The 136,938-nt window shown below is 34.8% G+C and overlaps 2 protein-coding genes and 2 pseudogenes across 2 annotated transcripts; 2 read left to right on the forward strand and 2 right to left on the reverse strand.

The window, feature by feature from the left end:
* Window positions 1-41,612: 41,612 nt before the first annotated feature.
* On the forward strand, window positions 41,613-48,672 carry LOC134282251 (uncharacterized; annotated as a pseudogene).
* On the reverse strand, window positions 47,491-50,343 carry LOC134282250 (uncharacterized; annotated as a pseudogene).
* Window positions 50,344-61,980: 11,637 nt separating this feature from the next.
* Window positions 61,981-109,009, reverse strand: LOC134282246 (uncharacterized). The gene is made up of 5 exons (XM_062764670.1): window positions 108,984-109,009; window positions 108,224-108,367; window positions 107,904-108,057; window positions 103,078-103,145; window positions 61,981-62,359 (listed from the first exon to the last, which is right to left on the reverse strand). Exons 1-5 carry the CDS (start codon window positions 109,007-109,009, stop codon window positions 61,981-61,983), a joined length of 771 nt encoding a protein of 256 aa, XP_062620654.1.
* Window positions 109,010-119,321: 10,312 nt separating this feature from the next.
* LOC134282247 (uncharacterized) lies at window positions 119,322-120,907 on the forward strand. The gene is made up of 2 exons (XM_062764671.1): window positions 119,322-120,510; window positions 120,654-120,907. The coding sequence occupies exons 1-2, from the start codon at window positions 119,322-119,324 to the stop codon at window positions 120,905-120,907; spliced, it is 1,443 nt and encodes a 480-aa protein (XP_062620655.1).
* The last annotated feature ends 16,031 nt before the right edge of the window (window positions 120,908-136,938 follow it).

Here is a 136,938-nt window from a genome sequence, read left to right on the forward strand (position 1 = left end):
GTTTATTTAATACACAGAATCAGAGGAGAGGATTTTCAAAGAATAAATGCATTTTCACTATATAACCAATAGTGTCCCACCCTAACACCAGAACCCCTGACCCTGGGGCCACAAAATTCACAACTTTGGAAGAGGCACTCTTGCTCATCATAACTATGTACTTAGTTAGTTTTTAGCTCTACTGGTCAGAGACCAGAAGAGCTTATGCGATAGTAATGCGTCCGTCGTCCGTCCGTCTGTCTGTCTGTAAACAATTTTTCAAAACGCTACTCCTCCTACAGTTTTGGTCTGATTTTAATATAACATGGCACACAAGTAGACTACACAAAGATACATAAAATAGTGCATCGGATTTTTATTTCGATGACCGGTGTTGCCATGGTTACTAAAAATAGAATTTTCTGTGAAATTCCTTTAAAATGCTACTCCTCCTAAAGTTTTGATCTGATTTCAATATAACTTGGCACACAAGTAAACTACACAAAGATACATAAAATAGTGCATCGGTTTTTGATTTCGATGAATGGTGTTGCCATGGTTACTAAAATAGAATTTTCTGTGAAATTCCTTTAAAAGGCTGCTCCTCCTACAATTTTGATCTGATTTCAATATAACTTGGCACACAAGTAGACTACACAAAGATACATAAAATAGTGCATCGGATTTTTATTTCGATGACCGGTGTTGCCATGGTTACTAAAAATAGAATTTTCTGTGAAATTCCTTTAAAATGCTACTCCTCCTGCAGTTTTGATCTGATTTCAATATAACTTGGCACACAAGTAGACTACACAAAGATACATAAAATAGTGCATCGGTTTTTGATTTCGATGAATGGTGTTGCCATGGTTCCTAAAAATAGAATTTTCTGTGAAATTCCTTTAAAACGCTACTCCTCCTACAATTTTGATCTGATTTCAATATAACTTGGCACACAAGTAGACTACACTAAGATACATAGAATAGTGCATCGGTTTTTGATTTCGATGAACGGTGTTGCCATGGTTACTAAAAATAGAATTTCCTGTGAAATTCCTTTAAAATGCTACTCCTCCTACAGTTTTGATCTGATTTCGATAAACTTGGCACAAAAGTAGACTACACAAAGATACATAAAATAGTGCATCGGTTTTTGATTTCGATGAACGATGTTGTCATGGTTACTAAAAATAGAATTTTTTGTGAAATTCCTTTAAAACATTACTTCTCCTACAATTTTGATCTGATTTCAATATGACTTGGCACACAAGTAGACTATATAAAGATACATAAGATAGTGCATCCATTTTTGATTTCAATGAATGGTGTTGTCATGTTAATAAAAATAGAATTTTCTGTGAAATTCCTTTAAATCTCTACTCCTCCTATAATTTTGATCTGATTTCAATATAACTTGGCACACAAGTAGTCTACACTATTATACATAGAATAGTGCATCAGATTTTGATTTCGATGAACGGTGTTGCCATGGTTACTAAAAAAAGAATTTCCTGTGAAATTCCTTTAAAACGCTACTCCTCCTACAGTTTTGGTCTGATTGCAATATAACTTGGCACACAAGTAGACTACTCTAAGATATATAGAGTAGTTCATCGGTTTTTGATTTTGATGAAAGTGTTGCCATTGTTACTAAAAATAGAAATGTGTGAAATTCCTTTAAAACGCTACTCCTTCTACAGTTTTGGTCTAATAGCAATGGCTTCTTTTCTCATCCTTTGTTATAAGCACAAACCAGTAGAGCTACAGTCTCAACAGAGACTTCTGGTTACCGTTATTTTCCGATCATGACAATGAGCACACGACGGTTGTGATCGGTCAGCAGGGGATTCACACTCCTCCATGGCACCTGATCCTACCTCTGATGTTTCGGAGGTCCGTGTTTGCTCTGCTCCTATTTTGTATTGTTTTATGGAATTTGATATTGAAAACTGTTCGTTATCTCCATATCCTTTGCCACCGCCGCAAATTGAGGAATTACATAGAGAACTCAGACACTACAACGTTATTCCTCATTTACGTTCGACTGCGGAAAGCCTTACTGAAGAGCAGTCGTCATTACATCCCGGAACAATAACAATCTCTTGCTTGTAACATTAATATACATGTACATAAAAATAAAGAAAAAAAATTTCTTCATAGCCAGAAAAGTTTTTCCCAAAAGTAATATTAATAACTACAAACAGACTATTCAAGACATTTTTTGGTTTTGAATATCATTTACATTATGCCTTAGAAGATTTTAAAAGTTTACATCGAGTATTTGCAGAGAAACTTGACAGTAATTGCAAATTTTTAGATCCTGACGTATTTCCCTTTCATGAGAGAAATTTGGAGGGCAGGTTCACACAAGTGACTCGAATCAGACTTGCAAGAAGGATTGCAAATTCTGGACTGGGGTTGAAACACTATGAGGAATCCAGATGTCGGGGTCAAAAGAATTCTCCAGGAACGAGGTTTTAGAGGAAATACCATTCATGACATCCAAACTATTCTCGATGACATGTTTACTGAGGAATTAAAATGTTTTTAGTAAATCATTTTTGTAATGTTAATTCCCCTATTTACTAATTAAAAAAAGACATTTGTTTATATTTTTTAACTGTACAAATAATCATTTAACATGGGATTTATTGTTTTGAAACATATTGTATTTATTTTTACGTCATTGTACATTGTCACTGCTTAAAAGGTATTGCTGAAACGCGGAACGGAAAAAAACAAATTAAATAGATTAGATATAAATCTGGTATTAAAGCAATATTTTTGATATTAAATTCGTATCAAATAAAATTGATTGTAAGCTATGATATATCCATGAATCAGGCACATTCTCAGAACTGACACGTGTTCATGCGATGGTGAAAAAAAAAACATAATACCTAGACTCAAATCCAGAGTATCCATCTGACATTTCGTACATTTTCCTTGTTTTGAAAGAAGCCCCATTCATAAAAAATATATTGTCTTAATAAAGGTCTTGAAACTAGTTTTGACGTCCAGGTAATGCAAGCATTGCCGAATCAAGAATCTTTAAAGGGGGGGGGGTTGCAGTTTAGAATCGGGGTAGGGGCCCTCATTCTCCCCAAAATGATTTATTAAATTTAATGTACATTTTGAAAGGGGATGGGACGGACCTTTAGAAACTTCCTCCACCTTCCCGATGAGAGTAAAACAAACTCTAATGTTTTACGGATCATTCATGTAACCCCCCCCCCCCGAAACACACAATTTTGAACATCACTGAATGTAGAGATGTTACAATAAATTTACCGCAGAAAAGTTTTCCAATTTAATCTATCCAGAATTTCAATAAATAAGGAAGCGACAATATTTTGTATAAAGTTTTAGCAAGGAATTTTACATTAAAGGTGTTAACGCCGGATAAGTTAAGCTTACGAATTTTGTTTACATTTTATCGCTCTTACCATGAATCATCTAACATTTGCCTCCCCCCCTGCTTTTTTCGAGACATTACCTCTTTAATTAGCTGCAGATCTGTCGCTCTCCGAAAAATTATTGATAGACCGGAGAGCTACAGTGCAACCCATTGAAAAAAACTGCAAATTTAGGCGCACAAAAAAAGTGTGCTCGATTCGTGATTAATTTTTCCAAATTCTTATCTCAATTGCAAAAAATAAAAGATTTCAAAATATTACTCTCTCCCCTATCAAGTTCTCTCGTAGATGACATCTGAACGAAGCATATTGGACAGAATTATCTTTGAAACTAAAATGGCAGTAAAAATAAACAAAATGTCCGTTGATTGCAATATCAGGGCCAAGAGGACCATTAACAACAATTATGAGGAATGTTTTGTTGTGGAAAGAATCAAAGAATATGTTAGGATCACACGGTTAGTAATATTTTGAAATTACAGCTTTAAAAAATGGAGAAATAAATCGAGAACCGAGCGCATTTTTTGTGCGCAATAAACATAGTTTTTTTTTCAATGGGTGGTTTTGTAGCTCCTCGGTCTATCAATTTATATTTTTTCTGAGAGCTACAGATCTGCAGCTACTTTTTATTCTAGTCATTATAAATGTTCATTGAAACCCCAACCCTTGTTAGCTCAACTGAGGACCTAAAACGTATTGTTTGAAACATACTGTATTTATTTTTACGTCATTGTACATTGCCACTGCTTAAAAGGTATTGCTAAAACGCGGAACGGGAAAAAATAACAAATAAAACAGATTAGATATAAATCAGGTATTAAAGCAATATTTTTGATATTAAAATAAAATAAATCAAATAAAATTTATTGTAAGCTATGATATATATCCATGAATCAGGCACACCCTCAGAACTGACACGTGTCCATGCCATGGTGAAAAAAACATAATATTTAGACTCAAATCCAGAGTATCCATCTGACGTTTCGTACAATTTCTTTTTTTTCATAAAAAATATATTGTTTAAATAAAGGTCACGAAACTGGTTTTGACATCCAGATTATGCAAGCATTGCCGAATCCAGAATCTTGAAAAGGGGGGGGGGGGCAGTTTGTGATCGGGGTAGTGGCCCTCACACTAGCCAAAATGATTTATTAAACCTAATGTACATTTTGAAAGGGGATGGGACGGACCTTTAGAAACTTCCTAGATCTTCCCGATGAGAGTAAAACAAACTGTTTTACTGATCATTCATATGTCCCCCCCCCCCCCCCAACACACAAACTTGAACATCACTGAATGTTAATACTTTACAATAAATTTACTACAGAAAAGTGTTCCAATTTATCTATCCAGAATTTCAATAAATAAGGAAGTGACAATATGTTGCATATAATTTTAGCAACGACTGTTACATTAGAGTGTTGACACCGAATAGGTTAATCTTAAGAAATGTGTTAACATTTTATCTCTCTTACCATGGTGCATCTAACATTTGCCCCCCCCCCCCTTCCGTTTTTTCGAGACATTACCTTTTTATTTAGCTGCAGATATGTCGTTCTTGATAGACCGGAGAGCTACAGTGCCACCAATTGAAAAAACTGTATATTTATTTCCAACCCTTATTAGCTCAACTGAGGACCTGAACTGCACCGATTTCAACCAAACTAGCCACAAAGCATCATTTGGAGAAGGGGATTCAAGTTTGTTCGAATAAAGGGTCACGCCCTCATTCAAGCAGAGATTACCAAGAAATATTGAAAATTTGGTGACATGTTTCAAAAATCTTCTTCTAAGAACATCTTGGTAGGAAAAGGTGAAGCTACTGTTAAAGCATTCTCAGGTAGTGTAGCTTCAAGTTTGTTCAAATCATGACCCCCGTGATAAGAGTGGGGCCACAATGGACGGCCAATTTTTTACATAAGAATATATAGGAAAAATCTTTGAAAATCTTCTCTAGAACATCAAAACCATGATTGGTCATACATATATTGAAGCATCCCCAGGTAGTGCAAATTCAAGATGCCTCAAATCATGACCCCCGGGGGTAGGGTGGGGCAACAAAAGAAGATCAAATTTTTACATAGGAATATATGTGGAAAATCTTTTATAATCTTCTCAAGAACAGCAAAGCCATGACTGGTTAAATTAATATGGAAGCATCCTCGGGTAGTGTAGAATCAAGTATCTTCAAATCACGACCACCGGGGTTAGGATGGCGCAAAAATGACAATTCAAACTTATAAGGGAAAAGAGTTCAAACTTATAGGGGAAAAGCCACAGTAACCAAGTCAAAGAAATATGTAAGCCTTCTTTGTAGATTCAAGATAATTCAAATCATCCCCTTTCTGCGTTTTAGGGGTAGGTTGGGACCACATGCATTTAGGGTTTTCAAGACTGGATGATTTTTGCTTTTTTTCCAAGCCACTGTGCTAGGTGAGCCTTATTCTTGCCTGTCAAATTCTTTTTAGGTTCATGTAAATTTCATCCCCCACAAACACACGATTGCAAGTCTGAGATTTTCGTGAATCAGATATCTATGATGAGACTGTAGCTTTTCAGGTCTGTACGTATAACAAAGGAAAAGTATCACTAGGATTTGCTACCGGCAGCAATAAATAAAGAACTTTATTCGGTAATACAATGTAACCAATATTTGCCCACTAAAATTAAACTTTGACGGAGAAATATTTCTTAATGTTCTTAATTAAACAGGGGAATATATGCTGACTTCTAAACATTAGCAATGACGTCATATGTTTGACATGCCGTCACGAAAATAACGAAAATTTAAAATTCCAAGATTTGTTCAGAATTTTTTTTATTTTACATCGATATTTTGAGTAAAAGTCACCGAGTGCAGATCTGATCAGGCTCAATATTTTGATATTTTGTGTAGAATGATAATATCAATGAAATATCTAAATATTGTTCCTGAGCAAACTTGTGCAATATAAAATTTAAAGCTAAAATTGTTAAAATTTTGTCCATTTTGTCTTCTTTCTAAAAAAAATAGTATAAAATCGAACAAGCTTGTGATGTCATTAAAACAAAAATAGTCAATAAACTACTTTGAAACCTATGATCTTTAAATTGATATTGCTCGTATAATTTATAAATTCAACACATTTTTATAATTTTTCAAATTTGACTTTTGTGGTGGCAAAGATATGCAATATACTGCATTTAATTCTTTATGAATCTTAAGGTAGATCACGGGTTTACTGTCTGCCTGAAAACATAGGCTAAAAATTTGTCAGCTAGCTCCTCTCGTTTTGAATTTTTCTTTCTGAATTTTTTTTGAGATTCGTCTGCGTGGTTAGATTGTAATCGTAATTCAAATGCATTAATGTTGATGAGAACAGGTGACGCTTTTTCAATGAAATATATAGTAAAATGCTCCTTTTCTGCCGGTATACGCATTTCAAAACCATGGTCATAACATAAAAACGAAGCAGACGAATTTTATATTACTCGATACAATGAATGTGAAGTAAATTTAGAATCGATCCATTAAAAAAAATTAATATGTGTTCTCGCTCAATTTCTTGCAAAAAAACTTTAAAAGTTTACAACTTTCGATCAGAAGTATGATATTTTCTTCACGACGTTATATAACGTTGGAGCGACGTCATTATTTTTCGTATGCCTGCATGACTAAAAAAAATCGAATTAATCAACGATTCACTCAAAAAAAAAAAGCATGCAATCCGTGAATTCAATTTGTTCGGTATAATCATTTCCATCGTTTACCAACAGCGTGGCACAATTCCAATGTCATGTGTTTTCTTTTTCTCTCAATAAACTCAAGGGCAGGAGTAAGGAAAAATTATAACAAATGTAAATAGATGAAAGGGGACAAAAAATCTTACCGGATATAAGAACATTCTCAAGCATATATGTTTGAGTATCATTTTTATTTATTTATAAAATGTACCAGATTTTAAAGCGGAAATAGTGCAACTGAATTAAAATAGCTTTACAGCCTACATTGTATACATTTATACTTCACAGAATGAATTGATTTGTCTATCACTAAATTAACAGACTTCAGTTTTCCTTCAAATTGTCGTAAAGGCCAATTCTTATCATTATTTTGCCGGTATATAGAATACTATAGAAAGCATACAGTTTACTACAGAAAACAGGACTGAGGTAGCAATACTATATATTAATAAAACATTTACAACTATATGCTCGTGTCCCCTAAATGAAAATGCCTGGTACCCCTTCCTTTTTTATTTATTGATTTATTTATTTATTTTATTTTTGCTTGTCAAGGAATTTTTGGTTGTTGATAGGACACTTACTGAAAAAAATATGGTTTATGGTTGTGCCCTCTAACTGATTTTGCTTTCTATGGGCCAGCAACTTTTGCCTTGACACCCCCCCCCCCCCAACACACACACAACTTCAATTGCAGTTGTAAGCCGAATCGCTATTCATTGTCAATAATAAAAGGGTCTGAGTTAATGGATGACAATTTATAGGACGCAGATATTTGATTTGGCGATGTTACCTAAATCAATAACGTCTCTCCTATTGATTATCTAGTTAACCCCCCCCCCCCCCCCCCCCTCCGAAAAAAAAACATCAGTAAGAGAAATTCCATGTACAAATTAAAGTTCATATAAAGCATAGTTACGTATCATGTACTGTCCATTTCTTTCTCGTCTTAAAAATCTTATACCTGTACTAAGGTCGTACAATATTGTTGCACATAAAAATATTACCAATCGTAATATCGTAAAAGGCGAACATAATCACAAAGATAATGGATACCTTTTATATTGAGTTAGAGATGATTGTTGTTTAAAAGAAACAAAAATAAAGTAAAATAGTATGTAGGCTAAATTAAACAAAACAAAATTCATAAAAGTGAACAAAAATACTAAACTGAAGGTCAGGCGTTAGACACACCGGCGGTGGATCTGTCTTTGTATTGTATCAACAAACAGGCAATACAATTTTAAAAAGTTACGTATACATAACAAATATTGGTCAGAAAGGTACATGTACGTACACACAGAAGATAGCAGCGTTAAAAACTATAAAAGACCGCCTTGATCAAAACATCATTTATTCTCTATAACATACAAAAAAAATATTTAAATAAACTAAGCAAGCTTTAAATTTTACTGCATACTGCTGGAGATATTTTTTTCTGAACGCGGTAAGTTTCTATTGTGACGTCAGCAAACCCGCGATCTATCTGATTGTTGTCTTCTTGCATGCCATATTATATTCAAATCAGACAAAAGGTGTAGATAGTCTAGCGTTTTAAGGAATTTTACAAAATTTCTATTTTTCAATAACCATGACAATATATTCCATCGAAGGCAAAAACCGATACACAGAATTATGTATCTTAGTGTAGTCCACTGATGTGCCAAGTTATATTGGTAGGAATTCATTTGTTATACCGGCGTATGCCGGATGCTCCGCTTGACCTTTCGTAACCCGGCTTGTTACCCGGGGAAGGTTTGCCGGCCTACGCCGATCTCGCAGGTTTGGTGAGACCGGCGTGGTATTCGCCTTTTTTTTTTTAAAGTATGACGGAAAGCTCGCGGTAAGATGATGGAATGAAATGAAAAATGATGATATTTGTTTAAAGATGGGCATACTTATTGATGTATATTGTTCATTTAACAAATGTTCATTAGAATCCTTATAATAAAACGTCTAAATCCTCTATACTGCGGAACTTTGCTCATATACGTTTCGTACAAAGTAGATCGAGGTTTTAGAATGCTTAAATGCATGCTGACAGATAAAATTATTTTAATTTTTTTTTTCATCCCCGGAAACACTAAAGCTGACAGTGCAAAAACAGCACTTAAACATGGAATTACTTCATTTAAAATTCCTTACTCCGATTTGAAATATCTCGTTAAAATTTATGTCGATTCTCTTTGGCAAATTTATTTGAATTTTTTTTGATGAAAGTAAGCTTTATTCTATTGAAAACAAAGTAAACAAAATCATGTGACTTAGGCCTGAAACGTCAAGACGAAGTAATTTTACCAAGAATACATATTGGTCACTTTAAAATTACACATTAATACTTACTTAATCGGGAGTCTTAGCCGGAATGTATATCATGTGACTGTCATATAACTGTAAATCATATTTTATTAGAATGTTCTGATTTTTCGCCAATTCGAAGTAGACATTTTGGTAATACAAAAACGATACATGACCTTTTTACAAATGTAAGTGTACATGCAATTTTGGAATATTTATATAAAACTGATTTTTACAATAAACAAGAGGCCCATGGGCCTTATAGGCCACTTGAGCATCATTCAACAACTTTTCAGTGATTGAATTTGATCCATGTTTTAAGCCAGATCCTATAGCATTTATAATTTGGTCATCATAACTATACACTTAGCAGTTCCTTAGTTTGGTTACTTAATACCCATAGGCAGGGTAGGGGACCAAAAAATGCATTTCAACCAATCAGTAATATTCAGCAATAATCAGTAGTGCCGCTACCACACATGAACCCTTGACTCGAAGGCCTAGATCCACACATTGAACAATTTTGGGAAAGGCATCCTTGCTTTTCATAAATATTTGATTAATACTAAGGAGCACATTTCAAACAATTCATTCATTTACAGTATATAAGTACACCCCCTCCCTCTATGGTACAACTGACACTGGGACCCTGAAATTTACAATTCTTGAAGATTAGGGCCCTTGCTCATAACTTGATGCTCATAGGTAGTTCATCTGCTTAAAACCCAGGAGCAAAGAAGAAAATATTCAAAGATTTAATGTTTTTTCACTATACATGTATATTAAATACAACCCGCCCTAACACCAGAATCCCTGACCCTGGGGCCATAAAATTCACAACATTGATAGACGCATTCTTGCTCATCATAACTATGCACTTAGTTAGTTTATTCAATACCTAGGAGCAGAGAAGAAGATTTCCAAAGAATCCATGTATTGTCACTATGTAATCAATAGAGCCCCCCCAAGAACCCCTGACCCTGGGGCCATAAAATTCACAATTTTGGTAAAGGCACTCATGCTCATCATAACTATGCACTTAGTTAGTCTATTTAATACCTAGGAGCAGAGTAGAAGATTTTCACAGAATTCATGTATTTTCACTATATGATCAATAGAGCCACAACCCCCCCCCCCCCCAACACCAAACCCCTTACCCTGGGACCATAAAATTCATATTTTTGGGAGAGGCACTCGTGCTTGTCATAACTATGCACTTAGTTAGTCTATTTAATACCCAGAAGCAGAGAAGAAGTTTTTCAAAAGGTTCATTTACTTTCACTATATAATCAATAGAGCCCCGCCCTAACACCAGAATCCCTGACCCTGGGGCCATAACATTCACAATTTTGTTAGAGGCACTCTTGCTCATCATAACTATGTACTGAGTTAGTTTATTTAATACCCAGGAGCAGAAAAGAAGATTTTAAAAGAATTCATGTATTTTCACTATATAATCAATAGAGCACCGCCCTAACATCAGAACCCCTGACCCTGGGGCCATAAAATTCACAATTTAGGTAGAGGCATTCATGCTTATCATAACTATGTACTTAGTTTATTTAATACCCAGGAGCAGAAAAGAAGATTTTCAAAGAAATAATGCATTTTCACTATATAATCAATAGAGCACCGCCTTAACATCAGAACCCCTGACCCTGGGGCCATAAAATTCACAATTTTGGTAAAGGACTCAATGCTGATTACAATCATGCGAACAGTTCACTGATTGATGTCCAGGAGTAAAGAGGAAGATTTTTAAAGATTGCATTAATTTTAGTGGTTTTGGCCCCACCCCCCAGGCCCCAGGGATCATGAAATTCACAATTGTTGTTCCCCTTCACCCATAGATGCTTTGTGCCAAATTTGGTAGAAATTGGTTCAGTGGTTGTAGAGAAGAAGCTGAAAATGTTCAAAAGTTTACGACCGATTGACGACGAACGACGTACGACGACGGACGAAAACAGATAGCAATAGGTCACCTGAGTGACTCAGGTGACCTAAAAGACAGAAATGATAAGAGAAATTTTTTGAGATATATTTTCATGATTTTATTTTAAACAGTTTACATATTTTTAACTTTCAAGTCCGTCGGATGGGACATTAAATGGTGCCCCGTGTCAAGGATAACAACCCCTTGGCACGCAAAAGATCGTCTCTCTGGAGTTCGATAAAGAGAAGGCCCATTTGGGGCCGCCAGAGAAACCAAAAAACTTTCCAAAACCGGTTAATAGCCAAACTTGCCCACCGAAATATGGCTGAAATCACAGGAGTCTGAAGCGTAACAATATAAAAAAAAAAAAAAATATATATTCGGAAAACTATTTTTGGTACCCTTAATATATAAAAAACTACAGGATGGCAATGTTCTTTTACATGAAAAAAATTTATCTGGGCTTGGTCGGAAAAATCTCGCAACTAATTTAGAGAGAGTGTTTGTGCTATTTATTCAAGTTAAGAAATCAAAATTTGTTCTCCATAGTTAGCTAGATCTGTAGCCTAGCCCTTTTTATATATTTGACAGCTCATCAAAGACTATGCCACTAAACCGGAAGAGAATCTCGCAGTGTATATTTGACGTTTATAAAAACTTGTTCAAATGAAATAAAATAAATAATTGTTCAACGTAATTTTATTCAGTTATTTTAAATATATTTAAGAGAACTTTAAAAAGTTATTTATTCTTTTTATTACTTTTACGACGATGTGTACCAGGGACAGATAATTCAGTTTATACAAGCGCCAAATTTAAATCACTGAAAAGCCATGTCGACAAAGAGCCAAACAGTTAGACTAAGCGCCCTTATAAAGCATTATTTTGTTTGAAAAACATATCTTTTTATTGATCACGTATTGTAACATAAAATTGTACATGAAGTTTTACATGCATTTTTTTGGTTCTTTTCTTCAATTACGTCATATATTCACCTCGAAAAAGTTCACTTCCGGTTTAGTGGCATGGAGTCCAAAAGGGCACAGCTGTCTAAACTGGAAAAAAGGCCATGAACAGCCCGTAGTCGTCAAGCAGATCTATATTAAATTTATTCAATATTGAATAAATAGCACAAACATCGGATACTGAATTAGTTGGAATTTTTCTAAGTCCAAGAAGCATAATCAAAAAGGTGGGTCCCCCCAAAACACAACTTGATCCTGGGGTTTTTGATATATCTGTAAGGGTAGGAAATTTTTTTTCCGGAATTTTTTTTTATTTTATTTTATTTTTTTTTTTACGATTTAAACTTCAGACTCCTGTGGCTGAAATATTGCCGACTTGGCGTTTAACAATATAAAATCAATCAATCATTAAAATATATATTGGAGAAACTATTTCTTGGTACTTGCATTGTAATATCAGTATTTCTACACATTTGACAGTATTTCATCTTTTACATGAAAAAAATTTATGCAGGAACTCTAGCTACGCTAAAAGTAACGCTGATTTAGAGAGGTGTTGAAAAACTTTGGAAAACTGACTACATTCACTCGAAGATTGACACTTTGAAAAATCAAAATTTGTTCTGAAAAACTTTGACAAAAACTGTTGACATTATGAAAAACTTTTATATATTTGTCTTTTGTTATGGTCAAAGACAAATATGTAAAACCATAACGCTACAGATCTGCAGCTACTCGATTGTCAGTACAGGTAATATATTTTTATTCTTTGCAGGCGTGTAATAAAAAAGACCGTAAGTATTTTTCTTCTAATATCTACATTGAGCAATGGTTTATGAACAATTAAAACATCTAATGTTTATTGTTTTATGTTTGTACAGTGAGTTGCAAAAACATCTCAAATCATTATGTATTTCTAGGGTTATTCTCCGCTGTGAGTCCTGCAATTTTGCATTTCATGTAAGTTGTGCAGGGTATGATCAAGACCTGGGCCAATGGGAAGATCAGATCCTATGCCACACATGTGCAGAGAATGGACAGGTATAAATCAGGGGCGTAGCAACAGGGGAAAATTTAAAAAACTTTTTTTGAAACCTTAAAAAACTTATACTATAGGAAATGTTAGTTGAAAGCCTGGTTGGCCCCCACTCTTTAGTGATGTATCGCCAACTTTGAAAATTTAAAAATCTTTATCGAAAATATTAGAAATGGTACTGAAAGTACTTGACACTGAGAAAAAGTTTGTATAACACTTATGCCCCCTCCCCCAAATTGGATTTTTTCCAAGTCCAAAAGGGCACAACTCTGCCTAAAATGGTGCAATCCTACCAAAAACAAAACGACCTAGATATTCAGCTGAAAAATCTATATACTAAATTTCATTTCAATATGTGCGAAAACTCTGCACTTTGAAAAATGAAAACGGAAACTGCAAAAAGTGGAAAATTTTTGAAAGTCCAAGAAGCATAACTCAAACAAAAAGAATGCGATTGTACCCCAAAACACAACTTGACCTAGATATTTATCTGATATATCTGTATACTAAATTTAATTTCAATATGTGCAGCCTCTGCATACTTTAGCTCAGTCGGTAGAGTGTCCGCTCCAAAATCGAGAGTTCGTGAGTTAGTATCTCGGCCGCGACTGACCCAGTCGATAAAAAATGGGTAGCAACTGTTCCTTCGCCATGTGCTCGGCACTATGAAGTGAAAGTTACGGGTCCTTCGGATGAGACCTTAAAAACCGAGGTCCCGTGTCAGCGGTAGGCGTTGGCACGATAAAGATGCCTCACTGCTCAATGGCCCTGAGTGCCGAGTAAAGGTCAAAATTTGAAGCCCTTCACCGGCATACGGTGACGTCTCCATATGAGTGAAAAATTCTCGAGAGGGACGTTAAACAATATACAATCAATCTAAGTCCAAGGGGCATAATTTTAACAAAAAAGTTGCGATCATACTCAAAACAAAACTTGACCTAGATATTCAGCTGAAAAATCTTTATATTAAATTTCATTTCAATATGTGCAACCTCTGCAAAGAAAATGAAGGAAAACTGCAAATAAGTGGATTTTTTTTTTAAGTTCAAGGGGCACAACTCTAACAAAAAAGATGCGATCATACCCAAAACAGATTCAGCTGAGAAATCTGTACACTTAATTACATTTCAATATGTGCAACCTGCAAATAAGTGGACTTTTTCCAAGTCCAAAGGGCATAACTTTAACAAAAAGGGTGCGATCATACCCAAAACAGAACTAGGCCTAGATATTTAGCTGAAAAATCTTTATACTAAATTTCATTTCAATATGTGCAACCTCAGCAACAAAAATGAACAGAAACTGCAAATAAGTGGAAGTCCAAGGGGCATAACTCTGTTAAAATGGTGCGATCATATCCAAAACAGAAGTTGACCTAGATATTGACCTGATAAACCTGTATACCAAATTTCATATCAGTATTCGCAACGGTTGTGAAGAAAATGAACGGAAACTAAATGGTCCGACAGACAGCAGCAAAGCAATATGCTCTCCCTTCTTCGAAGGGAGGCATAAAAATCGTATATTAAAAGCAGAGAAAAAACATCAACACGGAGAGTCTTGGAATAACAAAGGGCCGACAGGGGACGACCATTGATGCTAGGTATTTACGATGAAGTTGAAAAATTACGTTTAAACGGTGGTATTGTTAATACATTCATAGTCATGTTTATCTCACGTGCAGTACTTATGTTTCACATAAAATCGCTTCTTAGTGAATTTGGTGGACCCATTACAATAGAAAAAGTCTTTGGCAGAATATATTCTGAGAATAATGGGTTGCTCAGAACGCAAGGGAACTAAGTCTGTAAAAGTCATTCCCAGTGATTTTGAAAACTTGATTGATTGATTGATTGTATACTGTTTAACGTCCCTCTCCAGAATATTTCACTGATATGGAGACGTCACCATTGCCGGTGAAGGGCTGCAAATTTAGGCCTATGCTCGGCACTTATAGCCTTTGAGCAGGGAGGGATCTTTATTGTGCCACACCTGCTGTGACAAGGGGCCTCGGTTTATAAGGTCTCATCCGAAGGACCGCCCCATTTAGTCGCCTTTTATGACAAGCAAGGGGGTACTGACCTATTCTAACCCGGACCCCCACGGGGCTTGAAAAATTGACTGTTTTTCTAGAGAGAATCAAAAACAAACAAGTGAAGATTACGGATTTGGATGATAAACGTCAGATTACAGTAACATCAATTTGCACAGCATCGGGTGATCTCCTAAACCCACAACTTATTTACGAGGGAAAAACACCATTGTGCCATCCAATATTCAAATTCCCCAGTGGCTGGGCCATTACCCAGTCAGAAAATCACTGGGCAAATTCAGAAACCACGAGAGAGTTAGTATGATCAAATAAAAATTCATAAAATGAAGGGTAAAAAATTATACTTTATGAAAATCTTTTTTAATATGATTTCTTCAATTCAACAATAATATTTTGGTTGAATTTAGTTCAGCGGTTTCAGAGAAGAAGCTGAAAATGTTCGAATTTCGAATGAAAATTTTAAACTCTACGGAAGAAAATTGGTTATTCTTTCTTCTTTTACCTGCGAGAGTTCCAATTTGATATACATCATGACATGTTCAGGTTGCGGCGAGCATTATATATTAGCCAAACCTGGGAACCCTTAGACACCGAATGACTGTCCATCGTCAACAAATTCGTCAAACTGAATAGCACTGCCGTGAGCGGATGTAATGCAACATCCGACTGTGGGTTTTCAAAAGCTAGGTGTGAGACAGAGTGCTGAAGACATTTTTCCTAACTTTACAGAGTCTACTATATACAAGATCTACAAAAAGACTTCCGAACGAGAACGTGAAACCAAGGAAAAACATTTTATTTTATTGTTTAAACCAAAGCTAAATGCCCTGTCATGAAAGACAATTGACAATTTTCCCGCATTATTACTGTCTAATTGTTAATGGAATAACGTAACATGATGACATCATAATGAACTGTACTAAAGCGCAACACTTATTTGACGTTACATGACGTCACAATATACTTAAAAATGTATATATCTATAGCAATATGTCAAAACTCCTGATGATACAATTGAAACCGGTAGAGTTTTAATCGGCGTTCTGTTATTTTTTATTATTTAAATACCCTAATGTAGATTTTCCAAAGGGTCTGGAAAAGTTTTGGAAATCCATTGAATTCCAATCATTTCCAAGCATAACTCGAAAAGTGTGTCTATAAGTTTTTGGAATATTTTGGAATTTGAAAGAAAAATTGAACTTGGAAAGTGGCTTGGAAAGTAGTGGAATTCTTTGGAAAAAATGGTAAAATGAGAAACTTAGCCATTTTCCGCGCTGGAAAACTATGGAAAATTACTTAGATTTTTTTTAAACTGTCGAATAATAGTACAATAACATCTGGATCGAAGTCGGGTTCGATGAACAATTAATTTTAACACGCCGAAATTCAAAAATATCGAATGCCATGTTGATGTTGCACAGACGGAAATTTGGAACGAGAGTGTCAAGAACATGGGGATCATGATATAATCCGATTATTAGCTTGGGATGGAAGAAGATGAAGACATTTTAAAGACCGGTAGGTACAATATTGTACAGTATTTTATGTGTCCTTGAAAGAAGAATGCTTCTGCAACTTTTGATTAATCCGGGCACCATACATAAAATTCCCGATGGTGAAATCGTGAGGACAAGCACTATTTCTGTAATAATTATTTAACAAATCTAAACATATCCTTAAGATCATGGATTTTAAGCCGAATTTCCTTGTTTGGAATCGAACTGATGTTAAGAATTTTACCTGTATCTTCCTTTGTTCAAGATAACATTTACAGAGTATGATGTACATGAAATTAATTATATATTTTGTAATGCATGTTCATTACCATTTCAGCTCTTATCTTGCATGTTTTGATTCTTTTAATAGTTGCTACATAAGCCATTACCTGAGATGATTTTCACAGCCCTTGCGTTTGATAGAAGTGGATATACATGTATAGATGCTTAGCCAATCAGACACTAGGCTTGCGAATATGGTGAGAACCAGTTCAAATTATAATTCAAAACAAATAAACTAACTTTGATTTTATTAATTCGTGTCTTTTAGCATAAGATTAAAAAAATATTGCAACTACATGTATGCCAAGTAAACAACATTTAAAGGTTTATATTCTTAACATGCTTAATTTCCATATCTTTCAATAATTTATAACAATGACTTCTGAAAGGTAATCTAAACATGCTAACTACACGGATAATCGGGTATGTATAATTATTTTAAATCAAAAAGCTATAATCTTCTATGAAGTATACGTGCATTTTACAGGAATCCGGATGCTCACAAGATTTAAGACAAGAGCTGTATGAAAAAAAACTGGTAAGATTTCTTAATTATTTTCTTAATCAATAAAATCAGATGAATTGAAATTACATTATTTTTCAATGTAAGTCAGGAATTGAGCTTCAGCTCTAGCCTTTTCATTTTAGCTCACTTGAGCCATTTTAAGGCCTAAGTGAATTTTTTGATCAGTGTCACAGTCTGGTGTTTGTCTGTTGTCTATAAACTTTTCATATTTTTACATTTAGGTCTAATGTTTTTATGATTATTGTTTTTATGATTATGGTGTTGTATTTAACTACTCAGTACTTGTATATCTGAAATAGTATCTGTTCAGCGCCTTAGAGTAAATCATTTTAAATAGGGCGCTATACAAATTTTATTATTATTATTATTATTATTATTATTATTTATCAGAATTAATCCTTATTTGAAAAAAAAAATTGCAAGATAATGAATTCATAATCTACAGTAAACTGATCTGCCAGGTGTAGAGCTTTAGTTTATTATTTGTCATATAATTATGTGGATATCAATAATGATACATCTTAATGGTCATCTCCTCTTTCAGCAGTTGTGCAAAGAAAGTTTGAAGTGTCTGTTGGAATGATCAACATTGAACTTGCTGAGCCTTCGTACTAAAAGTGAATCCGTTCGTGACGCCAATTATCTGTCAACCCTCTATTGCAAATTTCATGGGATGTCTGTGAGGAAGTGATTCTATCAACATGTCAGAAGTTTTGGATCTTCCACAATTGGGATCTTTGGCACATACATTGGGGGAAAATAGCAACTGTTGATTTTATGGGATCTTTGTATCAATGTAGTTATGTGGTACATATATTTTTGCATTTACTACATGTGTTTGTCACTGTAGTCACTAACTTTGTACAGTAAATTTACATTGGCCACTGGCAGTTTATTGTAAATGTTTATCCTGCTGAGGTTTCAATGACCTCTCCCGATCCTTGGCCTATGTCATTTAATGAATCTTACCTCTTATTTTTAACACAAAATGCAGACTTTACTTTACTACATACATGTACCGGTATATCATACCTTGATTATCATGAATTTAACCAAAGCGATCCTCCAGTAATCATATTTTTTTTGGGGATATTTTTGTTAATAACCTTTGATATAAAATACTTTGAAGTTTCAGTGAGAATACATGCATTTAAAAAGTGTGCTTATATTGTACGTCCGAGAGGTATATGCTATTATATTTGTCTCAAAAACATTGTAAAAGAAACAGTGATTTTTTTATTTTGCAAATATAGATTTGATCTATGAAAATTTGTGATGTTATCAAGTTTTTTTTGTAATTATTTGGTACTAATACAGTTTCCATTTTATTTTCCTGGAATTCCACGGATTTTCATGGAATTTCTTAAATTTACAAATAATCTGGTATTCCACGGATTTCCTCCGCAAATTTCTATTCTAGCATTGTTCCGCTTTTTTCCAGGCTAGATTTAAAATTCCATACCATTCCAGAAAAAGTTCCGTCCCAATACTCTCAAGAATTCCGTGTAATTCTGCGGAACAATATATATACGTGCAATTCCATGGAATTTGATATGGAATTCCACGGATCTTGCGGAAAATCTACATTAGGGTACTTGTGTGGATTTTTTTCTCATACTTTTGGATATGTTATTTTATTATGTGAATCACTCAATTTTACGGCTGCAGCAGTGCAACTCTCCGAAAAAAAATGTAGTGACAGAACGGTCTATCAATCTATTTTTTTTTTCGGAGAGCTACATGTACAGTTTTGCAGCTATTAATTTTAATTTTGATTTTACATTATAACGTGACGTCGTGATCCGACTTGTCGGATCACCACACTGGATTTTTACACGCGCAAGAAAAAAAAATCATATGCCTGCGTAGTACATCAGTTTCAGAGAGTGGTGATATTGATTCAGAAAACCAGTGTGATGATCGGAAATTTGGATCACGACGTCACGTCACGACTGCATAAAATCAACAGTAAAATTGAGTGATAATAAACATAAATATCAGTTTTTTGTTTTTGATATTTGATTTATTTGCCATAAATATTTAAATTGAAAATTCTGTAAAATTTTATTAAAAGCTACTTAACTTCTAATAGTTATAGTCATATTGAAATTTTGCCTCAAAAAGAAACTTAATCAACAATCATTATTCTATTTATTGCTTTTTTTAAGTTTTAAGTCCCAACTGCTACTTTTCTCTTTCTTTGTTATAAGTACAAACCTGTAGAGCTACAGTTTCAACAGACACTTCTGGATAATGTAAATTGTTGCATATAAATTAATCTCATTGTATAAGTTTTCATAAAATCTAGGAGAAATTATTTAAACATGTTCAAGATTAGTAGAAAATGTCTTAACTTTAGATAAAAATGTCACTAACAATTAGCAAATGAAACCAGTATACATTTTTTTCTTTATTTGTTCCAGGATTCGATGTAAATTGTCAGCTGGTCCGCGGAATTCTATTGAATGGAGTCGACGCACCAGCCTGATGCCTCTTTCAAAACATATGCATGGTCCAGTTCAATGGGTTCTTTGGGTGTCCGTATTGCTATGCCCCGGGAAAATCTGTAGAAAAGGGACACACCATGGAAAGTCCAAACGGTCACCATGAGCTTAGAACCAACAATTCCCATGTGCAAAATGCAGAGGCTGCGGAGCGAAACAAAGTAACAGTTCAAGGTGTGAAGGGACTTGCATGGTTTTCCTATACCTATCATTTTTTGAGGAATTGCTGTGGACTATATGCACTGTATTCTTCTAGGTGTAATTTTCCTGCTGTTTTAAGTTTGAAATGTCTCTATGGAATTCTGCCCCCAGACCAATTTTATCATTTTTTCACTGGTGTATGCCACGTATATTCTTCTTCAGGAAAAGATCACCTTGAAAGACATTCATCAGAACAAGAGAATGCTGTTGGAATCGTGATGAACATCCCAGCCCAGTATGGTGACAGGTATACAACTTCCAATGTCCATCTCCTTCGTTTGTTCCATGGGACTCAAGGAATCAAGAAGCAATTTGCATTTGCAGTATGTGTCCATCAATCTCTCCCAAGTATGGCCGAAACATTACGGGAGGGAAGCTGTGAACAAGAGCTTTTCAAAAGAATGATGGACAAAAAACATCAGTCAACACAAGAAAGAATAAGTGAAAAGTTGTTTGTTGTTGGTGCATACCATAGCCGACCAATGTCAACAGAAGAGCAGCATGCAATTTTACTAGTGGGTGGAAATTTACAGTCTGTTATCTTTTTCAAAAGACTCGATGCGCATCAACAAATTGTTCATTGTGGAGTACAGATCCACGTTTAGAAGAGACAATTGAGTGAATCACTTTAATGAAGATAGCTTTGGAAGAGTGGATAATTTTGTTCAACTTACAACTCTCTGTTCACCACAGTGTTATGAGAACTGTTGTGGTCAATCATTCTGTGCCTTGGTGAAGGAGATGAACAGAACAGTTGAAGAACAAGACAATATCCCTCGCAGCACATCCAACAGACACATGGTTGCATTGAGACCGAGTTTGCATTGAGAACGACTTTTCAGTAGTTAACGTTAGAGACATTACTGATGTGTGCGTTTGTGTTACCATTAATGACAAACTGTGTTTTGTGTCAGTCCTCCCGAACAAAGTGGAGAAAGAATAGCAAAATTTGGATCGAATTCATTTACAAACTGTGAAAAATTGTTATCGTAAGTGACAAACTGTGCTTTGTGTAAGTCCTCCGAAACAAAGTAGAGAAAGAATAGTAAACTTGAAGGAAACATATCTTTTTCTTTTTGTTATCTAATTTATTTTGCCATAAAAGTTAAGTTAGTCCGATCCTCAGGTTTATAAAATTAGCAGTTAAGTAATCAAAAGTACTCATAAAAGTATCTCTGAATCCACAAAGTTATGTAGATTTATCCACAGGATTTCTTAAAAGCTAAAAATTAAAATGCATCATATTATATAGGAAAAAATGTCAGATCTCCAATATTTTTGCAGAAAAAGCAAATTGGAATATCAGTAATGCATTCTTTAATTGCAAATTGATCAACTTATACATTTTAGGTTAAAAAACGATAGGAATTGGTATTTTTTGTCTTCTTTTTCTGTCATATACTCTACAATACATAGTGTATAAGGCTTTTGCTATCATTGTAAGACACCACAAATCACTCTTTAAATCATATCATGCTAATAAGCATTAGTATCTAAGGCTGGATTCAAGAAAATCCTATTTCTCTAAAACTGTATTCATTTTTTCCCTTTAATAGGCTATAAAAGTCAACTTTTATAAGACCTTTTCTAAGACTTCCAAAAACCTTTAATCTTATAAAGATGAACATAATGAAAATTGTTGCATGAAAAAATTTCATTTTCAAGCTTCACTTTGATGCATTTCAAATAAAATTTTAACTTTTGGAGTTATCCTTCCTGGCTGAGGATCGGATATCCTTAAGCCCATAAAAGTAAATTTTTAGTACAATGAAAAAAGACAGATTCCAAATTAGGTTTAATAAGTACAGTGAAAAAAAATAAGTCCAAGAAAAGTACAAAAAAGGTCATTGGCTTTCAGTCTACCTGGCCGAGTACCACAAAAGTATACTTTTTTTAACGTTTTTCTAAAACTCAAAAAAATTAAGCGATAAAAAAGTAGCATAAACGTATAACTTTCTGTACTTTATTTTGGTTTTCAGATTTTAAGTATGCTAAAAAAAATTAAGTTGGTAACAAAATTGTTCTAAAAAACGAAAGAAAAAGTGAGCAAGCTCGCATACCCAACGCTCCCCAAAAAGTTTAAGAGCTGAAATTCTCTTTATTCAAAATATGACCAAAAATCTAAGTTGAAAAGTGCGAAAATTTCCCGAAAAAAAAATAAAAGATTCGAAATTTCCAGGTGATATGCACATCTACAGATTGTGTTATAAAATATAAATATCTGCAAAGTTTGAAGAAATTCTGTGCAGCGGTTTATGAGGAGTTGCGCTGACAAACTGTTTAGCTCTATATTCCAAGTATGGCCAAAAATCCAACTCGTAAAGTGAGGAAATTCCCGCAAAAAAATAAAGGAATCGGAATTTCCTGGTAATATGCACATCGACACATTGTGTCCTAAATATCTGCAAAGTTTGAAGAAATTCTGGTTCATGAGGAGTTGCGCTGACAAAAAAAACTGACTGACTGACACTTTGACTGACTAGTGGACGGGTCAAAAATCTAATACCTCACGCAACTCGTAGCGTGGGTATAAAAACGCAGAAGTAGCTCAATTCAGAACAAGAACACAGACAAAAACCAGACTAATCTGAATGGCTTTATTTGGGAGACAAGACGAAACAGGAACAGGGGGTGTCCCTTGAAATATAAAAGACCAGGGGTTATTAATTATATATCACTTCATGTAAATGAGCGTAAACTTACTATTATTCTATTCTTTAAATGCCCGAGGTGTAAATTCTTGTGTTTAAAGGATTTGTTTGTTTGAGGTGCTCAAAGATGCCAAATTTGATATAAATGTGTTGCAAGAAACGCATTTTGTTAAAGCAAGTGAAGCAATTTATAATTCACGTAGGTATGAATATAAAATTCATATTTTTTTCTGATTTGGAATATAGTTAAGGTATATATTGTTTAAGGAAAATACCCATAAACTGTCTAAACTATCAATTTGCTATTTGTAGGCGAATGTCATGAGTAGCCTAGTTTACTACCTGTTTTATTATGCATATTTTGGATCTATGTTGCCGATATCTCGGGCATTTCACATACCGTATTTTAACAAAAGTGTGGTGTGCCGTCAATTCAGGAGACGTCATTTTCACAGTCGTTTTCACGGGAATTGCATCTGAGAAAAATCACTATATTTCTGTTCAAGTAGTACTTCAAATATTACGTCCGAAATCTAAATACATAATAATTGAACAATTTAAAGGTACATTTGAGAAAATTGTTGAAAATATCGCGAACTCTAAAAATCAATGTGTTAAATTTTTGAATCCGCATGCTTTTGCTTCAATTTTTTTGTCGTGCGCCGTGTAATATTTTCGTAAAAATAACTTTTGAGACTACCCCTACTGTAATACTTTATATATATATTGTGTGTGAACCCCGTAGGATTTTTGTACTTCCGTTTCTTGATGTGAATACACGTGTTGGCAGAACTCAGCGTTCTCGTCTTATTTTTCAACCACAAACTTAACAATTTTACATGGTGTCAGATTCCACAGCCCGTAGTAGTTTGGGAGTCCACAAACTTGCCCGAGGCTTAGAGAAAATTCCAACAACACGCACAGTTGATTTTTGACGGTCCCCTCAAAAGTAAAAATTAAAGCCAGGATCTCTCCAACTCCGAGTGAGAAGAGAAACCATGAAAGCAAATTTCTGGAGACTTTTACGTTTTTATATCTCTGTTCCTGTTTATAAATCATTCAAAGTATGATAAAGGGAAAATAAACTTTTCATATGAGTCATAATGAAAAAAAATTAAAAGATGTGTATTAAATTACAAATATAATTTTTTTAATTGATTTATCACTCTTTAAAGACACACATTATTTCTACTTTGTAGAAGACAGAACCCCAAAAAATTCCATGCGTTGGAAGAGAAGATGAGGACACCAAGCACCACTAAGGAAAACCCTTCATTACATAAGGAATTTACTGCGTTGAATGAGTTGATCGAGTGTATCCAATCAGACTTAGCACAGTCAATGTATTTGGTGAATTTCATCACAGACTATGTAAAAAAAAATGCAAGCAATGCGTTTCTTTTCAAATGACTGGATGATATCGGCATTTAAAATTGGAATGTTCATACTTTTTCGTGAAAATTGTTTTATACTTGTACGAATGTAATGAAATTGCTATAATATCATTGTCATTTTGACAGTAACAAAATCAAACATATTAAAATTTTATTATTCTATTCTAGTGTCTTTTTTTTAGTTTATGAATGCTATGAAAAATTTATTGTCCAATACTCATATAAGGATTTTAAACCAAGTCAGAAGATAATAGTAAAAGGCAGGAAACAATATTTTTTAACAGAAATATTAATACTTTCCAAAACTTTACGCTTTTTTATAAACCTCTTCGCGGTAAACTGCCCCAAGTACTGTTATATCGGATAACATAAGTTTAATTAGCTTCATTCCTTAAATACTAGATGTACATAAGGTGTGCCAATCACCTTGATGTGACATTTCATTTGACCCTTTTTTAACATACATGTAGTTGACTCTAAAAGCATTACCTCATATGACCCAGAAGAAAGAGTGTGACCTTGGACAACTACAAAAATGTACGTGACCTAAGACAGACCCATAGAAGAGTGACCCCAGAGGGACCCCACTGGTGCAGTGACCTCATGTTAATGAGTGACCCCAAACAAACCTTGGGAGTTGTGACCTTAAATGACCCCTGACCCTAAACGGACCCATGACGTCATTGACTCCAAACTGACTCCAGACTACTACCCTTAATACTTCCTTAAAAGTATAAATTCCCTTTATTTTTTCTGCAGGAATGCAAAAATCAAACCTAGAAATGAAAAGTAAAAATATTAAAACTTCTTGTGAATCTTTGCCTTCGGCATGCTCGGTGAAACGAGATTTTTCGTTTCGAAATAATTAACCCTTACAAATATATGTATTAAATACAAGTATTTTCCTTAAAAGAAAACATTCTTTCAACGCGTAGTCTATATTAAATATCTTCCTTTTATCTTAGCTTTGCTTTTTCAGTCGTCCAGTCCGGAATCGGCGTGCATTCCCAGACCTGCCTACCCTTCCACTTTTGGCGTAATTCTTCCGCTTTTTACCACAAAATTACGTTATAATATTACGCCACTTTAATTAATTTATGCTTTTGATATTATTGGTTTAAATCCTTTATGAACGACTACATTTAGAGTTTAAGTACGACCTGCTAAACTCAATTAAAGTTCTAATAAAAGTAATTAATAGAGGATACGTTCGTAACGTACGTAATATACGTAGTAGTTACATGTAAACTGTTATGACGAAGATTTGAAGGAAGACGAGAAGGCACTAAATACTTTCACTATTAAATGATATTCCAATTAGTACAGCCATTTTTGTTCAATTAAGTTTACTTTCAAATTGCTTAGAACACGATAGAGAAATATGAGTGTTTTAAACAATAAAATGCTACCTTTGTTTGTTAGTACTGGAATTAACGGAAACAGCTGTTGCAGAAAATACATAACCCGCAGGTTATGTAAATGTTTTCTGCAATAACTGCAACCGTTAATTCCATTAATAACAAAGAAAGACGTATAATAATGTATATCTGTTTAAAGAAGGATTAAAAAGTTTAATTATTGTATTAATGCTGTGAACGTCTTTATACGTTTCTTTGATGGAACAACCACTGATCAAGAAATCTGTACAGGCGACATGCCTAATGTAGTTCATGCAGTGATTTACAATAGGGTTTCTTAAGAAATGAAGCAGAAAATATTCAATGGATGTAAATATTAAACGATAAAGTACAATGTTATAATATACGATTTGTGTAAACGTGCAAACGCAAGCTTTCAATTAAGTGATCTGATACAAATTTATAAAATGCTTCTTTCAGGGTGTACTGTTGAATTGAGTTTTATATACGATACTGGTATTTACAACACTTTTTTTCCCAACAAATAATTTGAAAAAGGTTATGCCAGCTTTGTTTAGTAATGTACAATTTCGGTTGTTTTGAAAGATAAATAAAGTATAGTAAATAGGAAAACATGTTTGATTACGCTTTTACCTCTGAAATTCCACCAAAAATTTACTAAACGTATACCCTCGCAATGAAAAGGGTAGGCAGGTCTGCATTCCACTGCAAGTGTACTCTTTTTTTTCAGATATACATGTATTTGAAATGTTCATATCCCTATACATAGTGTGAGAAAGAGAAAATTGTGTTAGCAAATGAAAAGAGCTGAGAGACGGGGAGAGAACTGATGTTTGAATGTATGAGCCACACATTTCGAAAAGCATTTTAATAACCCGCTGTACTACGGAATTCTCTTTTCCTTGGATCAAAGTTGACATTTAGTATGGGGCATAACACCATGGCGCCCAACCATACTGGGATACATATAGCCAAACCATATAGGGCTATAGTATGTAAATATTGCCCAACAATATAGTGCATAACACCATGGCTCCCAACCATGCATGGATTCATATAGCTCAACCATGTAGAGTTATAGTATTTATATCCAAACCTTATAGGGCATAAATCCATGTTATATACATTGGGGAAAACCTGTTTAAAATAATCCATGAAACTTTCATGCATCAAATCCTATGCCAAATAATGAAGAACATGGAAATCGACTGAACGTAACATTAACAAGGTGAACAGCAAACGACAATAAACCCTAATGGTTGTAGATAAACATTGGTCATTCAGTTGCATTGTCTGACATACCAACAACATAAGTTCCATGATAAAACAATTCACAAGCTACCCCATTTGACCACAACAATGTATTTGAATTCAAGTCTTGCAGCAAAAATGACGCCATAAAGAGCATTTTTTTTTAAATAAGGGAATTTTTTGAAAGTTTATGTTTTCTTTTGGGGATCCGGGTTAGAATAGGTCCTCAGTACCTCCTTGCTCGTCGTAAAAGGCGACTAAGTGGGGCGGTCCTTTTAACGAGACCGTATAAACCGAGGCCCCGTGTCACAGCAGGTGTGGCACGATAAAGATCCCCCCCTGCTGAAAGGCCTTAAGTGCCGAGAATAGGCCTAAATTTGCAGCCCTTCCCCGGCAATGATGACGTCTCCATATCAGTGAAATATTCGGAGAGGGACGTTAAACGGTATACAATCAATCAATCATTAGATATGCTGGTACATGGTATTGGTTAAAACACCAGTAATATCTAATCAATCAAAATGGTAGCATGTTTTCTGTAACACCCTGTATTCACAACACAAGAAAAACTGCTTAAACTATCAAACCAAACTTTTTTGGAGCCAAACTGTATACGTATCCCGGTCGGTCTCTCCTCTTACATTTGATTGATTGATTGATTGTATACTGTTTAACGTCCCTCTCCAAAATATTTCACTGATATGGAGACGTCACCATTGCCGGTGAAGGGCTGCAAATTTAGGCCTATGCTCGGCACTCAGGGCCTTTGAGCAGGGAGGGATCTTTATCGTGCCGCACCTGCTGTGACACGGGACCTCGGTTTATACGGTCTCATCCGAAGGACCGCCCCATTTAGTCGCCTTTTACGACAAGTAAGGGGGTACTGAGGACCTATTCTAACCCGGATCCCCACGGGAATCTTACATATGAGAAAAAATAACATTTGAGAAAAAAATAATGCAACAGAGCAACAATAAGCTGTATATTTCAAAACATAAGATTTGTACAAATGGAAAGTTTGCCTCCTAAAATTATTGGAAAGTGCTGCTAGAATTCCGAGTTGAGCATGGTTTTACGAAAAATCTCGGTTCATATGTAAAAAAATTCAAAACATAGTGCAAGGTTCGAGCGAATAAGTTGAATAATAATTTTACTGCCGGGACAGTGGGATTCTAGCAGCACTTTTAGGCAAAAAATGGACGTCACAAAGAGCATGTGCAGAAAATAACTTAAAACATTGTTTTGAGACTGAATTATTATTTTAAAGAATGCAGAAAAACGTAGAGGCATGTATTGTATAAAATATTTCATAATATGTTAAAATTTGAAATAATGAGATAAAGAGTATTACTAGGCCTTTCAACTAATTTTTCAAGTTGCACATATGGTAAAAAACATTGTATAAATAGATATATAGGTACATGAAATTATCAAAAAAAATATTAACTTATGCATACCATTAATTACATCATTAAAAAGTTTAATCATTTATAATTGACTTTTCCGATGTTGTGTTTAAGGACAGGAAACTCAGGTGTGAAAAATGACCATTTTAGTGCCGATTTATGAGTTATCGTTTATAGGAATGACATATAGGCTGCTTCAGCATTGGTATTGTTATATTCACAAAAGGGTTCCTTACACTGTTTTGTACACAAAAAGTTTTGACCAAGAGAAAGAGAATGCCTTCACTCTACCTGAAATAACAGGGTCAAATGAATGGGGAACAGACTATATTCAATAGTTTTAACTCTCTTTGACGATTATTATGAAGAAGAAAATTTAATATAATGTTTTTTGTGTTTGCGCTTTTTCGCTTCCTGTGTAAATATATATATATATATATTTACAAGTAAATGCAACAATTGATCATCTTATTTGTGTTACAAAGCACGAAGGGGAACGACCGAGTATAAAAATTTAAATACGTTAGAACTGAGAAGGAGCGTAGATTTAACTTTTTATTTTAATTAAAAATTTTAATTTTATGCAGTAAACCGATGTCCACAACTAAACAGTAAATAAGTTTAACATTGGTGCTTCATTTTAAAACCACTGGATTGTACTGAGAGCAAAGAAACACTTGGGAAATGCTAAAAAACTGTCTTCCGTGTAAACAGGTAGATACCCCGAGCCTGCTCTAAACAAGTTTCAGCAGTGAGTTATCGTTCATAACACCGACCCCCTAGCGGCAGTTGAAAGGCCTAGTATTACAGTATTTGACAAAATTATTTTCGTTTGAAATGGTATCAATTATTTTGGATCACCCTGTATTTACATTCCTGGCCAATTCCTCCATTGATCACTGTGTAAGTAATAATAAAAAAAATATGAAAAAAGTCATCTGGACAACATAAATCAAAACAACAAATCTGTCACTTAGATAATCTCGATAACCATATGAAAATAAAGCAAAAATTGATAATTTTATTATTAATAATTTAAGAAATAAATAAATTTATAAACTTCAATAGGAATTTAAGTGGGTCGGTCACGTGATCAAATCCTGTGAAGGCCACAGGCCTTCTCAGAAGATTTGATCACATACCGACCCACTTCAATTCCCATTGAAGTTTATAAACTTGTTATTTATTACTTATATATAAATTTGAGATAGACAATTGAATATTTTCGAATTAAATTATTGCACTAACCGTCCGTCGAAGATTTTGAAAAATGACGCAAAGTGTAAATCGGCTTGCATGGCGGTTTCGATTCGAATTCATTAGGCTAAGGAATCTATTTCGAAGGGAATGTTTTGTGAAAGGCTACTTGTGATCAGTAACAGTGAACAGATTGTTGTCTTGGGAATATTTTTATTTGTGAAAAATGATAATCGATGCTGAAAAAACACAAGAAACACGTCCGAAGTTTGATGATAAAAATTTGGAGGAATTTCGGTCGCCGGAAAGGGATGGATGGATCAAAAGTATTGAGACACTTGTCCGAGCCATTTAATTTGCAATTTGATCTAAAGCATTCTACGGTTTCAGTAACTAAAGGCATACTTATCGTAAAACACTGATAAACACAGAGACACTTGCAACAGCTTTACACTGAACTACGAAAACGCCGAGGTGTTTGGTAGCTGTTCACGACATAATTGCAGTGATTTTTTTTCAACATATTTACACATTCATCGTGAGTAAAATTTAAAGATAAAGAAAAGTTTATCATGAAAATTTAACCAAATGTCTACCAAAAAATAAGGATGAACGTTAGAGACTGTGCAGCTGAAAAAAGTGAAGAAAAATGTAATGTGGCTCCTAGTTTTCTCTGTGTACACTGATTGAATCGATAACCCAAAAACGTATGAAATATTTGTTTATATTTTAAATAAAATAATTATCTTATTTTACTTGTCTATTTTGTTCATTTTTTATACAATGTATGTCATGAAAAGCAAGTAGAGCAGGACATTTTATAATTTATGTACCGGTAGATATTATTGCGCCATGTGATTAGGTCACGTATTGACCATTGAAGATATTTCTCTCTGTATCTTTATATACTGGAGAGATACCACAAAGGTATGTATTTTTATTATATAGCTAATAAAAAGTCTCTAATAAAACACTACCAAAAATCTAGAGAATTTTAACGTTCAATATCTTGACGTTTTATTGAACGCTAACTTTGTATTACGAGTATGAGTATGCCCGAAACATTCCGAATACGAGCGTTCAATATCGAACATCCCGTTGTAAACAAAAAAAGTCGTCTGGTCAAATTCTTTGAGCTAAATAAAAGAAAGGAAGTGACATCTAGGTAAGATGTGTTTACTTTTCACACAAAAATGAAATTATTTATTAAAATATAGTACGTATTAGACCCATTAAAACCTAAATAAGCAAATCATATCGCTCGGTAGGGTCATCGGAATGATGCGATATTGAACGCTAACAGGACAGACGTTAATTTGAAAACCGATACTGGAAAATCGTTAATTTGAGGAGTTTTTTAGTTGGAATAATTATTATAAATTATGTGAAAATGTTTTAGCTATATAATAAAGGAGTTATTGAACTTATATTGGTTAATATTGGCACTCGTTGGCTGTTCAAATGCACTCGCAAGCTCGTGCATTTGAACAGCCATCTTGTGCTAATATTCACCAATATAAGTTCAATTACCCTATAATATTTATTAATAGAATATATATTTTTTTCTTTTATGAAGTTTTGATAACATAAAAATTCAGATTTTAAAAAGAAAGCTTTTTTTTAATTTTGTAAAATAATGACCGTTTGAACATCCCCAGTTGTGGATTTTCTGCCGAATTAATTCCAAGGTTTCGTTTCCTTTTGTACGAAGGGTACTTGTTGCATATGGACTTGATTTGCAGTCCTCATTTATTTTATGTAGGCAGCTTTGGCTTGATAAGAGTCGTCTGTAAAAAATAAAAATGTAGATATATAACCATGAAAGAACATAATAAGAACAACCAAGGTGCATGGTTTCTGTAAATTCTTGAATTTTAAGAACAATTTAGGTGATTTTCTACAAATTCTTGAATTATAAGAATAATTAAGGTGGTTTTCCTGTTTATTGTTTAACGTCCTCATGATAATTTTTCGCTCTTATGGAGACGCCACCACTTGCCGATGAGGCTGCAAATTTGTACTTATGCTCAGCACCAATGGCCATTGAGCCCAGATGAGCACCTTATATGTACATCGGGATTTTTTTTTTTTTGTTTTGGGTAAAATGATCAAGTAAGAATTGTTCTTTCTTTGCGGAACATTTTAAAATTGTATTTATAAAATTACAGATCGGACCAATAAATTTATAAACAATGTTTTCGACTGGAGTGTGGCAAAGGTAAAGGTTACATGTCTGGATTCTAAAGTAAATAATTCTTTTTTATTTTGGAAGAAGGTTACGTATTAGGTAAAGTCTGTTTCCTTATTTTCAGTCAGTGGACATAATGTTTGTAGAAACAAAACATTTGTTTATAATTTCTGTCAGACCATATCCAATGTTAATGTCAGACATGTTCATGAAAAATATATAACTTTTCCAAAGTAATTGGTTCTGAAAGTATTGCGACTTGAACAAGTTTCCTAACATTATCAAGTATTTTTCAAGACACTGGAGTGTGTAATTTGTAATATAATACATATGGATTATAACACATATGAAAAGCCTTTTAAATTGCTAATCTTACAATTGTTGGCTTCAGTATTTTTTAAAACCAATTATATTATGATAATGGCAATCATGAATATTTTTTTTAATATAAGTCATATTTAGAGTACGAGTTTCCTACTGTATCGGAGATACAGGGCGGGGCTTGAGGCGAGAGCGACCGCTCGAGCCGGGCCCCGCGCTGTGTCTCCGATACAGTAGGAAACGAGTATTCTAAATGACTTGTGGAATGACATTTGCAATGACCTCACCAATTTACATTCGTATTTTGGTACATATTTCTCTACCAATCAGATGATTTTGGCAGAAAGTTAAGTTAGTATCCCATTTTACATGTAAGCATTCGCAACTGAAAATCCGAGTGAGGTGGACGTGCAGGTAATTATGTTCCCCAAACGAAGTTGGGGAACATATTGTTTTTACTCTGTTTCTTATTATTATTATTATTTTTCTTCTTCCTGGGTACTTATTTGTCCGGGAGTCATCTTGTAAACTACACATCCAACTTAGGTAAAACCTTTTTAGGGTTAGTAGGCATGTTATGTAGATTTGCGGAACGAAGGTCATTTTGCGCGCACGTGCTTGCAAGAGCGTGCACGTGCAACATGTGAAATGACCGATTTAATTGATATAGGCGTAACTTTTTACATTTTTGATGAACTGCTTTGAAACTCATAATATAAGGATATATTAGTAGCATGGACAATATGACATGGTCAAAATTGCAAGATCTCACGCGCATGCAAGTGCACTTCGCTCTGATTGGCTGAAACTAAAGTCTCTATATCTTTCTTGTTTTTTGACGAAATCCCTTGAAATTTTGAACATAGCCATACATTAGGATATCCTACAACATGATATATAGCAATTATCATGAAAACACGTGCATGTACGTGCGCTGCAATCTGATTGGCTTAAACTTTAAATAGCTATAACTCCCTTGATTTTCAACCAAACAGGATGGAATTTGGAACATAGATAGATATAATGGACCTCTACAAGAAGGTATGGTCACCATGCACATGCATACACGTGCGTGTACATGTGCTGCAATCTGATTGGCTGAAACTTTAAACAGCTATAACTCCCTTGGTTTTCAACCAAACGGGATGGGATTTAGAATATTGATAGATGTAATGAACTTCTACAAGATGGTATGGTCACCATGCTCATTTATGAAGGTGCGTGCACGTGAAATGAGTAAAATAAAAAATACACTTGAATGAGCGTATTTTTTAATATTTTTGGATTAAATACTTTAATATTTAGTATATTAAAATACATAGATTCTGTAGACAATATGATATGGTCATTGCGCACATGCATTCACACGCGCACGCGTGCAATGCTAAAATTTGAATGAACTTGGTACAATTCTGGGTAAACGTTGTTAAAGTCTTAAATGCATAGAGTTTGTCTTATTTAATGAAGCTTACAGGGGATATGGCACCAAAAGGGAGTTGGGGAGCGTTTGGGGAACATCTGTAACGGTCCCCGTTACAATTAGCACTAGTTATTTACTATTATTTTAAAAATAATTATTTGGGGGATGGATAATATAATTTATTTTCCAAAAAATAATTTTGAATTAATCGGGTAGTTTTTTATTTCTCTATTCAGCTCTTGCTGACATCTTTTTTTTAATTTAAGCTACGAATTAAAGCAAAACATGTTTATATATAAGAATCATATTTTTGAAACAAATATGCTTCGGGGATATCGTATTCTGAGAGAAAATGTCTGACAATGTCCTCCACCTGTCGTCATATACAAAATTGAAATAAACAGATGAAAGGAAGGGGGATATTTTACTTTCACATTTTTAATAAAATGTAGAGAAACCAAAGGAGGATCCAGTACTGACAGGTGCCTCCCATCCCACCCAACTTAGGTTTTTTCTTCTTTCTTCGTTTTTGTAAATTATTTTTGCCAAACTTGTATACATACGCTTTTTATCAACAAGTCACGATTCCACGCACAAAGTGTCTTGTTTGATTATAAACCTCTCCGACAAAATGCGATTTTCCATTTTTTTTTGGGGGGGGGGGGTGGTCAAAGTAATCGTTTTTGAACTGCCCCACTCCCTCCTTTCAAATTTTTTTGAATCCGACACTCATAACTTTACGTTGTAAAATTTTGATACCAATATATAAAACATAAATTTAGGAAACGTGTCAATTTATCTAATGTGGCTGAAATATTGACAACTCGGTTTTAACACAAATCAATCAATCAAATGCTTTTCTCAAGGGGGTACATACTTGCATCTTTTTTCACTTGATGTTCGAACTGGTAAGTCACGCTCAAGTTCGGTACATTTGTCTATCTCTGAATATGAACATGTCGGCGCAACACAACCTAAATTATGGAAAATATATGAGACTTGTTATTGTAACCCATTATTATAAACCTGTTTCATTGATGAAATTCATTAGCTTGGAATAATAGTATTAGATAAATGTAAAACATCTTAAAATTAATTTTTAAATGTAAAATCTTTGTCCATCATTCGGAAGTTGAGATTTAATTGTGTGATAATTATTTAAGAAAAAAATTGTCAATTTTTCTAAATATGTAATAACGGCAAAAAATATTAAATCGAAAAAAAGAGAAAAGGAAGTTCATTTTCTCCGTTCACTTACCCCATATTTTGAATTGTTCTTGATATGTGATGGACGTTTCAATTCCTCTTGCAAGAACAACCTTACTTCCATACTTCTGTGTTCCCCAGAACGATGAATATCCATAGGGATTGGATTTGCAGGCATAATTTATTTTCTCTACACAGTTGATTTGAGATAATGTATGACTGAAAAGAAACGTAAGTTTGTTGTTGCAATGTTTAACTAGTCATTTCAATCTTTTGCCAACATGTATGAAACGCAACATATTTTTGCTCTTGGATATTTATCATAATAAAAAAGAAGATAAATTTCAACAAAAATAGGGTAAAAGATCACATGATATCGATCATTACTCTAAAAAATAACTCTTAATGAACTAGATATTGATCTTGTTCAAAATAAAGTAACTTTAATATGATTATTCTTCACATGTGTATCTATTCATTAGAAGTTTTATGCCTTACATGTATCTAGCTCAGATTATTGACCTTATTCCTATAAGTTCCTTGATAGAATATTTTCAAAGCATCCATGTTGCCTGCGTGGAGCAGTGGAAAAAGCATCTGCTTTAGAGTAGCGAAGAAAGGAGTTAACCGTTACCAAGCGGATTCGAATCCCACAGTGGGACGTAGAGTCCGGTCATTCGGATGAGATCGTATTAACCGAGGTTCCGTGTCGCAGTAGGTGCCGGTACGAAAAAGATCCCTCACTGCTTAATGGCCCTGAGTGCCGAGTATAGGTCAAAATTTGTAGCTTTCAACCGGTAAGTGGTAGCGTCTCCATATGAGCATGAAATTTTCGAAAGGGACGTAAAACAACAAACCAACATATCGAAACAGTATTTTTAGGTCACCTGAGTAAACTCAGGTGACATATTGCTATCTGTTTTCGTCCGTCGTCGTGCGTTAACATTTGAACATTTTCATCTTCTTCTCTGCAGCCACTGAACCAATTTCAACCAAATTTGGCACAAAGCATCTATGGGTGAAGGGGAACACAAATTGTGAATTTCATGATCCCTGCCCCCCTGGGGCCTGAGGGGTAGGGCCAAAACCACTAAAATTAATGCAATCTTTAAAAATCTTCTTCTTTACTCCTGGACATCAAGCAGTCAAACTGTTTGCATGATTGTAATCAACAATGAGTCCTCTACCAAAATTGTGAAATTCATGGCCCTGGGGTCAGGGGTTCTAGTGCTAGGGCGGGGCTAAATAAGTAGGTAGTGAAAATGCATTATTTCTTTGAAAATCTTCTTCTCTGCTCCTGGGTATTAAATAAACCAACTAAGTACATAGTTATGATGAGCAAGAGTGCCTCTACCAAAATTGTGAATTTTATGGCCCCAGGGTCAGGGGTTCTGGTGTTAGGGCGGGGCTCTATTGATTATATAGTGAAAATACATGAATTCTTTGAAAATCTTCTCTGCTCCTGGGTATTAAATAAACTAACTAAGTACATAATTATGATGAGCAAGAGTGCCTCTACCAAAATTGTGAATTTTATGGCCCCAGGGTCAGGGGTTCTTGTTTTAGGGTGGGGCTCTAATTTTGAAATGCATGAATTCTTTGAACATCTTATCCTTTGCTCCTGGTTAATATACTAATGACCTTATTACATATTTAAGGCCAGGATTTATTTTATTTTCAGTTTTACAAACCCTCCGCTCAAGGTTTTCAATTTTCAGAAAAAAAATAAAAAAAATTTCTTTCCGATGTCAAATTTGAGTTGGGATCGAGATTTCAAATTTACGAACTCGCACTTCCGGTTTTAAGATGAAACGGCGGGTAAATAACCTCATTAAAGCTAGATCTGAGCTTGGTTTAGTGTAAAATTCATCGATACGAGTGCCATTCAAAACGTTTCACCCGTTCAAAGGACAAATAAAATGCTGACGACTTTGCTGCACAATGACATGCTGGTGAGATAATTATGTATTCTTTTCAAAACTATCTGTGACTGTCTGTAAGTTATTTTCCTCCCCCAGGTTTTAAACTGCCCGTGGTAGGTATTGCATATTGCCAGCGACATTGTTACAGTTTAGGTCTCTGTTATAGCTTACAGTCTAAGCATCATTCTTCAAAAAAGGTTGCTTATGCATCAGATGTAATGAATAAAACTATGGGAGAAATTAAGCCCAACTATTGAAAGGCGGCAAGAATATACAGATATATACAGGCATGTAGTATCATTTGTATCAGCCAGAAAATTATTTTACACTTAATTGAAAAAATGTTCACCATACTTCCTAATACTCCCTGTCTGTTTTATGATAGGAATTATAATTTTAGGCATCACGTAAATTTTAGAACATTTAACAATGTCTACACATTCACCTAACACATATTTAAAAAACAAACATATTGAAAGACTTTTAAAGAATTGATTTTTAAAAATATATTTTGACCAACATCACAAAATTTATATAACTGGCCCAAACTGGCAGATGATGAATTAAATGTTCTACTTTCCTATTTGTAAGCATTATGTGTCCAGTGGTAAGGAGCCTATTAGAATAGCATAAAAAAAGAATGTCCAAATGCTAATAATTGATTTATCAAAAAAAAATTTATTTCCTTCTCCTTCGGGACTTTTTTATTCTCATGTTCATAACTAAACATAAAAAATTGCTGGCCTTATAATGAAGAAATAGATAATTTCAGGGCCGCTAGGTCAGGGGTACCAGGGGGGTACTTCGACTAAAAATAAATTAGTGCTTTGAAATCTGCCCTTTGATAAGCAATGGTGCCTCCTTCAAAATTTGTGAATTTCATGGCTTTTTGATTAAAACACGAACCAAATACAATCACAGGAAAGTTGTTACATGATACTCAGGTGACCTATAAGGCCCGTGGGCCTCTTGTTTGGAAATATGCTAACTACTCCCATTTAAGATGACATACTTGCATACTGCTGGATCTGCATTCCATACAGGAAATGGATAGAGCCAGCCACATTTTCTATACTCTTCATATGTACAAGTCCGAGCCTCATATCCTGTAAAATGCAGTATTTTTCTTTATATTATTACATGCATATAACACAAGAAAAAAGAATTGGGGTTTTTTTTCTTCCACTTTAAAAAACGCCTTTTGAAAAAAAAAAATCACTTACCCCTTAAGAAAATCGATGCTATACATGTCAAAAATATGAAAGTTGATGGTTTCCACATTTTCGCCTTCTTTGCTAAAATAATACAAGTGAAAGGGCGTAACAATACAGTAGAAAAAACAACGCTTTTAAAATCAACAGTTAGTTTTAAATCCTTGTCTTTTCTAGTGTTTAAAGCTTTAAATCATTGTTCATGTTAAAAAAATCGCAGAATATCAAAAAAGATCTATGTAATCGCGGAAAAAGAAATAATTGTCGCGGAATACGAATTTTACATTTTCAGCAAAAAAAAAAAAAAAAAAAAAAAATCGCGGTACAATTAAGTCGAATTCAAACTGATTTGATATTAATTCTTGTTTACATGTATCACTGAGTCAAGCCAGTTGACATTAATTGTTACATATATAGAATTCTACTTTTTGTGAAATAAATGTTTTGCTGAAAATATAATTTCTCTACATTAAAGCATCATACCTGTATAAATTCACCAAGAAATCTCAATGTGAACAACCAAAGTAAAGAGTCTGATCTTCTTCGGTATTTATACATGTGCATGTGTTATGAAATTTCCTCCTGTATTACTGCCTTCTTCAGATTTGTTTTTTTTTTCGGAAACTATAATTTGTTGTTTTGAAAAAAATACATGCATTGCACAGAATAAATTTCAATATCATTTTTTTTACTTCAATTGTGAAGAGAATTTTGTCTGGGCAATTACACTGATATTTAATATTGCTTAATGTTTATGAAGGCTAATCTCAAACATCTTCATTTAAAAGAGCACATAAATTATCTGTAATTTATGCATTTTTATTTTTTTACACTTACGAAAACCACAAAATAAATTTGTTATGACATTTACATGTGTTTACCTTGATAATAAAGTACTTTCTTTTAAGAAATAAACAACAATGTTAAAAAGTTCTCTGGGAAGAGCTTCTCCGTAGATTCGATCACGTACCAACTAAAAGTTCATTTCCCAGTGAACGTTTTAATATTGTTGTTTATTACTTCTACATTGAGACGAATAAATTTCAAGTAAAATTGCATTTATACACGAACAGACCTCCGGATGGCTTTGTTGTGACGCGCAATGATCCAAAAGTTGTTTGGTCAAAGTCAGTTTACATGTACCTCGCTCAAACATTTGAATGTTTACATTTATGTTACACTTCCAGTTCAGGAAGTCACTGTATATAATGGACAAACAATGATCGCTTCTGCGAATAAGTTCAGAGAATATTTAAAGTAAAAAGCGGCGGTATCGCCTGTTTTAGTTTACATAAATCCAAAGGAATTTCGGGTTAAAGAGATAATCCACATCTTAAGAAGATTTATTGTAATTCTTGTGTTTGAACAATATCCATATTTTTATCATTTTATCATTTTTCATCATAATTGACTTAGAAAATATCAAAACAAGTTACATCTTGACAGAAATATGTAGACTATATCACCTCGCTCTTTGGTTCGGTCGCGCTATGACCTCTTACCCCCAAATAACATTCTCACACAATTGAACATATTTTCTCTTCAGCAGGTTCATCGAAGAAAAATATTTGCAAATGTAAATATTTTCGTTTATATGTGAATTTATGTTTCAGCTGTCGCCGAAGTAAAATACACTATTCAAATATACTGACACGCAAAAGAAACGCAACACCCTATTTTAGGGGGAAATAATTATGTAAAGTAAAGAATTTTGTATCTTAAAAAAATGAATATCTTCAATTTAGTAAGCATCAGTAATTTAACGGTTGAACGATTTCCATACCATAACCGGAAGTCAAGTTTTAGTCTGCTTAACAGAAATCAAAAATTGCATGTTTAACAAAACATTTGGCAATATTATGGATTTTTAAGGGGTTTTTACTCTTCATCATAAGTAATGCAGCAATTTTTCAAAAAATAAACTCTACTTTCGTTTCCCGAAACAATGCTAAGGCTCCTTGAAAATGGCTTATGTACGCATTTCCATTGCTCTAGCTGGAAAATTTCAATGTTAGGGCGATGGAGAGTTGCTGATGCGAAATTTCACTACATTTTGCCTCAGCAGGGTCTTGCGTATCATATGCATTAAGGACAGTCCTTGTATCGGAAGTCCAAGGGTGACCACTGCTCTGAGTTAGAGAAAATTCGACCTAATAATCTGAAAATCGGGCATTTAAAAATATCAAAGAATAATTCCTTCGCTGAGATTTCGATATTATTTAACCTACTGTATAATAGAAATTAAGCTGCAATTGTTGTTTAGGGCAGTCTTGCACGTTTTACTTGAAGGCTGGGAGGGGTGTGTTTTAACAGTCATATTTTACTTAGTAAAGTAAACAGATAAACATTTAACATTTTTATCAAATCTCTGATGTTCTGAAAAGTGAATTTAGCCTTACTTTATTCGCTTTTGAAAATCATAAGATAAAAAATAAAACATTTGTAAATTACTACTTGTTGCGTTTCTTTTGCGTGTCAGTATATTATCAGACAATGATATAATTGTAGAATTGTCTCTAAAACATACGAAATAAAATAAAGCGAAGGCTCATCACCTAGTTACAGTCACCATACTTTTTCGTCTGATGTACATCTATTAATTTATTTTTCTACTTTTTATGATAATGTAAAAATATTTCTGCAATGATATTTCGAAAATTAATTATTTGTTCTACATTTAATCAATATTTAATGTTAAGTTTTGAAGATCTCTAAATTTTTATTGTATTTAAGTCAAGAGGAGCTATGTGATATGAATGTTGTTTACTTGGTAAAGCTTGTGCATCATAATATCAAACAACAAAATGTTTGGTTTTTTTACAAAATAAAAAAAACTAAGGACATTAAACATTTTTGACGCATAAAGTCTTTCATACAGTATCTCCCCCAACATTGGCGTTTAATGGACATTGCTTCATGTTATATGTCTAGTTTTCAGAAAACCTTTCGTAATAGCACTCTTAAAATATAAATATTTCGAAAATTATGCTTATATGCATTTCACTATGTAATTTTAATTTTTAAGAATTATTTTTTTTTTCGAAAATATTAATAACCATGTTCAATCCTTTACCTATTGCATTGTTTTTAAAGGAGTGAACAGTGTTTACATTACTGTTAATATCGTGATTTAAGCTTTAACTTTATCGTTTCTTTGCCGTCCACTTGGGTAGTTTTTAATCACAGGTGCCCCCCCCCCCTTTTTTGTGTCAAAAATACACAATATTTAATGTCTGGGGGTAAAGAAGATTTTTAAAGATTGCATTAATTTTAGTGGTTTTGGCCCCACCCCCTAGACCCCAGAGGGGCATGAATGATGAAATTCACAATTTTTGTTCCCCTTCACCCATAGATGCTTTGTGCCAAATTTGGTTGAAATTGGTTCAGTGGTTGCAGAGGAGAAGCTGAAAATGTTCATAAGTTTACGACCGATTGACGACGAACGACGGACGAAAACAGATAGCAATAGGTTACCTGAGTGACTCAGATGACCTTAAATATAGGGATTATACAAATTCTCCATTTAATAACATATTATTTCAATCCACAATAATTCAAAGAAAAAACTCAAACATTAAGTTCTCATAAAGACATAGGCAGTGCTCTAACATCTAAATATCTATTTAATTTAAATGATCCTGAATATTGCAGCATAAGCTCATTTAATGAATCTGTCCCGCAGCAATGGCGCATGCGCATAAACACTTCCGAGTGGATACAGCGTCTGTAGCGACAAGGCGGAAATTCCGAAATCATGGTTAAAAATTGCTGTGTTTACAAATGTATGAATGTCTATAATGCCGATGCTAGATCGAGAGGGGTTAGTTTCTTCCGTTTCCCAAAGAATAAGCGAAAGCGAAGACTGTGGATCAAAGCAGTCAACAGGGATAAGTGGGAACCAGGCGACCACAGTTGGATCTGTTCCGAGCATTTTTTGCATGGATGGCACGGAGATGATCCCAGTGATGATAATTACGCCCCCACTTTGTTTGCTTATAAAGACATTAGATCGGATGAAGACATCAAAAGGGAAAAAAGGAGATTAGAACATGAATCAACAAAGGTAAAGTCTGAATACATGATAAATCATAAGGCCTACCCCGGCAATATTTATCGTATATGTGATCGATTTTTATATACTCCACATAAATTTAAGAAAGTCTTATCAATGTGTATATTAAGGAACATGCACGGGAGTTGAAGAGTAGTTCAGGTGTGGTGAATATAAATTGAAGTGTAGGTACTGTACATGTATGATAAATTATAGGCATTGAGATAAATTCAGAAACTATACATATTTTATAATCTTTTTTCATCACAGTCAAAAGGGGTTGTTTGGGGGTTGAGGTGGGCGTGAGGTACCTGTTTTCGTGTGTATCAAGTTACCAATACAAATTACAAATACCTACAATAAAGTTTTACTAATATTATGTAAAGAATGAATCGTTTAAACGTCCACATTTGGCCCCCCGATAATTTACAAAAAATAAGTTTAAAGGATTTCTACATATTTTTGTCTTAATCTTTTCATCAAACATTGTAGTTTATTAATTTCATTTTCAATTTTCACTTACTTGCACTGTAATTGGGTATTTATCTGATTAATATAGCAGGGGTACGTTGTTTACATCGGTTTCCCATAGACTTTAGGCCACACCCACATTTTGAAAGCCCAATTTTTATATGAGCGCATTGATGTTTCAAGTTGTAGTAAATAGGGTCAATGTAAAGAGTTAAACTTGTCATTTTAATTCATAAAAGAAATTGAAACAGTCGTGCGCTCACATGTTATTTTCCAAAAAGGTGCAAAATCACGGGCACCTGTCTCTATAGTAAAGGCACCTTGTTTACAAATTTCAACCCGCCTTTGACCTCATAAATAACAAAGCATTGAACACGTGACTCAAATCTATTCACTTTCATAATGCGACATCGTGTCCAGTGTTGCGAGCTATCGATGGTCAAATCCTTTTCAAATAGGTAATTAGAATTTAAGTACCATGGGATAAAATTTCTTTAAAACGGTATATTTAAGACTTGTTCACATTTTTGATTTACTTGTTATTTCAGTCAATTTTGTTTGATTTTTTCCGGTATTTATCAATATATTTTGGAGGCTTGTAGCATAAAGCTTGCACTTACTGCTTATATCTCATTAATACAGAATTTTAAGAAAAAATACCGAGGTTATTTATATTATCAATATAAATATTATCAATATGCATACATGTACATGTACATCACATCAGCGTTACGTTCATTGACTCTTGGAAGATAAAAAAAATTACGATCGTTATTTGAAAAAATACCAATTTATCATATCTTTAGAAAATAAACCGTTTGTTACAAATGCGTAATCCTTACGGAAATGAAATTGATGTGTGAGGCATTAAAAAGATTTATATATCGGATGAAACACATTACACAAAATGCACCCCTACATGTAATTAATTATAAATGGAGGGAAACTCCGGGTTTCATCTGGCGACACTACAAATGTTACTTTTTAATTACATCGGCACAAAATCTAACAACAATGAAAGATTTAAATATAAATATTAGTATGTAACAATAAATCGAATGAAAAAGGGCGTAATTTTTTTCCTTAAATGGTTCATTGTTTATCTCACTAGAGGACGAGAATTTTTTTAACAATGCAATCTGGACTGTTCAAAGTACACTTGTCTAACACTGAAGGTTTTTTATATCCAGCAACGATAATATTGACGTTAAACTGACATTTAATTTTCACTTTCTTGCGAATTTATTTTTCATACACAGAGTGAAGTTTTACATTACAATTCAACCGCATTCGTTGTAGCACACCAACTTCGCAAAATTATATATATGTACATGATATGAAATAATTATTCACGTGAATGTAAAAAGCAAATTAATTATAAGCTTTAATGGATTAATTATTTTCTCTATCAAAATAAAGTTTTAAGTATGAAAAAGAGTGAATCCTGCACTATACGTTCTATTCACAAATTCCATTGTGTGTATTTATATATAAATACTTTGACGTATTTCTAATAAATAATAAAACTCATAATTTAAGCAGAAAAAAAATTAAGCCCGTCAAATTAAAAAAAGGATGCCCATATGAGATCAGTCTCTTGCACTAAAAAGGGGGCTTTTAGGTGTCACTTCATCATAAAATGTAGTACACTTCGAACACACACGCTTATGTATTCATACTAATCGCACGCTTGATAGACGCCCCGCCTTCCCATTCAAATGCTAATACTACAATGGCCTACATATAGCGAGTGGCGAAGTTTTACTGTGAAATATGCGACTTTCTTTAATCGATATCATGTATATATTAAAAGTCTCTTTCCTAAAAAATTCTTTATTAGTATCTATACAGACGATACTTGCAGACTTTAGCTATAAGATAACAATGTTCTTATTTAAAAGGGTAAAATTCTTCATTTAAAAAGGGGCGAGATTGCAGTGTTAAGAGGATTCATTCTTTATTGAATAAAATAGTTTATCTATTCAAAACTATAATGTAAAAATTAAATGCTTAATAATGGGGGGGGGGTTCAAATATCAAAATGTAAGAATCAAGAGTTGCAGAAACAAACTGACACCACTATAAATAGCAAACTGAATAATTGGGGTGTTTACGTAATATAATACATAGTTAGTATTTTTTATTCTAATGATTGATAGTCTATTTTTTCGCTTATGCATTTAAAATATTGATAATAGATATGAATATAGAAAATATTCATTTAATAGGAAAGAACAGTACAAGGAGGTTATCTCGAAAGAGAGGGAGATGGCAAGCCTTCATTTTTCGCTGCTGGCCCATGGATCATACTGTAGAGTAGAAGAGGCTGTAGATATCAATCATGAAGATCTTTCTGCCATCACAACAGATGATGTTAACATTCATCTCACATCTGATTCAAGTGAGACTACCACTTATAATACATTTGTAACATCTAAATGGTATAATCATTAATTTGAATACATAGATAACTTATAAATGGTCATCAATTGACATTTGAGTTTTTGTGAGATGGACATTTTTTTTAAGTATACACTCAATAATACAAGTAAATTTATGTAATTCCAAATGAAAATATAATATATTACATAGGATGAATATTGGTGCAATATTTATAGTTACATATTTACGAATCCTAGGTGTACAGTGTGAAGAAGACCCCCTACTTCATGAAAACAGGAACTAAGACAAGAGGTCAGTCGACTAAGAGCGGAACTTGGCAAGCATAAGTGGGGTGTGGAACGCATCACAGACGACGATGGAATGACAAAGTTCTACACAGGATTACCGTCATTTCCCATCTTTTTGTGGCTGTTCAAGTAAAAGAATATTTAAAGGCCAACAATAAAAAATGATTTGTTTGACGTACTCCGACCTCCCCGTAAAAATCGCCCCTACCCATCCTTGTTTTCAGTACTTTAAATTTTAGTGTTTTTTTTTATTTTGGGGTTGGGGATTGGTTTTCAGGGAAATAAAGATTGTTTCAATTTAAAGAGGGTTTATAATTTCCTTTAGATGCATTTTTCGTGCTTTAAAAGAACATTTTTAAAAGCAATGAATATTAAATCTGTCTTATCTAAAGTATCAAGAAAACATCAATAAATATGATTACTAAATATCCCCCGCTTGAAAAAGTCTGGATTTTTTTTACATTAATCATTTTTTAGATACTGCAAAAAAAAACCTACCTATACCCACCTTGAAAAATGCAGGTCAGAGTACATAAAATAAAAATATTTTACTGATGGCCTTAGAAACAAATTATAAAGTAGGGATGTCACCCAACTTCATGTAGGACTTAATGGTCATATTGATCATTAAGTGACTGGTTATTCTTAAAATGAGCTACTCTTTTAAAATTTATTGTAAAAGTCATATAATTCCTAAATTCAGTTTAAATTTAATAAGATGATTTGTCTTCATTTTTTTCTGTTGGTATTTAATAATCTATTTAAAAAAATATTTTAGCCAGAAAACTTTTTTAGAGTAGGCTTGCATATTATGTCAGCAATTGACTTCATAAAGATAAAGTATTTAAATGATTTCTTAAATTATTAATTATTGCAGCTACCTTGCACCTAAATGCTCAAGGATGAATTATTGGAGGGGACAAGGCCAAACTACATCTACAGATAGAGTGAGGATGTCTTCATCATATCTCAGCTCCATTGATAAGTTTTTTGCAGTTCTAATGAGATTGAAAGTAGGACTTTACATCCAAGATATTGCAGAAAGATTTCAAATCAGTTGTGCCTCATTTTCGATGATCTTTACTACTTGGATTAGTTTACTACATGCTGAACTTAAGTTTCTAAATCCCTTCCCAAGCAAAGACATCATCAACAGGACCATGCCAGAATCATTTAAAGTAAAGTACCCATCAACTAAAGTTATTATTGATTGCACTGAACTGTTTATTCAAAGCTCAAGTAGCCTTTTAAATCAAAGTTTGACATTCTCTAGTTACAAACACCACACCACTGTCAAATTTTTGGTTGGTATTAGCCCCTCCGGTGTCATCACATTTGTTTCTGAGGGATGGCCGGGGAAAACATAAGATCGTCAACTAACAGAGAATTGTGGGCCGATCAGTTTGCTTGAGCCAGGTGACAGTGTGATGGCTGACAAGGGATTCACAATTGCCGACTTGTTGGAAAAACAGCAGTGTTTTCTAAACATCCCACCATTCAGAGGTATGATTGCAATTATTTTGAAATTAATAGTATGTATAAACATGTATATATTATTAAATTTTACACATATTGACTGAGGCTGAGGGCAAAGTTGAAAGTGCTAAAATAGTAGTTTGATTTCATTCAGTAACATTCAGTAGGTCATATGTACCCCATGCAATATCTGTTGTAGTGCTAGGGAATCTTCAAGTAGCCATGATTGTGACACTAAGTTTTTTTATGATGTATATTTCTTGACTGAAGTTGTAGCGGTATTATTACGTTACAATAGGAGGATGACAATTTGTATCGGGAAGAGGGGGTGTCATATTGGTGAAGGACAGATTATTTCCAAAATGATCAAAATATTTTTTTTTTCTTCACCGAATTACAAAGTCTGACAATAAAATTTATAACCATGAATTTTTAGGAAATTAAGTCAGTTAAATATGTAATTCAACTAATACATTTCCAGTTCTGCATGTCAGAAAATCTTCCTTTATATTTAGGTAATGTGAATCAATTTTCTACCGATGATGTCTACAGGACGCAAGAAATTGCACAGCTCCGTATTCATGTGCAGAGTATTGGAAGGGTAAAGAATTTCCACATTTTGGAAGGAGTGATCCCCCTTAGTATTGTGCCTCTCATAAGCAAAATTTTTCAAGTTTGTTGTTGGTTAACAAATTTGGATTTCCCGATGGTTGATAAAAAGAAACCAACAACAGAAGAGTCTTGAGTAAGTACTGAAAAACAATATTTTACCAAACAAATATATTTTACAATTTACATTTAAGTTTAGTAATTTCAAACTGAATACACATATATTTCAATAATTTTACAAGAGTGGAAAAATATGCCTTATGTAAAATTCAACTAATTTGGGTAGCATGTCTTTTACATATTGTTCATTGAAATGAATTCTATCGATGAAAATGTTGTCTGACTTAGCTGCCGTCCATACCACAAAGTCCACCCAAGGAAGCCCAATGATGGCCATCTCGCCCTGAACCCGTGCATAGTATTTGTGTGATTTCTTTAATGTTGGGCCCAATTCACTGAGTTCAAGACAAAACTGTTTTGAATTCATTGACATAATATCAGATATTCCCAACAGTGTAACATTTTGTCCTGAGATGGAGAAGGGACATTTAATTTCTAGCAGTCCAGTGCTTTCATTATCAACCACTCTCCCATCACTGGTAGCCCCTAGAAAAGAATGTGTCGAGCATAAAGTAAGACCAGATGACTGTACGTCAGTTTCCATTTGAATAGCTCTTTTGATCTGTAGGTAGTCTTCCTTTGCGTCCATCTCATGGTCAATTCCCCACTGCACTGCGAGAGGTAACCTAGAGTATCTGAAATTGTAGAAACTGGTTTCTAACTTCTGTTGATTACTAATCAGCATTTAAAAAAGTATTGAATCCTTTTATCTAAAAAAATGTTGATGTTAGTTTTGTGATGCAATGTGCTACATGTATTTAGAAAGTTAAAAAAACAAATTAAATTACTTGTTTAGATTTGATCCATACAAAATCTGTTGGATTAGGGATGTAGGTTTTTCTCCTGATTGAAGAACAACACCAAAGATCGAACTTGTGATCCGTCCAAGATGAAGCTTTTTCCATAGATCACTAAGTCTTTGTGCTCTTGTGTGTTCTTCAATGTAGTTCACTAAGTCTTGGTCAATCATAGGTGGTGGGACTGCAAAATTGCACAAAAATGCCCTTATTAAGATAACTTAGAACTGATGATTACACTGAATGTATTTTTTTTTACTATCATTTGTATTCTGTATGGTAATCATTGTACTATTTATAAGTGAGTATTATATTTCATGACTCACCATTGTTTTCAGAGAATACCATTTTTTCCATTTTCAGGTGAAGTGGATGGACCGATGTTTCCACCTCCATTTCATTGTCCACGGCAGTCGGTGCTCCAGAGTCAGGAACGTTCCATAGATGTGCCATACCTAAATATTTCAAACAAATTTTTATGATTATTGTGGGTTTTTTTTTACCAAGACCAAATTTTAGAGTTTTTTTTTTATACTTGAAAATATCACTAACACTTTAATAATTTCATGTCTCATACAATTATACCTGTTCATCATATCAATAAATATAAACTTGCAATATTATTTGAATTAAAAGTCTTAGAACATGAGCAAGCTGTTTTTAAAACAAGAAAAGTTGTGTTTCAATTTTTCAATCGATACCTGTTTGAGGGAAAATGACTTTTAGTTCTGAAAGTTGCTGCAATGACCAGTCGATGTCATTCTTCTTATCCTCTGAATGGCGAGGGTCAAATTTCGCCATCGCAGAGCCATGTGATAGAGAAGCGGTTGCTGTAACATTGTCCTCACTTATCTTTTCTATTTGGGCACGAGGCTTTGACAGATTAGATTGCTAAGTGGGGTTGGTTTCTGGTTGATCGACCTCGGCATCTTCCACGTGCAAAGTGTTGAGGTACAGCTCTGGGATGACGTAAAGATGCCATTGCATATTGCAAAAAGCAACCCACCAACATGGCTGCAGGCTTGAGCTAACCTATAGTTAAATGATGAAAAAAAAAACTTTTTAAAATTAATTATTCTAAAGTGTATAAAAGTTTAACAATTAATTAGAGTTGCTAAAATGGAGAAATCATAAGATCGGTGTCAGATTGAAGATCTAGATTCAAATAGTTTAGGTGGTGGGGGAATCAAGAGCCCCAAAAATTCTTGTGCAACAAAATTAATACTCATAGAATTAATGTGGTAAAGGAGACATTATTAACTGGTATTTGAAATGTTTTAATGAATATAAAATAGAAATAAAAGCTTTTTATAGTCTAAAAATATATCAGTATTTGTTAAATAATTAAATTTCAATCAACAATTTAGTTTTGAGGAGGAGGGGAGGTGGTCTTGATGAAAACTATGTAGTATTTTGTCAAACACTGAACTTTTGACCATTCTCCTAGCCTAAGTGTTGAAATACTTACCCAATGGGGCACTGGCAATATGCAAAGTCCACTTTAAGTGTGCTGCCAATGTTTGTCATACAAAGATAAACCTGATACCTCTGCTTTTTCATAGATGCCAAGCAAAAGGCCTTTACATAGACTGTTGTGTCATCAATCTAAAACACAATGTACATAACAGTCTAAATACAATGAAATAATTATTAATACTGTATTGGTTGTAGCTGAAGATAATACATATGTAATAATTATTGAAATTAAAAGGACAAAATCACTTTATAAATCTAAAGAATCAGTCTTACTTACGTTGGCAATACTTAGTTCTTGGATGTCCCCTGCATCAAAATGTTTCAAAGATTTATCCAGTCCTTTAAAGTTCTGAACACTCTGACCTCCCTGCCTTGTCCTTGAGATCATAAACTCATACAAAGAGGAAAAAGAAAGGGCAGGTGGTTTCACATGGCTTGATGGACCTATCAGCTGGTAAGAAACTTTGTTGAATGGTGGCAAGTTTTCTTTGAACTGCGTAAGTGTAGGATCAGAGGAAGAAAATACCTCAACAGTGGGACACAGGGCATCTGTACTTGTGCTGCTTGCAAGAATATCGCAAATCAGATCATCTTTTTTCTTCTTCTTACAATCAATACCCAGATCTAAAGCTATTGTTTTCAAAATGCCTATATTTGTTTTCTTTAAATGCTCCCGCGTCGCCATACTTTTAGACGCGCATGGTAACTAATGTAAACTTGGCAACGATAAACAGGAAGTTCGACTTAATTTTAGAAATATCAAGAAAATATTTTTTTTGAAAAAAATATAACAGTTCATTTATTTCACACAAAATTATAGTTAAAATCTGAAACATGTTTTTATACATTTTCGACGCGGTTCGCTTCACGCTTGTATCCACTCGGAAGTTGTTGTGCGCATGTCTGCATATATTATTAAAGGGGTCTATTGTTAAGGCTGAAATAAGGAGGCGGGGCCTAATTTATACGGGGAAAAGTTTACTGTGACGTCACATAAAAATATGAATTTTTCTGTATTTCTCATAATACATGTACCAGAAAATGAAATAACTTGCAACTTTAAATTGCTTCAGCATAATAAACAATAATAAAACTTATCAATGCATTTAAAAAAGTTGCTAGTTAAATTCCATACAACTGGTTATAAACAGATCACTGATCTCGATGAACTTGTCAATCCTGACGTCAGTTTGGTAAAAATGACGTATTTCATATGCTGTGAGAGGCAGATTGAGGAATTTTTTAACAAAGAAAAATGTGTTTTATTATAAAACAGAATGTTATTTACAGGTTTTAAATAGGCTACTAATACCAATATATATCGTTAGTTCAGTGCGATTATTCATTAATTATCGAGAGAATGTCTTTAAATAATTTTGTCGTGTTTTTAAGTTCAGGTTAGGTATATTTTACATCGAGGTGCATCATGAAAGCGTTCTTTCGCAAGGGCATACACTAAATAAATCTTAACCATTTTTGGACTTTAAACAAAGGATATGTTCCTTAACTTGAAAAGTGCTGCTGCTTTCTTTAAATCGAGAAGGTGACTGTATAAGTACACAAAATATTTGGAAAATTCCAACACATTTCGACATGGGCCTATTTACTTGAAATTTTAACTATTAAAACGCGAATTCTATTCAAAGCAGCAGCACATTCCAGAAAGTACAAAGTATACAAAAACAACTAATATCTTAAATTTTTAATTTCTAATAGGGTATGCACTTGCGAAATTGAAATTTGTTAATGACCTACATTCAGTATACGTACTCTGCATTCATCACGTGACTGTCCATCGATGGGACCAAACTTCATACAGTACAGAGTAGGATATACTATGCTATTTTCAAAAGTATTTAAGTTCTTTGATAATAAAACAGCTGAATAAAAATAAATTCAATTTTAAAAACAAAGCCTTTTTTTGCACTTCTATTTTTCGTTGATTTCTCATAGTGAGCCTTAACAGTGTAGTGATATATAGACACATGTGTAGACAATATCCATCAAAAAAGATCTATACACACGAATATATGAAGTCACTAATACTCAGATGTTATCAAATTTACATATCATCAACAGCATCAATATATGCTAAACATTCAATATTCTAAAATCCACCCACCATCCCAAACTAACATATGGCCCATTAAACATATATACATTTAACCTAGCTCTTATCACACCTGACTACTGTGGATGTTATCTTCTTGATTAATGGGGAGACGGATCCGGACCGTAATCTCCTGAATAAGGTGTCTGCTCGTGCCGTTCTTTCTCGGCGTCTCTCCTCTGTCTGGTTCCTTCTGAATGATGGGGCCCTGCCTCTGGTATTCAGGCGCGGTCGGTACCACCCTCGACCTCGGAGTGTAGGCCTCCTGGGAGATCTCGCACGGATGGGTGTTGCGGGTCTATCTTCTGGCATGGGGGTAAGTCCTCTCTTTGGTCCGCTGCTATAAGAGTAATCCGTAAGCGTTTGCAGTTCTTTTATTGCATCCACCAACTCTTTTGTACACTCAGTCCCGGCTCCTCTTCACCCAATGGTTGTGGTAATATGTCCACCACCTCTGGAGGGGGTCTCAACACTGGTGCCTCCTCCAAGAGTGTGGTCAGTGGGGTCTCCTTTTCTTCAGTACACTTGTCTTTCTTGGTGCTCATATTGACCCTATAGGCGAAGGAAGCTGTCTGCTCACATCGAATCAGGAGGTCGTCCTTCCAGACGAATGGCTTTGTAGCCCTAAAAATCTCCATCTGCACGTCCGTCCCCTTGTGTGGACCGCCGTACCACTTGCCGTGGGATAATGATTCTTTCAAGGCAACATAATCACAGAACTTGCAGGTAAAGGACTTCCTCTTTAGCTACATGGTTTTTTAAATAATGTTTTATAGCGTACTTCTTGATCTGCTTAGAGTCGCATGGAGAATATTGGAACACTCGTCCCTTTTTCTCGGCCTTAGCCACATCCATGATGATACTGCAAAATTACAGACAACTATTAGGAGGTATGAATCTATATTCTCACTGTAAAAGGTCCGTTGCAAACCCGTAGAAGTAGTCTGTTTCACGACAGTAGAAGTATTATGTACACTAATGTATTTAATTTTTTATAACTTTATACATAGAGTAAATACATGTACCTGTATCGACTGATATTTGTACAAAACAATATTTCGACCATTCATTCACACATCCATCCTTCATTCTTGGTTGAGGATCAATACCGTTTCAAGTTTATTTACTAAAATTATTTTGTATTTATATGTATTGTATCTCTTCTTTCTTTGAAAGTTGGTATATTTCTTTATTCAGGTATAGGTTCAGCTAATAGATGCACATGTACATGCTGCATTCAGCGAAGCAGTTCAACCAATCAAATCTATGAGGAGCAAGTCTATTGATATGGAGGAAATGGTATGGCTTTATAGGTAGATCATAAATTTTTTGCTTGGAAAGCAAAGGTATTTGAAATTGAATTTACTCCTTTCGTCTCTAAGGTGAAATGGTATATGTGTCAAGAAGGAAAATAATCAAATTTAAATTAGAAACATCTCTAGATAATCATTAATTTTTGATAATTGTGGATTAAATTCGGATCGAATTACCACATTATCACACAACACAAATCAGTGCCGGTACAAACTATGAGCCCGGAAGCCAGTACCTTAGCCACCACGCCCACATCAGCGAAGGAGACATCCACTGAGGGAAGTGAACAACAGCCTGCTCAATCACTCCTCCAAGAGATTACAGCTATCTCATCATCTGTAGATACAAATGAAATCCCAAAGCCTAAACAAACATCAGTACTATTACTTACCTTGGGTGTGGATGATAAAACTCGATTCAAAATTCATGCTGGAGAGTATATCTTGTTCTCTACGTTGTTGCCCTCTGATTTGAGCTCACCAACCACAAACAAGTATACTTCAGTAGATCAAGATAAGCAATTGATTTTCCTCACATCTAATTACAAAAGATCCCATCAAAACAATTGCAAAATACCTGAAGCGTACCAGATTTTTGTGGCTATAATGGCGGAAAAATGTCCTCAGGAAATTGGCAATCTAATGGTTTATGCTCAGACAGTTTAAAAAATTGCTGAGTCATGTGGCGATCAAGCTGCTCTCCAATATGACAAAAGGTTTCGGCGCTGGAGACAGAAGGATCCTACTACATGTCCCTTTCAACAAAAAAAAAAAAATGGAGAGCTGTATCAAAAAGCTATTGTTTTGGGATTGGATTATAAATTAAAATAAAAAAAAGCAATAGCCCTTTTGTGCCCCCTCAAACACATATACTGTTACGCATACAACAATCATGGCACATGCCCCAAAGATAATGTATGCCCCCACCCACAAGTATGTCAAATCTGTGCAGGTAAACATTGTCACAAAGTGCCCAAATTTCAAACATAAAGCAAAACCGATTTCAAGGGACAACAGCGCAAATTCCTTAAAGCCATCCACTCAAATTACAAAGTAAAATATATAATTTCTCCTATAAACTACACGATTCTAGCGGACTACTTAGAAGGATGCAACCATAATTTGGCAAACTTCTTCATCGAGGGCTTTAAATTCGGGTTCAGAACCCCATATCAAGAGCCTAGACAATTTCGCCTCTTTCCAAATTTGCCTTCTTTTAAAGAAAAAAGAATCAATTCTGGAACAGAGAATTCAACAAGAAATGCAAAATTTTCGCATAGCAGGCCCATTTACCGGACGCCCTTTTCCTAACATTCAAATCTCATCACTGTGCTTTGTCCCTAAAAAACACCAGGGGAATACCAATTAATATATCAACTTTCTTTTCCAAAGGGAGAGTTCATTAATCACCATATTCCACGAGAATTTAATACTGTGCAATACTAATCAGTCCAAACAGCTATAGAGGTCATAAAACAATTAGAAAAAGGTGCTCTTTTAGCTAAGAGTAAGACTTGTATTGATAATGCATATAAGAAGGTTCCTATACACCCTGATGACTTCAAAAAAGCACCGATAACTTCATTTTGAAGCTAGGTCAGATCTAAAAGTTTGGGCTGTGTTTTTAGCTCTACAAGTCAGAGACTAGAAGAGCTTATGCGATAGTAATGCGTCCTGCGTTCGGCCGTCCGTCCGTCTGTAAACAATTTTTCAAAATGCTACTCCTCCTACAGTTTTGGTCTGATTTCAAAATAACTTTGCACACATATATACTACACTAAGATACATAATTCTGTGTACTTGTATCAGTTTTTGATTTCGATGAACGGTGTTGCCGTGGTTACTAAATATAGAAATTTACCACTGGGCTATCAAGGCCGATACCCACAGCCCCTAAAGCCCAAACGTTCTACATTCTTCCCTCCTCGAACAGTCTTCGACCTCGAAGATACGATGTTCTAGGGTCCTGCCAGGAATTACTACTTTACACATACACTGTTACCATTACAATAACGTATTTTATGATTAAATATTGCTTTTCATCTACCATATGACATGAAAAAAAACCTTTAAGGGCGTGATCATTTGAGGACGTTTTGGAGTTGGTCCATTTGTTGTTCAGGGAGACTTGTGAAAATGTTTAACAATTCTATATATCATATAAATATATCTATAAATCACATGGCAGCTGACAGCTAATATTAAAAGAAGGTTATTAAAAGAGATGAGATGTAATTTGATCTAGAACTGTTGTTTCTCTATGGCAGTAAAACTGTCACTACCCCCCCCCCCCCCTTTCAATAAGCCTACATTTTGCAGTGAGGGTTGCTGGCTAATTCCTATCATGATAATAAATTATTGCACGATAACACATTAACTTGACATGATGCTGATAGAGCAATGGAAAAAGCACATCACAAGTGAACTTCACTTCAGAGAGAGTATCCATAGTAAAATTTGCAGTCAGGTTTCAAAGATAGGAAAATTCAAAAAAAGGAATTATCATGGGTTTAAACCAAAATATGTGCCTCACAACAAGAGAAAATTACTTAATAAAGAAAAAAAAATCACCAGCACCATTCACAAGAGTAGACCGGAAACTTTGGAACTGGTCAGACATCCGCCCTCTGTGCAAAAAGTAGTCGCCCTTAATAAATGGGATATGAAGGAAATATGCAAGAAATTAGTAAATTTTAATAAATTGCGGGGGGGGGGGGGGCACCAAACCCAAATAACACAGGAATTCAGTGCGGTGGGATGTATAATTACCCCCCTCTACTCTGGGGTGGAGGAAACCCTCTTCGAGACGGCTACCCAGACCGTCTTCTCTCATGCAAATGTGAGCAGTAGTCACGAGATAATACCCCTAGTGATCAAAAACAAGATATGTCCTGAGGGTCAGCACCTCAAGAACCATCCAGTCCATGTGTGCACTGAGCAGACATGTGGGGCAAATATACCCATGACACAAAATATTGGTGACGAATTCACATGGGTCAAAGAGGGCAAAGAAGACCTTCTCAAGAATGATTTAAATGTCAAGGACATTACATCTGACCCCGATAGTACAATATTCAAGGACGCAGAGTCTTGATGTAAGGATATATTAGAAGTATAGATAAGATGACATGGTCAAAATAGCAAGATCTCACCTGCATGCACGTGCGCTTTGTCGACACTCGGCATCTTGCTGCAAATGTCAGAAAGGCCACAAGAAAGATGAATCTTTACAGAAAATTATGCCCAAAAGTACTAAAGGTGAAGAAACCAAAACTGCTGCATAACTTTGCTATAGATTTTACAGACAGATGCACTTGTGAAGCACAAACTAAATGCACAGGTCTTGCAAGCAAAAATTAAGAAGCAACTCTCTTATGTGAGTGATGCAATAATTTGCTGCTACATGGGTGAACATGCTTATGCAAAAAAACACTCTTTAGTATGCAAGGATGGAAAGAAAATTGGCTAATTTTAAGTGGTAACCTTGATGGAAACTTCAAAATTCCATACTTCAGGGCCAATGCAAGAATTCTTCAGACCTGTGTCAACAGGCGGCTTGCCCCGTCAGTCCTAAACAAGTCCATTCTTAATACCAATACACAGAAAGTGGAGAGCTTCTATAGGCGTCTAAGGTGGTCACTGCCTATGAATGTTACTTTCGCACGCAACTTCCACGGTCGGGCGCACAGTGCAGCTCACAGTACATATAACGACCCTGGGGAATCCATCAAGGTCTAATGTGCTAGTGTGGGTGCCCCCATCCCAGAAAGGGGAGGGTTAGTCAATCTCTGAAAAATATTCAAAATACTTATGAAAGGCAAAAAATATATCAGAAATAAAAAAAAAATATAGAAATACTAGAGTAATCAAAAGGAAAAAACTGTACAAACTTTATGAACAGCATCAGGAGGAAGTAAACTATAGAAAGAATATGATGTTTTTAATGTCAGTTAAAGACCAAAAATCTCAAAAGTTAAGCAAAACAAATGAGCACAGCTATTCAAAACCCGTAACTAAATGAAATATAACACGTAAAACTATAGTTACATATTGCACCATGGCAAGTGTAACTTGCTGCACAGTCCCTGAGACTGGTAGTGAATCCTCTCCTAGTTGACAGAGTGGGACTCTAACACCATGTGCTGGGGGTTCACACATAGCTTATTATGAGACAGGTGACTGCACTCTACATTGTCAAGCGGAACTGACTCCGTTTATGTTTCCTGTCTGCCATAAGGACTACTTTGTGTGCCTTTTCCACCTTTCTTCCCTCCTCTAGCCAGTAAACAGTTTGTAACCCATTGCATGAGGAGAACATCCTACCCCTCCAACACACACACGTGTCCCCCAGGGGTGCCTCGCTAACTTTTACGATTCAACTTTCCTTTTAAAATATGAAAAAATGCATCCATTTTAAAATCAAAATGACAAATGGCGCTAAAAATGCACTATTTTCTTACACTTACCACATAAACTGGTTCTTGTCTCCTCTGTTTAGGATAAACACCACCAAATGTTTTTCCCATATACTTCCAAACAAATTTCAATCACTGCCACTTATTTATACAAGAAGCCCACAAGCCTTTTAGGACACCTGAGTTTCATGAAGCAACTTACCTATTTAACTAAATACCCAGGAGAAGAGAAGATTTTCAAAGAAATAATGCTTTTTCACTATATACTTTATTGAGCCCCAAATTAGCACCTAAGAACAACAGACCCCAGGGTCATAAATTTCATAATTTTGGTAGAGGACTCAATGCTAATTACAATCATGCAAACAGATCTTTAAAGATTGCATTAAATTTAGTGGTTTCGACCTCACCCCTCAGGTCAAGGGGGGCAGGGACCATTTAATTCACTAATTTGATATAGGCAGTATTATTCAACACAACTATGTATTCGGTTTGTTTCTCAAATACCCAGAAGTAGAGAAGATTTTCAAAGAAATAATATAGATTATTGAAATGAATATGAGATGATATCATTTAATTGTGTGGATAGCATTAAATTATAAGACATAACATAAAGGATTCTATGATTGATAATATAATCAACATTACGTACAACGCGTAAACCAACTTCTCGGTCAAGGTGATGAGGTAGACCTTGAAACTGACACTTCGTATAACAACCGACCGCAAGGAAGATTTGAGGCTGCAACCCAAAGTTTCTGCCCAGTGGTCGAGAGCAGCACACCTACAAGATTAGTGTTATCATTGAAAACGGCAAATAAATTGTGTCGTAAAAGCAATTGTCAAAATCATGAAGCATGCAAAAAGAATTTTAACACCTAGGACTCTATTTCATCAAGTAAGTCTAAACTGTTAAAAAAGAATTTGGACTTTAGACGCAAGCAGAATATTTTAACTCTACGGTCTGTGACAAGTAATGCCTCTGCACAGATAAGCAAAACTCTGCAATACTATTCACGTGAACATGAAGTGGACATTAAGCACTACCAATGTTTCATACATAAGCTGAGGACTCTTCAGAAAAACATTCGCTAGGAAAAGATGCCTACATTCAAAGACTAGCAACATGCATGCCTGCTCGAAAAAGATACGAGTTGGTAAAAATACGTATATTGTTTAAATCAGATAACGCTTTCATGCGACATGCAGAGAGTGCAGTTGTGAATGTACTACCTTGCTTCCCGGGCATACACGACAATGGCAGGAAGATGTCCTTTACCTGCACAACCCATCTCCTAGGCTAGACTACAAAATTTCTACCATATGGGAAACACTTGGATCTTGATTTTGCTGATATGGACAGTATTCAATCAGTTATTTGCAAGCTGTTTCGGGGATGTGTCGTCTTTCGACAACCAACAAGTGTGAAAACCTGCATCGGCATGTCTTCACCTATGCACCAAAGAATACCACGTGGGCCAGGAATTTCACTGCTATGTGCAATTCTGCTGTCCACTCATCTTCACATGAAAGTGGTAAGTCTGCAGTTATCCTTGCAGGAAAAGTCGGACTGAAATGGAAAAAAGTGAACCATTCCATAAGACCATGATGCAAAGAGACTCGCCAGTGCCAGTGCTTACCATAAATTGCGTTAACAGAGTCCTCGGTACAGAATGTCGAGGAAAAAAAAAGTAGTAAAAAACTGCGAGCAATGTCCCTATACAATACTGCCTATCCCACAACATCAAAAGAACACTCGTATGGGCTTAACGTGTTCCCTCATTGAAACAAACATTGCTTGTTTACACCACCATGACCAACACAATAACCATCCAAAGAACATGTCCTCCTTGCATTATTCACAGACTGTGGTTCCATGGTCAAATGATTTAAATTAATGCAAAGTTTATTGTGACACAAATGAGATATATGCATGTCGGTTATAAATGTTTCTGAATTGTGTAAATAAAAATAAAGTCTGTGCACAGTAGTCTTAATTTGTTTCCCCCTCAGTAGTGGACGATATACGCCATAGCAATCTTTATTGATAGCACCTGTCCATGTATGAAAAAAGGAAGTTTTGACAACTTATTTACTTATGACAGCCTTAAAAAACTATTTACTACTACTTATCGTTACTTATCGTTGGTTTCCAATTCAGGCTCCCTAAGGATCCTCTTCATTGGACTCCCTATATCCTACTTCAGTTTTAGTATAACTCACCACGTGACTTCCGGATATTGTAGCCTTATAGTCATATAAAATGTCTTGATTTTCCCAGTGTTTATCCATCTATGAGGACGTCTATGAGGAACTGTATCAAATGCTTTCTGACAGTCCATATATATACAATCTATGGTGTAGCCTTGATCTAATGCCTCCATCCATTCATCTAAGACTCTGAGTAGCTGTAGTGCGGTTGACCTCCCTCCCATGAAACCATACTGCCTTGTTGTAAATAGATCATTCCTTGTGAAGTGTTCAGTGATCTGATCCCGCATTACCTTTTCCATTGTTTTACACACGACTGATGTGAGGCTCACAGGTCTATAATTTCCTGCTAAGGACTTGTTCCCTTTCTTGTAAATAGCACTTATTCTGGCTTTTTTCCACTCCATTGGAACCCTTCTTTCCTCCAATGATCTATTGAATATCATAGTTAGTGGTACCGACAGCTCCTCATGTAGTTCCATCAAAAGCCTTGGATGAAAATTGTCTAATCCTGGAGATTTGTCCACCTTAAGTTCTCTGAGTATTTTCTTAACAGTTTCTTCCTTTATGTAACGTTCTTCCCATTGAATTTGGATGTTTCTGGCTGTAATTTGTGGTACTTCACCATCTGGTTCTTTGGTAAAAACACTACTAAAAAAGTCGGCTAAAATGTTAGCTTTTGTTTCATCATCATCCGTTTTTTCTGATTTCGGATCTCTAGGGTCAGTGCATAAATCTGCAATCCCTTGTCTGCTTTTACTCTTTGAGTTGATATACTGCCATATTCTCTTTGAATTACTCTCTGCTTCCTTTGCTAGATTTTTTTCGTATTTCTTCCTAGCCTTCCTTACTAGTTTCCCTGCTTTGTTTCGAGTACGACTGTAGTTTCTTTTAACATCTGGATCTTTGTGTACCAGGTACTTGCGTGTCAAGGCATTCTTCTCTTTAATGACATTTAGAGTTTCTTTATCCAAGGGAATTTGCTGGTTTTTCTTCCTTCCAATTTCATAAATAGGTACATACTTATTCTCTAGATCCTCCATCTTTCCACGAAATTTTGTCCATATTTCATCTATGTTTTCAGAGCCATTCCCCAAATATGCCTCCAATTTGTCTGCTTAATTTCATCCTTTAGTCCTACATAGTCAGCTTTGCTGTAACTTTTTCTCTTCTTCTTTGTTTTCTTGACATCCACTCTGCACACATAGCTGAATATGATGACACAGTGGTCACTTTTTCCGAGAGGACTTTGCAGTTCCATATCTACTACTGTGTCCGGGTCCTTGGTTATTATCAGGTCTAGCAAATTTGGTGTATTAGTTCCCCTCCATCTCGTTGGTTTATTTACCATTTGGAATAAAAAGTATTTCCTGATAAGTCAGTGAGGTTTCATAAACTTTAGACATAGTCATTGTGGTGAGACCTACAATGTCTATTTTGCCTATATTTGACCTATTCATTATGTACAGTGGCTGGAACGTTATTGATGTCAAACCAATCGTGTAGAATCGTGCGTGTAATATACTCAATCGTTTGCGGATTTAATCGTGCGTGAACGTACGTTTAGAAACGTGTAAATTTCTTTTAGTAAGTTTTTATCGGAATGTTATCTGTGAAACAAGTATTTCGTTTTTATTTTATTTTTTAATCCAAACTAAAAGAAATTGAGCGCAGTTTACATAATTGAATGAGGAACGAACTAACTATTACTTGTAAACAAGCAATATAGTAAGTCGTACAATATTTTGTTCTCGTCAAATAGCGTGATTTATTGTGATATACCGTACTAAGAATAAGATGTTTTACTATATTTTTCTGAAGATCCTTCTTGTTTGCTGCTAATTGTGGCAAGATTTTTTTTTGATTTTTCAAATGATCAAAAGCAAAATATTTTTACAAATAAATAAATATTTTTCAAAGCTAACATAAATGTTTGGTCGGCGAATTTACATGTACGTCACGCACATGATTTTTGGGGTTTTGTTTAACAGTGTTTATCTCTGTAGCTTACTTTTAATTAATTTTCAAAGTAAAACAATAATTTGCAATGTCGTTTTGATTCATAAACATTTTGAAGTAATGGAAACATAAGATATAAAGTTAAGTCATTCAATGCTGCCATTTTTTCCCAATCATTTCCCCTATTCTACATATTATGAAATCAAATTCAATCAAATTTTACGGTCCAACTTCTATTATTAAACCTTACCAATAGTTGATAGATGAGGCAGGGTCCCATGTGCCTTACTTGATGGAATGCCACTGATGAATTCAGATGAACGGCTATCTGTGGGGTTCCTGTTGTAGTGACACTGACGAATTCGGATGAATGGCTTTCTGTGGGGGTTCCTGTTGTAGTGACACTGATGGATTCGGATGAACGGCTATCTGTGGGGGTCCTCGGGGTCCCTGTTGTAGTGACACTGACGAATTCGGATGAACGGCTATCTGTGGGGGTCCTGGGGGTTCCTGTTGAGTGACACTGACGAATTCGGATAAACGACTATCTGTGGGGGTCCCTGTTACACTGATGAATTCGGATGAACGGCTATCTGTGGGGGTCCCTGTTGAAGTGACACTGGCTAATTCGGATGAACGGCTATCTCTGCGGGTCCTGGAGGTCCTGTTGATAGACTTGTCGGCATTGGTGTGGATGACATACCTAAAACATTTTTAAAAAATAATAAATCTGTGTAGCCATTATTGAATGATAAAAACATTCAAGGTTTTTGTGAGCGTTAGTTTATCTTAAGAAATCTAATGTTTACTGATGTTTTTGATGATTGATTGATTATTGTTTTTTTACGCCGAGTCGGCAGTATTTCAGCCATATTTCGGCGGAGAAATTTATATACTGTATGAACGGTTTTGAAAGTTTTGGATTTCTCTGGCGGCCCTAAGTGAGCCTACTCTTTTTCGAACTCCAGAGAAACGATATTTTGCGTGCCAAGGGGGTTGTTATCCTTGACACGGGGCACCATTTAACGTCCCATCCGACGGACTTTGAATTTAAAAATTAAAAACAGTTCAATACAAATATACAAAGATAATAATGTTTATCAAAAAAAATGACATTTTAATCTTATTATGTTCCCCAAACGGAGTTTGGGAACATATTGTTTTTACTCGGTTTCTAATTATTATTAAGGTCTTTCGTCTCCAACGGAAGACCTTTTTGTTTTCGTTCGGTTTCTTTTTCCCTTTTATTATTCCAACCGATTTTGTGCACGCAAGTTCTCAGAAACGACTCGTCCAAATTTCACGAAACTTTCAGATCTGGTAGGTATTGATCTGAACCTTATTGGAAATTTTTTTGATTGATGACGTCACTTCTTATCTCGAGATATTTAGGATTTTCTGATTTTCAGAGGGTCGGCTTGTCCAGGAAACTCCTCCGAAACGACTTAAGATATCGACTTAAGATTTTCAGTGAAAATAAAGGAAGGTTTGGTAAGTTGTAATTGGGTTTCCAAATCTTTTTAGCGCGAAAGGCGCCGGAGCTCGGTAGGGCCCGAAAAATGTCTCAGAAATATCTCACAAAAATTTGACACATTTTGGTTCATATCTTCATACCTGTTCATAATTTGTTTAAGCATATTGAAGAAAAAGTGTGCAAAATCACAAAGCCATTCATTTGATGTCAAAAAATTGGGGCTCTCCCCTCTAATTAGGGGCTCAGAGGGGCCAGAAGTCTTTTATCTATAACTCTCTAATGATCAATATTTTGTTTTATATTACGTAAGCAAAGATGTTCATATTACCGATTTGCAACAAAAGATGATTAAATTTTGATCATATGTTACGTAATTAGGGGTCACAAGGGGCCAGAATGTCAAATCTTTGACGCTTTATTTCTCGAAAAGGGTGAATATTTTGATAAGCAATATTGAACAAAAGATGGTCAGAATAATGTTCTAAACAATATGTAGACTTTGAATTTTTGTAAAACGGCCCCATTAAGGACTTCTGGGAGTGGCCCCTAAATATTTATATAAACATATCTCCTAAACGAAAAGAAATCTCTAAATAGGTGTAGGACAAAAGTCTTTAAAATCACAAGACCTTTCGTTGATATCAAGAAAAAGGGGCTGACCCCTCAAATTAAGGGCTCAGAGGGGCCAGAAGTCTTTTATCTATAACTCTCTAATGATCAATATTTTGTTATACATTACAGAAGCAAAGATGTCCATATTACCAATTTGCAACAGTATATGATACAATTTTGATTAAAAGTTACGTAATTAGGGATCACAAGGGACCAGAATGTCAAATCTTTAATGCTTCATATCTCAAAAAGGGTGTATATTTTGATAAGCAATATTGAACAAAAGATGGATAGATTAATGTGCTAAACAATATGCATAGTTTGAATTTTTGTAAAATGGCCCCGTTAAGGACTTGAAGGAGTGGCCCCTAAATATTTACATCAAGCATATCTCCTAAACGAAAAGAAATCTCTGAATAGGTGTCGAACAAAATGTCTTCACAAGACCTTTCGTTTGATATCAAGAAAAAGGGGCCGACTCCTAAAATTAGGGGCTCAGAGGGGCCAGAATCTTTCATCTTTAAATCTTTAATGATCAAAATTTTGTACTAAGTATACATTTTGAGAAGCAAAGATATTAATTTTAACGATATGCAACAATATGTTATAAAATTTTGATCTAATGTTACGTAATAGGGGATCACCAGGGGCCAAAATGCTATATTAATTATGCTTTACTTCTCAAAAAGGGGTCAGTATTTTTATAAGCAATATTGAACAAAACATGTTCAGAATATTGGATAAAAAAACAGAAACTTTAAAATTAATGAAGATAAACTTAATGTCATTCTCTTTTAAATATCTCAGTCAAAATCACATCTCATCTTATCTAGAAATTCAACGGAAGACCTACTCGTTGCTCGCAACGAGATCTCATCTAGTTATGTCGCCCCGAACGGAGTCGGGGACGACATATTGATATTGTACGCATGTTTTTTTTATCCAGGCTGTTTCTCGGAGATGGCTGGGACAATCTTCCTGAAACTTTCCTCAAAGGACGATCACTCGTTGTAGTTGTGCAGTGAGGTCGTTCAGTTCCAATATGTCTACCGTTGCCATGGAAACCTGTAAAAAGCGACAAATTTTGTCCGAGAGTGTTCTCTCTGGTCCCTTAAACGTTCGTCATGAAACTTTTCTTATTTTAATGATTAGTATCTGTAGTTGTGCGCCTCGCATTTAAAATTTTCAAATAATCGATTATTGCCATGGAAACCAGGTGAAAGTTAAAATTCTTTAATATCGATATTTTCAATAACTACTCAGGCAATCGTTTTGAAACTTTCAATGTTTATTCCTTGCAATGTGTCGAAGTGATTTCTACTTTCAAAATAATTGTAATGAGTCGCTCACAGTTGCCATAGAAACGAAACATAAAAAAAGATTCAGATGTACACGTGTTCTCCAAGGTCTAGGTCAAAGGGTCAAAGTTCGTCGTATCCAATAAAAGTTCTTTTCATAAGGATTACATATTTGAAATATAAAAGCCCTACTACTTACCGTTCAAACGTTATGGCTATTTACTATGTTCAAGACGACCCCCCCTTTTTGAAGCACACAGCCAAGTAGAATACACAGATATAACATATACAACTTACAAGTAACTTTTTAAAATCTTCATTCATAAAATTCAGTTCCCGTCATGTGATATTTTGCCATCATTCATTCTCCTTCTGTTTTGTCTCTTGAATTTATAAATATTTTATTTTATCTATATAAAAAAAAATAACGATTGTCAGCTGCATTTATTATCATTTCGCGTTTTCTTGTATATCTATCACTTGTATATTATTTATTTCATTAGATAGTGCAAGTATAAATTAAAAAATTGGTACGTCGTTTCCATAGTTTTTATTCATTCATAAATCCTTTGATCCACTCCTGTAGGTTGGCGAAGCCTTGATCACCACTGTATACAAAACATTCATATCGCCGAAAATGTTCATGATTCCGCTAAACTGAGAAAGTTTACACATGATTTATCTTCTCATAACAACATCAGCTCTCTGCAATGCAGAAATACTCGAATTGATGGTGGCATGTCAGATTCGTTTTTCGGTAGAACCTCTAAAATGAAAGTGAAAGAGGGAAATTTCAGAGTTCTCACTGGCGTTACAATACACAAAATAATTCGGCTGATCTTCTTCATAAATTACATTTCCCAAGCTTTTATGATAGGAAAGATACTGCCAATTAACAAGTATGAGGCTCAGTTCAGTACATCTGCCAGATTTCTTTTATGCAAGTCTGCAAATTTAGGAACTTGTAATTTTCCTGCACTACTTTCTTCTCCTACCGATTCTAAAAATAATAAGTGGGATGTACCCAATTAAGGTCTTCCGTTTCCAATGGAAAGGAATGATACAACTCGATGGTTGTTCAAACTTAGCTAATGGACTTTTGTTTTAGTGATGATTAAAATGAAAGTCTTGTCCAGTACGGGGCGACATATGCTATTGCTTGCAATAGCAGACTTTCTAGTTAAGGTCTTCCGTCTTCACGGAAGACCTTATAGCGATTCTATTGTTTCTTATTAAGGTCTTCCGTCTTCACGGAAGACCTTATAGTGATTCTACTGTTTCTTATTATTATTATTATTTTTTTGACTTTCTAATTTTGTGCACGCGATTTCTCGAAGACTACTGGATAGAATTACATGAAATTATCAGAAAAGATTTGTCGTAACATGAACTTGATCTCTCTGAGCGATTTTTTGAAAATTCACTTTTGGTGCCAAGTTATGGGACATTTCCTGATTTTAAAATGACATTTTGTCCGCGGTTAAACTCAAGAACGGTAAAAGATATCAATGTGAAACTTTCAGGGATTATAGATCGTGATATTCCCCCTCCAGGACGCGACCTTTCGTTCGTCGTCAGTATTTCCGGTCGTTACGACAAGCGAATTAAAAAAATCGTATTTTCTAACTTTTTTGTTTTTCAATATTTTTCATTTATTTTTGGAATGTAAATAGAGACTCTTTTATTGATGCTTACCATATAATTTGTTTGAATATTAATAAATTTAAACTCTAGATATTAACATTTGAAAATCTGAAGCGGACCCAAGATGGCGGCTGTCTCTGTCAACTCCGCCATTTCGCGAGTAGGGGGTTAAAGAGGCAGCTTAAATGAAAGTTACATAAGGATGGAATGGAATGTAAATGAGTACGTTGATTGTCACGTAGTAATTACGTTACAATTCTGTGTCAAACTAAAGATATATTCCAGTGTCTTCTCAAACGTCTTCTATAGTGGTTTTGGCTTGTTATCAAAGTAGAAAAAGAATGTAGAATGTAGAAATGAAATAGATATCTACTATCTTTGAACCATGGAAAACAGATCTTAAATCTTAGTTTGAGTAAAAGTTTTTCAAGAAATAATACCGATCTATATAGTAAGTATAAAACGTAAACATTGTTACCCCATGCACACTTGTGTCATATTAAACTAATAGAAAAGACCAAAATAAGAAAAATATTTTAAAAAGATCGTTTAATGTACTAGTGATTTGAATTAACATTCTTTTCTCAAAGATCAATTCGATTCAAGTTATTAAACATAAACGGTATCCCGATTCTTGACCGTCGTAGGGCGATACATGTTTTTCGTCAAACCATTTCAACCTTTTCATGAAAGTGTAACTAATAGGGATAGTTCACTCTGGGGATAAACGGGAAATTCAAAAGAGGGTTTTAAATTACATATGTATAGCAATTGCATTGCTTTAGTTTAACTTACCTATATACGATATAGAATGTGTAGAATGCAAAATATAATTTCTAAACCTCAAATTTTAGGATTTAGGAACGTTCTTCTTTTTAATTTCACTGTAATAACGGCGTTAATATCACACCCATTTAATGGAACATTCCATAGAAAAGGCGCGAAGATTTACTCGTGGCTTTTGGCGCAAAATTAGGAATAATTGCCAGCCTTTCATGATTCTTATACAGGTGTACTATTGTAGAAGTATATATACAGGAACATTAAGAGTAGTAGTCCCAATAGTGTAGTGGTGTGCGCTAGAGATAGAAATAAAAAGTGAGTTGGTTTTTCCCCATTGGGTTCAATCCCCATTGTCACAAAAAATTTTTAATCAACTTTTTAGCTTAATTTTACTTTTTTTTCAAAATCGGACGGAAGACCTGTCGTTGCTCGCAACGAAATCGTTTCTAGTTTTTATTATTAGGGTCTTCCGTCTTCAGCGGAAGACCCTTCTATTATTCTTTTGTTTCTTTTTCAATTTTCTTATTAAGGTCTTCCGTCTCCAACGGAAGACCTTCTTGTTATTCTTCGGTTTCTTTTTCCCTATTATTATTATTATTATTTTTCTTACCGATTTTGTGCACGCGATTTCTCGTAAACTACTGGGCCGATTCTCATGAAACTTTCACATCTGATAGGTACTGATGTGAACCTTATTGGAAATTTTTTTCGTTGACGTCGTCACTTCCGGTCATGAGATATGGACAATTTCCTGATTTTAAAATGCAATTTTGTCTTGATTTAGTAGCAAAAACTGCTTAAGATATGAAGTGCAGATTAATTTGAGATGATAGTTCATGACTTATAGCGTTGCAGAATCTCCTTTTCGTGCGTCGTCAGTACTTCCGGTCGATACAGGAAGCGAATTTAAAAATCGCAATTTTTCAACTTTTCTTTTTTAATATTTTTGTTTTAGAATTGAATAGGGGCCCTTTTGCAGAAGCCAAATATGTAATTTGTTTGAAAATCGAAAAAGCCAATCTCGAGATATTTGCATTTGAAAACGCGAAGCGACGATCTCAATGGCTAAATGGTTAGCGCGTTGGATTGTCACGCAGGCGACCAGGGTTCGATCCCCCGTGTGACCAAAAAATTTTATCATTTTTTCTGCTCGATTTTTCGATAATTTTAAATTTTAAACCAATTGGAACAATATATTATAAACTTTTAAGCATATCTTGCGTAATAAGGGGTCACAAGGGGCCATAATGTCACATCTTTGACGCTTTATATCTCAAAAAGGGGGAATATTTTGATAAGCAATATTGAACAAAAGATCGTCAGAATAATGTTCTAAACAATATGCATACTTTGAATTTTTGTAAAACGGCCCCATTAAGGACTTGTAGGAGTGGCCCCTAAATATTTTCATTGAGCATATCTCCACAACGAAAAGAAATCTCTGAATAAGTGTTGAACAAAAAATCTTCAAAATCACAAGACGTTTCATTTGATATCAAGAAAAAGGGGCTGACCCCTCAAATTAGGGGCTCATAGGGGCCAAAAGTCTTTTATCTATAACTCTCTAACGATCAATATTTTGTTATACATTACTGAAGCAAAAGGATTTATCTTACCGATTTGCAACAATATATGATGATATTTTAATAATATATTACGTAATAAGGGGTCACAAGGGGCCAGAATGTCACATCTTTGACGCTTTATATCTCAAAAAGGGGGATTATTTTGATAAGCAATATTGAACAAAAGATGGTCAGAATAATGCTCTAAACAATATGCATACTTTGAATTTTTGTAAAACGGCCCCATTAAGGACTTGTAGAGTGGCCCCTAAATATTTGCATTGAGCATATCTCCACAACGAAAAGAAATCTCTGAATAAGTGTTGAACAAAAAATCTTCAAAATCACAAGACGTTTCATTTGATATCAAGAAAAAGGGGCTGACCCCTCAAATTAGGGGCTCAGAGGGTCCAAAAGTCTTTTATCTATAACTCTCTAATGATCAATATTTTTTTATACATTACTGGGGCAAAAGTGTTCATTTTAACGATTTGCAACAATATATGATAATATTTTTATCATATGTTACGTAATTAGGGGTCACAAGGGACCAAAATGCTATATTTTTTATGCTTTATGTCTCGAAAAGGGGAGTATTTTCATAAGCCTTATCAAACAAAAGATGTTCAAAATATCGTGATAAAAATGAGAAACTTTAACTTTAATGAGGGAAAAATCAATGTCATTCTCTTTAAACGAATATCTCAGTCAAAATCACATCTCATCTGATCGAGATATTCAACGGAAGACCTACTCGTTGCTCGCAACGAGATCTCATCTAGTTATTATTATTATTATTATTATTCTTTTTTTCTGCACAAATTTTGTGCCGACGATTTCTCAGAGATTTTTCGATCGATTTGTTTCAAATTTTCAGGGTTGGTGCATAATTATCTGAAGTTAATTCCGGCTGAAGGATTTTTTGAAAATCACTTCCGGTGTAGAGTTATCGCCCTTTTCTTAAAATTTAGATGACCTCCTTGTCTGTGACAGAACTCAATAACGGCTTAAGCTAGAGTGTTGAAATTTTCAGTGATAATAGAGGACATGTTGCCATGTTGCACCTGGGTCAGGATATTTTCCGGAAGTGTCTAGTATGGAAGCTCGGTAGGGGTCAAAATTTAGGACACGAAACATGACTGATTTTTTAAGACATTTTGCTTTATATCTTTTAAAGTATAATTATTTTGTTAAAACATACTGAACATCATTTGTGCAGAACATCGAGAGCTTTCATATTATACCAAGAAAAAAGCGCTGACTCATCACATTAAGGGCAAAAAGGGGCCAAAAGTCTTTAATCGATAACTCTTTAACAATCAATATTTTGGTATATATTACTGAACAAAAAATGTTAAGCTTAACAATCTACAACCATATATTATGATATTAATGTCATACGGTACATAATTAGGGGCCACAAAGGGCCAGAATGCTAAATCTTTGATGCTTTATATCTCGAAAGGGAGAAATATTTTGATAAGCAATATTGAACAAAAGTTGTTCAAAATAATGTTCTAAACAATATGCAACCTTTCATTTTTTGCTAAACGTCCCCATTAAGGAGTTGAAGGGTTGGCCCCTAAAAATTTCTTTTTCTAATATCTCAAAAACGAAAAAGAATTTCTGAACAATTGTTGAACACAAAATGTTCAAAATCTTAAGATCTTTAAGATGGGATCCCGAAAAAGGGGCTGGGCACTCGAATTAGGGGCCAAAAGTCTTCAATCGATAACTCTTTATCAGTTAATATTTTGTAATACATTACTGAAGCAAAGATGTTCATCTCAACCATCTACAACTATATATTATGATTTCCATGTCGTATGGTACATAATTAGGGGCCACAAGGGGCCAGAATGCTAAATCTTTGATGCTTTATATCTCGAAAGGGAGAAATATTTTGATAAGCAATATTGAACAAAAGTTGTTCAAAATAATGTTCTAAACAATATGCAACCTTTCATTTTTTGTTAAACGTCCCCATTAAGGAGTTGAAGGGTTGGCCCCTAAAAATTTCTTTTTCTAATATTTCAAAAACGAAAAAGAATTTCTGAACAATTGTTGAACACAAAATGTTCAAAATCTTAAGATCTTTAAGATGGGATCCCGAACAAGGGGCTGGGCACTCGAATTAGGGGCCAAGAGGGGCCAAAAGTCTTCAATCGATAACTCTTTATCGGTTAATATTTTGTAATACATTACTGAAGCAAAGATGTTCATCTCAACCATCTACAACTATATATTATGATTTCCATGTCGTATGGTGCATAATTAGGGGCCACAAGGGGCCAGAATGCTAAATCTTTGATGCTTTATATCTCGAAAGGGAGAAATATTTTGATAAGCAATATTGAACAAAAGTTGTTCAAAATAATGTTCTAAACAATATGCAACCTTTCATTTTTTGCTAAACGTCCCCATTAAGGAGTTGAAGGGTTGGCCCCTAAAAATTTCTTTTTCTAATATCTCAAAAACGAAAAAGAATTTCTGAACAATTGTTGAACACAAAATGTTCAAAATCTTAAGATCTTTAAGATGATATGAAAAAAGAGGGCCGATTCCTAAAATTAGGGGCCGTTAGGGGCAAAAGGCCGATTTTTTAAAGACTTTAATGTTCAATGTCTTTTTACAGATTGTGGTAAATCATTATTTTAGAATGAAAATCGCAATCAAAATCTTATCTCATCTCATCAAGACTTGGACGGAAGACCCACTCGTTGCTCGCAACGAGATCTCATCTAGTTATTCTTATTTTTTTGACTTTCTAATTTTGTGCACGCGATTTCTCGAAGACTACTGGATGGAATGACTCGAAATTTTCAGAAAAAATGTGAAGTAACATGAATTTTGTATATCCGAGAGAAAATTTGGAAACTCACTTCTGGTGCCAAGTTATGGACAATTTCCTGAAATAAAAATGACATTTTGTCCACGATTAAACTCAAAAACGGTAATAGATATGAACATGAAACTTTCAGGGATTTTAGATCGTGATATATACCATCCAGGACGCGACATTATGTTCGTCGTCGGTACTTCCTGTCGTAAGGAGAAGCGAATTAAAAAAATCGTATTTTCTAACTTCTTTGTATTTCAACATTTTTTATTTATTTTTGGAATGATAATAGAGACCCTTTGATCAATGCTTACTATATAAGTTGTTTGGATATTGATTAATCAGAACTCTAGATATTAATATTTGAAAATCTGAAGCGGACCCAAGATGGCGGCTGTCTCTGTCAACTCCGCCATTTCGCGAGTAGGGGTTTATGGAGGCAGCTGAGCGTTTGACTAAATGATAGATGAAAGTAAAAAAACTACGTGGACTTTCACCTATTAGTACGCTGCAATTCAGTGACAATCTTAAAACTTAATTTCCGTTTTACTGCTTTAGTGTAATTGGGCTAGATACGTGTGTGTAATGTGTTAAATTTACTTTCTTAACGTCGAAATAAAATAAAGGCGATAAGAAGTTGTTTAAATTAATATTTAATTTCATTAAAGCTATTACACCTATTTGATAGATCAGTCCAAAAGATAGGCAAGAATGTTTGCTCATGGTGTTTGTCGCCAGATTATGAATGGTGGCCCGTCTTTTTAGGTCACCTGAGTCACTCAGGTGACCTATTGCTATCTGTTTTTGTCCGTCGTCGTCCGTCGTTCGTCGTACGTCGTTCGTCGTTCGTCGTCAATCGGTCGTAAACTTTTGAACATTTTCAGCTTCTTCTCTGCAACCACTGAACCAATTTCAACCAAATTTGGCACAAAGCATCTATGGGTGAAGGGGAACAAAAATTGTGAATTTCATGATCCCTGCCCCCCAGGGGCCTGGGGGGTGGGGCCAAAACCACTAAAAATAATGCAATCTTCAAAAATCTTCTTCTTTACTCCTGGACATCAAGCAGTCAAACTGTTTGCATGATTGTAATCAGCATTGAGTCCTTTACCAAAATTGTGAAATTCATGGCCCTAGGGTCAGGGGTTCTTGTACTAGGGCGGGGCTAAATAAGTATATAGTGAAAATGCATTATTTCTTTGAAAATCTTCTTCTCTGCTCCTGGGTATTAAATAAACTAACTAAGTACATAGTTATGATGAGCAAGAGTGCCTCTACCAAAATTGTGAATTTTATGGCCCCAGGGTCAGGGGTTCTGGTGTCAGGGCGGGGCTCTATTGATTATATAGAGGAAATACATTAATTCTTTGAAAATCTTCTTCTTTACTCCTGGGTATTATATAAACTAACTAAGTATATAGTTATGATGAGCAAGAGTGCCTCTACCAAAATTGTGAATTTTATGGCCCCAGGGTCAGGGGTTCTGGTGTTAGGGCGGGGCTCTATTGATTATGTAGTGAAAATACATGAATTCTTTGAAAATCTTCTTCTCTGCTCCTAGATTTTATATAATTTAACTAAGTACATATTTATGATGAGCAAGAGTGCCTCTACCAAAATTGTGAATTTTATGGCCCCAGGGTCAGGGGTTCTGGTGTCAGGGCGGGGCTCTATTGATTATATAGAGGAAATACATTAATTCTTTGAAAATCTTCTTCTTTACTCCTGGGTATTATATAAACTAACTAAGTATATAGTTATGATGAGCAAGAGTGCCTCTACCAAAATTGTGAAATTCATGGCCCCAGGGTCAGGGGTTCTGGTGTTAGGGCGGGGCTCTATTGATTATGTAGTGAAAATTCATGAATTCTTTGAAAATCTTCTTCTCTGCTCCTAGATTTTATATAATTTAACTAAGTACATATTTATGATGAGCAAGAGTGCCTCTACCAAAATTGTGAATTTTATGGCCCCAGGGTCAGGGGTTCTGGTTTTAGGGCAGGGCTCTATTGATTATATAGTGAAAATACATGAATTCTTTGAAAATCTTCTTCTCTGCTCCTAGGTTTTATATAATTTAACTAAGTACATAGTTATGATGAGCAAGAGTGCCACTACCAAAATTGTGAATTTTATGGCCCCAGGGTCAGGGGTTCTGGTGTCAGGGTGGGGCTCTATTGATTATATAGAGGAAATACATGAATTCTTTGAAAATCTTCTTCTTTACTCCTAGGTATTAAATAAACTAACTAAGTACATAGTTATGATGAACAAGAGTGCCTCTGCCAAAATTGTGAATTTTATGGCTCCAGGGTCAGGGATTCTCGTGTTAGGGCAGGGCTGTATTGATTCTGATTATACATGTATAGTGAAAAAACATTAAATCTTTGAATATTTTCTTCTTTGCTCCTAGGTTTTAAGCAGATGAATTACCTATATAGTTATGAGCAATCCCTAATCTTCAAGAATTGTAAATTTCAAGGCCCCAGGGTCAGTTGTACCATAGTGGGGGGGGGGCTGTACTCGTACTTATGTACTGAAAATGAATGAATTGTTTGAAATGTGCTACTTGGTATTAATCAAATATTTTTGAAAAGCAAGTATGCCTTTCCAAAAATTGTGCAATGTGTTGATCTAGGCCTAAGAGTCAAGGGTTCATGTGTGGTAGCGGCACTACTGATTATTGCTGAATATTACTGATTAGTTGAAATGCATTTTTTGTTCCCCTACCCTGCCTATGGGTATAAAGTATCCAAACTAAGGAACTGCTAAGTGTATAGTTATGATGACCAGATTGTAAATGCTATAGCATCTGGCTTAAAACATGGATCAAATTCAGTCACTGGGAAGTTGTTGAATAATGCTCAGGTGACCTATAAGGCCCAGGGGCCTCTTGTATGATTCTTAGACAGGTGTACTGTTGCAGGTGTACTGTATACATAACTATATTTGGAGCAGTATTCAGAATTTATTCGTTTTTCACAAACGTACCACTGTGTTTCCCATGCACACTTGAGTCATATTAAACTAATACAGAAGACAGAAATAAGAAAACCCTTTGTTAAATAAGATCGTCTAATGGAGTTTATATTAACATTCTTTTCTCAAAGATATTTAAAGTTGAACATTGAACATAAATGAAATCTGATTCCTTGACCGTCGAAGGGCGAGACATGTCTTTCATCGAACCATTTCTACCTTTCCATGAAGGTGTAGAGAATCTGGTAAGTTCACTTTGGGGATAAACGGGTAATTAAAAAAAAGTTAAAAATGATTACCATTTCACTTCTTTTGTGTTACTTGCCTATATTAAATATAGAATATGTACAATCTCTTAAATATATTTTCTAAACCTCGAAATTTAAGCTTAAAGAACGTTCCTTTTCCAGTATTCTATTGGAACTATCACACCTATTTAATGAAACATTCCAAAGAAAAGGCGCGCAGATTATTTTATGGCGCTTGGCGCGAAATTATAAATCGTGGCCGCCTTTCGTGATTCTTCGACAGGTGTCTTGTTGAAGAAGTATATTCAAGTACATTTAGAGCAGTGGACTCAAACGCGTAATTTAAGCGAGTTGGGAATAAAGAGGAAAAAGCGCGTTGGATTTTCACGCTGGCGACCAGAATTCAATCCCCTTTGTGACCAAAATTTTTTTTATCACTTTTCCAGCTCGATTTTAGGTTCTTTTCCTGAAACGGACGGAAGACCTCTCGTTGCTCGCAACGAATTCGTTTCTAGTTAAGGTCTTCCGTCTCCAACGGAAGACCTTTTTGTTTTCGTTCGGTTTCTTTTTCCCTTTTATTATTCCAACCGATTTTGTGCACGCAAGTTCTCAGAAACGACTCGTCCAAATTTCACGAAACTTTCAGATCTGGTAGGTATTGATCTGAACCTTATTGGAAATTTTTTTGATTGATGACGTCACTTCTTATCTCGAGATATTTAGGATTTTCTGATTTTCAGAGGGTAAGCTTGTCCAGGAAACTCCTCCGAAACGACTTAAGATATCGACTTAAGATTTTCAGTGAAAATAAAGGAAGGTTTGGTTAGTTGTAATTGGGTTTCCAAATCTTTTTAGCCGCGCGCGAAAGGCGCCGGAGCTCGGTAGGGCCCGAAAAATGTCTCAGAAATATCTCACAAAAATTTGACACATTTTGGTTCATATCTTCATACCTGTTCATAATTTGTTTAAGCATATTGAAGAAAAAGTGTGCAAAATCACAAAGCCATTCATTTGATGTCAAAAAATTGGGGCTCTCCCCTCTAATTAGGGGCTCAGAGGGGCCAGAAGTCTTTTATCTATAACTCTCTAATGATCAATATTTTGTTATATATTACAGAAGCAAAGATGTTCATATTACCGATTTGCAACAAAAGATGATAACATTTAGATCATATGTTACGTAATTAGGGGTCACAAGGGGCCAGAATGTCAAATCTTTGACGCTTTATTTCTCGAAAAGGGTGAATATTTTGATAAGCAATATTGAACAAAAGATGGTCAGAATAATGTTCTAAACAATATGTAGACTTTGAATTTTTGTAAAACGGCCCCATTAAGGACTTCTGGGAGTGGCCCCTAAATATTTATATAAACATATCTCCTAAACGAAAAGAAATCTCTAAATAGGTGTAGGACAAAAGTCTTTAAAATCACAAGACCTTTCGTTGATATCAAGAAAAAGGGGCTTACCCCTCAAATTAAGGGCTCAGAGGGGCCAGAAGTCTTTTATCTATAACTCTCTAATGATCAATATTTTGTGATATATTACTGAAGCAAATGTAGTCATCTTAACAATTTGCAACAATATATGATAAAATTTTGATAATATGTTACGTAATTAGAGATCACAAGGGGCCAGAATGTCAAATCTTTAATGCTTCATATCTCAAAAAGGGTGTATATTTTGATAAGCAATATTGAACAAAAGATGGATAGATTAATGTGCTAAACAATATGCATAGTTTGAATTTTTGTAAAACGGCCCCATTAAGGACTTGAAGGAGTGGCCCCTAAATATTTACATCAAGCATATCTCCTAAACGAAAAGAAATCTCTGAATAGGTGTCGAACAAAATGTCTTTGAAATCACAAGACCTTTCGTTTGATATCAAGAAAAAGGGGCCGACTCCTAAAATTAGGGGCTCAGAGGGGCCAGAATCTTTCATCTTTAAATCTTTAATGATCAAAATTTTGTACTAAGTATTCATTTTGAGAAGCAAAGATATTAATTTTAACGATATGCAACAATATGTTATTAAATTTTGATCTAATGTTACGTAATAGGGGATCACCAGGGGCCAAAATGCTATATTAATTATGCTTTACGTCTCAAAAAGGGGGAGTATGTTTATAAGCAATATTAAACAAAAGGTGTTCAGAATATTGGATAAAAAAACAGAAACTTTAAAATTAATGAAGATAAACTTAATGTCATTCTCTTTTAACAAATATCTCAGTCAAAATCACATCTCATCTTATCTAGAAATTCAACGGAAGACCTACTCGTTGCTCGCAACGAGATCTCATCTAGTTATGTTCCCCAAACGGAGTTTGGGAACATATTGTTTTTACTCGGTTTCTTATTATTATTATTATTATTATTATTCTTTTTTTTCTTCTTTGTTCTCCGGTACTTTTTTGTCCGCGAGTGTTCTCAGAAACTGTTCACCCAACTAAGCTAAAACCTTTTTAGGGTTAATAGGTGTGTAGTGTAGGTGTGCGGAACGAAGGTCATTTTGCGCGCATACGCATGCACGTGCGTGCGCGTGAAATGAGTGAAATGACCGATATACTTAATATCGCTATAACTTTTACATTTTTTAATTAAATGATTTGAAACTCATTATATAAAGATATATTAATAGTGTAGATAATATGACACTGTCAAATTAGCACGAACTCACGCGCATGCACGTGCGCTTCGCTCTGATTGGCTGAAACAAAAATCTCAATATCTTTTCTGTTTTTTGACGAAATAATATGAAATTTAAAATATAGGCATACTTTAGGATGTTGTACAATGTTATGTATAAAAATTGTCATGAAAACACGCGCATGCACGTGCGCTGCAATCTGATTGGCTTAAACTTGAAATGGCTATAACTCCCTTATTTTTCAACCAAACAGGATGGGATTTAGAACATAGACAGATATAATAGACTCCTACAAGAAGGTATGGTCATCATGCACGTACGTGCATGTGCGCTTCGTTCTGATTGGCTGAAACAAAAATCTCAATATCTTTTTTGTTTTTTGACGAAATGCTATGAAATCTAAAATATATACATACTTTAGGATGTACTACAATATGATATATAACAATTGTCGTGAAAACACGCGCATGCGCGTGTCCTGCAATCTTATTGGCTAAAACTGTAAATGGCTATAACTCCCTTGTTTTTCAACCAAACAGGATGGGATTTAGAACATAGACAGACATAATAGACTCCTACAAGAAGGTATAGTCCTCATGCACGTGCATGCACGTGGGTGCATGTGAAATGAGTAATATTAAAATACACTTAAATGAGTGTATTTCCTAATACTTCTGGATTAATTGATTTGTTATTAAGTATATTAAAATATATATATAGTGTAGACAAGATGATGTGGTCATTACGCACATGCATTCAGATGAGCACGCGTGCATTGCTAAAATTTAAATACATTTTGTATTCTTCTGGGAAAACGTTGTTTAAGTCTAAATTGCATAAAGTGTGTCTTACTTAATAGCGCTTACAGGGAATATGGCACCCAAATGGAGTTGGGGAGCGTTTGGGGAACATCTGTAACGGTTCCCGTTACAATTAGCACTAGTTATTATTATTATTATTTTTTTTCTTATTTGTTCTCCGGTACTTTTTTGTCCGCGAGTGTTCTCAGAAACTGTTCACCCAACTGAGCTAAAACCTTTTTAGGGTTAATAGGTGTGTAGTGTAGGTGTGCGGAACGAAGGTCATTTTGCGCGCATACGCATGCACGTGCGTGCGCGTGAAATGAGTGAATTGACTGATATACTTAATATAGCTATAACTTTTACATTTTTTGATGAAATGATTTGAAACTCATTATATAAGGATAGATTAGTAGTGTAGATAATGTGATACTGTCAAATTCGCACGAACTCACGCGCATGCACGTGCGCTTTGCTCTGATTGGCTGAAACAAAAATCTCAATATCTTCTCTGTTTTTTGACGAAATGCTTTGAAATTTAAAACATAGGCATGCTTTAGGATATTCTACAATATGGTATATAAGAATTTTCATCAAATCACGCGCATGCACGTGCGCTGCAATCTGATTGGCTGAAACTTTAAATGGCTATAACTCCCGTGTTTTTCAACCAAACAGCACGGGATTTAGAACGTAGACAAACATAATGGACTCCTAGAAGAAGGTATAGTCATCATGAACATACTTGCACGTGCATGAACGTGCGCTTCGCTTTGATTGGCTGAAACAAAAATCTCAATATCTTTTTTGTTTTTTGACGAAATGCTTTGAAATTTAAAACAAAGGCATGCTTTAGGATATCCTACAATATGATATATAGTAATTTTAATCAAGTCACGCGCATGCACGTGCGCTGCAATCTGATTGGCTGAAACTTTAAATGGCTATAACTCCCTTGATTTTCAACCAAACAGGATGGGATTCAGAACATAGATAGATATTATAGACTCCTACAGCAGGGAATGGTCATCATGCACATGCATGCACGTGCGTGCACGTGAAATGAGTAAAATTCCAAATACACTAGATTCAGCATATTTTTGGATTAAATGCTGTAATATTTAGTATATTAAATATATCAATAGTGTAGACAAGATGATATGGTCATTACGCACATGCATTCAAATGCGCATGCGTGCAATGCTTAAATTGAATACTTCTGGTAAAACTTTGTTAAAGTCTTAAATGTATCGCGTTTGTCTTATTTAATCAAGCTTACAGGGAATAAGGCAACAAAAGGGAAATGGGGAGCGTTTGGGGAACATCTGTAACGGTTCCCGTTACAATTAGCACTAGTTATGTTCCCCAAACGAAGTTGGGGAACATATTGTTTTTACTCTGTTTCTTATTATTATTATTTTTCTTCTTCTTCTTCTTCTTCTTCCTGGGTACTTTTTTGTCCGGGAATGATCTCGTAAACTATACATCCGACTAAGGTGAAATGTTTTTAGGGTCAGTAGACATGTTATGTAGATTTGCGGAACGAAGGTCATTTTGCGCGCACGTGCTTGCAAGAGCGTGCACGTGCAACATGTGAAATGACCGATTTAATTGATATAGGCGTGACTTTTTAAATTTTCGATGAAATGCTTTGAAACTTATAACATAAGGATATATTAGTAGCATAGACAATATGACATGGTCAAAAGAGCAAGATCTCACGCGCATGCACGTGCACTTTGCTCTGATTGGCTGAAACTAAAGTCTCTATATCTTTCTTGTTTTTTGACGAAATCCTTTGAAATTTTGAAAATAGCCATGCATTAGAATATCCTACAACATGATATATAGCAATTATCATGAAAACACGTGCATGCACGTGCGCTGCAATCTGATTGGCTTAAAATTTAAATAGCTATAACTCCTTTGATTTTCAACCAAACAGGATGGGATTTGGAACATAGATAGATATACTGGTCTGCTACAAGAAAATATGGTCACCATACACATGCATACACGTGCATGTATGTGCACTGCAATCTGATTGGCTGAAACTTTAAAAAGCTATAACTCCCTTGGTTTTCAACCAAACGGGGTGGGATTTAGAACATAGATAGATGTAACAGACATCTACAAGAAGGTATAGTCACCATGCTCATGTATGCACGTGCGTGCACGTGAAACGGGTAAAATAAAAAATACACTTGAATGAGCTCTTTTTTTTATACTTTTGGATTAAATACTTTAATACATGTATTTAGTATATCAAAATATATAGATTGTTTAAACAAGATGATATGGTCATTACGCACATGCATTCACATGCGCACACGTGAAATGCTAAAATTTGAATGAACTTGGCGTTGTTAAAGTCAAAAATGCATAGATTTTGTCCTATTTAATGAAGCTTACAGGGAATATGGCACCAAAAGGGAGTTGGGGAGCGTTTGGGGAACATCTGTAACGGTCCCCGTTACAATTAGCACTAGTTATTATTATTATTCTTTTTTTTCTTATTTGTTCTCCGGTACTTTTTTGTCCGGAAGTGTTCTCAGAAACTGTTCACCCAACTGACCTAAAACCTTTTTAGGGTTAATGGGTGTGTAGTGTAGGTGTGCGGAACGAAGGTCATTTTGCACACATATGCATGCACGTGCGTGCGCGTGCAACACGTGAAATGACTTATATACTTAATATAGCTATAACTTTTACATTTTTTAATGATATGATTTGAAACTCATTATATGAAGATATATTAATAGTGTAGATAATGTGACACTGTCAAATTAGCATGAACTCACGCGCATGCACGTGCGCTTTGCTCTGATTGGCTAAAACAAAAATCTCAGTATCTTCTCTGTTTTTTGACGAAATGCTTTGAAATTAAAAACATAGTCATACATTACAATATCCTACAATAAAATATACAAAAAATTTCAAGAATTCACGCGCATGCACGTGTGCTGCGATCTCATTGGCTGAAACTTTAAATGACTATATCTCCTTTGTTTTTTGATGAAATGCTTTGAAATTTAAAACATTGTCATACATTAGGATGTCCTGCAATATGATATACAAAAAAATTAAAGAAATCACGCGCATGCAAGTGTTCTGCAATCTGATTGGCTGAAACTTTAAATGACTATATCTCCTTTGTTTTTTGACGAAATGCTTTGAAATTGAAAACATAAGCATTTATTAGCATATCCTACAATGCGATATAGAAAAAAAATCATGAAATCACTCGCATGCACGTGTGCTGCAATCTGATTGGCTGAAACTTGAAATGGCTATAACTCCCTTGTTTTTCAACCAAACAAGATGGGATTCAGAATAGAGATAAATATAAGGGACTCCTACAAGAAGGTATGGTCCTCATGCACGTGCATTTGGAACGAATGAAATTAAAAATACACTTGAATGAGTGATTTTTGATATTTTTCGACTGAATGCTTTCACATATAATATATTACAGGGAATATGGCACTAAAAGGGACTTGGGGAGCGTTTGGGGAACATCTGTAACGGTTCCCGTTACAATTAGCACTAGTTGTAAAAGTCTGTATCCTGCAGGTATTGTAGAATAGCGCTAGGAGTTACATTTGCAAAAAGATCATGAATCGTTTTTACACCATTAAAAAGTTTATTTCGATCAGGTGTGAAATCAGAACATTCTAAAAGAATATGATTTAAAGTTATGGCACAGTTTTTTGTACTAAACCAAGATTTAATGGCCAAATTGCCATTAAAATTGAATTTAAAGGGTGCAAAATGTAGGCGGGAATCAAGAGTTAGAGTTCGTGGTTCTTAGGTAAATATCCCTTGAGACCAATATCATATAAATCTTTTAAAATACCAAATTTCCATGTAGTATCGTATGCTTTTTCTAAGTAAAAAAATATAGATACAGCATGCTCTTTTTTAACAAAAGCATCTCGAATATACGTTTCCAGTCGTACTAGCTGGTCAGTTGTACTTCGGTTTTTCCTAAAACCACATTGTATGTTTGTAAGTATGTTATTGGATGTTTTTGAGTTTAACTGACGAGAAAAGATTCCGGTTTTGACACGTTCCTTTTTATGCGTAAACTCTGTAAACAAACTTGAAGCTAGCATTGACCTAGGTTGACAGATGTTTGAAAAAAATCAGTTTCTGTACGCTACCAAATCATCATTGATTTTACATACCGCGGTAAATCAGCAGCTTGTTATCTCCTGTGATGTTTTTTAAACGTGTCCTTAAAGTCGATGACTTCCCTTCAAGCTGATTGTACAGAAAAAACAAATCAACAATGTCATGCTTGTTTTGATCATTTCCGGCGTTGCTTGTGTATCGCGACCTCTGGTGAGAGAATATGTAAACAATTTTTATACCCCCCGCAAACGAAGTTTAGGGGGGAGGGTATATTGGAATCACCATGTCCGTCTGTCTGTCTGTCTGTCCGTAGACGAGATTTTGTCCGGACCATTACTCAAAAACTATTGGAAGGATTTGTCTGAAAATTTGTACACATATTTTTCACCATATGAAGTTGTGCACCTGATATTTTCATCTTGATTGGATTATTATTTTGAATTTTACAGGTGTTTTTTCATTTTTATTTTGTGGTTTTGTCTGGACCGTTTCTCAGAAACTATTGCAAGGACTAATCTGAAAATTTGTACACTTATTATTCACCAAATGAAGTTGTGCACCTGGAATTTTCAACTCTTTTCATTTTTCTGCATTTTACAGGTTTTTTTAAAATTTTAATTGACTTGTTCATTTTGGGCTTATGTATAAGGTTTGAGACATAGAATCTAGAATATCTGTACAAAAACGTGAACTACAGCTTAAAACTACTCATAAAAACTTAAAAAAAAAAAGAAACATCATCAAGTGTTAAAAACAGTTTTTACATTGCACAGAAGATAATGTAATTTCATTTGTCTCTTGGGAATAATGACTGGACATGCATCCAGTTAAAGATAAATTAATGAGGTTGGTGTTGGAAGTTGTTTAGGCATTATCTCTTATCAAGCATGTGTGCGTTATCAAATTTCCAGGGAATAACGCACAAGAATTAAAGATCTCTCTTCTCTTATTCTCTTAATTGTAATTTATTGTCTGTCAAAACACTTCATTACTGGATGAACAGCTTTTATTTTCAAAATGCATTTCAAATTGATATATCAAGATTAATTTAATTTTGTATAATGGTTTTTTTTCAACAATCAATTTGCAGAGTGACATAACACATAATTGCAATATATTTGTTTAATGCAGTAATGAAAAAAATTAAATGAAAAAATTAAAAAAAAAAATGTTACAATGGATTTGCAATGTATTAGTATTGATGTTTCATTTGGTTGCACCTCCGTTTCATTCATTTAGAAACATGATGAGCAATTATATTTCACTGCAAATTTTTGTAAGTAAATTGTGAACATCTCTAGATCCATAAAGTATTTTTGAATTGGCACCTTCTCTGAAAAACCCAGCGGGGGGTATTTGTCCCTATTGAACAGTTCTAGTTTTGCATTATGGGATAACCGGAACAGAAGTTCCCTTGCTAAAATTAAACTCGGTCTTTGCAAAAATTAGACTCGGACTTTTCCGTTTTATTTCGATTTAGATTAGTCTAAACAAAACCTAAATCCTATGCTAAGACTGCATTAAAAAATTTCCTATCAATATCCAATATACAAATGCAATAACATGATTTTTTGACTACAAAGCAGTGCAGTACTTACTGTTACATCGTTTTCCTTGGAACGTGGTCAATGTGGTCAGGGTGGCTGGGTTAACTTTTTGGCCGCATCTACCCACGAGAATGTCCCTTGCGTCCTCAGATCCATGATTCAAAATAATGAGAAAAATTAGAACATTTTAAATTTCAAATGTTCAAAATAGGTACATGTATTTCAAACATTAAATGTAGTCATAAAAAAATGTAATACATTTGAATAAACTAAAAAAGACACTCATTTTGAATAGAGTAAAAATGTTATGAACATATTACAATGTTACATATTACAATGTTATTGACAATGTGACGCGAGGCAAACTCGTCAACACAATTTTTAAAGGGAACGTTGGTTTTTATTGTGAAAATTATTTAATACTTCATATTGAATCACACACTGTAACACTATAATCCACTGCACTAGTAAATCCCAATATATAAATCCCAATGTATCAATTTGATTAAATAAACCTTGTATTGAACCTTTACCTTTCCTTAAGTAATAAAACCAATTCTATTCTACTATTTATTTACAGTTTAAAGAAAATGAAAGTCATGTAAAATATGAAAATAAATCAACCCAACTTCTTTTATTCTCCTAACTTACCTAATAATTTCCTATTAAAGCTATATGTAATTTTCAATAAATACCTTTATATTTATTACAAATCCCTACGATTTTAACCTATCACCAGAGCTACACATTGGTAAATATGTCGGTGTAACCCAATCACCAGAGCTACACCTTGGTAAATATTTCGGTACAACACGATTTTTACCAAGATTAACCAAGTCACCAATACACAACACCTTGGTAAATTTCGCTGTCAAATTGGTGCTGGTATTAATTTCCACCGTCTTAACTGAACCTCCGACATCTTCAAAATTATCAACAAATACAGAGCAATTAACCAATTGAACCCTATTTATACTGGTCATCCCCTCAATGACAGTTATATACTGCGGATTAATAGAGATGCTGGCTAAGACCCCCCCCCCCCCCCCCTTACCAGACGGCACCCCACTGTGAATAAACAGAAGTTGGGATGTGATACAAATTAACAAAGAAACATTAAGCAATGTATTTACACAGCAATTCACTACTGTAAAATTAGACCATTAAACAATTATCAGGATAAAGAGAGTTACAAAACTTACCTATCAAGGTAAAATATAAATTTGTAATATAACCCCCCTCTTTAAAAGTTTAGTCCCTAAACTATTTAACTTTGACCGTAGTGAATTGCTTTACATCAATATAATATCATAAAATGTACAAACAAACACAAACTTTAAGCACAGAGAAAAAGTCTCCTCTTAAATATTTTGGTTTACTCCATCATGTATCGACATCTGTACATTTCAGGTCTCTTTTTCACCACGCTTTCTAATTCCACAAGTCCATAAAATTTACACTCCACCATGATAGCTGCTAGGGCACTTTTCTCATCGGGTAAACTTCTAACATCTATTCGTCCATTGTTTCTAAGATAATTTAAAATTATTCCAAAATGCTTCTGATCTCTGTCCAAGAAATAAGACGGAATAATTCCATAGGAAAATTTAATTTGCATCAACTTTGCCAACTTTGATGGGATAGATGTTATCGTATCCTTTGTTGTCTTGAATTTATATCCACCAACATTTAACTGCACCATGTTTTTCTGCATTTGTTCCATTTGTTTGATGACACTCAACTCCTCTTCTTCTTTAACGAATTAATCGTCTGGTTCTATGGATATTTCGTCATACTCCTAACTAACCGAACTCACTAACGGCGTCTGGAATGTTCTCTGGTGCTTGCGGTATATTTCCTTCATTATCCGGGTGTATCTGAAGGATAATCGGGATATGTGGGAATGGCGTTAGGGGGTACATCATACCTATTTAAGCATTTACCTGGGCAACGGCACAACTCCTTCATTAAAAACCGCTTCATAAGGACTGCAATCATACCCAAGTTTGCAACAACAGTCCATGTAAAGAAACCTCCAAAAAATGTAATAGGTGTCAGCATAAACTCTGGTGATGATGTGAATTTTTTTTCTTTTCTCAAATACATATCCAAACATAATCAAAGAATGTGGGTTTATAGATTTTATATCTTTTTAAATATTTTTATTCTAATTGATGATGTTTTTTATTTTTACATCCAAGATTTTTTTCTCTTTGATTAAAGAATAATTACTAAACAGTAAACTAATGACAGCAAAACAGTTGTAAGCTTACCTGTAGTCTCTGGTTCTTCAAAATTTTCTTCTTGGTCGTGATGAAGTAAACCTTAATTACGAAAAAAACCTTATCCAAGTCATAATTGTTAACAGAGACAACAGAACTAAAAGGTTTTAATTTATTAAGAAATCAAAATTTCACTTTTTATTAATCGCCATAGCTGTACAATTGTCAATGAAATTGGCTAAACATGAATGATACCGACATTTTTCAAAAAGAGCAGACCTACCTTGAATTACACTTTTCCTCGGAACTGATCCAATGCGAGCCCTCTCACGTGTTCTTGCTGAAGAATGTTTCACCTTGCCTGCTTGAACTTCGAACCCGATCTCATGGTAGTCGCATATTTTTACTCAATCCCTAGAGGGGTTTTTTGAGTTATCTAAAACGATGCTAGGTCATCGAATTACTCAATTTAAAATTACAAAAATATTTTATTTTTGTATATGAAAATATTTCTAGAAACAAAAATGAAGCTTATCTTGAAAACGTCTGTATATTCAAAGATATTAAGTGTTAAATAGCGGATTATTTTCTATGGCGAATGAACAATGAATGAAGCGTCTCAGCCGCAACAGTTTCTATACAGAAATTTCACGCTTTCCTTTGCGTACCTCAGGTAACTTTTTACAGTCGCCAACAAAGCATCTTTGGAGGAGTCCACTGCAGACTCTGAAAGGTGACACAGGTTACCCCATCGTTAACAAATTCTACAATGCATCGCCAGAAAATGTATGGCTGTACCCCCCCCCCCCCAACTGAAATTGATTTTAACGGACATGCAAATGATGTGTTATTTGAGAGACAGTAAAATAAAAGCACAAAATCAGTGTAAAATTCTCGTATTAAGCTTTGGTACCGGAAATTATATACTTCTTTTGGTTCGTACCGAATATGAATTGGACATGCCGCTCAGATAGATGAACCCCATCGTCTCAAGCCACGGTCCGCAGTAGGAGAGGATCGTACATTTTGTCCGTGGTTTGCAACGATGGATGAACCCGTAGTCACGTGGATTTTTTGGAGCCTGGAGCCCCCCCCCCTTTCACTTTGAAAACTTTTCTACAGGCTTTTAGCAAGCTATCTTAATTGATGTATGTATTGAATGAGATGTACGTCATTAAGCAAAACATACAAAAACGTATATACATGTAGTTTGAAGTACATGTATACTAAATGTCTGCATAGAAATATTTTATTAAGAAACGGAAGCGTTACTGTGCTCTATAAAATATTCCTGGAAGTATGTCACGTAAATTCATCTTTAAAAAGTAATTAAGTACGATTAATAATGTTTTTTTCTAATAAAATTCAATATACGTATGAATGTTCTTTCATGTATAGTCATGTAGTTTATTCAACAGAGGATTGAACTCAATATATAGCCCTCATCTTAAAACCATTTTAGGATATAGTCTTCTTAATTGACTTTCTACAGCTTGAGTATTTCTGACGTTTTGTCAGTACATACTTGTTTTTTTTGTTAGTCTTGTTTCTTACAATGAAAGTTACAAATAAAAACATTATTATATTTCGTTATATTTACTTAAAATACTCAAAACACATCATGTCAAGAACTCCAAGTCAATGCACATTACATAGATTTTTTACGCCTTTCTATTGGCCCGTTTTAGATCCGCATGTGTAGTCTTTCCCATGGTTTTTTAAGGGAAAATGGGCCTGGGAATAAAAAAGTATGCTTACCTTCACACTTCCTAAACATCCTATCTCGAATGATCGGATGTTGAATTTGGGACCATCCGATTCTAACAATTTTCACCTTGCAGCTAAAAGGACGGTTTTCCGCATCTGATTTGCCCTACTTTAATGATCACGTAATGGAAAAAACGCGCACAATTAAATACACCAACCTGTCCAGCACATACTTTGTCACTGTCACAGAATTCAGGTACATGAAATAACGCCACCCCCACAAGAAGTATCATTACACCTCGATTCTCCATTTTCTCAGACAATTTTTCCGCGAATGCTGCACGGACTTTTGATCATGTGATCATGTGATCCATTTAGATAGGGTCATTTGATTGAATCAGTTACCCATATTTGGTAATTTGTATTTATACAGGATACAGACTTGTAAAAAAAGGTTAGACAAATAGTGTTGCACGATTTTTTTAATGATGTCTGTATACAACTAAGGCAGATCATAGCAAAAACTAACTGTTAAATTCCAAAATAATGTATTTCCGATTTTCATAATGACAAAACGTGAGACGTATTTAAGACTAAAAATCCGTACAAAATATTGTGAAATCGTAAGAGTAAACAGGTCTGCAATATGTAGAATTTGTCAATTAAAAAAAACTTAGAAAATTAAAGGAATAATAACAAAGTATATATAGTAGGATCCATAGAGTTCATTAAAATGCAGGTATAATGATACGAAAAGAATCGGGCAAAGTGCCTCTGTAATATTTACACACACGTATTTTAGTGTGAAAAATACTAGATGAAACATCAATATACTTACATCTTTCGATGTGGAGGTAGTGGGACGAAAAAAGCATTCTAAAGATAAATATTAATATAAACTCGAACATGAACATACGTTACATGATCATTTGGGACATCCGAAATGAAAACTCAGGTGACCTATTGCTATCTGTTTTCGTCCGTCGTCGTGCGTTGTGCGTTAACATTTGGATATTTTCAGCTTCTCTGCATCCACTGAACCAATTTCAACCAAATTTCGCATAAAGCATCTATAGGTGAAGGAGAACAAAAATTGTGAATTTCATTATCCCTGCCCCCCTGGGTCCTGTGGGGTGGGGCCAAAACCACTAAAATTAGTGCAATCTTTTAAAAATCTTCTTTACTTCTGGACATCAAGCAGTCAAACTGTTTGCATGATTGTAATCAGCAATGCGTCCTCTACCTAAATTGTGAAATTCATGGCCCTTGGGTCAGGGGTTATAGTGCTAGGGCAGGGGTAAATAAGTAGATAGTGAAAATGTATTATTTCTTTGAAAATCTTCTTCTCTGCTCCTGGGTATGAAATAAACCATCAAAGTACATAGTTAAGATGAGCAAGAGTGCCTCTACCATAATTGTGAATTTTATGGCCCCAGGGTCAGGGGTTCTGGTGTTAGGGCGGGGCTTTATAGATTATATAGCGAAAATATTTGAATTCTCTGAAAATCTTTTCTGCTCTTACCGGTCACGGTAGCCTAGTGGTACAGCGTTCGCTTCGTGATCGGGAGGCCCGGGTTCGATTCTCGATCGCGGCGCCGTGTCATACCTAAGACGTAAACATAGGTAGTGACTGTTCCTTCGCCAAGCGCTCGGCACTAGAAGTGAAAGTCACGGGTCTTTCGGATATGACCTGAAAAACGTAGGTCCCGTGTCACGGTAGGCGTTGGCACGATAAAGAACCCTCACTGCTCAATGGCCCTGCGTGCCGAGTATAGGTCTAAATTTGAAGCCTTTCACCGGCATCGGTGACGTCTCCATATGAGTGAAAAATTCTCAAGAGGGACGTTAAACAATATACAATCAATCAATCTTTTCTGCTCTTAGGTATTAAATAAACTTACTTAGTGCATAGTTATGATGAGTAAGAGTGCCTCTACCAAAATTGTAAATTTTATAGCCAGGGTGAGGGGTTCTGCTATGAGGGCGGGGCTCTATTTATTATATAGTGAAAATACTTGAATTCTTTGAAAATTATCTTTTCTGCTCCTGGGTATTAAATAAACGAAGTGCACAGTTATGATTAGCAAGAGTACCTCTACTAAAATTATGAATTTTATGGCCCCAGGGACAGGTGTTCTGGTGAGAGAGTGGAACTGTATTGATTATATAGTGAAAATACATGAATTCTTTGAAAATCATCTTTTCTGCTCCTGGGTATTAAATAAATTTACTAACTAAGTGCATAGTTACGATGAGCAAGAGTGCCTATACCAAAATTATGAATTTTATGGGCCCAGGGACAGGGGTTCTCGTGTAAGGGTGAGACTGTATTGATTAGATTATATTGTGAAAATACATGAATTCTTTGAAAATCATCTTTTCTGCTCCTGGGTATTGAATAAACTAACTAAGTGCATAGTTATGATGAGCAAGAGTGCCTATACCAAAATTATGAATTTTATGGCCCCAGGGAAAGGGGTTCTAGTGTTAGGGTTGGACTGTATTGAATATATAGTGAAAATACACGAATTCTTTGAAAATCTTCTTCTCTGCTCCAAGGAAACAATTAAACTAACTAAGTATATACTGTAGTTATGATGAGCAAGAATGCCTCTTCCAATTACATAGTGAAAATACATTAAATATTTGAATTTTTTTTTCTCTGCTCCAGGGTATTAAGCAGATGAACTACCAATATAGTTATGATGGACAAGGGCCCATATCTTCCACAATTGTGAATTTCAAAGCCCCATTATCAGGGGTTCCATAGAGGTGGGGGGGGGGGTTGTACTTATATTCTGAAAATGAATGAATGGTTTGAAATCTGCTCCTTGGTATTAATCAAATATCAAGGCCTAAGGGTCGGGGGTTCATGTATGGTAGGGGCACTTCTGATTATTGCTGAATATTTCTAATTAGTTGAAATGCGGTTTGTGTTCCCTGCATATGGGTATTAAGTAAACAAACTAAGCAACTGGTTAGTGTATTGTTATGATGATCAATGGTGCCTCTTTCAAAATTGTGAATGCCATAGCATCTGGCTTAAAACATGAATCAAATTCAATCACTTGAAATTTGTTGCATTAATGCTCAGGTGACCTATAAGACCCATGGACCTCTTGTTTATAATATACAGTCACATTTAGGTGAAAACGAAAGTAGCACAAAGCGCTGATGTGATGTAGATCTAAATGTTCAGAGATGTGAACACATGGACGTGTTTGTAATCAAAACAAGGTATTTACATTGTCCTTACTATATTGGAGTCGACACCAGGACCTGTTCTCCTTCGTTGTGAATGGCATCGTCTTCTTCTTCGTAAAGCAATCCAGGTCGTCGGCGGTGTTGATGGGTATTTTTACCCTTTTTGACCACCGAGTTTAACGTAAATCCGGCCGTCATATTTCCAACAACTGTTCACTTTCTTCTTGTTCACGAGATCGCGCGTTTTCCCAAAGGAAATATATGCGCATTACTAGAAAGATAACTCTGCTATCTTCATAAAGTTCAAATCACTTTACAAGTTATTCACCTTGACATCATAAAAACATTAATTCTGATAATGAACATTATGCATGTACAATATTACTGATTAAATATATATTCATTCCAATACAATTATTTCACGTAACATTTATCAACGGTAAAACATAATTATCAATTAAATCACCTGTTTATGGAACAAGGCTAACTCAATAAGCTGCTGAATATGTCTGGTATACTACATATCAACTGTAAAAAATGATTCAACTATATACCAGTTACTTCAAATAAATAATCAGGTCACATCAATAAAATTGATAACTGATATTTATAAATTACCAAGATCAAATGATAAAATTAAGATAACCACACTTCACAATCAAATCAACTGAATTTAATCATAATAGAAAATGTATAAATAAATATTTTACAGAAATATTTAATAAGAAATTAAGATAACAAAATATAGAGTGCGCTAACTATCTATCAGTACATCAGTCAGGTTAGTCAAGAATATTCAAATATGGCAGACTCAATATAGATACAGTCATTGACAAACACAGAAACACTAATTGGGAATGTACTCTAAGGAATCTAACTTTGTAATGAACTAAGGCAGTTCAGCAAAAGCGGGAAACTACATAACAACTACAAAACTAATGTAAATCTATTGGTTCCTCAAACCACAAGACATGAATCACATGTCTGGTAATGACCACATAGGTAAAATAGCCAATACGTATTCTTGATATAATTACTTCGTCTTGATGTATCAGATCGAAGTTACGGGGCAGAGGTAATATGCTTGATGTCATTTTGTGCAACTAATAACCGAAATTCCTCTGAAATAAACCGGGGTCCGTTATCAGACACAATCAACTTAGGAAGGCCAAGTTGTGAAAATAAAATTCTCAGTTTCTGAATGACAAGTGTTGGCGTTCTTGATTTCATTGGAAAGATCTCCAGCTATTTAGAATGTGCATCTACGATGAGTAAGAACATAGAGTTAATGAATGGCCCGGAAAAGTCTTTGTGTAGGCGGTCCCAGAGTTCCTTCGGCTAATCTCAAAGATTATAGGAGCACGCAGCACTGTTAGACCTACTATGAGCAATCAATGGAAAGTAAATGTGTAAAAAAAGGAGATTTTTTAAAAACTGATTTTATGTTAATAAAGCTGTTTTATTACCACAGAACTTAAATACTTATGGGAAAAGCAAAGTATAACCCACCCTGTGCTGTATGAAGTTTAGTCCCATCGATGGACAGTCACGTGAATGCATAGTTCGTGTACTGAATGTAGATCGGCAAGTATTTAACACGGGTCACACAGAAATATATTAAAATCGTTTAAAGAATTAACAACATAAATGTACTTAACCGTTATTTATATCACATTTAAAACGACATTGCCAATGACAAAAGACAAGTGCAAAAATGACTTGTTTACTCCTCTTCAAAACTTACTCATTAACAGCAAATTAATTTAACATTTTCATTGCAGAGCATCAGATGTGACTTGTTTCTCTTTGTATTAAGGTAGCTGTCCTGGTGTGTCGGTATTGGTGTGTCATGTTATGTACATCTGTGTTTAAACTTCCATTCATGATGTTCGCTTTAATTAACTTTAATTAATTTACGTTCTAACTATTCAATCTTCATGGTTTGAAACGTTCACTTTGTTTTAAACTCATCTTCAGACATGGTGATCAATAATAACTGTTCTTCCAAATAAATCTTCAGTTGGTCCCGTTGACCGAAGCAGCTCTCCACACCATATACAGCTATAACTCTATAGCCGAACCATTATCGTACATGAACCATATCCCCAATGTTGACATTTGAAAGCTTAATAATGCACATCACACTGCTATTAGTAATTTTACTTTTTTAAAAGTCTTAGTTCCTGAAGAGTTGGTGGTGTGGATATAGACGTAAGTTGTCTTCCCTCATTGCTCCTCATAAGATTATATTAATACCCTTTAATTTGGGTAATCGAATCCTATTATATCCTCCAGATCATCTCCACTGCTTGACCACTTTATAGAAAATAATTTTCGCCTGCAAGTGAAAAATACATTATATACAAGTACAGTAGAATATAAAAAATACTGGGAATTCACACAATGTCATTTGACTGATTCTATCACATTTCTTGCAATCAACAAAAGATAATTTTAATACAAAGGTTACTCAAGAACATGAAAAAAATATAGTGACCTAATCCCACAACATCTAAGGAGCTCAATTTTGATATTTGAGGGACTTTGTAGTAATGTGGATGGTCCAAAACAGCACACACTGACACAGCAAATCTGTCTCCTCTTTAAATTGACCATTAGGGATCCGGGTTAGAATAGGTGCTCAGTACTCCCTTGAAAGTCGTAAAAGGCGACTAAATTGGGGCGGTCATTCGGATGAGACTGTATAAACCGTGGCTCCGTGTCAAAGCAGGTGTGGCACGATCAACATCCCTCCCTGCTCCAAGGCCATAAGTGCCGAGCATAGGCCTAAATTTGCAGCCCTTCACCGGTAATGGTGACGTCTCCACATCTGTGAAATATTCTGGAGAGGGATGTTAAACACTTACAGTATACAAGCAATCAAACAATTATCATTAAATTTTCTTCCCCTTTTATTCCCTTTCATTAACAGGTTTTTTGATTTACATTAGAACTATTCATGTAATCAAAAACTATGAGTATACAGCCCATTACATGTTTTATTACTGAACTTTTTTCCCCATTTACTTTTAATTGATTGTGATTAACCCCTTATCTACAACTTATCAGTTCTAAAGTGTGTCTTCAATACAAAATTGGATTTCCAGAAAGCCAGAAATATCATCTCGTTGGCTCCATTATTATCACAGAATAAACAGTAGAATGTGTCATTTTTTTTCTCAGCTATTACAAGCTTAAGAACCTTTTTTGTGAATAACACTCTTATTTTGGGAAGACTTAGCTATACTTCACAAAAATTGTGAATAAGGGAGGAGATTTGCAGTGAATATTTACAGCAAAAAAAGGTTAAAGGGACTGGGACGCAGATTTGCAAAATCATATTTTCAAATTATTTTTAGATAATAAAATGATTCATATGTTGCTTAAGTATTTAACACGGTCACACAAAAATATATTATAAGATCGTGTAAAGAATAAACAACATAAATGTACATATCCGCTTTTTATATCACATTTTAAATGAGATTGCCAATGACGAGAGACAAGTGCAAAAAAAAATTGTTGACTTGTTAACTCCTCCCCATAACTTTCCATACTAATTAACTACAAATTAATTTAACATTTTCATTGCAGAACATCAGATGTGACTGGTTTCTCCTAGTTTTAAGGTAGCTCTCCAAGTGTGTCGGTATTGGTGTGTCATGTTGTATGTACATCTGTGTTTAAATTTTCATTACTGGTGTTTAATTCACGTTCTAACTTTTTACTCTTCATGGGTTGAAACATTCATTTAGCTCTTACCTCTTCATCAGACATGGTGATCAATAATAACTGTAAGACCAAATAAATCTTCAGTTGGTCCCGTTGTCCGAAGCAGCTCTCCACGCCATATACAGCTATAACTCAATTATCGATCCAGTATTTCTAATGAACCATACCCTCATTTTGACACTCGAAACCTACATTTTGCACAACACTGCCATTAGAAATTTTCCTTTTCTAAGAATTTTTCAGTTCTTGAAAAGTTGGCGGTGTGGGTATGGACGTAAGTTGTCTTCCCTCATTGCTTCTTATAAGATTTTATATCATATTGAGTGATTCTATTACATTGCTTGCAATCAACAAAAAAATACTTAGCAATTTTAATACACAAAAAGTTAGTCAAGAACATGAAAAGATATACTGACCTTATCCCACAACATTTAAGGACCTCAGTCTTGATTTTTGAGGGATTTTGTAGTAATGTTGTTGGTCCAAGACAACACAAAGCAAATCTGTCTCCTCTTTGAATTTTCTTCTTTTTTTTTGTTCCCTTTAATTAACAGATTTTTGATTTACATTGGAACTATTCATGAACTCCAAAACTATAAGTATACATCCTAAAACATGTTTTACATACTGAACTTTTCTTTCCCCAACTATAAGTATACATTCTAAAACATGTTTTACACACTGAGCTTTTCTTTCCCCGTCTGCTTTAAAGGGAATATGATTAACCCTTTATCTACAACTTATCAGTTCTAAAGCATGTTTTCAATACAAGATTGGATTCCCAAAAAGGTTGGAATGTCATCTCTTTGTCTTCATTATTGTCACAGAATAAATAGTGAAATGTATCAATTTTTCTCAGCTATTACAAGCTTTATAACCTTCTTTGTGAAAAACACATTTATTTGGGGAAGGTTAAAGGGACTAGGGCGCAGATTTGCAAAATCAAATTTCCAAATAAATTATAGATAATAAAATGATTCATATGTTGAGGATCTGATTTTAATCAGATTGCAAATTTGTTAAACACATCATTGAGGACATTAGTCCTCGAATAATTCAAGCCATCAAGGACTAATGTCCTCAAAGATGTGTTGAAAGTTGTTACACAATACACAGGTGACCTATAAGGCCCGTGGGCCTTATATTGCGGAATATGATGATTTTGTCGGATACAGATGTCAACAGTATTTCACAAATCATTGAAATAATTAAAAATAAAGTGCTACGCCACAGCATGATACGCCCGTCAAAAAATACAATTACAATGTATCTTAAACAGTTAAAAGTACAGGAAAATCATGTCAACCTTGATTTTTAGATTTCAATGATTTTTACACAACTTAAAAATTTTGTTTATCTATCTCCTGTGGTGTAGGCATTAATTATAACAAATATTGCATCATTCATAGATTTCTATACCTTGCCAAATGCCTATTATATTATAAAATAAGTCTTCACAACTTAATCTACACCTACAATTTTGGAAATAAAAGACTGGCCATCAAATATAAACTGACCAACATCTCTTCTGTCTTATTTCCGAGGAATACAGATTAGACCATGCTCTGAAGAAATGAAAGAGACATGCAACTAGCCTTCCTACATTGAACACATGAAAGTAGTTCTATACTCACACTACGTCATTTACGAATAGTAAAACCGGAACCGCGCGTCCTTTTTCCGAGATGAGAGTTTTTAACTGTATTGGTTTGACTTTTACTTAGCGTTTTAAATATCCGGTATCGATTTTGCTCGAAGTCGGTCGCGTCAACAAACACATATTTGTACAGTTTAAGGATAAATTAATTTAAAAAAAGGCTGGGAACAACTTTCGGATGACAGAAATAATTAGGTAATAAAACGATATTTCTGTGAATGATGCATGTTTGCATGATATGCTGCGTCGAAAACACGGACCATTTACATGTACATGCTACATCAGAACATGACTGTATCAAACTATCGAGGCGACTATTGTCGGCGGCCAAGTTGAAGCTAATAGTGATAATTCGGAAGAAAAGTAATGACTACGATTTCACTTAGAAAATTTATGGATTTTACTAATCAAACATTACAAAATTTACTTTAAATAATAATAATTGCATAAAACACATACCCCCTCCCCCAACCTGCTTACCCACGAACCCCAATGCAAAATTATCTTTTGAATAAATATTTGACAAAAGTTGATTCACTTGCAGCATACTTTGTTACTTTCTGTTACAAAATCATCCAGTTTCTGAGAATCAGTGAATTACTTTCATTTTCATCGTCTCCAATTTAAAGACAAGTGTGTTTTATTTATTTTTTTTTTTCGATTAAAAATTAGATAAATTTTTAGGGAAAATAGGTTTTTAAATGACCGAGATTGTCCTGGGAAGCATATTTTCTCACATTAAATTTTGATACAATAGCCTAACAAAGTGCATCTACCAATGACGAGAGACAAGTGCAAAAAAAAATATTGTTGACTTGTTAACTCCTCCTCAGAACTTTACATACTAATTAACTGCAAATTAATTTAACATTTTCATTGCAGAACATCAGACGTGACTGGTTTCTCCTAGTATTAAGGTAGCTCTCCAAGTGTGTCGGTATTGGTGTGTCATGTTGTATGTACATCTGTGTTTAAATTTTCATTACTGGTGTTTAATTCACGTTCTAACTTTTTACTCTTCATGGGTTGAAACATTCATTTAGCTCTTACCTCTTCATCAGACATGGTGACCAATAATAACTGTAAGACCAAATAAATCTTCAGTTGGTCCCGTTGTCCGAAGCAGCTCTCCACGCCATATACAGCTATAACTCAATTATCGATCCAGTATTTCTAATGAACCATACCCTCATTTTGACACTCGAAACCTACATTTTGCACAACACTGCCATTAGAAATTTTCCTTTTCTAAGAATTTTTCAGTTCTTGAAAAGTTGGCGGTGTGGGTATGGACGTAAGTTGTCTTCCCTCATTGCTTCTTATAAGATTTTATATCATATTGAGTGATTCTATTACATTGCTTGCAATCAACAAAAAAATACTTAGCAATTTTAATACACAAAAAGTTAGTCAAGAACATGAAAAGATATACTGACCTTATCCCACAACATTTAAGGACCTCAGTCTTGATTTTTGAGGGATTTTGTAGTAATGTTGTTGGTCCAAGACAACACAAAGCAAATCTGTCTCCTCTTTGAATTTTCTTCTTTTTTTTTGTTCCCTTTAATTAACAGATTTTTGATTTACATTGGAACTATTCATGAACTCCAAAACTATAAGTATACATCCTAAAACATGTTTTACATACTGAACTTTTCTTTCCCCAACTATAAGTATACATTCTAAAACATGTTTTACACACTGAGCTTTTCTTTCCCCGTCTGCTTTAAAGGGAATATGATTAACCCTTTATCTACAACTTATCAGTTCTAAAGCATGTTTTCAATACAAGATTGGATTCCCAAAAAGGTTGGAATGTCATCTCTTTGTCTTCATTATTGTCACAGAATAAATAGTGAAATGTATCAATTTTTCTCAGCTATTACAAGCTTTATAACCTTCTTTGTGAAAAACACATTTATTTGGGGAAGGTTAAAGGGACTAGGGCGCAGATTTGCAAAATCAAATTTCCAAATAAATTATAGATAATAAAATGATTCATATGTTGAGGATCTGATTTTAATCAGATTGCAAATTTGTTAAACACATCATTGAGGACATTAGTCCTCGAATAATTCAAGCCATCAAGGACTAATGTCCTCAAAGATGTGTTGAAAGTTGTTACACAATACACAGGTGACCTATATGGCCCGTGGGCCTTATATTGCGGAATATGATGATTTTGTCGGATACAGATGTCAACAGTATTTCACAAATCATTGAAATAATTAAAAATAAAGTGCTACGCCACAGCATGATACGCCCGTCAAAAAATACAATTACAATGTATCTTAAACAGTTAAAAGTACAGGAAAATCATGTCAACCTTGATTTTTAGATTTCAATGATTTTTACACAACTTAAAAATTTTGTTTATCTATCTCCTGTGGTGTAGGCATTAATTATAACAAATATTGCATCATTCATAGATTTCTATACCTTGCCAAATGCCTATTATATTATAAAATAAGTCTTCACAACTTAATCTACACCTACAATTTTGGAAATAAAAGACTGGCCATCAAATATAAACTGACCAACATCTCTTCTGTCTTATTTCCGAGGAATACAGATTAGACCATGCTCTGAAGAAATGAAAGAGACATGCAACTAGCCTTCCTACATTGAACACATGAAAGTAGTTCTATACTCACACTACGTCATTTACGAATAGTAAAACCGGAACCGCGCGTCCTTTTTCCGAGATGAGAGTTTTTAACTGTATTGGTTTGACTTTTACTTAGCGTTTTAAATATCCGGTATCGATTTTGCTCGAAGTCGGTCGCGTCAACAAACACATATTTGTACAGTTTAAGGATAAATTAATTTAAAAAAAGGCTGGGAACAACTTTCGGATGACAGAAATAATTAGGTAATAAAACGATATTTCTGTGAATGATGCATGTTTGCATGATATGCTGCGTCGAAAACACGGACCATTTACATGTACATGCTACATCAGAACATGACTGTATCAAACTATCGAGGCGACTATTGTCGGCGGCCAAGTTGAAGCTAATAGTGATAATTCGGAAGAAAAGTAATGACTACGATTTCACTTAGAAAATTTATGGATTTTACTAATCAAACATTACAAAATTTACTTTAAATAATAATAATTGCATAAAACACATACCCCCTCCCCCAACCTGCTTACCCACGAACCCCAATGCAAAATTATCTTTTGAATAAATATTTGACAAAAGTTGATTCACTTGCAGCATACTTTGTTACTTTCTGTTACAAAATCATCCAGTTTCTGAGAATCAGTGAATTACTTTCATTTTCATCGTCTCCAATTTAAAGACAAGTGTGTTTTATTTATTTTTTTTTTCGATTAAAAATTAGATAAATTTTTAGGGAAAATAGGTTTTGGGTGTGTATATTTATTGTTTTAAATAATGTACAAGCTTGTTAATACAAGTATACACTCAAACATTAACAGTATTACAGAAATATGTGGCAATACATTACTTCTGGAAGAAAGAAAATAGGGGGGTACCTTTAGTGTAGAGCTCATACCACGAAAAGTAATGCGTCAACATATAATTTTTTTAAGCTTATTATTTTTCTTAAATATAATTTAGTGAAAATAATGCAAATAAAATAAATGCAAATTTACGAAGTTTGAGTCCATAATTTTTTTTTAAATGACCGAGATTGTCCTGGGAAGCATATTTTCTCACATTAAATTTTGATACAATAGCCTAACAAAGTGCATCTATTTATAATAATTCATGCAAAACAATGATATTTTATTGTTTAATAACATGTGTCTACTCTATTTTGGGTATTAAAGTTGAATATTAAGACTTAAATTAATTTATATACAACAAAATCTAGGATAGGTAAATTTTCAGTATTTTACATTTCGGGGTATATACTCCGATAGGCTATAGCGGAAAAGTGAACATGTTGACATATAATTTTTCTTGTGTCTATCCATTGCTGGGATGTATGTCTATCTTATAAAAGCAGATTTTTAAAGATTGAGCCCATTTAGCGCCGGGTATAGAACTACCTTAATTAATCTTTAACTGGATGCTTGTCTACTCATTACTCCAAAAAGATTATTGGATCTGCGCTATCTACCATAAAACATTTTTAAAAGATATAAAACATCAATGATTTTCTTTTGGATTTAATGTCAGACAGTTAATTGTTAATATGCAATTCATGTGGACATGCAGATTCCACCCTTACCACCATAAAATTAATTTTTAAGTTCATAATATTCTGTAATATCAAAATAGTTAATATGCAATATCAAATTTGTTTTAATTTCTTCTCATCAAATTCATTTATACAGTGCAGGGAACTAATTTTGTTACATAAACCAGCATCAGGATCAGCATAAGTAGGATCAGGATAGAACTAGCATCAGCATCAGCATTAAAAACAAACAGCATTACTTGGATCAGCATCAGCAAGCAAAGGATAGAACTAGCATTGACCAAAGTGAAAACAGATAAAGGAAAGTCATTTAATACAAATTACAAATAAAAATTACCCCAAAAATTAATTTTAATGGCGATGCTGTTTTTGAATTATCCACTTCCGGCAGGAAAATCCTACTTCCGGTAGCATTACTAGCATTGACCTAGTTTCAAACCAGCATCAGGATAAGGATCAAACCAGGATCAGGATAACTAGCATCAAAATCAGCAAGCAAAGGAAGCATCAAAATCAGCAAGCATAGGAAGCACCAAAATCAGCATTGATGCTGTAACAAAATTATTTCCCTGCACTGTATATTTATATAGTGGGTGAGAGTGCATTTCTATATAATAACCATAACTTTCAACCACTATTGAAATACGAGCATTACTGAAATAATTATTTAATAGTGAGTTAGAGAGCATTTCAATATGGTAAACATAGGTTTCAACCACTATTGAAAACTACCAGTATTGAAAGAAAAGTTGCACTGTGTCTGCAACTTTTGAATCATTTTTTTTCAATATATACGGGATTCATTGATCAAAGCACTTTTGAAATCAATAATTTTAACCATATCGAAATCTTCATCTCAAAAATGAACGTAATTGCAATAGTGGTTGCAACCTATATGTGTTACTGAAATGCATCTCAACCACTATTGAAATGATTATATTTACAGTAGAGGTATTTTAATAGTGGTTACTATCTTTGTTAGTTAACGCTATTGAAATGCACTCTCACCCACTATTGAAATAATTATTTCAATACCGGTTATTACCTATGCTTGTTATTGAAAAGCATTCTCAACCAATATTGATATAACTATTTCAATAGTGGTTGTATTTCAATAGTGGTTATTACCAATGTTTGTTATTGAAATGCATTCTCAACCATTATTGATATAATTATCCTAATAGTGGTTGTATTTCAATAGTGTTAATTACATACCGGTATGTTTGTTATTGAAATGCACTTCCAAACACTATTGTTGATATCATTATTTCAAAAGTGGTTGAAACAGTGCAGATTCAATAGAATCTCGTCATGGTAGCGTAATACATCCAGTGTGCAAAATGAGACGCAAAATTATTCAGGACCACACATGTATCCTCTTACAGTATCTTCGCAACATGCGCGATATTCTGAACATTTGTAAACTTCTATCACGGGAAACAAATACGAGTAAGAACTAAGAATCTCCACAGTACCGCCGTCCTAGCAATCTTTCATTATCTTCGTCCACGCACTAAAAGTTTCGCAATCAATTGGTCATTTACATAAAGAATGTAGCAGGTACACATCACATGACCCAGAAGCGGTTTAGTGATGCATTGTCAATGATTTTTTTTGATTGCCTTATATGGGTTAATACGATTGCAGAATTTCGGATGTCATCATCTGATACCCTTTTCACCTCCACTATACATGCAGAAAAAGATAAAATTTGGGGTTTACAAAAATGTATCAAGGACCCCAAATGACCACATTTTTATAAAAGTTGACAGACTATATCGTCTGACTCTTTCACTTTATTACTAAGGATAATACAAATTTAATGACTTGCGGGTGCCCTATAGTAATCACTCTGTCCGTCAGTCTGTCTGTCCGTCTGCCATTCTTTCGTCTACAAATTTTCGGTTTTTTTTCCAATTTACTTTTTTTTTATAGTTGCACAATAAAGTTCAAATTTGGTATGGTAGTTCAATAGGCAGAAATACATATTTTGATGCTAAGTTTGGTTCTCTTTGTCCCCTGGTTTGGAGCTGGGTGGTGGGGTAGATTCCTTAACTTTATATAAATAAGCATCGGCAAAGAGAGATAACTGCTGAAGATGTTCCCTTTGTAAACTGAATGCTGCTATGAGTCCCTTGGGATGAATTACCTTTCCTCCTGAAGAAAATCCAGAGCATTATCTTTATCTGCCAGGTTGAGATGAATTTCCACCTCTGTCTGCAAATGAAATTTGTTTTGAAGTTAAGTCAATTTGGAATGCTATGAAAACTCTGAAATGTGGGTTTAAATATTAATGTTTATAATTTATTTTTGTTTAATAGTTATGATTTCATTGAATTCTAAACAAGAAAAAGATGGAAGTAGATTCTTTGATTTACTTTTTTCTCTTTGTGTTAATTCAAGAATATTATTAATGTTTTAGGATAGTTGTACAAAAACCCCATTCTATCATTAATACTTAAAAAGTTCTTATTGTAACTTTTGAAGAAAATGATGAGAGAGGTACAATTAATCCCTTAGGATTAGTTATCTAGCCTGCTGCGGACAATTTAGTAGACTTTTCTTTATCTGTCACTTTAAGATTAATGAAAAAATTTGTCTGCAAGTGCTGTTTGTTTGAAGTTAAGGTCAAGCCTTCATAATATTTGCATTTTTTGAAGGCTGGCATTTTATATAACACAAGCTTCATTATTGTTTAAATATACATTCAGTGTTAAGTTGTTCTTTACTGCCTAATGTAAATACAAGGATATTATTCTCAGGTTTTTGAATATTCAGGAATAATCTTGACATTTGAAGAATACAGTTGCTGTTGCTTATTCTTCGTACATTTTTTAATCATACAGTACAATGTAAGCTGCACCCTATTAATTCTACCCCATGGCGGGGCCCTTGCTGACTGGTCAGTTTTCTAGTTAAAAATACTTCAAAAAAAATTATTTGCATTAAATTCATATTGAAATATAAATCATAGGCGTGGGAACAAGGGAAGGGGGTGGGTAGCCTCCCTTTCTATATACTTCCGACGTCGATGTTAATCAGTTCCCAATTTAATTAATGATAAAAAACATAATTAGTATTTAAAAGTACAAACGGATTTACCGATTTTCCCCCAATTTTTTTTTACACTAAAATAAGTTTAAATATGTTTTAAAAAACACATATACTTCATGACTACAGGAATGTATGGTATGGCTTTTATCTTCTTTATAAGAAAATAGTTCTAATCAGGTGTTTTAACATTAATGTGTTTTTTTTTTGCTTTATAGTTTTTTGCAATATCACGATTGAAAATTATCTTTCCTTTTCATTGAAATGCACGTTATACTCATATAAAATTTACATTTATATGTAAAATATACATTATATAAAAAAATGTTATTAAAAAAACAACAACTGCAGTGATTGGGAAGGGCTTGCGCCACGCGCCATAGTCGCATTGAAGTGAAAAATGGCGCATTAAATCAATCAATCATGGCGCCAAGGTGCGCATTCAATTTTTAGCGATGTTTTTGAAAATATTTTGTGTACGACTTTCTTTCTTGTTTTACTTTCGTTTTAACTGCAGTCAATTTAAAACAACAAATTTCATTGGTTGAAACCTGTCAAAAAGTACTTCCGGTTAAACGAAGCACTTACTTGAGGTACAATACTTCATTCATTTGTATGGCACGGCTGTTCCCTTTCCAAAACTGTCGTAATTTTAACAAAAATACGGGTCAGTTATATTCTAAGAAAGTTCCTTTAAATTTACTGCATTTCATGCATTAAAAATCGGATTCGGTTAATTAAAAACGTGTTTTCTCTCGTATTTCATATTTGTTTGTCACTTTGTTATTTCTTGAAATGGCCCTTCAGATTATATTGATGGCCCATTCATTTTCGAAATGGCCCATCAAAAATGTTGACAGTTGCGCCATAGTCCCATTGACCATTTTGGCCTTCCCAATCACTGCAACTGATATATATCTTTAAAAATGAATCTATGTTTCAAAACCGATATTTCCACAACCGATGTTTCTACAGAGACCGATTTGTTTTTCATATGGGTGGTTCATACATTGTAAAAGACTTCTTATTCGCTGGTATATATTTGTAAGTTACTCCAATAAAAAAGTTCGTAATTTTGGATGGAAATTTAACAATTGATGGTAAATAAAACTATACAGTCTATCTCTGTCAACTTTCTTTAAAAAAGATAAAGTGTACAAATACTCTTCCAATCATGAATTAAAGAACGTAAAAAGAGGAGGAGTTACTATGACATGAAGTATATTTAACCAAATTATATACTAAGTTCTCCCTCTACTACAACACTTTTTTTTCTGCTGACACAACTCCGTGTTCGAAGATTAGAAACGTAAAAGAAAATGGAATTCACGCTAAGGTACATTTAAAAAATTAAAAGATAGTATCTTTATATACTTAGTATAATTCAAACTTTAAAGCCTCTTTAAGTGTAAATTTTTAACTTGTCTAAAACTGTGTGCTTCTACATGGATAACAAAAAAAATCAACTTATTTTCCTCTTTTTTCAGGACCACAAATAACTTATTGGACGACGAAGAGATTAGAGTGACATTAATTATCAGGTATATAAAACCAGAGGTCATTTATTGATAACATAGCTTTTACTGTAAAGCGTTTTAAGAATACAGTGTTATAAATTCAATCATAATTATTATAATTACCAATACAAGTACTACAAATGACCATCTTTTAAAGAAACACATATGAACAGGTACTAAAAAACAAGTTGAGGACTGATTTAAGTCTTAATAGTTCAAATCATTTACAAAGTTTTATCATCTGTAGACCATGTAAATTCAATTTAGTGAACATAAAACAACTCAAGGAATTCAAGAGGAAGAAGAAAAGAAAGAACAATATAAAAATAAAGAAGATGACCGTGCTAGTACTAGCACTACCCAAGACGTTGAAGAGGTCATTCAAGAAGAAACTGTGCAAGAAGAAGGAACAGAATAGGATGAAATCAAAGATGACCGCGACAGTACTACACAAGATGATGAAGATATGAAGATAGAAACCTATGGACATTGATGAGGACGAGCTTATACATTAAAGAGCTTATCAGTATTACACAAATAGTTGTAAAATGTTTTTTTTAAGCGCATGAATTGCACAATTAGAAAACAGTAATGGAGATAAAAAATTGTGGAATAGAATAAAAACAGAAAATGGTACCTATAAAACTGACATTGATTCAATCATCGAAGAGCAAATTAATTTTAAAGGGATAGTGAAAGTGTGGAATCATTATTAGCGGAAGTACAATATAAATTAGACGATTGTGATGTAATCATGCTCGATAGTGCTATAAGCGATCAAGAAATATATCTAGCAGTGGTGTCATTAAAGCCAAATAAATCTCCCGGTGAAGATGGGATTTTATCAACTTTTTCTGGGATATAATTAAAAATGAATTTTCAAAAGTTATAAAACACATTTTTCATAGGGCCACACTTTGTGACTCGCCAACAAAAGGAGTCATTTCATTAATACATAAAGGGAATGAAAGAAAAGATATAAAAAAAAATCGGAGACCTTTAACAATGCTGAACAATGATTATAAAATTATAGCTTAAATACTCGCCGAGAGATTAAAAAAAGTTCTACCGAAATTAATTCACCCAGACCAAAAAGGATTTGTTAGGCAGAAACATAAGTGATGCAAATAGACTGATTCAAGATATTATTGATTATGCTGATGATGAAGATTTAGAAGGAGCAATTATATTTCAAGATCAACAAAAAGCGTTCGATAGAATTGAATGGGGTTGGGTAGAAGCAACATTAAAAAGATTTAACTTTGGTAAAAAATATTGCGATTGGATAAAAATGCTTCTTATTAAATCAAAAACATGCATTAAAACTAACTGATTTGTAGCTCAATACTTTCCAATCTCAAGATCGGCAAGACAAGGTTGCCCTATTGCTCCATTGCTATCTGTTCTTCAAATAGAGCCTATGGCCTGTGATATTTGACAAAATCCGCAGATAAAAGGTATTTTAATTCCTAACAAAGATAAAAACAATAGAATGTAAAATAAATATGTTCGCAGACGATACACAACTTTTTAATAAGGACGAAGAATCTATAATACATTCCTTCAATGTGATAGAAATATATGAAAAAGCCTCTTGGGCAAAATTCAATTTCTCGAAAACAAAGGGCCTGTTTATAGGCAAATCCAAAGGTAAAACACCAAAATTTAAAAAGATACAGTGGATAAAAGCTAATATAAAAACGTTGGGGTAAATCATGGATTTGGTATTGATAGTAACGCAATATGGTTGGAAAAAATAAAGAACAGCTTGCATGTCTGGAAAACTAGGAACCTTACATTTAAGGGAAAACTTTGATAATAAAAAATTTGATAATTCCAATTATTGACTATGAAATTCTGTGTATCGGTTTTTGATTTCGATTAATGGTGTTGCCGTTGTTACTAAAAATAGAAATTGCTGTGAAATTCTTTCAAAATGCTGCTCCTCCTACAGTTTTGGTCTGATTTCAATATAACTTGGCACACAAGTAGAATACACTAAGATACATAAATCTGTGTATCGGTTTTTATTTTCGATGAACGGTGTTGCCGTGGTTACTAAAAATAGAAATTTCTGTGAAATTCCTTCAAAATGCTACTCCTCGTACAGTTTTGTCTGATTTCAATATAACTTGGCACACAAGTAGACCACACTAAGATACATAATTCTGTGTATCGGTTTTTGATTTCGATGAACGGTGTTGCCGTGGTTACTAAAAATAGAAATTTCTGTGAAATTCTTTCAAAATGCTACTTCTCCTACAGTTTTGGTTTGATTTCAGTATAACTTGGCACACAAGTAGAATACACTATGATACATAATTCTGTGTATCGGTTTTTGATTTCGATGAACGGTGTTGCCGTGGTTACTAAAAATAGAAATATCTGTCAGGATAGAATTCTCCACATTTTCAAACGATCCCTCGCCCGTTTCTTCATCAACAACAACAACTGGTGGCCAGTTTTCATCAGCTGGAGGGGAGTACGTGGGTGTTGAGGACGGCGGGACGACGGGGGTTGATGGTTCTAATGTAATGAATGTCTTGCTTTCATTTGATGCACTGAAAAATATTTGAGAAAACAAACATACACTTTTGTTGATCTTAAAACATCAATTGTAGCTTAATCATTTAGGAATAATCGATAAATTATATATATAATATATCTCCTAGCAAGACTAAGTCTAAGTGTGGTAAGAACGATAACTCTAATTGTAAAAGTTCGTACCTTTCAAAAGTGTTTGCATCGACAGGTTTGATTGTGACCGTTCTTTGAGGAGAAGGGGGGGAATCTTCATTTTCAAGATCTTTTCCCATCTGTACCCATAGAGCCTCAAACTCTTCGAAAGAGTTGGCGGAGTTTGTAAGATCTCTGAAATAAAATAAAACAGAATGACTAAAAATGTAATGAGAGGTAAATGGACACATCTTAGTGATTGAAATGATCATAAATAACCATAGTTCAGTAACGACAATAGTGAAGTACACCAAATTTACAGGAATTGTACATAATTAGAAGCTGGCCCTCTTGCACTCGGGACTTTCGTGAAGAGTTATCTACTTTTGATAAAATTGAGAAAAATCTTATTTTCTGAAAATTTACATCGTAAAAGATTAATTTTAATTAATTTTAATTAATATCCTGATAGAGAGGAAGTATATGTAACTTTCTACCAGGAGATTTATTTGAAAAAATATAATTTCATCTAAAGATATCAGAATTAAATGCACTCTACCCATAAATTTCAATGTTAAATCAAAAGGTGAGATGCTTCGAGTATAAATCAAAATTCTGAAAATTTCTATGGTGGATAATTTTCATTTGATAAGCCCTTCAAATTGATATCAGGTTCACCAAAAAAATACTACTAACAATATTGGTCATTATACATCGGATATCTGAAGTTGGTCCACAGCGATCTTTTTAAAAGTTAAAATTGAGAATTGTTATCAATTAACAACATTAGATTAAGATCTGATCTACTTACAGAAAGTTGAAAATTTCGTCTGCCATATTTTTCTCTCACTATTACTGCTATCTTTCTTCTTTTTCTTTGGTGAAAGGTACCGTGAAAGATTACTCCTCCCATATTTATACCCATAGGGAGGAAGTAAGTAGACTGAAAAGTTATACAAGAGAAATGGTATATAGTCTTTTAGGGTGTTTGTCATGGTTACATTGCTATTTTTTTTTAAGTTTGGATATGAGGAACAGTAATTAATTTGATGCATTAATTAGCTCATCATCTGTCGTACTTAATCTCTTCAAATGAAAGCGGGCAATTCTAATCATTTTAAAAATTCCGCTTTTTCACGATACACCTGCGCACAAAGGTAGTGTAGCGTGTTCTGACATGACCTAGTATTTCAATAAGTGCAAACGTCATGGCTTTTATCTGTGTATGTCACGACCCTTTTAATATATCCATTTGAAGTTTTTAAAACGTCAATTGAATAATTAGCTGTTAATCATACATAGTTAGATGATAATTACCTTTCATCATAATCTCTTTTAATGGAAGCACGCAATTCTAAATAATTTTTAAAAATTCCGCTTTATCACGATACACCTGCGCAAAGGTAGTGTAGCGTGTCCTGACATGACCTAGTATCAGTACAAGCATTGTTACTTTTATTTCCGTATGTAGATACACAAGAATATATATATATATTAAAAAAAAAGAGAGAGAGAGAGAGAAATGAGATATTTAGTACGTTTTACTTTAGATTCAACTGACACAATACTGATGTGTTATCTTATCTTCTATATTCTTCTATATTTTTAAATTTAAAGAAAGAGAGAGAGAGAGAGTACTGCTGTTACACGGTCTAAATGTATGAGTGACATGCAGTTTATGAAGTTTGAAATCATGTATTCCTCCTGCACTGATCGACCCATCATATTAAATGTCAGTATAATTATCCCAACACACTAGAACTATTGTTTTTCATTCCCGCATTAGCCTTTACCCTATTAGTTTATCCCTTACAATCAGCTGACTGATGACGGGTGAAAAGTCCGTGCAAAAGTCGCGCCATTCCAATGAACGGAAAGATGAAGACGTGTTTTGTGATGTGTTTAATTTTTGACTGGTATACAATTGTTTGTGTGCAAATTAGATGTCATAGATGTCCAAACTACCTTGGAGTTGTAGATTGTACGCAAACGCGATGGAACTGTTATAGTATTTTTCTTGGTGCGCAACTTAACATTCGCGAAATTCGAGTCTCCGAGTGCACAGTCAACATAAATCTAGTGGGGAACAGAAAGCTACCCTTTCCAGTCGTGCGAAATAGAGATGGAGATACTTGCCCCGATGTATTCAGTAAGTACATATGTAAATGAGAAGATTTGTGGGTATCAAAGTCAAGTCAAGTTGTCTAGTAAATTTTATGTAAAATCGGTACAATATACATATAACCTATATTGACCGCTTAGTTTATCATTTATACAAAAATTTTGTTGTTTGTCCTATATATGTTCTTGTGGTATTTGTGTTGGTATATAGTGACCGGTTCATTGAAATTACCGTGAAAAAAAAGGTTATCACGTGATATTTTCATAAACCAATCACATCACTGTGTCTTTTACTATGGAATGTCGGTTCATTATTATGAATCCTGATGAGTTCCGAAAGACAAATCAACTTGGCAGAAAATATCTGAAACGTTCAGTCGATTGGTTGATTTCAGCCTTTTTTTGCATAAAAACTCCCTTTAATTCTGCATCCGGAATAGGGGGATTTCAGTTCTTAGCAAAATTTTCAGCCTTTTTAAGTGATAGGCCTAATACACCTCTGAATCTAAATGAGAAAAGTAGATGCAATGTAGGATATTTGGATCCGCACCTTAGAAGTGCCAAATTAAGATCGGGTTCGTGTCCCAACGAGAGGTATTACGTCACAGTAAGTTGTGTATTAGATTGGACGGAATAGATTTTACCTAGCTCTGTTTAAGATGGTCGTTTTTATACGCTTGACAAAGGCCAAGTGGTTGAAAATTTTAGCGCAATAGAGTGTGTTTTATATTTTAATGACATACTTCCCTTTGGAGGACTATTGATTGAATTGGTATTCCAAATAATTAATGTACCTTTTAGAGAGTCTATCGAGACAAGTCCAAGTTGGAGTTCAACAGACTCTACCACAAAACCAGCGAGGGTCCTAAGCAACAAGACTTCCGGTGAGAAATTTGCCGAACTCGAAGTTAAATTTGAAATTTTCAGTAATCAAAGTAAAAACAGCAGTGTACCGCACATTAAAATAAAATTGAATTATTGATTACTAAATTAGTAGTCATCATTTCGTAAATTCTATGGTCGATACAATGACCTTGTCAGCAAATACAATTTATCATTGAATGAAATGCTGACTGACGTTTTTCATACCAATTGTTAGTCCATTATTTATACACTGAATTGACCACGGATTTTTCCGTTATTTCCTGATTATGACAACGAGCACACGGCGGGTGTGACCGGTCGGCAGGGGATGCTCACTCCTCCATGGCACCTGATCCCACCTCTGATGTTTCGGAGGTCCGTGTTTGCTCTGCTCTTATTTTGTATATTTGTTTAATGGACGTTGAGATTGAATACTGTTCGTTATTTCCATATCCTTCTTTTAACCACCGAACATGTATCTCTGCTGGTGGACAATTTGTCCCCGAGGATACTTGTCGTTCGGTACTTATTCATGCATGAGTACACATAATAACGAAATGATACTGGCAGGCGCGTCGCCCAGTATAAAAAGGCGTCACTCCTTTGAGTCTATAAGGGACACAGACTCAAGGAGTTCTTTTGGTGCCCCTCGGATTATCCTCAGGGATATTAAACATATGTCATATGTACAGTCTTCAGATTCCCAGTTTTGGTATAAAACCAATACATCATATACCAAATTGAAAGAGTGTAAAGTTTCTATTACAAATATATTGGATGATTCCTTTTCCGATCCAATGTCTTCGGTTTCAAAATGTTCTGTGCGAAACTGTAAAACCTGTGACATTTTGATAACTGACACTTCTTTCACCAGTAATCTTACTGGACAGAGCTTCTATACCAAAACTTGGGAAAATCTGAACTGCAAATCTTCTAATGTTGTCTATGGAATAGAATGTAATCTGTGTGGACTTATTTATGTCGGTGAAACCAAGGGATCGCTTAACAAAAGAATATCAGGTCATCGATTTCAAATAAATCATGGTGGTCAGCAGCTTTTATATAAACATTTTAATTCACCTGATCATTCTATTTTATCAATGAAAGTTAGAATTCTGGAAAAGATTTATCACCACACAAATAGTCCGTCGTTGAGTACACCTTTCCGTAGACAACGTGAAGAATTTTGGATTAGGAAACTAGGGACAGCCTTTCCCTATGGATGTAATGACAATGTCGATAGTGTTGGAAATCTTACAAGCCCGCAGTGTAATAATGTAAATGTGATGGGACTTTTTAACAATACTCAGAGACGTAAGCGTAGTCATGGACATCGTTCGTACAATAAACCTGCAATACACGACGTCTCTTTTGATTCATTACTACCTTATGTAAATCAACAGTTAGGTCTACATCATTTTCGAACCAAACTTTACTCTGTCCCTTTGAAACTTTTAAATAGTCCTCTTGAAAAGACCAAGGAACATCCAAATTTAGATTCCTCGACACCTGAATATAGGCTCGGTTCTGTGATTATGGATATTGCACATCATAGGCTTTTTAAGCCCGCACGTTTCACGGAAGAAAATGCAGCTAAAACAATCCGTCTTTTCCTTAAACTTCAATATGCCAATAAAGGAATTGACGCGGTTAATATAAGTAATATTCTTAATCACAAAAGGGTCCAGTCTTGTATTCCACCATATTTCAAGTTAAAGACTACGCCTTGTATTTCCTACAAATATACATCGACCATTGCTTCCAAACTTTTCAATTACAAAAACACTTTACATGGTCTGGATATCGACTATCTGAAAAATAATCCCCTTTCGTGTTCATGTTCTTCTTCGCCCTATAACTATAGTCCTGCTGGACACGTTATTACAGGTGACGTAAAAATAGTTCGTAATGAGGACCTTAGATCACTTGTTTTAAAAGGTCCTAAATATAGGGAACCCCGATCCTTCAACTGGCGTCGGAATTTCATAAATATTATGGATTCTATTGAAAATTACGCCAGACGATGGGCTAGATATGAAAAAGAAGACATTGACACCTTGTCAGAATGGATTAAATGTATCAGATCCATGTTAAAGTCACGTATTAAAAGATTGAGGGGCAAAATGAAAACCATCTATCCTTCTGTGTTCAATAAACCAGAAGTGAAAAAAGAATTAGATAGATTACACGATCAGTACGTACTGGTTCCTGCCGACAAAGCAGGTAACAACATTGTCTTCGTTTGTAAGGCTCATTATATAAATTGCATTCTAGAAGAACTTGGATTTAATTCTACAAGTGGTAATCCTACTTATACATATACTTCTCTTTCTAAGGAAGACATTCTTCAAAATCACTGTCAGTTTTGAATACTTTTAATATTCCACAGAGCCAAAATGAATTTGAACTACCTTATATATATTGGATTCCGAAACTTCATAAGAATCCTTACAAACAAAGATACATTGCAGGTTCCAGTAAATGTTCAACCAAGCCTCTTTCGTTACTTCTCACTAAAATATTGACAGTAGTGAAGGAAAAACTTCAAGAGTACTGTACAACTATATATTCAAGAAGTTGTGTAAATCAGATGTGGATGCTTAAAAATTCTAAAGAACTTTTGGACAATTTGAAACTACAAGACTTTAAAAAAATTAACAGCATAAAAACTTACGACTTTTCAACTTTATACACAACAATTCCCCACGACAAATTAAAATCCAGGCTTTTTGATATCATTGACAGCTGCTTCTTCAACAAAAATGGAATGCGTAAGTTTGCTTACCTCGTAATTGGTCATTTGAAAATTTTTTTGTTAAAACAGATTCTGAATGCACACATACGTACTCTGAAGTTGACGTCAAGAAGATGCTTGAGTTTCTGATTGACAATATCTATGTGGTTTTTGGAGACCAGGTATTCCAACAATCTATTGGAATTCCCATGGGTACAAATTGCGCTCCGTTATTAGCAGACTTATTTTTATATTCATATGAAGCAGAATTTATGCAAAATCTTTTACGTGAAAAGAAGAAAACACTTGCTGTGGCCTTCAACTCGACATTTAGATATATCGACGACGTATTGTCAATTAATAATGATAATTTCCATTCCTACGTCGACACGATATATCCTGGTGAGCTTGAGATAAAAGATACCACAGAGTCCGACACTTCTGCTTCATACTTGGATATTTTACTTGAAAAAGACACTAATGGTAATCTAACAACCAAGCTATATGATAAACGTGATGACTTTAACTTTTCTATCGTCAACTTCCCTTACTTGAGCAGCAATATACCTTCATCACCTGCATACGGAGTATTTATATCTCAGTTGATTCGATACGCAAGAGCATGCTCTACGTATGAACAATTTCTTAAACGAGGTAAATTATTGACAAGCAAGTTGATGAAACAAGAATATCAACAGTCTCGTTTAAAGTCATCATTTCGTAAATTCTATGGTCGATACAATGACCTTGTCAGCAAATACAATTTATCATTGAATGAAATGCTGACTGACGTTTTTCATACCAATTGTTAGTCCATTATTTATACACTGAATTGACCACGGATTTTTTCCGTTATTTCCTGATTATGACAACGAGCACACGGCGGGTGTGACCGGTCGGCAGGGGATGCTCACTCCTCCATGGCACCTGATCCCACCTCTGATGTTTCGGAGGTCCGTGTTTGCTCTGCTCTTATTTTGTATATTTGTTTAATGGACGTTGAGATTGAATACTGTTCGTTATTTCCATATCCTTCCCAATTGTTTAATGACTCCATCTTAATATTGTAGGTATGACACGAACAACAATATACCAAGTAAGAACAGAGACCACCACGGAAGCAACAGAGACCACCACGAAAGCAACAGAGACCACCACGAAAGCAACAGAGACCACCATGAAAGCAACATGGCTGGCGCTCAGCAAGAAAATTTGTTATAAGTTAAACATCCTTCTAGTAGAAAAAAAAGATAAAGCTCACTATGAAACTTTTGTTACTTTTGTAGATTGCTTCTAACCTCATTTACCCTTTTAAATTTTCTGTAAAATTAAAATTAAAGAGTAGCACTGTATATATTAGTTAATTATATTCTTTGAATTTTTTTTTAATGAAAAATGGTAAAATTTAGTTGTTAATTACCAGTAATTTTTTGTTACATCAAAAAATTAAATGTAAAAGTTTTTACTCATGGATATCCACAACACCTGAATTGTTGCAACTAATTTTTGTGTACTGAAACTTTTATTGGTAGATGTTAGTGAAGATGGGACATCAATGACAGTGAATCCCAAACAGCAGACATCAATGACAGCGAATCCCAAACAGCAGATATGTATGACAGTGAATGCCAAACTGCAGAGTGACACATAGGGGGAGGAAAAAGATGCATATTATGGTAAATTTGGTTTGTATATGAATATCATCATGTTGACATGTGTATTAAATTTTATGTTTCTACTGTTATTTAATGTTAAAAAAATGAGGAAAATATGTCCGAGGTGTAAAATGATTAGTAATAACAAACAAACAAGTGTTCTTGGTAATCATTTATTCAGAAAGAATCAAATTGTTAAGAAAAAAAATAGTTTGCCATCAAAGTATGAGCTGGCACATGTTGGACATTATTCTGAATCGGATGATGATTATGATGACATAGAATTTGATATTCATTATGTTTCTGATAACTGAAGAGCAGTATACAAAATTCTTGGTAGTTCTCATGATCAGGTAAAAAAAATATATGTTTCCAAGGACCTCAGATTTTAATTTAATAAAAATGTGTACATATTTTTATAAGTTTTGCTATTCTCGAAAGATAATTGTTTTCTTTCATAAAGGATGTTCAATCTAATTAAAAAATTTTATTAGGATTCCTAGCTTGGGGAATCACAGCTACAGTCTTCTTGAAGCTGTCGATTATCATCATCATCAAGATAAGAATTCATTATACCACCAATCCTCAATCGCAAGATGAACCAATAGAATCCAACATCCCTAACCAAGTCCAATCACCACCTCAGCCAACTGCACCACCCCTGCCAACAACACCACCCCAGCCAACAACACCACCCCAGCCAAAGATTGTCACGCCTGAAACAGCAAGTGGTGAAAGTTTCCACACGCCTCAATCGTTGAAACCCCTAATTAGACCGTCTCCTGTTAGTGCCCACACAAGGTCTAAAATGCAAAAAAAAAGTTAGTGTTTGAGTCAAGGGTTTAAGCTATTAGAGTTTGAGTCAAAGGTTTAGGCCATTAGAGTGAAAAGAAACCACATGAGATATGCATGATGACACTGTAGTAACAAGACATTGATGTCTTGAATTTATAGTTTGTATGATATGTATGTTTTTTTCCCTTACTTTTCTGTGTTTCATTTGTGGACGAGAGGAAAAAATGATAATTTTTTTCCAAAATGTTAGAATTGTTTTTGTGATTTATGATACTGATTCTTTTTTCAAGAAAGGAAAAGGAACAATAGATAGAATTTTACACATATGTTTTTTTTTATTAGTTTTATGATAAAAACTGAAATAACATTTTAATCTATGTATTAGAATTAACACTTCGTGTTTTATTATGTGTAATTTTACACTGATTTTATACATACTGTGCAAGGTTACGAGAGAGAGATTTTTGAAAATTATTCTATGTTTGGTTGATTGGAAGGTGGATTTTTTCTTTGCAGACAGGAAGGGAGATAATGTAAATTCCTACTTTAGAAATACAATTTAGAATAGTTGATTGCAGGTTGTGTGATTTGTATTCTCTTTTATGAATTATATTATGTATTTTGGGAAAAAAAAATCAGAATTTTCCATATACACACCCTTTTTTGTTTATGTGATGGAGTTTTTTGCACATGGGTAGTGCAATTTATTATTATTTTTGTCATGACTTATATTGTTAATTTTGAAAACATCACATTTATTATACTGATTCCTTTTTTTCTTGAGAAGAAAGGAACCAGAATTTTACACGAGTGAATTCCTCAGGAGTTTTAATATGTTTACTGTTAATTTTTTGTATCAAAATTAACACTTCACATTGCATAATGTGTAACTTTACACGGATTTTGTGTATAACTTGTGCTATTTTATGAGAGATGTTTTTTTTTATTATACAGTTGATTTTTAGCATGCAGTTTACATGTTTGCAATTGAATATACCAATCATGTTGTTTATGAATTTAAATAAAAGTTTTTTTGAAGTTAAAAATACGTTTTGTTTTTTTTTCTTTAGATGAGTTGCGGTGTAACAATATAAAAAAAATATAATACATTATTGAATTTCAGGTTGTATTTTGAAAAGTATATTTTAAAGAATTTCATAAACAGTCTGAAATTTTTAATTTAGAACATGTCAGACGGTAGTCTCCTCAAAGAAATCTAGGACTCCTTGGTTGATTCAGATGCCGTGCAGTTATTTGCAACAGCGAATGGTTTAGTTGGTGATGTCGAGGTCGAGAACCGATTAAGAGAACTCCAGCATGAAAAGGAACTTAAGTGGGGAAAGCACATAGACGACTTATGGCAGGAGGTTCTCTCTGATATGGAGTCTCCTCCTAAAAAAACGTGTCATTCTTGCAATGATGGCAATCAACCTTCTACAAGTAGACAGGTGGGGGCGGTGGGGAAAGTTCTGATTCTAAGGACACATTAGCAAAACCTTACTATATCTGGAAGAGAGATACCAGGACCTTCAAGAAAAATCTGGCCCGCGACACCACGTTCAAGGTCAAATTCAATGAACAGTGGAGGGGGGATAAATTAATAGATATCCAAAACAAATTACACGAGATGTTCGACGACCTGTTGTCGCAGGCCAAGGGTCATGATGCGGATTTGGGAAGGGTGGTCCTAAGTCATCCGAGTTTAAACAATCCTATCGTCGTGCCGCTGCAGTCCTGGGAAAAATTGAATGCAGATGTGGTCATGTCTGAGATCACCAAGGTACTCAATTCGAACGAAAGCTTACCCGTAGACGAAAACCTGCTAGTCACCATCGGGTCCATTGACTTACCTAAAGGGGGAGGTAACCCTAGAAAATTACCCATTACAACTCTTTTCGGTTAAAAATAGTATAGAAAGGAAAAAATCTCTTTTTCACGTTCAAAATAATGACAATTTATGTATGGCCATTTCCATCGGTCTGTGTTTTCTAAAAACGTGTAAGAAAGTAGATACGGAAACATGGAATAATTTAGTGAGGAATGATCCTGGAACGATGCTAGATCACGCCCTCAAACACCGCACTATTTCTCAAACGTATTATGACAATATCTTGAAAACGTCGAGACAAAAAATGCAAACGGAGCTGGCCATGGGGCTATGTGAAAAAGCCGGTGTGCCCAATGACAGGTATTTAGGTCTGAATGATATCGAACCTTTTGAAAATTTATTTGATGTCTCGATCAACGTCGTGTCCTCTGCCGTTGGAAACAAATTTGTCAGGGTCACAGAGGATCAGGGTTAGCCTCGTCTCTATTTGTATCACGTGGATTCGGAACAGGAAAAACACTGGCATGGAATTGCTAGGATACAAGGATTTTTTAAGGCGTCGTATTTTTGCCATACTTGTTTAAAACCGTATAAAAATAAATCCAAACACTCTTGTGCCACCTCTTGTGAAGTATGTTTACATGACAACTGCCCAGAAACAGACGTCCAAATGGGTTGTCGTTCCTGTGGTCGGATCTGTCGGTCTTGGACGAGTTTTAAGAGACACAAACAACAAAAAGTTGTCAAGAAAGAGAGTTATCCCCCCGCCTGTGACGTGTTTTACCAATGCAAAAATTGTAGAGTCACTCTGGAACGTGCTAATCGCTCTTCCCATTTACATATTTGTCAAGAGTGGCAGTGCCCCAACTGTCGGGAATATCAAACGGGGGAACACAATTGTTATCAGAAATCGTATACGTGTGATATGGAGAAGAGAAACAAGAAATTTATTTTCTACGATTTTGAGACGCGTCAAGATGACATTTATCATTGCAACAAAGGATACAGACCGTCTTGCATCAGATGTCGCCATTGTGTTAAGGAGGAACGCCAGTGCTTAAACTGCAGACTCTGTCAGAACTGTCGCGATCCGTCCTGCGGTCTACAACAACATAAAGTCAACTTTGCCGTACTACAGACCACTTGTCACAAATGCGAAAAAATGGAATAGTGGAGGGTGCTACCTGTCATCAATGTGGAAAACGATGTACAAAATGTTCCCGGACCCGAAAAGGAGAATTTATGTTTCCCCCTTGTACCGACACTTGTGGAAAAAGGGAACTCGTGTTTTCTGGTGACAGCGCCGCCGAGCAGTTTTGTGCTTACATTACCAGTAAACACTGCAGGGACTCGATTTTAGTTGCACACAATGCCAAAAGTTTTGACCTGTATCCCGTTTTAGAAGTTCTTATCGACCGACACTCCATTCGACCAAGCAAGATCATATACAATGGTTCCAAAATCATGTACATGCACATTGCCCAAAAACTGAATTTAACTTTTGTGGATTCCCTCAATTTCCTTCCCATGAAACTAGCTAAAATACCAGAAGCTTTTGGTCTACAGGAACTCTGCAAAGGTTACTTTCCCCATTTATTTAATACCAAAGCCCATCAAAATTACGTGGGGCCATATCCAGAATTAAAATATTACGGATACGATGCCATGTCGACTGGGGAACGGAAGAAGCTTGCAGAATGGCATGCAAGGAAACAGATCGAAATCTTTAATTTTCGAGAAGAAATGTTGCAATATTGTCGCTCGGACGTTGACATACTGAGACGGGGCTGTCTGGAATTTCGAAATTTAATGATCAAGGTGACGACCGTCAAAGAACACATTCCACAAGCAGACGGAACCGTCAAGGAAAGTACCACGTTTGGAATCGACCCATTTGATTACGTCACCATTGCAAGCGTGTGCATGGGGATATTTAAATCTTTATTTTTGAAAGGAAAGTACAAGATAGAAATCACCAAAGACGGGGAATGTTCTTGGTATGACGTCCACACGCTTGAGGGAATAGAAGTGATCAACATCGAAGATTCGTGGACGTCATTAATTGACTTGAGGAAGGAGGAAAATATACAGATAGGAAGACGGCATTTCAAGAGTCCCATAGCAGTAGTACCCTCTCAAGGTTATACAAAACGCGACAATTATAGCAAGATTTCCATTCAGTGGTTAGAATGGCTAATGGAAAAAAGTCGTCAACGGGGAAATCCTTTAAGCATTTCTCACGCTCTCAACGGGGGTGAATATCATGTCCCGGGGACCAATTATAGATGCGACGGATTTGTACAGAGTCCCAACGGAAAAGGAACCATTTACGAATTTTATGGTAAGCCCTGGCAATATAGTTCTGTTTTTTATATCTAACATTTACCCCCTTTCCCCCTAAACTGGAGGGGGGGGGGGCGGCGGCGTACCTGGACTAAACCACGAATACATAAATGTTTAATTTTTTTTGCATCTCAAAACTAGGTTGTGTGTTCCACGGCTGTCCCTCCTGTTTCCCAGAAGACCGAAATTACACCAAACATCCTTCCACCAATCAAACTATCAAAGAATTATACGATATGACAATAAACAGAGAAAAAGAACCTAAAAATCTGGGATACAGCATGGTTACTATATGGGAGCATCAGTTTAAATATCAGTTGGATAAGAATGCGTTTTTGCAACAGTTTGTGTCGACCCTAAGTAGTATAACGGGCCTAGATGGCTGGGTCAACTGAGTGCACTTTTGGGGCTGGGGGGGATAGCTGGGTCAACTGAGTGCAGCCCCTGTGGGGGATAGCTGGGTCAAGCGAGTGCAGCCCCTGGAGGGGATAGGTGGGTCAAGGGAGTGCAGCCCCTGTGGGGGATAGCCGGTTCAATTCAGTACATATAATCCCCCTAAATACGGGGGTGTGTTTACACTGTGTTTACATTATACACTATACGCTGCTGCTACTACGATTCATAACGCTGCTAGTATGATTTTGGCAGCGACTCAAAAGAATGTGATTATGACGTCACTCATTCACAGTGATTTTCCGAAAATGAAAAAAAAACAATAACACACAATAGAAACAAGAACACAGATTTTATTCAAGTGAAAAAATACAACAATTTACTTTTTCTTCTTCTGGGCCTTATCGGTCATCAGGGATAGTTTCCTCTTGTGAGTAGTACTGGGTCCTGGATTCTCTCTGTTTTCTTCCTTTTTTTTCTCTTTTTTGTCTCCTTCTTTCACTAGAGGTTTGGTCTGGTGGGTCCCTGAGATCTTGAGTTCCTGAGGCTTTTTCTCCAGTTTTTGTACTTCTTTGACGAATTGTTGATCCTCGTCATCCTCTGTACACTTATTAGCCCAATGGCCAAATTTCCCGCACTTGTAGCACAAATCTTTCTTGGGGCAATCTGGGGCCCAATGCCCTAACTCTTTGCACCTGTAGCATGGGTCCGTCTGTCTAGTTTTCTTTTTTTCTCCCGATTCCCCTTGTCCTTCTTTTTTCTGGTAAGTGCTTGCTCCTCCTCCTCTCATTTTGTCTTGCATGTTAGTAACTTTCACTTCTAATTTGGATAATTTGGCACGAATCAAACAAAATTCACTGGCGTTGTAAGTTTTCAGATCAGTCAGCTTGTTTTCATGATCACCCACCTTCTCAGCAATATATTTCAGCGTGTTGTCATGATGTCGCACTTTCTCACCAATATAATTCAGCTTGTTGTTAAGATCACTCACCTTGTTGTTCATATCATTCATCTTGTTGTCAAGAGCGGACAGCATGTTAACAATCCCATCCAGAGTTGTATTTAATAGGCCCATATCTTCTTTATTCGCATATTCTGGAAGATTATACATGCCCAAATCTAATCCCACTGCATCCTGTGACTCTGGCATAGGGGCTCCTACATAACCTTCAGGTGTCACATAGCTGGGGTTGTCTGGAGTATTCATCATTGCTTCTGCCATAATATTTTTTTCACGTCTGTCAAGTTCGAAATGTCAAGCAAGACTGATCGTCAAATCCCAGCTCCCCTTTATATACCTGCTGTGGGCCGTGTGCACCTTTTACCTGTCCTTTTTATACCTGTTGCATCATCTGTAAAGGGTTGTGTGCAAAAAATTAGGGGGCGTGTGCATCAATACGTTTTACCTACGTTTTTTTATGCTGACTACACAGGTAAATACTTGGCAGCGATTCAAGTCAGGGGCCCGTGTGCAAAAATACGATAGACCTACGTTTTTTTTAATTTTTTTATGCTGACTACACAGATAAATACTTGGCAGCGATTCAAGTTATACCTTAACCTACGTTTTATACTGGGGGGTATAAATGAGAAGAAAAGTCTGGTCCTTTCTTCACAATCGACTATCATGTCAACCCTGATACACACTCACTCTCTGATTTTAGATGGGTATGATTGTTTAGTACGATGGGCACAAAATCACCAAGAAGCTCTACCCCCGGAGGCAGAACAAGTATTTCAGAAAGCCAGCACTATCATGGAAACCCTTCAGGATTTATGGTTACAATGCCTAACCTTATCACATCATGCGACGAGCATGGGGAGACTAGCTACCATACATTTTCTATGTCGACATATGAAAACAATTCTGCCCCAGAAATGGTACGGACTGAACCTGACCCGTTATTTCGGAAAGCCTTACAGTTTCCTGACCCATCCCCAAGCGGGCAAAGTGATTTTATTGTGGCAGGACATAGATGCGATGGAGAAAGTATGTATTCAATACGGAATGAAATACCTGGAAATTTCACAAAGGCTAGGAAATCCGTGACTTTTAATACCAGCCTCAATCAAATCTACGAATTACCCCCCGAAGACCGGAGAAGTCCCTGGTTGCAATTAGTAGCGGATCGAATACGATTTCGGAGGAGAATTCGACAGTTAGAAGCTTTGTTAGTTTTTAAGAAATAAAAAAATCATGTAATACTACATCAGTGTTATGTTATTGTATGACGTCATATATGCACTCGGGTTCGGCCTTTTCCCCCTTCAATTTTGCTTTGTCACTGTGATGGGGCGTTTTTTGATCACATGATCAAAAGCGATTTTTTTGTGTTAGCCAATCACATTTGATCACATGATTGGATTGTTGATGTTTTGCCGCGATTGCACAATCGTCTGCTATTGTGTATAAATACAGACCCTCCGAATAACGCTTCATCACGCTTGAGGCACAAACTTCAGAACAACATATGAAACCTTTGACAAAGGTATCACCATTTATCATTCAAAAAGGTATTCAAGGAATCATCGGTACTCCTAAATCTGTTAAAAAGTTGAGATCCGGTGCTCTACTTATCGAAGTTACCAAAAAACAACAGTCAAATACATGGGAGAATAAATATGGGAATGGCTAATAAACTGAAAAAATAATAAGCAAACAAGTATTTTCTTTTATCACCTGTAATTGGACTCAAGGTGTTTGGAGGCAAGGTCATGTCTGTGGTAGCCTGGATGGTATCAGTGTGGAAATGATCAGTAACAGTGTGTGTTTGGGTGGGGATAGTCACGGTGTGTGTTTGGGTAGTTGCGGTATGTGTTTGGGTGGGGGTAGTCACAGTGTGTGTTTGGGTGGGTAGTCGCGGTGTGTGTTTGGGTAGTTACAGTGTGTGTTTGGGTGGGGGTAGTCACAGTGTGTGTTTGGGTAGGGGTAGTCGCGGTGTGTGTTTGGGTGGAGGTAGTCACAGTGTGTGTATGGGTGGGGGTAGTCACGGTGTGTGTTTGGGTGGTGTCAGTAGGGGTAGTTACAGTGTGTGTTTGGGTGGGGGTAGTCACAGTGTGTGTTTGGGTGGGGGTAGTCACAGTGTGTGTTTGGGTGGTGTGGTCATTCATAGAACCAGTGAGTGACAGAGTAGTGTCTGTGGTGTACCATAAATACACCAATACAATAAATGTGTACCACAAATACCATAAAAAAAGTTCACCCCCCCCCCTTCCACCCCCACAAACAACAAACAAAACAACTCCAAAACACAAACAAATAAACAAGAAAGAGAACAAAAATCAATTGAAACCATTATGATACAAAGATGTACTTACGGGTGTTGTTGTTCGCCATTGTAGTTACCTCTATAAATAAAAGAAATGATAAATTCAAATATCACTTAAAGATGCTGGAATGTAACTCCATTATCACAAAAAATCTTCCTAAATTTGTTTTAGTCATGTACCTGGACAAAAAACGTCTTCCCCGTTGAAAGAACAAGCTATGAGTGACAAAATCAGCGATTTTTAGCGACGTCAGCTTTTAACTTCAAAGCTGTGCCGCTTTTTTCTCATGGGAGAGTAAACGAATCACGAGAAGGGGGTGATTAAAAGAGAGAGAGAGAGAGAAAAATGAGAGAAAGAAAAGTTTTATTTTACCTCGACATCGGACTTGACCCTGGCCATTTTCCATGATGATCTCCTGTATGAAATATAATTTACAAAAACGTTCATAATTGATGTTTGGTTCACACTCCCCATCGATAAATAAGCGTTTAATGACGATATCCGAGGGTTTTATTTCCTTGATGAAACAATTTACTTCTACTTGATCATATTCAAGATTTCAAACACAGATAGTTTCTCCTGAACATCTGACCCACCCCGTGAAAGGGTATTCGCAAGTAGGGGTCAGTTCACATCCAAAGGAGAAATTTATAATCGTATACAAAATATAATAAAACATACAAAACATGTTTTTTTTTTTTTTTTTTCTGTACGATTATCCAATATACGTCGATCTGATAGGTTTAAGTGAAAAAAAATGTTTATATATGTGTGTATAGGCTGACCCTCATGCAATGTACACTTTGACATTTTACATTGACAGAAGACAAATATTTGAGGAGGGGGGATGAGAGACGTAATTATTGATAACAATGTAGATCCCGCATTTCACTCGTGATCTTCCGACCTGTTTTTGTGAGACCTAGATAATTTTTTAGGTGTGAGATTTGACTAAAATTAGGTTAAATTAATTGAATTTTTCCATTTCTATTGAAAACCAGTTTTTAAAATCTTAAGTTATTGCGTTTTTTTAATATTTTCCAATGATATACTTCCAAAAAATCACATGGGAAATCGGTATAAAAAAAAGAGGAAACACCTAAAATCTTACTCTTGCGGGTACCATGGCAAAGTATGTTGATTTTAATGTTTTTCACACATTACATAAGACGCAGGTCATTTCTTTAAAATTTTGTGATTTTTTCTCTCTTTTTTTTTTTTTATATTTTTAAAGCAGGTGTATTTGCGATGACTTGAAAAAAGTCATCGTAAATCTTTCTAAAGCGATGGACATCGTGGGGGCGATACCCTGCCCGTGAGTACTAGGATTTATTATGGAACTTGAAAATTATCTGTAACAGGTCAGTTGTAAGTTTTCCTTTAATTGCACCCCTATTGTTTTTATATATAGAATAGAAGATGTGGATGAAGGAGTAGGAGAAAAACGAATAACAAGTTCTTTCAGTTGCAGTCAAGTCCCAAAGAGAGATGTGTGAAAAAGAAATGAATAAATTTGAAAAGAAAATAGACATGATTAGTTATCTTTTTTTTCTCAGCAGAGGACTTGAAAAACACAAAGAATAGACAAAAAGTCAAAATTGAAATTTATGACGTGATCAGTAAATTGAAAATGATACAAAAATATTTTTAAAAAAATTTACGAGTTTGAATCTTGACTTTTTTTATTCTATTCTCTGTTGATTACATATTATTTCGCCGTCAAAGGAAGAAATGGGTCGTATTTCGGAGAAATAGATTTTTTGTACAGCCACCTGGTTCGGAGGATCGCTAAAAAGAGACAGTTCGGAGGGTTCTGCTACCGACGTGTTGATCTCGCTGAGGAATACCATGATTAGAAGATGGGTTCGGAAATTTTTCTGGGCGGTGTTTTTTTTTCGTCTGTTTTGTCGACTGTTTTGTCGCCTTCTTTTTCGTCGGTTTTGTCGACTTTTTTTTCTTGGTGGGTTTGGCTGGTGTACGAGATTTTTTCTTTGGTTGCTGGACACGTCCTTTCCCGTTGGCAGTCTATGTGCGACTGGGCAATTTCGTTTTCTTGCTTTTTATTGTTTTCTTGAGAGGCATGTGAGGCTCTTCGTTCAGGATGGTTTCTTTCAAATCGGACAGGGCTCTCTCCTGCTCGGCAGCCACGGGAGTCACCTGATGAATGGTGTAATTGGAAACAGGGTTGCGAGATTTCAAAGGAATCATGTAAGCTTTACGTCGGTTTAAGATACCTCTTCCTCTCTGAGCGTTTCGTCGTATGGACGGAATGAAGTTTTCACCCCCCTCCGTGTGATGAAATTGTTCCCACAGAGCGGGGTTTAAAATGTACGTGGGTCCAGACATGATTGATCAGAGACGTCGAAAGACGAGTGTCACCGTCGATTCTCCAGCTAAGAATGAGACGTCGCAGTCGTTTTTGTCCCTTATATACACGTGTATGTACCTCAAATCATGGATGCGTAACGGTTTGCGATAAGGTCGAATAAAGATGACGTTCTTGTCGTTTTCCAAAACGATGCGTCTCAGGAGGGGTTTTTGACGTTCCCCCACGAAACTTTCGTCGCAGACAGAGCAGTAGACAACGATTTCTTGGTCGGACGTCGGTTTCACCTTTGAGTTGCGAAATTCCGTCAGTTCTACCGTCCAATCCCCCGTTAAGGGCAAGGGGCGGGGTAGACGTACTCTAAAGTCGCTCGGTCGATTATCACCGTGGACGGAGGGACTGTCCGAAGACTTGAGAACCAAATGCATCGACATCTTTCCTGAGGAATGAAGGGATTGGAACGCGTTACGACTCTTTTATATCGGATCGTGGAATCCAACTGTCAAATTTCTTGGGTCATCCCAACCATCGCACCAGAACCTCTTCTCGGCCGCGAACTTTGCGTTTCCGTAGCACCTTCTCGATCCTCCAGATGGTCTGGTCGTCTTTAGACACTTTCTGGAGCTCACTGGCATAAAAAGTACCTCGAATCGGATCGTCCATCATACAGTGTATCCTTTAAATTGTAAATGGGGAGACCCTGGGATATAAAACGCTCGCTGACGACGAAAATTTCTTCCGTGTAGGTCTGATCGTAATCTCGCTGAAACGCTCGTCTCAGATGCGTAATTCGAACTTGATCACCCACTTTAAACTATAGGGTTTGCGCTTCTTAGACGAAAAGGATTTTTTAATCCTCGGTGTTGCAGAGTCTTTTCGACGTCGAACTAGGTAAGCATGGAGTCTCACTTCTTCTTCATTCTCTTGGTTGACCGAAGCAGGCATGCGTTCATTGAGCGACCTATTGGGAGTTCGGTTGATGGATTGGACCACGTCTTGTAGGATGTCGAGGTACTTGTATTTCTGAACGTGGGTAAAGTAACGATATAATCTTTTTTTATGGTTTGAACAGGTCCAGTACAATCAGTACATCTAGCCACGTAGGTAGAATTACCTACGTAGCTTTATTTACCTACCTCAGGTAGCTTGATTTAGCTACCAAATGATTTTTTTTCTATAAAAGAGCATTTTTCTCAGGATGTGCAAAAACTATCATTTTGATGCAGTGATCATTTTCAACTTTGAACTCTTCTGAAAACAATTCATGAAAAATTCCCTCTTAAAGAAATTGATTTTTCTGCGCAATTGCAATCAAAGTTCTGAAAGTTTTGGGGCTATGTATGACAATTAGAACAGTTACTCCTTGAATGAAATGACAAAGAAGTCCAGTTCTGGCTAACAAGATAATAGGTCGTTAATTATTCATCACAATGTGAAGTAATCATACTCGGTCATGCCTCACCGCATGGACAGATAACCAAACAATGGAATTACATGTTTTGCTCTAAATTGACCAAACACAGCGATGTTTAAACTATCTCTGCTTTGGAATGTTTTTTAAAGTCTCCCTAGTATAAATATCAATAGTCATTTAACTGCGATTTTTTGTCTCTTTTCCATAAAAAGAAAAGTTACATTGAAATAGCTAAATCAAGCTACCTGAGGTAGGTAAATAAAGCTACGTAGGTAATTCTACCTACGTAGCTAAATGTACTGATTGTACTGGACCTGTTGAATATATCTTCCGGCAAAGTTGGCTTTGGTTTCGTTGAGGGCATAAAATATCTTTATTCCTTGCTCTTTCAGATACTGTCGGAGGTAACGGTTATAAAATTCCGAACCTTTATCGGTACAGATGGCTTTGGGGTGTCTGGGACCTCTTTAAATGCCTCAATAACGGTTTTAGCTTTTCTATCTTTCAAGGGTCTGACCCAAAGCATGCGAGAAAAGACGTCTACGATCACCAAAAGGAATTTAATGCCGTCGTTATACTCTGACAGATTTTGAACGTCAGCGAGATCGGCTTCCCACTGATAATCTATGCCCTGGACGATGACTCTTCTTCTCTTGAAGCCTCGTCGACGCACTTTCTTTGGAAATTCTAATAAATAGTTGAGTCACAAAGTTTCAACGCAACACGTAACACATTTAAAAAACAAACAAACTTTACTTATAAAAACATTTTTTCAGAAATTAACAAAAAGAAAATCAAGTTAAATATTTGGAGGGGGGGGGGCATAACGGAGTGGCAACAAAACAAAACTCAATATATCTGTAGAAATTCTCCTCTAAATGATGGATTTGTTTAACTTATTAACAAGGAATATTGCATTTGATTTATCATTTTTCAGATTTTCTACAGATCAGTGCACAACACGAATGAACTCACGTTCTTCTACATCCAAGCTAGTCCCCGTGGTTGACGCCGATGAAGTCATTTCTATACAAATACAGACAAAAAAAAATCCACTAATTATTTTTTTCTTTACCTTGGTAATAAATAAAAATATTTTACTCCTTTCTTCATACCTTCGCAAATCTTTTTTGCCAGTCCAAGCTCAAAAACCGTCTTGCAGACCATGCTGGTGACAAAGCGCAATTACATTAAATTGACAGTAGGCGGAGTTTTCTCAAGTTTTCAATTTTGTTTGATCATGAATTTTAATGAGGCACAGTACAGGTAGCTGTATCAAATTACGCTTTGTCATCATTTCACCCAAGTAACGGCACAGACAGAAAACTATGTCACGCTCACCTTTTCTCTCTTTTAGGATACGTCCCCCCTTTTATTCTTATAAATTGTAAGGTACTTAATTACAGAGTTTTAAGAGATATTATAATTATACGCAAGTTATAAACAATACATATTCGACGAATATATATTTTAACACTTAAATGATAGAGTGCATCTCAATATCTGAAACGATTCATTCAATAAAAAAATTAAAAAATAAAAATTCCCAAAACACTTGTTGACCTGTACAGGTAAAATTCTCGCGCGAGTTAAACATGAGGATGGACTTGACTCTGTCCTGGCAGAATCTCTTGTAGTTCTCTATTGGACAATTTCCTTTAATCAAGAGTCGTTCTATAGGGGACCATGACCGGATTTTCTCGATCCAACAGTTCACCTGTACAACTCTACCTGAATACACACAGGCCTCCTCCCCAGGACAATCGGCAAAATCCAAATAATATGTGCATTCCTGAGAAAGATCACACCCATAGACGAAAGAAGTGGTCATCAACCATAAAATAATACGTAATGCCATTTTTTTTTTTATCAATGCAAAATCGGAAGAAATAAATTTTTTTAGATAAATACAACCGCTTATACAAAATTTGGAATATTTAATGACTGAGATGTATTTTATTGAAATGGGACATGAAGAACATTCAAACAATGATTACCTACTAACACAGTTAAAGTGTCCCCTTAATTGATTCATTATCACCCGTATCAGAAAAGTTTTATTTATTGTCTTTATCTATTGTTGTCTGGGGTGTTCCTGCATTCTCCTATTAATTTTGCTCAATTTGTGACTCGCAAGTTCTTTCGACTACACGGGGAGGGGTCCTGTATGACACAGTTTTACCATATTAGGTCATCTTTAACAATTTTTCATTTTTCCTTTAGAAATGAAGAAAAGAAAAACCGTTTTTTTTCGTTGTTAAGATACCCTTACCAATCAAAATTCAGTAACAATAATTAACACTGACTCTTCACCATATAAAAAAGAGGAAAAAACGCGCTAATCTTCACTCCTTCTTTTTGGACCCCCATCCCCCTTCCGACTTTTACCATGGAACGGTCATGGAACGGTACTTCATGATTTTCATTTTTTTTTCAGTCTGAAAAAAAAATTCCAAATTTCTTTTCAGAGATATTTATTTCTTTTTTTAAAGGCAATGCATTTGCGAGGACGTAAAGAAGATTATCGAAAAACTAACTACCATATGCGTGCAGCTTGGAAGGCTGTCATGCCCGTGTGTATTTTTATTCCTTCCTGGAGTTATGATTCTTTGGATTTATTCTTAAGCATGAGGTATGTCCAATATTAATTTTTGTTTTTTTTTCCAGTTATAGCATGGATTTTTATTCCAATAAAAGAAGGGGGCCTATGACTAGGTATTTCCCATAATTTTACTTTTTTCTCTACTTCTACTTGAAAAGATTTCCTTCTTTTTTCACTTAGTTCATCATAAATAATTCTTATCAAAGGTATTATGATCGGATAAAATTAATATACAATAATTTTTTTCACTATCAAGATTAATGATTATATTTAAAAATAATACATTTTTTTTAATTGACATTTGTTAATGTTACCATAAAAAGATCATCTTTCAATTTTGCATTTTTATCTAATTTTTCAGTACACCCACTGAGTAAGTTTATTTTACAGAAAATTTTCAAGAGAACATAATCAATAAAAATGAAAATATACCTACTTTAATTATATTCAATTTAAGTATTCGACACATTTTTATTTCTGTTAAAATAGAGAACCAAGTAGACGTCGAACAGCGACGGCTGCAGAGTTAGTATTTTTTTCGTCATGATTTTAAACAATTTTCCACTTCTTCATATTAAAAGCAATAGTGTATACTCTTTCATTTGCAAATTGTGTATCCTTTGCTTTTCTTTATAGCGAGACCCCTCAGCGCCCCGCGGCGGCATTGGGGTTAGTATATTTTTTCTAAAAGGATTTTGATCAAACTTCATCTTCTTAATTGTTAGTAAAAATGTTTTAACTATTTTCCCCCTTTTATTTTCTTCTGCACAGAAAATCAGAAATCCACCCAATGCCCCAAGGAGGAAGAATCCGTTAGTATATTTATTGCAATGATTGGTCTTAAAATACGAAAAATAATGTATACACTTCTTACACATTATTATTTAACATTGATTTTATTTTTACAGTCCAATTGTAGACATCATCACGATAAGTGATGATAGCACAAACCAAGGTGAGATGGAAAGATACTCCCTTATAGGGAGTACTTGTGATTTACTTATCATGTCCACATTTTATTTGAGGTAATTGAAAATATCCTTCTACCCATTTACTTATTTTTTTTAAAAAGAGAGATTTTCACACAATGGTTTTAAGATAAAACATTTATAAGTCTTGACAATTGTTTTTTAGCCCTGAGGATAAGGAAGAGGAAAAGAAGGACTAGGAAAAGAAAAAAAATCATCGTAAGTAGTTTTAAAATATAATATATGGTCATTAAATTCTTATCGTATAAAAAATTCTTCTTTGGACTTGGATTATTCTTTTTCAACTTTTTCGGGGGGTGGCGATAAGGGGAATACAAGTTCACTGTGAAATATTAATAAGTCTTACATCGAAATTTTTTTTATTTCTTTCAGATAAGCGTGGTGTGGAGTTATGCAATGTTAACTGAAACTTTTGATTTCATTAAAAATAAGAATGTTTTTGAATAGTTTCTGTCATTTTTTTTTTTTGGAGAAGGGACTGCAAGGATAGACAAAAAGAGAAAAACACCTGGTCTGAAAACATTTAATTGTATACACGCATACTTGGATTTATTTACTACAAGTTCACTATTCGTGTGCATGATTGGATCCGTTTATTCCGATTTTTACCTGTATCCTACAGGTAATGAACTTTTTCGAGAAGCATTGACTCTTACAGTTGTCAGTTTAACTTTTTTATGTATTATGTATTGAAGTAAGAAATTGATAAGAATAAAAAACAGTGAAAATGTGGGTATTAGGAACTCTCACATTATTTGCAAACGGGAGGGACGATATATTCCTCTTTTGTAAAAAAAAAAAAAGTAAAACCGTCCCTGATTAAAAGTCAACGCTTCTCGAATGTGTTCATTATCTTTGTGTAGTCTATCTGTGTGCCAACTTATTTTGAAATCAGACCAAAACTGTAGAATGAATAGCGTTTTAAAGGAATTTCACAGAAAATTCTATTATTAGTAACCATTGTAACGCTGTTCATTGAAATCAAAAACCAATGCACTATTCTATGTATCTTAGTGTAGTCTACTTGTGTGCCAAGTTATATTGAACTCAGAGCAAAACTGTAGAAGGAGTAGCGTTTTAAAGGAATTTCACAGAAAATTCTATTTTTAGTAACCATGGCAACACCGTTCATTGAAATCAGAATCTGATGCACTATTTTATGTATCGTAGTGTAGTCTACTTGTGTGTCAAGTTTTAATGAAATCAGACCAAAACTGTAGAAGGAGTAGTGTTTTAAAGAAATTTCACAGAAAATTCTATTTTTAGTAACCATGGCAACACCGTTCATCGAAATCAAAATCCGATGGACTATTTTATGTATCTTAGTATAGTCTACTTGTGTGCCAAGTTATAATGAAATCAGACCAAAACTGTAGAAGGAGTAGCGTTTTAAAGGAATTTCACAGAAAATTCTATTTTTAGTAACCATGGCAAAACCGTTCATCGAAATCAAATTCCGATGCACTATTTCATGTATCATAGTATCATAGTGTAGTCTACTTGTGTGCCAAGTTATATTGAACTCAGACCAAAACTGTAGAAGAAGTAGCGTTTTAAAAGAATTTCACAGAAAATTCTACTTTTAGTAACCATGGCAACACCGTTCATCGAAATCAAAATCCAATGCACTATTTTATGTATCTTAGTGTCATTTTCATCGGCTATTAAAACTCAAAAGAAATGATGGAATTCACGTTAAGGTAAATTGAAAAAAAAAAATATTATAAAATCACAATTTTTTTTAAAAAATTTAACACAATTTATAATTCAAACTGTTTGAAAGATTAAAATTATAATTTGTTTATTCTCTTTTTTCTCAGGACCATGAATGACCTACAGAATGATGATGAAATTAAAGTTGAATTAATTATAAGGTATGTAATAAACTGAAGGATATTTATTTTGATAACTTATTTTTTTTTTATATAAGTGTGAAAAATTATTTTAAAAAGTTGTAAGCAGACTTCAACTTTAACAAATCAATTCATTTCCAAATCTTAATATCGTTAATTTCAAATTATTATAGTAAACAAAAAAAGGATTCCAAAAGAAACTGCAGAAGACATAAAAGAGGAAAAAGAAGAACAAGTGTGACACGGGGCCTCGGTTTATACGGTCTCATCCGAAGGACCGCCCAATTTAGTCGCCTTTTACGACAAGCAAGGGGGTACTGAGGATCTATTCTAACCCGGATCACCACGGGGTGAGCCATTTGTGAATGTTTATTTTGGATGTAATTAAACATGGCAGAAAAGTCAAATATAAATTCATGACGCTGAGTTAATATCTGTGCAGTTGCTGTTTTTTTTTTAGCATTTGTGCAAATTCATTTGGCGATTAGATTTTGACACCACGTATTTCTCGGCTTGGAGCAATTTCACACACAGAAGACTGGAATGACGAGATGGAGATTGAGCAACGGGAAGATTAGAGTAGAGTAACGGGGGATATGTTTCTTACTTTTTTATGAAGACAGAAAAAAAAATAAAGTCATAGAACAAATTGCTATTGTGTGCTTTAATAAAAATAATTGAGTGTTACAAATGATCATCTTCTTCAAATCATTATTAAAAGGTACTGAAGAATTATGATGAACACTGTTCAAAAACAAGAAGAACATGAATGCCTGGTCCGTAAAATGGTCACAAGCCTTGCTGGTCATTTTGATACAATTTAATTGTTACTGGTCTTGACTGTACAAATGATGTGCTCAGGAACAAGAATATGAGCAATAGAAGGTATTAAAACCCCAATTATATAATAAATGGTCTAATATTATGTTTTTATTTTCGAAATCCGCATGACAACAAAATAATGTTTTTTACACATGATTACTTTCAACCAATAGTTTTTTTTAAAAAGGGAACGAATGCAGTTATATTCCAATTACAAATATTTATTAGACACTCTGAAATCAAATTTTAAGAAGTGTGGACATATAAAATAAAAAAAATGTATCAATGTGGATTTTGCCATTTAATATTTGGAGATTTTAACAGTATGAAAAAGTATACGAACAGAAGTGTAATAACAGGAAGTCGTACCCAGATAGGTAAAAAAAATTCAGGTTGAAGAAATTTAAAATAATTTATTTTTTGATTTTATATATTTATATTTTTTTGGGGAAATAATGTTCGTGTTCGATATCCTGAGAATATTTTTATTACACGTATGCAGGCATCAAATATCAATCCGTTCTTGGTTTAGATCGATTATGAAAAATACACTCAAATTCAAAATGGATAAAGGTTGCAGGGTTGTGCGTTTAGCTCTGAAAGGAATCCGAATGGTTAAAGGGAGGCAATTAAAAAACTTCATTTTCAAGCATTCTTAAATACTCTCTCCTGTAAATATTACAAGTTAACAAAAAATGTAAATACAATTTGATCAATTCTGTATATTCCGCGGAGAGTATCACGTACCCGGAACGAGGTATTGTGTCGATGGATGCCTACAGCCAAGTTCCGAGAATCCTGGGGGTGTCGCTTGCAAGGTTCACGCATGCCGGTATCGAGGATGTTCCGACTGTTACAAGAGCGAAGAGACTGATTCCGAATTCGAACCAAACGGCGTTGGAATTGCTGACTCTGACACAGACAAAGGAACGTCGACTCCAAGAACTCGGTCTCAAAATCGTTGTTCTCTGGGAACACGACTATGATGCTCTGTGCAATCGAACGTTGCGTTTCAGGATTTCGTCGACGGACTCGATCTGATCGATCGTCTAGATCCCCCTGATAGACTCATGGGCGGACGTACCAACGGATGCGTTCTGTACAAATGAGCGGTGAGGGGTACTCAAATTATCTTATTTTGTAACCTTGGCTCCGCCCTGTCAGGACTCAATAATTTTATTTATTAAGGTCTTCCGTCTTCAGCGGAAGACCTTCTTGTTATTCTTAGGTTTCTTTTCCACTATTTTTATTATTGTTTTTTTTCTTACCGATTTTGTGCACGTGATTTCTCGGAAACGGCTCGATCGATTTTCATGAAACTTTCAGTACTGATGGAACATCAATCAAACCTGATATATAATTTTTTATTTTTATGACGTCACTTCCGGTTTGGAGATTTCCGCGATTTAGTGATTTTCAGAGGGTCACTTTGTCCAGCATTTTTCTCAAAAGTACTTTTAGATAGAAACTTAAGATTTTCAGCGATGATAGAGCAACATGTGCTGATGTGACACACACCTTATCACATCTTATTCTCCGGAAGTGCAGCACGTCGGCGCTCGCTATGGCTCGAAAAAAGACCTATCGGGAATTTAGAGATTTTTCACACAATTTTTGCAATATCTTTTTACACATTAATATTTTGTAAAGACATATAGAACAAAAGTTGTGGAGAATGTCACGATCTTTCGAAAAATATCAACGATAAGGGGCTGGCCCCTATAATAAAGGGCCGAAAGTTTTTCCTTAATATCTCAAAAAGTATTGAGAATTTTTAATACCTCAAAGAAGCAAAGTTGTTCAAAATATCAAAGTTTATCTAATGGTGTCGTCAAAATACGTCCGGCGACGTCACTTCCGGTCAAACCTGAAGTAGTCAAAAAATGCATATTTTTGCTGTTCTTGACAGGTTTTGGATATCATATGTCACTGGAAGCTTAAAGCTTAATTTTCCGTCCGTCGTCGTCACTTCCGGTGAAACCGGAAGTTGCCGAAAATGGCTTGATTTTGCAATTAAGCCATTGATTTGGAGGATTTAACCATTTTGGACTTCATTACTCTTTATTTTTTTAAGTAAAAGTTACTTCCGGTCAAACAGGACGGAAGACCTACTCGTTGCTTTGCAAAGAGCTCGGCTCTAGTTTACTCCTATTATTTTGAAATTAAAACAAAACATCTGCTAGGGATCGGGGAGGGAGGGGTATAAAAGATGTGTTGTATAATCATTTTCGTAACAGTGAGGATCGGGACTACTTTCAACTTTCTTAATTCTGTTAGTGATTTATACTTGGGAAAAAATGGCAAGGTGAGTGAATATAACACCCCCATCTTAATTTCAGATTTATACTATTATCACTCAGTATTTTTCAGGCATAATTAAATGAATAAAAATAAAGAAATATATCTAAATAGAAAGAAAATAAATAAAAAGATAGAAATACGGTATATCTAAATAGAAAGAAAATAAATAAAACTAGTAGACTAATTGTTCACTGAACAATTAATGGTCTTCCCACCTTTCTTTTAAGTTTTCATGTCGTTTGAATTTAAAAGAAGGAAAACCAAAAAAAAAAAAAAAAAAAAAAAATTAATATGTGCTGCCAGCAGGATTCGAACTGTGGACCCTCAGCCCTCAGATTGCCAGGCGAGCGCTCTACGCACTACACCACAGGCTCCGATGACATTGTTTTCCGTAAACTTAGAGTGAAGAAAAAAAAGAAATGAAAGCACGTGGATTTAAATAAAAATAGTACAGAA

This window comes from Saccostrea cucullata, unplaced genomic scaffold, assembly GCF_032062105.1.
Source record: "Saccostrea cucullata isolate Sc308-1 unplaced genomic scaffold, CSIRO_AGI_Scuc_v1 ctg1219, whole genome shotgun sequence".
Taxonomy (NCBI): domain Eukaryota; kingdom Metazoa; phylum Mollusca; class Bivalvia; order Ostreida; family Ostreidae; genus Saccostrea; species Saccostrea cuccullata.

Coding starts and splice junctions, on each gene's coding strand:
- LOC134282246 (XM_062764670.1), bottom strand. CDS start 109,009: ATGGCAGACGAAATTTTCAACTTTCT. Junction 108,368..108,983: donor GACGAAATTTTCAACTTTCT/GTAAGTAGATCA, acceptor ATTTTATTTCAG/AGATCTTACAAACTCCGCCA. Junction 103,146..107,903: donor GCGAGGGATCGTTTGAAAAT/GTGGAGAATTCT, acceptor TTTCATTTGCAG/ACAGAGGTGGAAATTCATCT.
- LOC134282247 (XM_062764671.1), top strand. CDS start 119,322: ATGCGAAAAAATGGAATAGTGGAGGGTGCTACCTGTCATCAATGTGGA. Junction 120,511..120,653: donor AACCATTTACGAATTTTATG/GTAAGCCCTGGC, acceptor TCTCAAAACTAG/GTTGTGTGTTCCACGGCTGT.